This window comes from Corvus moneduloides, chromosome 12 (assembly GCF_009650955.1).
Source record: "Corvus moneduloides isolate bCorMon1 chromosome 12, bCorMon1.pri, whole genome shotgun sequence".
Lineage (NCBI taxonomy): Eukaryota > Metazoa > Chordata > Aves > Passeriformes > Corvidae > Corvus > Corvus moneduloides.
Window position 1 is genome coordinate 12,419,245 of NC_045487.1, and position 144,179 is coordinate 12,563,423.

At 40.1% G+C, this 144,179-nt stretch overlaps 1 protein-coding gene across 2 annotated transcripts; it reads right to left on the reverse strand.

Moving 5' to 3' along the window:
• Positions 1–3,020: 3,020 nt before the first annotated feature.
• Positions 3,021–111,878, reverse strand: NKD1 (NKD inhibitor of WNT signaling pathway 1). Of its 2 annotated transcripts, XM_032121816.1 has the most exons (10): positions 111,388–111,876; positions 111,215–111,247; positions 110,837–110,982; positions 41,889–41,946; positions 23,409–23,515; positions 20,772–20,867; positions 12,345–12,492; positions 11,248–11,332; positions 7,350–7,480; positions 3,021–6,604 (listed from the first exon to the last, which is right to left on the reverse strand). In XM_032121816.1, the coding sequence occupies exons 1-10, from the start codon at positions 111,410–111,412 to the stop codon at positions 6,030–6,032; spliced, it is 1,404 nt and encodes a 467-aa protein (XP_031977707.1). In that variant the 5' UTR covers positions 111,413–111,876; the 3' UTR covers positions 3,021–6,029. The 2 variants fall into 2 exon arrangements, with proteins under 2 accessions (XP_031977707.1, XP_031977708.1); XM_032121817.1 differs by lacking the exon at positions 20,772–20,867 and having other exon boundaries at positions 111,388–111,878.
• Between the last annotated feature and the right edge of the window lie 32,301 nt (positions 111,879–144,179).

A 144,179-nucleotide genomic window follows, 5' to 3' on the forward strand; every position in this document is an offset into this window, starting at 1 on the left:
AGCCAGTAGTAATTACAGGCAGCTTTGTCTCTGTGGACTAGGCACTCCAAGGAAGACACACACCCCACCTCACAGACATGTCCTAAAAACCAGAAAGCACAATTCACATCATTACCAGTATGCCTGGTATTGTTAATGTTTGCCCACTGCCAAATTTATGAAGCCCCTTATGTCTTCAACACTCTTAAAAAAACTTCTGGAACTTCCTACACTCAGACCCCCCAGATTACCAGCCTGATGAGACAACCAACAGGCCCAGTCTGCCATTCCTTGTGGTATAAAGATTATCCTTTGTGTCAGTAGATTTCACAGGCATAGTTAGTGTTTAGTGTTCTGAAAAATCAAGACAGATACTGAAGTTTTGGGTAACATTTGACCAACTTAGGTGTGTTTGTAATCAAAGAGAAAAAGAACTGATGTCACTATTCAAAATGTGTTCTAAGAAATACTCAAAACATCTGTAGAAACACCTCTGCTTCCAAAAACGTTTTCCTCAGCTTGGACAGGGACTTAGGAAAATGGGGATCCTTCCTTATTCTGCCATAGCCCCAGTGAGTATCTGCAACTTTCCTGCCTCATGCCTCCCCCCGCACGCTGGAGATTCACCTCTTATAGAAAGTCTTTCAAGTTTTCCCAGTGAAAAGCATTCTACAAACTAGTGTTGCTGTTTTATGAGCAGAAAATGTACCATAAGAGATTCACAAAAGTATTATGAATAAAAACTTCTCCATACAGCATTTTCCTGCCTCTCGTGTGTCTCCCCCAGCCCCTCTGTTGGACAGTTCTATGCTATCCCTACACTTCTCAAATCTTTCCATCCTTCCCTTGCCAGTCTTTCTACACAGCTCTAACCCTCACAGTAATCTGCCTGAATAGTCCTTAAATCCTGCTAGTTTAAACAAAGAAATCAGAAGACTTCATCCGTGTGATTCCTATCATTTTAGCTCATTTAGGATTGAATTACCTAGAAATATATAGAAATGTAAAAGTAAATTAAAGCATCATTGAAAACCTCATTATTTAATAACTGTAATTCAAGCTTCAAATAAGACACATTTCAATGCAGATTGAATAATTTCAATATAAAGTTATTTGCTTTTCTATATCTGTTCCTTTTAGACCACTTTGAGCACATTTTAAATGTGCACAGAACAAAGAAATCCCAAACCAGACCCTTCCAAATCAAATCAACTCAACATCTGTTCAAATATGCAAACAAAATACATTATAATGTCATAAATAGAGGCTGGTTTTGCTGTTAAGTGCATTAGAAAAGAAATCTTCTTCCAGAAGCTATTTAGAAAACACATTAAGTTCAATTTTTAGTTCATGGATTTTCAAACATGTTTCTGCTGGTATATTAAAAAAAAAACAAAACCAAAGAAGTCTGACAACTAATAGGATGTTGAATAAGACTTGGTTCCCAGCAAAGCTATGAATAAGTCATGTTTGAAAACATACTTTTAGATCTTGATGAATTGCATCAAGATAATTAAAGGTGAGACTTGATTAGCTGACATGTTTCCAAACATGAACATTCTTGCCTGTACTCCAGGCAAAAATTATGGTGAATGTTTTTGCAAATTTTCTAGCATGATGAATTTTTCTCAAGTATAATCTAGGCCCAAAGGGGCCCAACTTTCCTGTTAATTGGAATACAAATGAAATCTGTCATTCAATTATTGAGGTACACGATGACATATGGAGAACAGTATGCATTCATCAGAGCTGTGTGTTTATGTGGCAGCTTGTGGACTGTCAGCAATACACCATGCTCATCTTCTTAGAAAAAATCACCTCTGCCAGAATCCATCTTGTTCCACTCACTAACTTCTGCCAGAGGACACACTCACACACACACATGTATATACACACACACATCTTTAAAGTACTTCTCCACCTTAACATTGCTGTTCTATGCTCATGATGACTAGAGTAGAAAGATCATAACAGAGGTCACATATTTTGCTTTCTAATTTGGTAGGGCCTCAAGAGGCTGGTCTGCCAATATGCCAGGAGAATCTGTACCTCATCACCCACAGGCAGAACTGGGTCTCCATGTCTAACAATGACTAAATGACACGTGGATGTTTCAAAGACATTTGGAAGTGCCTTGAGGTCCTCCAATGACAGTATAAAGACAGTATTTTCTGCTAATCTTAATTAATTTACCAGCTTGCTCTCTTACAGCGAAACTTCCATTTACTATTAGCAAACCCATCAGCAGTAAGATGCAGAAAAAATAAATACTGAAGTTACTGGCTGCACATTATGTAGACTTCAAACCCACCTTCCTGGAATGAAATTATAGGCACCCTGCAGCCAGTGGGAACATGGTAGTCTTGCCAGAGATTTCACTGGGACAGAGATTTTACTTCACAGCCTTAGCTTAGGTTGTTTCGTATTGTGGTCATGAAGTTGTGAGAAGAGCTTAGCAATCCTTCTTTTCAAAAAACTGTCCTCCCCAGCATTGCAGCTGGTAGAAATGAGGAATATTTTTCAATTGAATTTTTTCAGCAAATAGTGCAAACTTCAGGATTGACTTCATTTTGCTGAACTTCCTTGTGTAAAAACAGAAAAAGTAAGTGAAAAGTTTGGAGTTTTCATCTGAACTTACTTAATACCACTCCATTTTACTTTTCAATATTAACAATATACTCAACTTTGATATTTTTTCTTTGGGAATAAAATGTTTTGTTTAACCAGAAACTAAACTCTTTCAAATTTTGATTCAGCTACAGTTTTGAAGAACTTAAAACAATTTTTTTTTAAGGAAAATTTTCAGAGTTAATAGCAAGATGAAATATCAGTTACTCAACACAGGTCCAACAGCAGGGGATAAGAAATTTACCTTTTAAACTTGATAGCTTAAATATTAGACCAAAGCATACCCAGTCCATACGTAATTTCCTGATCCTGTTCCCAAAAATGTTAATGCAAGCTCTTTCATCAGTGGGATCTGCAAGCACTGACAGCAATTGCAATAGGCCCCTGAAATCCACAAGAAGAAGAAAGAAATGTACTTTCTGAACTAGTAAAACTTTAATTAACAGGGGGTTCTCTTGGCACAGTTTTTGCTGTTAAATAAATAAAGCATTTAGTCAAAACCATCTATATTTACTATACAAAATACTGAAAAGCAAACATATTTAAAAGATACGGAAATTTAAGGTTCTGTGAAAAGAAACTGTGCTACATGTTATTCACACTTATAATGCACATAACACAACTGCAACACAGTATTTAGATACTGTATATTCATACATGGCTGGTGTAAAGTTTTTGTAAGGGGATGCCATGTTATTAAAACGTGTTTCACAGACTCTGAGCAAGGCAGAATCTGTCTTTTGAATGTCCAAATATAATAAGCCAAAATAAATCAATGCCCAGCTGTAACCAATGGTCAGTCATGTTCCATGTCAGAGTTCACCTGGCACAGCCAGTACTGCACACTTCTCAGTCAGATGGGATTTTGGTAGTGGTGCTGTTTTCTTTTCCAGCAAAATACCTTTGGGTGAAGGAGCATTTTTACCCCTTTGCTGCCCTTTCTTGGAAAATCCCACAGTTCTGAAAGCACTTGAGTTTTCCAGAATGTTTTCTGGTTTTCAGGAACAATCTGCATTAAAAAAAATTGACTAAGAACAATTTCCACCTCTCAGTCTTTCTGGCATATGCTCCACTGAAAAGAGAACAGCTTTAATTACTTCTTCAAAACAAATAGCATGGCATCCCTTCTTAGATGGAATGTACACTGTGTGTTTGCATGCGGTATAATGTCACTTGAATACATCAGACTTTTTTAACACTATAATATAAATAAGCTTATTCCTTCTACTAGACATATAAATGCCTTTTTTTTTTTTGCAGTCCATAATTATATATACATTGAAAAAGAATGATACACAAGCAGCAAAAAAGGCTTAGACTAGAACAACTCAGTGGTAACTAACCAAATTCGTGGCCTTTTCATATTTTCAACACAGAAAATTCTGCATATAAATATTTTTGGACTTTAGGAATTTTAAAATAAACAGAACAGTATAGTTGTCACACAGATCAAACACATTTTAAAAACATTTTGTTAGATTTTACAGAACACGCTGTTGACAGCTAAAAAAATTAAAATATAATAAACCAGATTTTTTAAAGGGGACAATAAGTCTAAACGTCTGCTGATCCAGGGAGACAAGAGATGGACCTAATTACCATTAAGCAGTGATTCTATTCCAATTCCACAAGAAGGCAAGGCTTCCCACTGTTCTTTACAAGGTGATGTCTCTGTGTTCTTAGAAAGGACAATATCCCTCTAAAACTGGTCAGCAGTAAGGTAATACCCCATTTTGGACTGATCAAAACTCTAGTCAGAAAACAAAAAATACCCTAATCATAAAGGGCTTATAACAACGTCGGATAGTTACATTTTACAATATATACTATTGACAAAATACCACAACATTAAAAATAATTAAAACCAAAAGCAAATACATTTATAGAACATTTATGTTTTGATGTAGGAGTTCTCTACTTTCATGTTCCAAAAGAAATGTAGGTGTTTTCCAGTCACTTTCTACCTGCAAAATGGTGATCTGTACAAACCCCAACTGAATCTATTATAAATCTGGGCTCCACAGAAAGCAAAACGTGAATGTACTAACCCTTCTTTTTTTCTTTTTTTTTTTTTTTTTTCACTTTTCCAATTTTCTTTTGACCTTCAAATTTCTCAGCAGCCATTAAGGTCTTGTGAGTGTGGTCTGATTCTCCTTCATGGAATGGAAGCCCTTTGACATGGAAAAAGTAGAAGAATCCAGAATGATTGTGAATGATATTTTTTATACACGTCTCTAAAATAGGAGAAGCACAAATTGATAGGTGCTTGGGAATTTAAATCAGAGGCACCAAGAAAATGCCATGGCATATGTTTCTAAAAAATCACTGTTGTGGAAAAAACAAATATAATGTTAATATTCAAACCACAGATTTCTAAAACACAACAAAATGTACCTGAGAGTGCGCATATTTATATATATATATTTATATTTATATTTTATATATATTGCCAACATTTAAAGTGAGAAAGTATATTTTCCTCAATTCTTTCTCAAAACAAAGAACTGTGGATTTAAACAAAACAAATCCCACCCCCCCGCCCCTCCATGAACCCCTCTCCTTCTCAAACCCCCATGAATGATAGTTATAGCCCAAGTACTAAAATCTAGTGATGCTTTGGAAAACCCCATTTCACATCCTCCTCTTTTCAAATGGTTACCCCAAACAGAGTGGAGAATAAGCAAGAGAAAAACCAAAAATAAAAGAAGTATATTTAAATATTACCCAGTATATAACAGACTGTACTTTTGTCAGTGAAGAATCTCCAAGAAAATAAAGTGTAAGTTGTACAAATGTAGCCCTGTTGACAAGTTTAGCTAATATTTCCTTGTAATTAAGATGATTTGAAAGGATGTGAACACAAACAGGCTACATGAACACAGTATATTAAATTTCCCCCCTGTAGCACATTACAATCAATAAAAAGAAAATAAAATCTGAATAATACTAGAGGTAGCAGCTGTTTGTATTTTCCATTATCTGAGTATCTCTGGAGTCCAACCCTTCGAACATTGCTCCCCTGATGAAAGGCTTGTGTGCGATCAGCCGACGTACAGCAGAGTGGAAAGCTAGATGTCTGCAAGACTGTTTGAAGTATCTTTCTGAGTACAATGGAAGTAGTACTTTTACAGAAGTGCGTTGACGACCTGTATTAAATCACAGCTCAAAAAGCTATGGCTGTTTGCTGTTTTACAAGCCACTTAAAAAAAAAAAATCCACAAGGTGTTTGAGTAAGCTATGCGGTTCCACAACATATAAATAGGGTGAGTTTCAAGAGTTCCATATAACCTCTAAAATATATGCTAGCTGAATATTAATGGAGTAATGATCATATTAATCATAGTAATGCCTTAGTTCTGGTATCACAAGAACTCATTTCCTTCATTTGGGATGATTCTTGGAGGATGTTGGTGGGATCTCTTCTATGTCTGGTAGAAGTGGTGGTAGTGGTGGTGGTGCTCGTGGTGGTGGTGGTGCTCATGTCTTTGTATCATTTGTCCCACTTGGCCTTCATATAAAATGACTGTGGGCAGGTCTCTCACATGTTCCTTTTCCACAACTGTCCCTGGAGACTGGAAGGTTTTGCACATTTGGTGATTCTCCTTTGCCCTCTGCTTATGCTTCTTGTGGATCTGTTGGGATTGCAAGGGAAGGTACGGGAGGTTCTGGCCCACCCGTGCACTTGGGGAAGCCATGGGCAAGGACACCCCTTGAAAAGGTTTATTTCTAACTGCCCTTCCAGGATGCACAGGGGCGACATTTTTACCCTGGGCTTTGGGAGACCTCACAAAGTGCTTGTTTGAGTCCTGGTTCCGAAGCCTCTGTTGGATTTCTGCAATCTTGGCATACGAACTTTCAGCCAGATTGATGTGGTTTGGATCCACCACTTGAGATTTCCTATGGTGAACATGGAAGGTTTCAGGCTCATGAGAACGGGATCTAGTTTGATTCACAATTCTGCCTGGTGGGTCCTGTTTTTGAGCTGCTGGAGGAGATCCTAGGAAATAACGAGCTGAGTTAGTCATCTAGTATTTCAAAGTTTTAATTAGTAGCATGCAGTTGGCAGGGATAGCATTATCGGCAGAACAAATTTTTCCTAAGGAAGTGAATGCAATTATAGCTGTCTAGTTTAATTACATTTAATAATTCTGGCCAGTAAATAATACACACACAAATATGAATACATACCTAGAGAAGAGTGAATGTGTGCATGTGTGAGCATGTGTGTGTATGTATAAAAATCTTTATGTTCCCAACTCTTGGTCATCAAATTAACTGTGAGGGGAATAGTAAAATCCTGGCAGAGGGCAGGGAAATGAAGGAAATCCAAATCTCTTTAATTTAGGGACTGAATCCAAAATTCCAGGTATGAACACACATTCTCCTATTTTTGGGTCAGTAGTGAGTATAAAATATATGCTGGTATCATCTTGGGAACAAGCTCCAACATCCAAAAGTCAGTCCTTGCCTCACCCGCAGACTAAACTTAATAATTTAGATGTAAAGATTGTTCTCCTAGGCTCAGCTCCAAGTTTAGCTACACAAACAAGTACATCAAAGCAGCCTTGCAGCACATTAGCCACTCTGTTGTGATGCCACCTTCACCAGTAATTATCTTGCAGTACTCACAGTCCTATTCCTAAGTCACTACACGCAAATCACACAGCTTCACAATTCACTGTCCCTGATACGGAACGTGAAACTGAAGAAAGAAAAGATTATGATGTTACAACATAAATTACCTGGCCCAAACTTTGATGTGTAGTTCTCTATTCCTGCAAGATCCAAATAGTGGTTTCTCCTTTCAATGTTCTCATCAACACAATGACGATAGCACCCACTTTGCTCTGGGTTGTTCTCACTCTGGTGGTATCTGTCAGCAGGAAGCAAAATTACAATTCAGCACAACTTCTTTAAAGTTGTTATCACCATCTGCAAACCAACAACTAATGGACCCTTTGAAGTGACAGGAGCTGCTCACAAAGAAACAACAAATGCTTGAAATTCTGGATGACCAGATTTGCTAAGTCGATAGGCCTGAACTGACTGTTCCTTCTCATCACATAAATCAACCACAATGTTACAAAGCAAAGGAGGCTTTCAAATTGCATCACACGTGCAAAAGCAAATAAAACCACTTCTAGCATTTATAACTTTCTGTCTTAGGGCCAAATCATTCAACTGATTCTCCAATTTGGACATGCCAAAGAAAATCTGCTGTTTGATTCACGACCATTCCCACCACTGTGGGGAAGTGCTGGGGTAATCCAGATAAATGTTCATGTGTTCCTGCTTCAGACAGACAGGCAACAGCACAGGTGTAGTAACTAGAGAGAGCCTGGGAAGAGAAGGTGTTGGTAGGACAATCAGAGGTAACTGCTGCTTTCCAAAATATAATTAATAAGGTCAGATCAGATGCTGGCTTTAGAATCTCAACTCCTTTTCCTGCTCAGCTTTGCAATTTTATTTATAGCAGAACTATTTCCTGAGAATAAATATCTGAAATACCATTCATTTATGAGGCAGAAAAAATTCAGGCAGAAGTTTACAGTATTGTAGCCCAATATGCCAAACAATTTAATTCAGCAATTTAAATGGAAGTCTGCAAATATGAACAATATTTTCAATATAACAAGCAGGATAAGCAGAAAACTCTTGACTAAGTTGCTGCCTGACATTCATTCAGTCAGTTCAGTCTCCAAGACCACGAGACTGGCTTTTCTATTTCTCTGTGCAAGTGCACTGATGTCAACTTAACACCAGAATTTGGCCTTGTATGCTACACCAGTTGCTAAATATGGGATCTGTACTGTATGGTGCCCAATACTCTGCTTTTAGTCTATTAACACATTTCCAAGTTTCCAGAGGCTGCTGATCCCATCGAGCTTTGGCACAAATGGCTTTCCTGGTCTAGCTTGTACTGTTCAGGGACATTACAGAACTGAGTCCCCTTGTGTCTCTGTCAGACACAGGTCTGAAGTTCCTCTGACAAAAGTCAGAAGACTTGACCTACCTGGAAGATCATTTTTGCTCTACTCTGATAGAGGTAGAGTCTCCTGAATGGAGGAGAGTTTGTCTGGAAAGCAGGTAAGGTTTAAAGACTCTGAGTCAGCTTTGAACTCCAGAAGTGACATGGGGTACTCTCAAAAAAAAAAAAAAAAAAAAAAAAAAAAAAAAAAAAAAAAAAAAAGGGGAATGTCCAGATGTCCAGATATTCTTAATTTTTTGGATACCTTGCCGGCTCAGTACCTTTCCTATCTCAGACACACCTTTACAGGTTGTTACACTTTAGCATGTCAACATAAAAGATCTCTAGGGCTAGAACTTGCCTAACTGCAGTTGCCAGGCATGAATCACCTTCAGAAACCACTGGGACTTGCACACATGTGCTGGAGACAATGCACAGTTAACCCAGGAAGAAATATCATTGAATTTAATCCAACACAATTAAGCAACACTGTATAGAGCACTGTCTGTTGGAAATGAAGTTAACAGGGAACCTGTTATTTTGTTACTGTAATAAATTCAATCTCTCATCAAGACAGAGAACAAAAATGATGCCAGTACTGCCACAGCCCTACATTCTAATAACTTTCTTACATGCAAGATGACGTTCAACAATATTCATGCAAATATACACAGTGAAGCAATTATACACTGATGAGAGATGTGCTCCACTGTCAAAGAGAACTTCAAGTACTTCTGAGAACTGAAGTGTCTGGCATCCAGCCCCACAATGCTATCCTGCAAACACATGGGAAGACAGAGGCAGGCATCAACCATGCCTCAAGGACTGTGTAAAAATACAGTGTTGTTACTGGGTTTGGGCTTGGTTTAGTTTTGGTTTTAATAAAAATGGCATCTGCTGAAGTGTTTGTGGAGTGTATGGAAGTCCTTTCTAAAATTCCCAGGCTGATGTGTCATCCTGATGGCACGAAGCACACAGCAATATAGCAGGAAAGGGGAGTAGAGCAGTGACAGAGCACAGGGCAGAAAAATGCAGGGACATCTCCTGAAAGCCTCACTCACTGAGAACACAGGGTTTAAGTCAGCCAGGGAGAACCAGGCTATCTAGCCATGAATCTAGCTACTTATCTTGATACTCATATTAGCCCTACAGGTGAAAACTCCTGCCTGTAGCTTCCAGCAAATGAAAAATCTAACCCATCTATCTCCCAGCCTTCAGGATAAAAACATTTCTATCCATTTTATCTTGAATACGAATCACATCTTGCCTAGAATTCCTAAGTGACTGAACATGTGAGATGTGTGCACTTCTCACAAGTCCTCATTGCTGCTTTCAAAGGGAAAGCAACTGCATTAATATCACGAGATTCTGATCTGAGCTTTCCTGAGGGCTGTCAGCTTGGCCAGAGTGCACGAACATCCCTGAAACACACAGTGTGAACAGCACTCTCTTCATCCTGTCTACATTTTTTAGTGGGATGCAACAAAAACTGATGCTGATCTACTCAGCTCAAGATACAGATTTGTTCTATGAAGTCACTCACCAAAGGGAGGAGAAGGATAAATATTTTGTCCCAACATTTGATGCTTCTATGACTGTGGATTTAACTGGAAGTGCATGCTGTTCATAAAAACACTACATTTGCAGAGCCTGGACTTTAAGGTGGATAAGAGGGGGACTTCAAACTGAAAGGGGATTTTTGCACTAGATTATCAAACAAAAACAGTCTATTGAATTCACACAGGGCAAAACTTTGCTAATGGGCAGAGGGAATCTGCACACCACATCTAGGCCAGCAAGTAAAACCACAGAGTATTCTTCAGTTCATAGAAGATTTTGTACAGAGTTGCTGACACAAGATTAATACTAATTTTATTCTTCTTTTAATCTGAAATTTGACTGTACTGGGATTTGCTCACTGGGATAACTCACTAGCATTTTTTCTCCATCCAAAAAAGGGAGGTACTGTTCTCTTGTCAGTTTTAATAAGACTGAATGCTCCTTGTCCTGATAAATTTGTTATGTATTCAGACAAATATCTCTAAATCCAAGGGAAGCCAAAAGTTTGTTGTTTTTTTCTTTTTTAAATTTGCAGCTGAAGAAACAAACACAACTAATGAGTCAATGTCATTACTGTAACATTTCAGCAAACACTTCCCTCTGCCTTAGTATGAAACATAAAATGTTAAAGTATACCAAATATACATGAAGATGACCTGTTAGCACTCTGGTCAGGTTATGAACTGGTAACCAAGTTAGACCATATAAAGCTTGGCACTGTTTGAGTTATGAGTGAAAAAGATGGGCTGGAAGGAGGATAGAGAAAGGCAGGAGCTGGCCACTAAGGAGATGAAAAGGTTTTAGGACACTTTTAGCCAAAAGGCTGTGCTATTAACCTCCCTTATCTGCACACAGCATCTAAAAAGACAATTCAGATCCTCCAAAGAGCTCATAGAAGAAGAAAATGTCAGGATTTTTTTCTTTTTTTTTTTTTTGTTTTAATGTATATATCCAGCTATGGAATCTGCTCATAAGTCCACAATGAAAACTCCTGTAATTCCTGTATTTTAAAATAATTTTTAAAAATAAAACAGGCAAGAAAGAAATCAGCGGTTGAGGTTTCCTCAGAGCTACCCAGTGGCTGCTAGGAGTCAGGGTTCAATTCCCCTTACCTGAGAGAAGCCCTCTGCTTCTTCTCAGAGCTTCTTGCTTCTTCATTAGCTTTGTTTTCAGCTCTGTGCCTGGCACTCTGCAAATCTGCCAAGAGAAAGCACATTATTGTCACATCACTGCCCTTGCTGATCAGCATAAGTAACAATCTACATTGCAAATACGTTTGTTGGTGCCAGTAGATCAGGATGGGATGTATCATTTCATGGAACCTTCTCAAATGTGCTTTTGCCCGCATGACAGATTGTAGTCAGATGTAACCTCGACTGTAGGGTTAGGCTGCACTCCATGTGGCAGCCCAAGTGGAGCCACACTCACACTGACAGGCTCAGTAGCTGGCAATTCACTGCTGTACTAATGCATCATGTAGCTTCCCAGCAGTGGGAATTTGCTTGTGTCTGCTCTTGAGGGAGTGAGTGTTTTATTAAAACTGAGGTAACCAGGCTGTCCTTTTAGACCTGATGCCTATGTTTTCTACTGAAGTATTATTTTAAATACTTTTAAGTATTTCAATTTAGTACTACTCTATCTACTGAAGTAATTATTCTGATACAACTATCATTACAGTGAAGATAAGTTGGATAAGCCATCATGGTATGAGCATTTTATAATGGCAGACTCTGCCAGCACAGAAAAACGTGCAATTTTTATGCATAGATTCTTCGAGTTTGCTTATGCTTAATTGTTTATTTTTACCCAGCAGCAGCGGTAGCTATGCACTGGCAAGAAACATTTTATACCCCTACACCTGCTTCCACACAAACCAAGAGCTGTAGTATCAGCAGAGACAAAGTGGTCAAAAAGGCCTTAGATCTGCCTTGCAGTGCATAAAGACAATTACACAACATGTGGGTTATTGCCGCTTCCAAAAGAAGCAATCCATCAGGAGAGGGAACCCTCATTTGCTAATGAGACACTGAAAGAGGGCAGGTAATTTTACAACCAAGATCATAAAGCAGGTTCATGGGGTTTAATATACCCACATAATTATTTGCCTTTAAGTATATATGTATTTGTATTAACAAAATATAGAGATGGGTTTTCAAGGGACTCTGGGAGTTTTCTGTACTTTTTCCAATGGGTGATTGCACATCCTTACCAGTATGATTCAACAAGATACTCTTTTTCTTCTGGCTGCCATCTGGTGCCACAGTAAGTTTCACTCGCAGAGTTTTGCTGGAACTAGGAGAATGGTTTACTGATGCATCAACTACCTCATAGATGGTATGAAGCAAGCTGGTAATATCCTAGAGTTGGATTGAAACACAAAAGAACACAGTACTGTGAAAATGGCATGAAACCTTCAGCTTTGATGCTTACAATTGTTTTGGACTTGGGACTATTAAATGCTGATGTATCCTCAGAAGTCACTGAATTTAGAAGAGTTCAACTTGCACAGAGCGTTACAATCTTCACCAAGAGGAATTATGAATTGGGGCAAAGCAGACCAAAACACTAACAACACCACAAAGATATTCAGGTTTCCCAAGCTCTGATTCAGCAAAATGGTGTTCTTTCTTTTCTTTGATTTACACAGAACCCAGGGATAATCATTCATACTCCACTAAAAATTGAGTTCACATGGCCAAAAGAAATACAGCAATTGAAGAAAATCTTGGACATTACAGTCTTCCTATTTGTTTGGGAGTTTTTTTTGGTTTGTTTGGTTTTTTTCCTTGGGATAATTAAATGGTTGATTATCTAGAGGAAAACCAGTAGGAGAAGTGGCAGAACTGTAAACCTCAGGTTTGGAAACCAATGATGTCTGTCTGAATGTCACCCTACCATCTGTGTTTTGGGGTCTAGCTTATTTTGTAAAATTCAACCAGTTCTAAACACACATTTTTAACTGAAAATATTATCCAGTCTATTACAGAACCTTCTTCACAGATCTCTTTGAAGGCAATGGGATGTGAACAAAGGCTTACATGTCTGCCTATATTGGAAAGAACAGCAGACAATTTTAACAAGCCAATCGTTTCAAACAGGAGGAACACTGTTTAGTAGCTGGTGATACTCAAAGGTCTCTCAGGCTGATTTAATCCAGCCAGGCTCAAACAGGGTACTACCTTAAATTGCCAGGATGAAAAGAGGATCTCTTGGCTCACAGCTCTTCCTCAAAGGGATTTTACCCAACTGATCTTGGGCACCAACCTAAGGCCAAAGCATTCTGATCATTGTAGGCTGTAAAGAGCCCATTGAATGCATATCTGAGAATTTCTCCATGCTGGCCTTCCTTTTCCTTGATCTATCCTAGTATCTAAGCTCTTTCCAGATGCCTGCAAGCACAAAGGAAATATCGAAATCATCTTTTGCTAAGTATAACTGGTTCTCAGGATTAAGAGTCAGGTCTATAAAAATTCAAAACCTCTACAACTTTTCCCTTGCTCAGGGGTCACACCTGTAACAAGGGCAGCTCAAAGTTTAGTATGCCCTAATGGGGCCCAATACTTATCAACACACCACACAGTCCTCATTATGGAACCAGCTTTAAAGATGACACAGAAATACTAATTTCTACTCACACAGAATTTAGGGAAATACTGACCTTATGGCCAGGACTGATGATATTACAGTAGATGATTTTTCAGCTCAATAGGAAGAAAGAATAACTAAATCCTAGGGGGTCCAGACTTTATCTTAACATGTAACCTCTCTAACTTTTCTGCACTCAGGGGAATTTCTCCAGACTTGTAAGTTCAAGACAATATAGTCATAAAAAGACAGCAGAATTTGCAGTGTCTCGATTATTTTTCAACTGATATTTTTTCTCTCATGGCTGCAGAAGTCTATATGGGATATAACCACCATGTCAGTAGCTGCTTTCCATGCTCTTGACAATCACCATCTAAAGCTTGAGTGTGGGTCAGAATGCTCTGTGTCAATCTGGCGGACACCTCACAGCTCTTTAACACATCTCCCTTCTCACGCTTCCTCCCTAATTTGAAACATAACCAGACCTCTAAATAGACAGAGCCACATCCAGCAGTCAGCTTGAAGAGCCGGATTTTCATTTCCTCTAAGAGGACAAATCCAAGCAAGCACATAAACAGACAAAAAGCCATATCCGTTGTTTTATACACCCTTCGTAAGTCATGTTCTAGGAGCACTGTGCTATAATCCTATACTTTGATAAGCCAAACCTTCTCCTTCAGCAGAATACTTAAGCACAGTATTTATCCTTAACTGGGCTCCATACACTCAGCACTTGGGTAAATGGAGCTTTTCCCATACATTCCTGGACATGTTGGTTAGCCAACATGTCATCTTTCCACACAAGGCTGCTATCAAGAGGTTATTATCAACTTTTTCATTCACAATAATCTGCCCTTCCTTTTTTCAGCTATGCCAGATATTTGTAAATTCAGATGTTCGAACATCTAGTCTATTTCAGCTTCAATAACCAAAGATAAAAAATCCCCCGCTGTCCTTTTACATGATTTTTTTTCAGGGTTGAGGTCTAACTTGCTAACTGGCTGACAATCTGCACCTTGTGTTCTGTGAGGGTCTTTCTCAACAAGCTGCTTGACTCAGCAGTTCAAAAAGTACTCCCAAAGGCTGTCAGGGAAGGCCAAATGTGGCATTTGTGTGACACATACTTGGCAAGTCACAAATATGTGCACATGCACATCACAGCAGAACAAGTTATATCTCTCAGCCAAACAGGCCCGAATTAACCCAAATTAATGCCCAGGCTGTGAAATGACTGCACAGAGGACTCAGGACCCTTGTGGACTTACACACTGCTGCCTTTGCATTTTGTTATGTGCTTAACAGGCAGCCTCCTCCATGGTGTTCTGAACAGCTCTGCATTCTGGCACTGGAGGAACGTGGTTGTCACACTGGATGCATACCAAGATCGAGGTTAGGGATAGCCATGAGCAACCATTTAGTGCTTATGCTGATCTTTTAAATACTGACAACAACATTTTTATTATAGGATTCATTTACTTGTGGTCCTAATTTGGGGTTGGCAATTTCAGCAAATTGACAGCTCTGATTTGGTCAAACAAGGCTGCTTGGGTCGTTCTGTCTCATGCACCAGTCCTGGCTGAGTAGGTACCAGCTACAAGGCAGCTTGAGCCTCCTGTTGCTTCACAATTACAACATATGAATTTCTGAGGTGCTGATCTACAGGGAATGGTCTTTGTCAAAAAGGTTTGAACTGTGACTAAAACTGCCTTCTCACAGCCCTGTTTGGCAGCTAATACGGTAATGGTTTCTTGTCAAATTGGTAGCAATAGACCATTAAGATATGTTACTCTATATTTTATAGTTACATGTATATTTACCCCCAAAAGTATTTTTATTTTCCCGTAGCCTGCCACCAGACATTTCTCTTGAAAGCTGTCCCACTGAACATTGCCTGCATCCATTGAGACAGCTTTACCTTCTACACACCAGCTTCTGCATGTCACCATGCTAAAGAAATTTAGCATCAAAGATCAAGAACTAAACCTAGTTAAATGTTCCTCTTGTCTGATACATCAACCAACATGACTCAGAGCCCACCTACGAAAGAACCGAACTTTTCCGCACAATGAATTATGAGTTTTGAAAGTCATGTGATTTTGCAACTGTTTTGATTTAGACTGCTTGCACCTCCCCCACAGAAAGTGGAGTTTTAGACTACTATCTTAAATGGGTAAAGGGAAACAAGAACAAACAAACAAAAATATTTCTCTCCTTTATAGCAAATGGATTATATTTAGAGGGGAAGTATGCTGCATGACTAACTTCTGAGGGGCTTCTGGTATGCAGAATTCTGCTGGAATCTCTAGTTTAATCAAGTACAAAAACTGAAACTAAGATATATTTCCACAGAGAGGAAAACAAATGCTCGTTGAGTAGTATCCAAACAGCCAGCACATGCCATACCCAGATTTGTCTTTTGCTTATTGAACACCACGGTTGGTTTTTCCAGGGTGAAAACCCCATCCTTTTTTATCAAGCAGCCAAGGCAACAAAGTATATTAAGAAGAGAAAATTTAATAGATTGCCAGAGATATTTCCATTCAAAATATTAAAAAGCAAACAGTTAAGCCCACACATGTATGCTGCACTCACACATGTATCTGCAGAATACTTTTTTGGATCTCCAGTAGGAGATTAACAGTAATTTAGAACATTCAGAGAAACCAATGGGTCTGAAAAAAGAACGAGAGCACTGAAGTATTCCTCATTCCTTCCAGAACTTATGTGAGACCAAGAAAGTCCTTATCCAGGTACTATTTTCTATTTTTAAGGAATATTAGTGGTACAGGGATGACCTTATTTTTCCCAGTTAATAAGCTATTAGCATAGCTTATCATCCCAAGGCTAGTTAGCAAATTAGAGATTTTTGTAGAAGCCACTAATAGGCTTTTCCATTAGAATTAATTTAACAGAATGGGATATTTGTACCTAAAAAACTCCAACCAACAAACAACCCCCAAAAAATGCTAAACTACTAGCCTCCCTCAAATAAAAAAAATAAACCACAAAACACCCCCAAAACCAAGAGTTTAATAACACTGAAAGAAAAGATTCAGTTTGAGTCTTTGTAGCTTGCCTGAGAGAGAATTCTTCGACCCCCCCTTAAAACCAAAAGAGAAAGTTATATTTTCTCTTAATATTTCTACCTGACATGAAGCCACCATTTCTAATGGCTGAAATTATGGCCACAGATGGGCACTGCTCCTCTATCCATTGGTTTAATTGTTCTATGTCCTGAGTTAGTACAATGCTGACAAACACAGTGAAAACCAACAAATTTCAAGATAAGGGTCAGGTGGATAAATGGTTGCCCCAAAAAAGCCAATATCCTTCCAGAAGTCAATGACTGAGTTCTGAATGCAGATATAACCTCAAACCTTTTTATTCATCAGAGCACAGGAGTAAAAAAATCTAAAAAGGGAAAGAACAAGTCACAAAGGAAACATAAGAGGAAAAATTGGGTATTTAATGTAAGACACAAAGAACATTTTTAGCATTAAAAATGCATGAAGAGAAACATCAATATCAGTTCATTACCTTTCCCTTGGAAAAAGATAAATACAAATGTCTCATTTGTACTTTGTTTGTAGTTTGATTTCTACATACAGCAGGATGTTTTTATTGCAACATCAGCTCTGTTTGATCACATACATTTTTGAATCATTCTTATTTGGAACGTGAAAGGAGCTTCACTTGCCATCTGCTCAAAAGCTACTCTAGAAGAAATTCCCCTTTTTTTTTTTTTTTTTGTCCTGACAAGGAACTTTCTTGTGTGCTTATTCCTGTGCAGCCGCTCAGCAAAGAAACTCAATTTTACAAGGAAGAAATGATAAAAAAAAACCAAAAAACAAGCTTGTGTTTATGAAGTATAATTACATTCAGAGAGCTCAATATAAAACCTCATGGATCAAAACACATTAGTTCAATTATCCAAGTTTCAAGTCCAATTACAAATATTCGTGTGAAGATAATTACAGCGCAGCTGTCAGTTCTAAAAAGGCCTGCTGTACATAATGAATTGTCCTCTTATGGCTTATGGAATGAAGGGAAACATTATTAGCCAAGTTTTGTAATACACATATTAGAACAGGAGAAGTTATCTCTCACTAAACCAAAAAGGACGGAAAACCAGACATCCTTATGACAGAAAAAGCAGAAGTTTAGTAACATGCAGTAATGCTAATTTATAATTTGCCATCCCAATATTTATGCTCTCATAATGGGTGTATCTCTTCAAGAAGCCTGACTAGATATGAATTTCTAATTATAAAGACTACAGAATAAGTCATACAGATTCTAGGAGGAAATCAAAGCAGCATTAAGTTCTGAAGATGTTGTTAAGATCCAGAAGAAATTTCACTAAGATGGAATTTGAATGCTTTTGCGATGATCTGTCATTCTGTAAAACCCAAGGGAAGTTGTATCAACTAAATACACAGCTTATTTACAATTTTTAAACATTTGAATGAAAAAAACCCATTCAGTCCATTAGTAAAATTGCTCCCCACCTGTGTGTCTTACAAACTTAATTTAACACCGTGGATTCCTGTGGAAACTCTCTGGACATGAGGTATAATGTTTTAAACACAATGATTTTGAATCAAATGAAATGGATGTGGGTGGGCATGCCACTTCTTTTCCGGTGTCTCACTTTTACAACGTGGTGAAAAGCAAGAATAATACTACTGACTTCTTTTTGTAAGGCACCTCCAGGTCTACAGGTAAAAAAACTTAACTTAAAAAATTTCGTCTCTCTGTTAAATCCAGCTATAAATCCAGGAGACATTAAAGGGAAATTTTCCAAGAAGGAGAAAAGGTTCATATTAAGCTTTTCTCACCAGAATGCTGGACCTTTGTTAAGAAAAGCTGACTGTTTCTGAATGCATTTTCATCAGCTCACTAAAGGGCACTGGTACAGATCAGCCTCTTCCTCAGACTGCCCATTCTGTCCCTGATCCAGCAATGTACTTCACATACTTTTAACTGAAAACATGTCTCTTATTCATTTTAATTGAAACTATTCAAATGTTTAATGTTCCCCCTCGTTAAGTCATTTGCTGGAACAGGAGCAGAGTTGCTTAGCAAAGGACAGTATCAGGCACACTTTGTCTACCCAGCTCCCAGGGGCCAGGAGAACAAGGATTTCTATGTCATATTAAGAGACTAAAATTCCTCTTTTGTGGCCAGGATTATCTATGAGCTGCTATTGATAGTCATTGTTGCTCAAAAAAAACCATCATAAATTGCACCTGGATTCAACAGAAGATAACCAAGAAGATGGCTTATACAAATGGTCCTGGAACAGTTTGCAGAAGAAGTGTGTGACATAAATGGGAAGATTTGCAATGGTGTATACTGCTTGTTTCTATCTTTGGTCACATGTAAAGAGCTGAAAATTATCAAACTATTTGGTCCCTTGGTTGAAAGAATTTTTTTTGGCACAGGTTCAAGCCTGAATGTAGCAACCTCCAGACCTCAGAGTAGTATAATATTCAATCCCTGCACAGATTTGGTTTCAGTTAAGCTGTAGTCTGCTCTTGTAGCAGGGAGAGATAGAATTTGGCTGTAACATATTCTCAAAGTACAGTCAAATTAAGCTCTTTGGTGTACCACATAATCACAAATAATTATTGTATACACACTTGAAAGCATATTCTCGTTATGTTCAGCACATGGAACTCCCACTGACATTAATGGGAATTCCATGCCTGAATGTAAAAGACACCCATGTGTGTGGGTTTGGGGTTTGCGTGTTTTTCCCCTATTTTTGAGAGTCATGATAATCTTGTAATGAAGACTTAGCCTTGGGTTTTGAAAGACCTGGGTTCAATCTGCCACTAGGTTCTTGTGAGACTTCAAGCAAGTTATTTCATTCTTCTAGTCTCTATTCCACAAACATTAACAAATACAACACTACTTCCTCACCTCACCCCTCCTTTTCTTGCCCTCCCTCTCTCTATCTCCCTATCTGAAACTCTGGACTTGGCCAGCAACTTTTCATCTGCTTGTTCTCGTGCATGAGTGGCACAGATTTCACTTCACTATTCAACGCACTATCAGAGTAGCGACAATAAAAACAACCTTGTAATGATGTTCAAATACATGTTAAAAACCCTGAACAACCACCACATTTGGCAATGTCAAAAGAAATTTGCTTCAGGCTTACAGGAAAAAAATCTGCCCTCAGTTGGTGTCTAAGGCCACTACACTTTCAGTATTTGCCCTATTGCTTTCAGTCAGTTTTAGCAATTGTCACAGGCACCAGCATTAGATCTAAGTGAGAAAAAGCCTTTGATTTTCAGTTGATTATCTAAAGGCATGGGAGCCAGTAAACACACATCACAAAAATCAATGACAGCACACGGCAGTAAATCCCAAGTAAAAGACATTCTTCTAGAAGAAGTGTTATTCAATTCAGGCAGAAATAGTTCTCAAAAAAGACTATATCCTAATCTATACATCCTCTTATTTGGCTTCTCATTTGCACATGAAATGTGACTTGAAGACATCCTGATGATAAAAAATACACACAGGTATGCTTTAACAGCCATTCTTTATGGTCCTCCAGAGAACATCATCAGTGTTATTTATACTTGGAGGGAAAAGGCAGAGATCAGCCCAATATTCATGAAAACAATAGAAAAGTATAGTTAGTACTATTGGAAAGAACGTCAGCAAGCAACCTTGCTATTTAGTTAGCTTAACTCTGAAAAGCAGGAGAGAAGCCAGAACAATATACATTTGCAGGGGTTTATTTTGACAATGTGTTTAGCTGTTCAGTTGTTTCAGATATTTTTCCTCCTCAAATGCCAGTACTATTTTTTAAAGGCTAATCTCAGGTATTAAACAACAACCAGCTTAAAAAATGGTACAGTACATCTGAAAACAGTGAACTACTGGTGGGATTGTTTATAGGAGAGAAGGGTCCATGGAAACTGCTATTTAAGTTGGCAGGACACCTCTACTTCATAGTAGAAAAAATGTTCCTGTTATAAAACACTTCTCTTGTTAGCAAGCGCTGCACATAAAGGGGCAGCTGTACTTTGCTTACCTCACGTGTGACTCTTCCGTTGTTATCAAAGTCATACAGTGTGAAGGTCCATTCTTGCCTGTTATCTTCCTCTACAGACACATCACATTGCAATTCCTAAGAAACATGCAAAGAGCAGCTGATTACCTAAAGCAAAAGGCCTGTTTGCAGAGGAGACTCTCTGTAGAAGGAGGCTGCTTGCTTTCTTCCTTCGTCCCTCCCCTGTGGGAGGAAACTTTCAGGATATGTCCCGGAGAGGCCTCTGTCCACCACAACAAAGAGGTCCCATCACAGTCATATAACACTCCTAACTCTCTGGGATACACCTCAGGGAATTCACAACATGCTTTCTACTGCATTGTAGAAAACAGGAAAAGGTACAAGAAAACTACTCCCTGAAGCTCTTGAAATGTAGTAAAACACCCCACTAAAAAGTGAGAAGGAAAACTATGCTTAACTCAGGAAGAGGAAGACAACAGAAGCAGACTTGCAAAATGAGGTGGCACACCACAGGGCCAGGAGTAAGGATTAATGTGGTATGGACACAAATCCCCACCAGAGAGACCTGTCCTCGACACAGATATTTGACAGGCAAAGGTTGTCAGAGTTAGTGCAGTACAACATCAAGCCACTGAAGCTCCTGAAATGGAGCCTGCCTTGGAACTGGCAAGAACAACCTGGTGGACAACCTGGATTGCCTGCTTCTTGTTTTAACTATGTTTCTATTAGTGAGAGTGTGATCTGTGGAAAGCCTGAAAGAATCAATTTGTTTAAGGGGAAATAAATCCCCAAACCAAAATCAAGAACAAAGGATGCACTTCGACTGACACCTGGGTGCAAATCATTTGCTGTCTCTCAAGGTCTGTGCAATCAGAATTATCCAGAGCCACAAAAAGGGAAAACAGAGAAGTTACAGTGCAATTAAAATGAAAGGCACTGGATGCAAGTAAAATAAACAGCTCCAAATAGCTCCAGCATGATAGACCTCAAAATACCTGGTTGATCTTCTGACTTGAAACCAATTCCCTACAGCAGTTACGGGTACCCCGTCCCCTGCCGAGTTCAAAGGCAGCCTTCCTCTCAGTTGTAACAAGCCCGGCTGAGAGCTGCCAAGTGCCCCACACTCCACTGTGGAAACACAGTTTCGTATTACATAAACATTCCCGGCACCTTTAAAAGCCAAATCACTTTCACCTCAGATTTAGACCTCTTGTCGCAACACAGGCGTTTCTGATTCTTTTACACCTTTGAAGCATTTACCAGTCTCTTAGCTCCCAGCTTACATTGCTGGAAAACTTCCATTTGTAGAACAAGGGAAAAAAAATTCAATACTTGGTTTCTTGCCACATATTAATACTTCCCTGTCTCACACTGCCTACCATAACATCTTTATGTGAGGATGTGCTCTGCTTAGTTAAGAGCCGTGGAAACCTTCCCTGCATTAGTCACAGTGCCTAGAACCAACTGCTAACCTTTATGGCATGCCAAGAACTACTTGGGAACAAACGCAGACTTTGCTGGTACAGTGGAGCTCCAGCTACTCTGGCACCAACCATGTTGACAGGTGTCCTCCAACATTCAAATGTCAAGGCACTGTTAATTGCAATTTATCATGCCTTTCCTGTCTGCAAATGTCTGCTACTCAAGGTAGAATGTAAAATGTGCCTAGAAAAAGAGTTATAGCTGTGCAATAAAAAAAAAAAAAAAAGGAACATTCACCTCCCCCCAGAAGGCACACAAGCAATACCTGGACTACCCATGGGAAACCTACCTCCCCCTAATCTGCTTTAAAACAATAAAAAATAAATTGAATAAATTGTACCGGATTGAGAAGGCTGAGAAGGAAAAGAACACTCAAGCCATGCTGCAAGGTGTCTTTTAAACAGCAATTGAAGAAACACAAAGCTCATTACTTAGGGAGCCTGACAGCACTGAAAGGCAGAAGTTTGCCATACCTGCTGAAGTGCAGAGATGAATATTTGTGCTGTTTCTTGCTGGTACCAGAATATCTTCCTCCTCACCAAGACAGACAACCCACTAGCTGGATGACTGCATGCTTCCATACTCATATTTATGAAAAGACTCCCTACAGAAACAAAATCTCCCAACTACACACGATGTCTGGCAGTTATATGATGTTTGTAAGTCTACAACAAAATAGCCCATAGGACTCATCACCCTCCTTCTCCTCCTTCCATGTGATCAGATGGATTTCCTGTGTAGCAGGTCAGGATTATTTCACTTTGGAGACCTGGGCACAGAAGACCAATCATTTCAGAAGCTTTTACAAGCATCCTTTACATCACGTAGATTTACCCAAGTGCAATAGTCCATGAAACTCAATCTAAAGATTTGATAATATGGTAGCTGGCATAACATATAAAGGATTAAACTGAAAGCTTCTTACTATACATTTCAGACCCTGCAGAGAAATAATCACCATTTGATTCTCTCCAAACCTGGAAATAAATGTCACAAATCACCTCCTAAGGAGCACCAATAGTAAGGCACTGATTTGTGCCAGTTCTGTTGCCTCCCATACCCATTACAAACATTGGGAGCAATAAACATGCATCAGATGACACTATTTGGTCCACAGGTTATTTTTCTACCATAATTATGTCAGTACAGTGAAACTTTAAAATGCAAAGGACTTACTTCAAATTTCAGCTGCTTCTTGGAACTCGTGCGTGTGTCACTTTCTTTTTCTGCTTTCTTTTCATCTCCACTGCAAACTCCATCTGTCTTCTCTGGAGGCAAAGCCACTGCGAAAAGCATATTTAAGAAAAAATGCTTATAAGGAAATGTCAAAGCAGTCTCATATTTGCAAACCTGTCTTTATATTTAGGGTGAAATTGATATCAGCAAACTTGTATGAGAGGATCATTATACTTGATTTGCTTTTGTGTTCACTACACATCTGGGATAATTTCAGCAGACAATCTACCAACGGCTTTTGGTACACAGCCTCTCCTACAAACATCACTAGAGTCACAGGAAGTTCAAACACAGTATTAGGAGAATATAAAACAGCAGAAATGTTACTGCAAATAAGTTGAATGATTTGCAAAATATTGAAAGTTTCTGACATATTGCAAAAACCTATCACATTCACCAGCAGTGAGTGAAGTAATGAAGTTGAAATAAAGTCCTCATTCTGTTCCAGTTTCACTCTTCAAACACACGCAAAGCTTAGTACCTTCCAAGAAGGTAACACTACCTGCCAAAAAGATTAGTTGCCTTTTTTCAATGCATGAAATAGCATATTTTACTCAAGTTTCAAGTTAAAACATCAGGCACTTGCATAAATCAAGAGCACTCATAAAGAGCATCAATATTAATATCTATCACAACATAACATATATCATATATGTAACAGAAAGATACATGCTTCTCATGTGGATTAAAAGACAAATGCCTAGAACTTATAGCTGTTCCTTTGGCTTCTGCAGGGGCATTCAGTCTTGCACATGATGAAATCCTGCATCTGAAGAAAACTAATTCTATCTTCATTAGCATTATGAAAATATACACAGACTTTTTAACCCTACTCTGAGACTTTTAGACATGATTTTTTACACATCCACACACCTCAGCCAACATTATGCCCATACTCCATTACATATAGCAACAATCCTTCCAACTCCCCAAAATCAAGTATTGCAAGAACACGGGGTCCTAAAGCCAGCATTTTCTTCTCTTGCACTGCAGCATTTGCATTTACCCAAAGCCTTTATCCTAATGCTATTTAGGAACTGTTTCTTGGGGATGCCTTTGTAAGTAGCATCTCATTAAGTGCCAGTTCAATCAAGTTGCATTCCTTACAGAAAAGGTGACATGATCCCCTCCAGTTCAGGGTGACCTGTTTTAAACTGGGTTTAGTGCCTCTCCTGGTGTTCCACACTGCTGAGCTGCCTCCCAACCATTCTTCTAGGAAAGCAAGTCACTACCATGCTAGAAATTAAGATACTCTATTAGCCATTTTCCAGGACTTTCTTTCATATTTAAACTAGAAAAATAAGCTTCAAAAAACTAACCCAACAACAACAACAAAACCCCCCACAAAAAACTCCCACAATTCCCATTACCATAGCTTCATACTCCCAGAAATTCCAGAATTCTGTCACAACACTCACATTGTCACACTGAAATACATATCATAGTCTCATTTATTTGTTTAAATTTAAAATTATTGTATTACTTTTGTTTGTTTGTTTTCAAAACTGTGGTATGCTATACAAGATGGATATGCAGTAAAGAAGAGGAATGGAGTAGAAATCCTGACCTTGGGAATTTCCTGACTTTGATATGGACTGGTGGTTTTGATGTTATACTAATACCAGCTTCCCAACACAAACACATGTGTAATCTGCATTATACCAACACAATGGTGTTTATTATACACATACTGACATGTTGATATACTTTGATTTCTACTCCAAGTCATGTTAACATTCCTTAGACCAAACATAAGCTAAGTAGGAAGGTCAGACAAAGGAAGACAAAGGTGCTTCACAGCAGTTTCTTCCCTGATTCTATTAACCTGTTGTTATTGGAAAGCAGGGACTGTTTCTTAGGAGGTTTTTGTAGAGTGTTTATCATACATAAGACAGGTATTAAAATAAGTATTATTTCCAATATATACTTTGAAGTATATCTGACAGAGTGCCATTTGCTTTATACTCACTTTGCCCGTAAATACAACTCAGCATTACTGGAAGTTCAAAGCTAAGGCCACAAAAAGATTCCCATACAACAAAAGACAACATTTGTTTGTCTACTTTAGTCCAGCTTTGTTGTTTCATTCTAACATCAACAAGAAATGAAAAGGTAACCTGGGCCTTCATAACAAGTTACACTGATAGTGGTTCTTCAGGCACACCCCTAGATTTTCAGTGCCTCATCTCTACCAGTGATTGGTTCTTCACATTCACAGTTATTACCTGACAGAAACTTCTGTAAAAGAGGCTTTTGCAATCCCTCACAATCTTGCTCTAGGGAATATGAAATAAATGAAAGGTGGGCTGGTATGACCACTAGCTTCACTGGGACAGTGAACCACTATTTGGAAAAAAAAAAATTCACTCCTGTTATCACACATTCTTTTAAATGTTTAAAAGTACATGATGGCCAAAAGACTTCTACAGTGGTCTTTTATCTGTTGAGGGTCAGCATCCCAAATGACAATGGCATGGCAGACTGCATTAGGCATAGCACTGTGAGGCAGATCCTGCACAAGATGATTATTCCCTGCCACAGTGCTCTTTGTTGGGTTTTCTATCAAAACAAAGTGTCTTAGAGAGCACTTCCTCCTTTCCCCCACCATGCTCCTACACTGTGCTAAAAGCCACTAGCATGTGCATAGAGCACCAGAGTTCCCCAGTCCACACCAGGCACTTCAGAGAGGAACAGCACAGAGTTACCTTCTGCTTTCAGGAGCAGCCCTTCCCCTGGCACGGTTAACAACCTTTCTGGATGTACAGTTTGTGTGTTCAGATAGGAAGCTTTCGCTTTAATGTATAATTCATGTAACAGAGGAAAAAATGTGCACTGACAAATTAGTCTTCTCAAAAAACAAGGGTTCAACTATTGGGGAAGGAGGGGATACATCTTGCAGTACACTCCTTGGGAGGGTTTAAATGCTGTATGCCAGAAATTATCCTCTTTGAGCTTCACTGACCTTTGATCTGAAGAACTTACTGGCCTTGCTGCTCCAGGGAATTATCCTTTGAAATCAGTTACTCGTTTTGGAGCTCAAATGAAATGGGAAAATCTGGTGATCTCATCCTGATGTCAAGCTTTGTTCAGCAAAGAAAAATGAAATCTAACTGAGGAAACTTTAAAGGGCAATATGGAGATACTAAAATAGTATTTACAAGAGATCAAATAATGTGTCTGTGCATATATTCCCATGTGTCTTATCCAAACTCATTGAACATTTAAAAATACATACTGTTTTGTCTAAGAGAAGGAGAAGTGTTAGGTATCTTGCTGCTATACTTAGTTTTGACTATTGACGTGCTCAGTTTCATGAGGGATACAAACACATGCAGAGCCTACTTATAAATAAAATGAGAATGTCTGCTTTGGACAGTTAAAACTGGCAGCCTGTAAACAGAGATCCACCAGTGAGCCACATGCCAAGGTTCAGATACATTCACAATGTGAACTTCCTTTCAGCTCTGCCAATGATATTAAACTAGACTAGACAAGATAGTTATCTCAAAGGAGTGTGGAGAATTAATAGACTTGAGTTTCCAAAGTCTAGGCCATCAGAAATAGGTCTACACACAAAAACACTTACTTCCCTGCTCAGACAACAAGTCCTGACAAAAAGAACATGCTACACAGAAAAATACACAGAGAAATATACCCTTGTTGTGGGAATCCACAACTGAAGGGAAAAAAAGTATATGTATTGCTTCTCATGGGAATAACCATATGCTCTCAAAAACAATGTTCCCTAACAGAATGTTTCATGAGTTGAAATATTGCATATGTTTTCTTTATTATGTTCTTTTCTTGTTCATTATTAATGGTCTTGTATTCACTTCTATAACCTTAAGACACTATAAAAATGCGTCTGGACAATATTTGAAATTGGAAAGACAATAAAGGAAAAATATTAACTTGGAAAAATTGTGAAATACCATTCTTTCACAAAAAACAAACTGACTGGCTTAAGTGTACTAGCAGATGTTTCTCCCTACAGTTGTTAATTACTACCACCCAATTGCTTATAATTGAAGAGGGGGAGGAAAAGAGCAAGAGAATGAACACCAGTTTAAAGATATTAAGACTCATCCCAGAAGAATTAAGTCTTTTTTTCAGTTTTTTTTCATTCCTAAGGAAAGGGGGTAATAATTCAAAATGCTCCTTAGGAATCACCAAAATATCCCAGAAATGAGGTAAACTGATTGCTGCGCTGTGTATTGAATGAGGTTAGAATACTAAGCTTCAGGCAGAAAAAAAAATTTTTCTCTTGCCTCCATCGTGCATCTAACAATAAGGGAGAAAAAAGAAAACACCAAAATAGAGCTGCACTCAGGTGGAAAAGTGACTATTTAAACATTCACCCTTACTCAGGTGGCGTGTTATTCCACATCTCTCAAAGGTTCATTCCAGCAAAGGACCATGCTCTTTGTCAAATGATCTGCCGTCTCAAAGCAAGGACAGCTTCACTCCAGTTTTCAACTGTACTTCGCATTTTAGTCAGATGGATTAACAAGACCTTGAGCTCAGAATCAAAGGGTGCAACTCTGATGAAGGTCCAAGTCCGGGCTACCAACTCCAAATTTTGCATAGCAGTTAGGAGAACTCAGGCTAAACAGACAAACAACTTCAGAACCTCTTTGGAAGGACAGCCATTCCAAAACCTATGTGATTGTTGCATCACCTTAATTCAAAAAGCAGAACTACAGGAGAAGCTGTGCAATTCCACAGTGGTGAATTATGACTGGACATTACCAGCGATATGTTAACCCTATCTTAATGTCAGGGTCATTACTGAGAGAAACCAGAGTAAAGGTAAAACTGGAGAATTGACAAAAATGCCACCTATGAAAGTCAGCACCTGCCACACATGAAACCAAACCTTTGAAGTGAAATATTATTAGCCTTCCTCTCATGTTGGGTGGACTGGATTCCACAGCAATTCTTTAAAACTACTACCAGAAGCAAAGGGACAGAATTATCTGTACGTGGGGAAAGGAACAACAAACCACACACTAGAACCTGAGACTTGTGGGGGAGTAGGATAAAAGCAAAATTTAAAAATCATCTATTAAGACAAGGAGGTGAAGTCATAAGCACTTCTATAACAGGTCAAATTGAACTCCAGCAGCAATATTTGACTGGTGGAATTGAGTGTCAAAGAGCAGGCCAAGCTCAGTAGTAAAATTCCTATGGACATAAAAGGATAAGGGTTTCCCTTCCAATTTACAGATCTAGCAGATGCAGCAGAACTTAGGAGACTATGAGAACCAAAGGGATAGAAAGAGAATTAATTTCATTGTTTTAGCTGAGGTCTCTGATGTCTAAGTTATCTGGTTCTGCCAACATTTTTTTCATTGCAAATCAGGTTTGACAAACATAACTGACATTTCTCACTGACTGCGCAACAACTAGAACAATAACAACCATGTTTGAAAGTCTAAATTAAGAAGTCGTCCTTTAATTAACAATTACTTTCACATTCAGATTTCACTTCTAAGTTCTCCTGGAGGCCATGGTTTAAGAAACATCACTCCCATTAAGCACATTTTATTTTATTCCACAGATCTGATTGAAACATATCCCTGATGGAGATAACTTTGCTCTCTTCTCCAGTGGCAAATGAACATAGGGAGAAGGGGATCAGGGAGGAACATTCCTGTTCCACAGCCACCAGAACAAGCACATAGAAAAACAGGCTCGTCCTGGGTCAGTGCCAAAAGCATGTATTCAGCTTTCCCTGTCTGAAAGCTGAAGCTGATGAATTAGACACACCCTTCAAAACAACAAAGATCAAGCTGCCTTCTCTGAAACTTACTGTAGGGAAATTAATTGTCCATTTTACATCCAGCGGGACAAGTCAAAACCAATTTAGAGGAAGCTGTACTAGTAGTGCCTCCTACCAATCTGGGATGGGTATTTCAACCTGAAAATATGGAGAGAACTCATGTTTTCTCTTTCATGGTTTCTTGTTGACAGTCACAACACAAATTAAAGGTTCATTTGCACACCATAGGGAAAAAAAGAGTCACAGTGTTACAAGACCTACTGCCAGCACCTGACCAGGAGGAGACAGAGCAGAGGGACAGTGACTCAGACCTTGTGACAGCTTGCAAAAAAAGAAAAAAAAAACAACCCAAAGAAATACAAAACCCAACAAAAATAGAAGACCAAAATATGTTTTAAATATTCAGGCATGGTTCTAACTGATAAGACACCACTAAGACATTGAGGAACAGCTAAACTGAAATTCGCTCAGAAAACAATTTCTCTCCTGAATAAAGTTTAGTCAAACTCACAGGTCTGTGCAACACCACCTCCCTTAAAGGTTCAATTCCTTTCGCCAATCCCAATAATTTGACATTTCTAAGTAGAAATACTTCCAAGCTTTGATGCAGAACCACAGGTTCCTATCTAGGTCTAGCTTTTTTGGTTTGGTGGTTTGGGGATTTTTTTGGCTGTTATGCTGGGGAGAGTGGGGTGGATTTTTTACTATTTCCTTGCAAAAAAGTGTAGTAAAGATGCAGATAGAAAAGACAAATGGTCCCTCTCTGCTAGCTAGGGTGTAACTCATACATGCTTAAACACTAAACCTAGATTTCTCACACTCTCTCTGGAGTGAATTTGCTAAAGGGAGGGAGTTTGCTGAATTTTGCCAGATTATGATTCCCTTTTCCAATTAGCTCCCCAACTGGCTGTATTTCATCAACAGAAACTGCCAGATTAAATGCCTTACTTGACCATCTTCACCCAATACACTTTGATGTTCAGTTCTCAAGCTTCAAAATACCTTTTGGATGAAGATCAGACAGCACTAAACAGAATTACTAATTAATTAAGCAAAGTTAAATTTTAAACACTGTTTGTTGTGTTAGCCAAAAGCCTGAACAGAACAGTCTTTTTTTTTTCCTTCCTCATTGGAGATCAAAGAAGATCATTTCTCATTCCCCACCCCAACCTTAAAAAAAAAAAAAAGAAAAAAAAAAGAAAAAAAAAAAAAAGAAGAGAACACGAAAACAGGGAAGAATCTCCGTAAGTTTTGGTCAGAATAGTTCAGGATGATACCTGTAGAAGCAAGATTTTTGTTTGATCAGTGGCCATATCAAAACCCTCATGAACAGAATGCAATCTGTTGCACCATTTAACATCGGTAAGTGTTCCTTAAGTGAAAACTGTCACTGTCATATGGACCCCTCACCACTTTCTTACAGTATTGTATGTCCCTGGGGCTCTGAATGGGCCTGTGAAGTGTTGAATTCTGTTACTGAACAGGGACAGATAGGGACATCAACTGATCACTTGCAGCTTAAAACAAAAGAAAAAAGACCTCTCTCCTCTAAAGATGGTCCTACACTGATTTTGGTTAGTAACTGGTAACAATTTTGCTTTTTAAAAATTCATTCTCAGTGTAAGTTGCAGACATGCATGTTCTCATAGGATTTTCTATCTTAAATTTTCTTTGTCTTTGTCTCTTTGGATTTTTTCCCCCTGAGATTCACAGGGGAAGAAAAAGAAGCCCCTGCATAACCCTTTATTCAAAGACTGAGTAGGTGATGTTATTAATAATGTAGGCTTTGATATTAACTTGCTCCCATCTAACTTAGAAGTTCAGTAAGAAAATCGTGTTTCTACCACCTTTGCTGTGATAATGGGGCCTCTAAAGGTATCTGACCTGTAATATTAAATTAATCAGAATTGCTTCCCATGAGGATGAATGTCACTCTGACCCTCTCAGAGCTAAACTTTTATAGAGAGCAACGTTGTCGACCCATACTGTAACATTATTTTGGCTGTGATGAATTAGTTACACATCTGACAACACTTTAGTAAATATTCAGTAGTAGGTTCAGTATTCCCATCCTCACAGCCCTACGTATTATTCTGAGAGGGAGGGGTGAATAGAGGCTGATCCACAAAACAAGAGAAAAGCATTATTGTGATTAATATTAGTCCAGCATATACATGTGCATATCCCTTTCCCTTTTCATATTAATGCATGGGTGAGGAATGGTACTGAGGTGATGCATCACATACTGCTAAACATGCGGAGAAATAAATTTCACCAGGGCTTGACCCAACCACCTGAAATCTGGAGAATACACAGGATCTCATCAGAGAAACAATTTCCACAGAGCAAAGGCAGATATCTGCTCACCATTGTTAATTAGCACAGCCTAAAGACCTCAGCCAGAGATGGAAGCCCACATACTGCTCAAACACAGAAGACGAGATGGTTTGGAGCATGATTTGGAGCACCCTTTCAGGAGGAGCCAGCCCTTCCTGTTGCTCCAGACAGCAACTCAAGATTCAGCTTCCCACTTTGAGCTACCCCTTTGGTGGAAGATCCTGTAATATTCTCCTAGACACTGTCATTGTGAATTTACCTTCAGATGTAGCATTTTGAAATCTGGGCAGCAATACCTATGTGCTAGAGGGGCTGGGCAGCTGTCCCTGCAGGGCACAGGTGCCTGGGACAGGACAGCTCCCAGGGCATCCTGCAGGAGCACAGGGAGTGGATTAGTCCGAACCCCAGTTTGCCAACAATGTCCTGCCACACCTGGATGGCTCCGCTCTCTTTAAAGGCTCCTCGAAATAGCAAAACAATGGTCTGCAGCACCACACTTCAGCTTTATGCCTCCACATCCTTAGGATGGACTATAACTCCCTCCTAAAAATATCTTTCATGCACAGAGTGCAGGGCTGCCTTGGCTTCCCTCGGCAACTCCTGTGCCAGCACTGAGCCCTGAGCGCAGCCCTGGCTGCCAGGCACAGAAATGCTCTCCCCTCCTCCAGAGCCCTCTGAAATTTCCTTGGGTAGTGGCTCTCTTACTTCTGGATATTTTGGTTTACAACTACTATTCCTTTTTTCTCTGTTACCTTTACAGTTTTAAATCCTTTTTGGTACAAAGTTGAGAACTCTGGATGACGTATTTTATTGGTGAAAGGACCTGGATTGCTGGATCAGATTTATAAAGCAAGAAAAAACTGATTGCTAGAAGTTTTATTTTGTTTTCGGTATTTTTGGGGGGTTGGGACTTTCCATCTTACAAGAGCAGCTGGACTCCAAGCTCTTTCAAGAGCAGAAATGTTGCTTCAGGTTCATTTCCACAATCCCAGAGTGCTGCATTTATTATTTGCTTTTACTCACAGACTAGTTGTGGTTACAAAAAAAAGCTTGTCTTCCAAACAAATGACATTTTATCTCTTTCTCCACAGGAGAATAAGGTTGACTGCTACTTGTGCTTTGAGGTTTGGATATGATTGAGATGAAACATCTGTTAAGAAAAAAGGTGTGGGGGGACTTTTTTCTGCTAAAAATATCATGCCTTTTTTTTTTTTTTCCACCAAACTTGAAACATGTGATGAAATTCAACTTTTAAAATATAACCCTGGAGCTACTTGAAACTATAAAAGTCTCCTCAGTATCTGAGGCAAGTCAGAATTTCCACTGTTCAAGCTGGGCTTTTATGAAGAGCAGACTTTAGAAAAACCTGTAATCTGTCTAGGTAACAAAGGGCACTTGTTCTGCCTGGTGAGGTAAAACTTTGGGTTTCTGTAGCTACTGCAGCAGAAGTGGAGTTGAAACACACAAAAGCACCCTGACTGATACACACTTTGAATTTGGAACAGCAACTGGCAAAGCAACATGCTTGTCATGGAAATTGCCTCCACAGCTCTGCATCGACACACTCGAGTGTTTGCAAGGTTCTGCGAGTTGTTGTAGCTAAACTTACCCAGCCCAAGATTCAGGCTTCTAACTTTGCATCTACCAGGCAGGCCATCTATATAAAACAACAGCTCCTAAATGCAGTCCCAGAAATGCAAGAACCATTTAATCCTGCCATAATGTGTGTCCACACGTAAGACACTCCAAGATTTGAAATCCCTGTGGGCAGGAGAGAAGGGCCTTAGCAGAACATGGGATCTAAACAAAAACCTTTTGCAGAAAGCTACCAAAACCCCAGCAAAGGCTGCACTCAAGCTCAGTTGCCTGGTGCTGTCACAGGTCAGTGAAACACAAGAAAACTTGCAACATTGGGAATATTTGGGAGTTGCAGCAGGACATATTGCCTGTTAAATGGAGTATTCAAGGTTTCTAAAAATGAGCTAAAAATGAGTGTAGTGTTTCATGTAAAGGTGAGCGATCTGAAACAATATGTTGTCTTCTGAAATACCACAGACCAAAATTCTTTCAATTATAAAGGAAAAAAAACTGGAATAATTCTACAAACACCAGCATGAGAGTATTATCTAGTTCAAAATCTTTGACTGGAAATATGCACTAGCTTCACACGGATAAAAAAGAATAGGAAAAAAAATAGAAAAGAAAAGAGAGAGTCACAAGAGAGTCAGAGAAGAATGGCATTTTGACTCACTTTTCAAAAACATGTTTAATAAAACCTCCATGAACTGTGGTCAAAGCTACAAGAAAAATAACTGGTAATAATCGTTGCTGGGAAATTAAAAGTAGAAAAGGACCTTTGTTTAAGCAAAATAAATGAAACCACTGGTATTCATCATGTTTCCAGAGAGATTGTTTTCAAACTCCTGACTTGTTCCCATATTTCATTCTTTGTTCTTGATGGTGGATGTTCAAGTACATTATTGTACTGCTCCACATGTACAGTAATGCAGCTTTATCTCTGACCATAGACACGGGATCAGCTCTCTCACAGGTACACCCAAGTCCGTCGCTTTGCCATGGCACACCTGAGCTCGTACCCAGCAGTGCCAAGGCAGGAGAGCAGGACAGCCCTGGGCAGTGGTGACCCAGCCCCCCAGGGGGGTGGTCAGGGTTTGTCAGGTGTGCCCACAGGGTGGGCAGGTGGAGCAGAGCTGTGAACAGCCTGCCTCGCTCTGCACTCAGCGAGACTGTGACCCAGCCCAGCCCAAATGAGCAGTGAGCCCATACAACTGAGGCCCAGCCATTTCAAGCCACAAGCACACACCACAAACCTCTTATCCCTGGCACCCATTTCTCAGCCCTGTCTCAGTCCTGCTACAGGGTACCTTCCCTCGAGCTTCACTCACTGATATGAGCGACCCGTTGGGTGCTGACAATCAGCTGCCCAAGACTCACCATGATGCCTCGCTCACCTTTGGGATGATAAAGGCAAATCCAAGAGCCCTCCTGTCTTTGATGAGATCTCCCTGAGCTACACCCTTTTGGCCTTTGATTCTTCTGCTTCCCACATGCACCCTGATGGTCTGGCTCTCACATACTACGAGAGAAGCAGCTTGAGAGATCTGTAGACATAGATTTTTCAAGAGGTGACTTTTTGCCTCCTAGCAAACTAGTTCATGACTACTCCAGAGCTGAGAATAAAGGAATATTCTTATAGTTAATTGATTATTTTTTAAATGACCACTCAGGAAGAGCATTAGCTTCTCCATGGAAAAAGAAGTTGCCAGTCTTAGGTAGATGGAAAGAACATGCAAAACCAGTATTATTATAAATACCATGCACATAATATTATTTTAAAGCTTTCCATATTTAAGATATTCATTAAGGACCAACTCTTTGCTTTTTTTGAGGCGCTTGTTTATTTCCCTATTATCATTTGGCTTTCTTTGGTCGTCATTAAGAATATAGACAACTTTTAAGTTTGGAAGAATTTCTTGTGTACTGTACTTTGTAACTCTCTGTCATATTCTAAGCAACAGACATGGTTCTAGAAAATCCCAAGCTCCAGTCTCAGCCTTGCTGTGGTGCTCCTGAACCAACATGCAACTTGCTTGTGTTCAATATAACAACTTTCCAGCTGTGTAGAATGATCTGAACACAGAGATCAATGTGAAACTACTACTTACAGCAGGTATGATCTTCCCAGTCTAATGCAGAGGATTAGAACCCAAAACACTCTCAAAACATAGACAAAACACATCATCTATCACAGCCTGCTAAGCAGCACCAGTAGGAGCTGGTGGGGTGTCAGCTGAAGAGAGTGACACACACTGTGCAGGGAACACGCAGGACGCGGGCAGGAGAGCACATGCCCTCCACACAGCAGCAGCTCAGTGTGAGGAGGAAAACTCACCCTTCTGAGGTGTCCAAACAGCCCACTTTTCACTGCCTTTCTGTGCTCCGCTCGCCAGCATGGGTGGGAGCTGTTAGACACACTGTAAAGGTTCATTTGGAAACACCTGGAGACCACTAACTCATTACACACAGGCCATGGGCAACCGTTGGATGGCAACAGTCTTTCATCACTACCAACCTGGCTGCACTTGAAACAGCAGCTCTAGAAGTAAAAGCTTCTGATCCAAATACCAACCCCCCTCAACTGGAACAGCTAATGTTAAGAAACACTTGTACAATTTTATATTTTTTAATTTTTTTTTTTAAAGTGCCTCATGCCGTAAGATTTTCCTCCCACTCATGGCAAGCAGCCTACCTGCTTCTTATAATTTCCTGGATCTGTGCACAACCACAGGAAAACTTCTGCTAATCCTACCAGTCTCATGTTCTTTGGTGACTTTTATTCTAACTGCCAAACTAAGCAGTTGTCTCCTGGCACTCTCTACTGCTCCTTCCTCCCCACAGCCCCACGTCCTTCACTGCTCCTTCCAATCCACAGTTACCAGCTTATCAGCTGCCAGCCTCAGCGGGGACCCACTGCTTGTCAGATACTGGTGGCTGGTGCCAGTGGGTCACCCCGTGCCTGAAGACGTTTTTCAGAGTTGTTTCATGTCATATTGAGTAGTAGGAAAGGATACAGCAGAAACCTCTTGAGAGCTGAAAAAAATACAGCCAGTGAGCAAGTGATCACTAGTCTGAGGTGATCACATAGCAATACTCATGCATAGCAAATCTATGGTAAGTGCATAGGATTAGCAACAAGTCATTAAAATGTAGAGTTCCCATGTAACATTCCAGAAGGCTGATCACAAGAGCATGTCTAAGGTAGAGTTATTAACACTCTATTTGCAATGTCAGGGATAAACAGATATTTTGTTTAAGAACCTGAGAGAGAAGAGACCATCATTCTCTGCAAAGCACCAAGCCTGCATCAATAGTACTATACAGGTAATAACAATGGTGCCAACATAGAGCAAATTTGCCTGTGTGCAAGATGCAATCTATGCCTTTTCTATAAATACACTAGAATTTCATGTATATAAAAATACAAAAAATTATTTAAGCTTTAGAAAATAAATAACCATCATAACTGAAAGCATTAACTAGATAGAGAAATGCAATTTGAAATAACTGCCTTTTATTACTTAACTCAGCCAAGAACAATATATTAATCTACTAGATTTAAGAGATTAACAAAGTATGGTAAAAAGTGTCTCCCAGGTGAGTAGAAGGTTAGCTAGAACTAGTTAAAATGCTTGTTCAAGTTTTCCTTTGCTGACAAGTTTATGAACAATTTGGGCTGAAGTACCATATTTTACCATCCTTCCTTTGAGCTGATAACCCAACAAATATTCTTCCAATTACTAATTTAGGAAAAACTCCAGGAACTAAAGCCTTCGTTGAATCTGTCCTGAATGGAGAGAGAGAGGAAAGGGAGTTATCTCACACAGGAGCAGCCCTGCTGCAGGGTGCAGTGGGGAAGGACGCTCCCCCATGCCTCCCCTGCCGCTGCAGCCCCAGCAAAGAGAAGCATCCACCTGGAAGCCAATGTGCTCCCATCACTGGGATGTCTGGGACCAGTGTGGAAGGAGAAGCACATGCAGCTGGGGTGGTCCAGACAGGCTGTCAGTGCTGGGCATAAGACCAGCAGCCTTAAACCACCAGTTCATTCTTCGCTATTGGTTCCTTGTTTGCTTATCAGTTCTTATAAAAGTCAAAAATAACAACACAGCTCCTCATGCTGGAACACTGCTGACCACACCTCAGCTCCCCCTTGAACACAGCTTTCCTGGATGCTGGGGATGAAGATGTGAAGGACAGACTGCACACACCAGTAAAAAGTTGAAAAACATATAACAATGTTAAGAATATAGTTAATTACTTTTCTGCTTTGCTGAATACAGAATGCCTTAATTGCAGGTTTAAAAGTTCCATAGTGGCTTGTAAATATGTGAAAAGTGCAACAAGTAGCTCTTTTACAGATATGCTAGATTTTTTTCGGCAACAACATGTGCTTTGAACTCTGCTAGAGGGCTTTCTAATATTAATGGACAAGAAGATGACCTGAATAATTTGTCCTTTCTGCTACCAGAACAGGGAACATCTTACATCTAGGGATTTAGTTACATCTCTCTTGGGAAACATATAAAAAATTGGGCTTGTTGATTCAGGCCAAGCTCTGTCACTGCTTTCAGCAGGACTTTGGATACCATGTTCAGATAAGGCACCAGGAAGGCTTGAATCTTCTCCAGTCTTCTGTTGAGAGAATAATAATCAAGACATCACCCTCGGCTGACAAATGAAACAGAGAACAGATTGCTATCAGTGTAAGAGGCAGCTCCTCTGACAGGTACAGTGAATCACCATGACATCACAGGACTAGACTGATCTCAAGAGATGCAAGATTTCTGATTAGTAGAAATACTTAGGTCATACTTTTCAAGAGAACAGTGACATGAGAAATCACATTTTTGCATAAATAATTGGGACAATAGGTTAGGTATCAAGGTGAAGCTCAGGACTTCACTGTGAACTCCAAAAAGCAGCTGTATCCCACAGGGCTCCAAAGAGCTTGTCCTGGGACAAGGAAGAAATCACCCCTTTATATAATCAGTCAGCATCAGAAGACTACATCAGGAGTCCCTTCCTGAGCTAAACTTTCTGAAAAGTTTTTAAATGTTGCAGTAGTGACAAGATGGAGAAACCCCACTTCATTTCAGAAAGATGTGGAGTCGTCAAGACAAAAAAGCTCTCCTGGTCTACAAGCTTTAGCTGCAAAAAAATCCCAAAAAGTCCAGGGAAAGGAGGTGAAAAAGGTTCAGAAAAACAAGAGCAGGACTCTCGAACAATTCATTAGAAGCTTACTTATGCCTAGAAGAGTTGAGGGAGAACTTGGATGTTATTATTGAGTACACAAATAGCAGCTATCTTTCTGAACCACCTGCTTGTCTCCTGGCAGGAGAGTGACTTGCTGTTCAATCCTGCACTCAATTCCTGCCTGCCATTTTAGCTTCTTCACCAACATGAAACGGAAAATATCTCCTGGTGTCTGTGCTAGGTTTTGTGACTTCTTCCAGAGCCACCCCTAGTCATTGGTTGGTTCTGGCAACCCATTATTCTAGCTAGGGACAAGGAAGATAAAATGGGAGCTCTTTTACCCTACATGTGAAGGGTTTTGAAGCACGTCCTTCCTGTGCAGAAACTGGGGGACAAGGAAGTTTGAGCACAAAACATTCCTACACAGCCACAGCAGATTGCACAAGTACTCCAAGTCTGGCAAGTGGAAGGTTCTGAAATGCAGTGGGAAATCACTTGGAATGCAAGATGCAAATAAATCCACTACAGAACCTATATCCAGCATGCCCAGTTGCTGTGTTATTAATGAAAGAGGAAGAGGGAAAACAGAGTAATAGTAGTATGAGACTGAGGTTTCCATTGGTGTCTCTTATCTAAGGAAATCACTGACCACATAAGAGAAAATCCAAAAATTTCAATTTAGTGACTTGCCCAGCAGCAAAATCAAAGGCAGGTGGTGGATATAATAGACAATGCTGGTCAAACCGTTTCTCTCTGCATAGCACTCAATAAACAGAGTTGCCGCTACTGAGTTCTAACCTCTTGTCATGCAGCAACATTGAGTCAACAATCCGCTCTCATGGCTTAATGCTTTTGATGTTTACTTTGTTCTTTGTATAGTTCAAAAGAAAGCACTAATGCACCAGACCTCTTACCAAATACAATCTTAATCCCAGAATCCCGAGCCTTTTGCTGTTGGCCAGTTAAGTCTGTTAAGACGAAAGGATTTGATCAAGCTTTACATAACAACACAGAAGTTAAATCCAGCAAAGAGAGTTCTTTTTATCTGTACTGCTCAGACAGCTAAGAGGGGGGGAAAAAAAGAGAGGGAAGGAAAAAAAAGGTAATAAACTTGGCTATGTAAAACAAAATAAAGAATTCAATTATTTCTCTTATTGCCACTTTGTCTTTTCAGTGAGAGTCTTCTAAAGAACTCAGATTTATTCTCCAATAAAGTTCCTGAGAGCAAAGGCTCTAACGTTCCCTGCCCAAATCAGAACTGTAGCATGAACTTGCTATGCTTTTTTTGCAAATCTAAGAAATGTTTCTGTTTCATCCCTACCATGTATTTATGAAGGCAGAATACAGTTCACTGATGCATGGTATTTGGTAGAGCATGGTATTTGCCATTCATGTCCTCTCTGAGCTGAGTCTAATCAACCATTTTCCGGGTTACAGATCCCTGTCTCTGAAGCTGTTGGTGATTTTGATGTTATCTTATGACACATGAGCATATAATCATGCAGCACATGTGTTATACCAGTACATATGTAAAGATCATGAGGCAGCAAAATAAAGGCAGAACAACTATTTTAGATGGAAAGATTAATCTGTGTTCTAGAATATTAATTACATTTTCCAACAAAAACATTTATATGCAGAGAAGAGGTACGACAGTTGCCATCTTGTACCTAAGCTACACAGAATTCAAGCTGTGACCGATCAAAGATCTCAAATCATGTTTCAGCTTCACTTTATCAAATACCACAATTTTTTGCTAGTACTAGCACAATCATTAAAGTATGATGCAAGTAAAAAGTATAAAGTTACACAAAAAGGATGCTTTAACACCATGCTTGTAGTATTGTCTGAGAATGGCAAGATTTTCAATATCTGAATGAAATGGGGAACTGCTTAACACTGTCCCCAGCATGGAAAGCACAACCTGGAGATCTGAGAGCAGAAGGGACAAGGAGCAAGCTTTGACAACCTGCATCCATTTGCCTGAGCACTGGGTGGGAACAGTCATCTTCCACCCAGCTGGAAGGATGCCACAGAACAGCTCTTCCCTGGTGACAGCACACAAAGGATGGACCACTGCTGGTATCTAAATCTGGTCTTCACTACTCATCTACTTCATAACAAATGGGACTCATTGGAAGTAATAATGTGAAACTGCTGAAAGACTGAAATTACAGTTACCTAAAAGGTTTTATACTCTAATAAAAAGAATATTGCTGCTGACTAGTTTGAAAATTAGATATTGAACATTATGTTTGCTATACAAGATAATGCTACACAACAAAGCAAGAAATAATTAGAGGCAAGGAAAGATAGAATGAGACAAAGAAAATGAAATTATTCACCTTGCTGACATTTCATATCCTGTCTGAAGCAGTTTCTCCTATAATTCTAAAATTAAAATCCTACCCTTTACCAGCATTATGTCCTACTAAAATGAGATTGGAAAACTGTGGTGAAGTTAAACACAAAACCACTCAACAAACCCTGACTCCATCATGGCAAGTATAGTTTGCCTTTGTGATTAACAGTAGCCTACAAGCACCAACTGAAATTGAGTTCCTGTGTTATGGCACATACAAGACATGCAGTCTTTGTAAACTACAGAGATGAGAGAAACTTGGAGAATCACGGTATATTAACACATTGCACAGGTAAGGAACTGAAAGGCAGACATTCTTAATAGAGAATCTTTCACGTTCTGTTTATACAAAAGCTTCTAATACCAGAAACAAATGATTGGATTGTAAAGGGATAGAAATTTCCAGATTAAACTTGACATGGTTCATTGCTCTAAATAAATTGGGCATATTGTTTCCACTAGTGTATAATATAAATCTAGCACACAGCCCATGCAACCGCTTGTTATACTGGAGAGTTTCTGAAGTCTCATTTCCTTGAAAGGAATGAGCAACAAATTAATCTTCTCCATTCAACAACCCCCACTTGGCAGAATACAGCATCCATACTCACAGGCACCAAAGGTCCTTCCCACCACAACAGTGATTCCATCTCAACTGATCATAGACGAGGAGAAGAGGTGGAAAGAGAAATTGTCTGAGGCAATAATGGTTCCATTCATATTCAAGAAAAATGTGCTGAGTAAGAATCTCTAGTCCTTATTAGAAATTGACGTGGGAGTTTCTAAGGCTGGTTTGTGTAACCCAGAAGGGAGTGCAGTGTCTCAGATAACCCAGTGTTAACAGTCTCACTCACTGCATTTGCCACCTCTGCCAGGGACAGCGACATTTGCCACTGCTACCAGTGTCAAGAGAAGTACCTGGAGAAAACGGTGAGACCTTTAATTAAAACACTTGGTCCCTGTGGTTCAGCTGGGTAACTTTGTTCAGTACTAGTAGTAGTGGATACAGAAATAATCCCCTATTTCCTTCTTAACAGCTTTTTCAGGCAAATGACACATCAGTAGATCAAGAACTGCATTCTCAGTATATGCATTCTCACACTGATTTATTCACTAACTTGCTCCAATACCCCTTTATATTAACCAAAAATTTTTGTTCTTTAATTACCTTCTAGATGAAAGTGTTCATCACCAATAGTGTCTCTGTAGCCTTCCCCAGATAAATCCTGTTTAAAACAAAACAAAACAAAACAAATTAACCACAAATACACTATACACAAAGTGTTGAGGTGTTAACAATATTTACTTATTATTGCCAGAATTAATTTAAAACACGAATGAGAGCACAGAAACTGTTTTCCAGGAAAGAAGTCAATCACCTTATCAGTGGTAGTGAATGCATTTGGTGCTATTTTACAATGCTCTGGACATACTTCTGGACAAAGATTTAGTGAAGATGAATTGACGATAGAGGGGAAAGAGAAAAAAAGTTCATATTCAAATAATTTTACAAAGTAATATTTAGTATTTCAATGTTCTTTCAAACAAGCAAGATTAAAAAAAACTCCAAATGGAAATGATAAAGGAGAAATAAGCCATTCACTGCCTGCAGAGGAATGTTATCACTTGGTTCCACCAACAAACAGAAAACTTCCATATGCCAGAGGTCACCCAAGAAAAGCAGATACCAGATTCTGACAAGCTGCCTGAGCCTTCAGTCCTGAAATTAATGACACTTTGCCAGCCTCAGTATGTATAGAACAACACAGGAGCAGATGCCATAGATATGCAGACAAACTTATCTCAGATCCAAAAAACATTTCTCCAGTGGTGCTGAAGTAGTTATAAAGTGCATCAGTGGGATTTGGAGCTAATCCCAGTCACAAAGACTCTGAAGAGCATTCTTACTCTCTTATTAGCAAACCCTTTCAGCTCCATCACCCCACCCCAGCTAAACCATAAGCAATGACAGCTATCCTCATGTCCTGCCTTCTCTCAGTCATTCCAAAGCTTTAGGAGAACCATAGTGTCAGTGACCTTACACTGTAGACTGGCTCCCTGGATTCTCCACAAACACTCTCTGCCTCTGATAAAGTTATGGTGACAAAGAAGGATATGGGCCTAAAAAACCGGTGTGCTGCACTCACAGCCATTCCAGCTGCATCTGCAAAAGCACTCACAGCCAGCATTCTCAGCATCAACCTGGGAGCTGGAAGTTGACCATGGAGAGCTTTTAGTATGAGATAAGGATAAGGGAATAACTGGTGAAAATTATGTCTGGTTGTATTAATTACCTTTATTGTTAAGGAATCTGATCATGGTAAAGACAGCTCACCTCTTTTTCTTGAAAAAGATGACAGAGGTTCTTTACCTTCGACATGCCCAAATGTTATTCTTTCAGATTAGTTATAACAGAGTAACTAAGCCACAAAAGCATATCTTAGGAATTCTTCAGTATCAATTTCTGAAACAACATGTTAAAAATTAGATTGCACTAACACTACTGGACACTTAGCCCAGAAACCCTGAAAATACTGTCTCTTCACAATCACATCCCCTGAAGTAAAGTTAGACCTCGCATGACAGATGTCTCTGAGAAATGCTCGCAAACTGGCCTGGAATGCTGGGATATAGCACAGCACAATACTGCTATAAAAGCTGACATTCTGGATTTATCTTTCCAGGTAGAAAATCACAAAAAGCTACTTTTGTTCCAGTAAAAAAGGTCTCTTTTTCTGGGCATATGCTGATTAATATCAATCATTACGTTAAAAATTATGGAAGGAACAAATAGAGAATGAAAAGAAGACATAAAATGTTGGCATGATGCATCATATTGCTGCAAGATGATGATCTTCTCAAGACCATCTAAAAGTTAGTATACTTTTGTTTGACCAAATTCCCTTATGTCACAATTTTCCATGAAGCTGTGAGAGCACACCTCTGCCTGCTCCCATAGATAATGATATATAGAAGTGACTCTGCTCTCCCACAATGCTAAATACTAACTACCTGTTTCGTTTGGGGTTTTCTTGTGTTGGAATTCCTGCTCCCTTTGGAAAAAAAAATATTTTCTGTTAACCTGGTCAGCAAATATGCAAATGGGTAGGTACTTGTGGTGTATCTCTGAGAATACTATCTAGATGGTAGCTTTCACCTCCTAAAATTTTAGCTAAGCAAGCACTGCCTCTGGGTATCAAACACTGCCTGTTAAAATGATGTCATTAATCTCATGCTCTACAAAACTCATGAGTCATTAACTGTTGTGATTTTTCATACGTCAAAAGACATCACTTAGAAATAAGCATACATTTGTTGATTAAAAATGCACTATCAAGTAACTTAAAGGAAAACAGTAGAAGACAGAGAGTGTAAAACAGCAGAGTGAAGCATTAATATTCATTACACTAGCTTCCTTATTTCCTCACTTTTAATCATTACATGGGTCTTAAGCAAATATGTTTTATATTCCAGTCTAGTTTCACTCCTTCTCTAGCTCCTAGTTATTTAAGTTAAAATAGTGACTTAATGCAAGCACATTTCCAGTAAGTGTTCTGCCTTAAACCAAATTATTTTAAATTAACACATTCTAAAAAGTGTTTTTCATGGTGTTGAACCATAATATAACTGTTAGACAGCACATAAATTGACAATCCATCCTGAAACTGATGAGAGTATCGTCTGAACATTTAGTGACACATTTAAGCAGAATTCCTCAGCTCCCATTCAAAGGGATTCCTCTGTGGAAGATTCTGACATGTATCATCTTTGATAGACAGACACGTATCTGCAAAGGGTGTGGGCAACTCTTGAGATTTTACAGGAAAAAAAATGCAGGAGAAAAAATATGTACTCTCTCATTCATCTTATCATCATTAACTTCTCTGTCAAAAAAACTGCAAGAGAGTCACTTGAATATTTTTAGCACCACCAAGATAGATGTTGCAACCTGAATAAACACCAAAATGCATGTGCCCGAGAAAAGGTTTCTGGGCAGTGTATGTGAATTCACACAACAGAAAAGTACAAAAGCTGAGCAAGCATCAGAGAAGACAACTCTGACTGCAGCTCATCCTGCATAATATTCTCCCAGTAAGCCAGACAAATTGCCTTAAAGCGGATAGAACAGTGCATCTACGCCCAGCAACCCAAATTCATAAAGTGGGTTAGAGTGAAAGAAAAGGGTCAATGGGTAAAACAGAACTTGCAGCTCAAGAAATTCTAGTGGGAAGCAAACACTACAGCCAGGTAGGAGTATTTGACACTGGGGACCAGTGTGTTTAAGCACAAAGAGGACAGCGGCTCGAGGGGATGAGCGAGCCAGGAGCAGCTCTGCATTCAGCCAGGCTCTGCCACAGGGCCCTCAGCACCCATGCCACGGCAGGACCAGTGCCCAAGAGCAACAGCAATGACATTTGGGTCACAGGCAGTTGTATATCACTGTCCTGACACGAGGTTTTAAATGACAACGCTGAGTTTTCAAGCTGGAACACTGAGTCATGAAACAACCAAAACCAGATGTACCCTGTGAAATACTATATAAATGAGGTCAGTGAGCACTTGAAAGAATAAAGAGAAGAAACATTTACACAGAAGGATTATGCCAGCATGCCATTGCTATGGGTTGCTGAACAGGAACCCATCCAGAGTAAGTGTCTCTACCTCACCAGGAGTTTCCCAGATAAATAAGTTGGCCTCTGTTAGCTACCAACACAAATCACAGTGAATGACTAAGATTCAGGCTCAAACATGTGCTTCAAAACTCAGAACAGCTGCCTGGCCTGGCCAGAAAGGACCTCGTGTCCCATACATCCAACTCTGATAGGTGCCGCTGTACTCAGCTCAGATTTGAGAGGGCGGGGGTGGGAGAAGAGTTAATTAGTGCAGCTCCCTCAGAAATGTTGCTGAGTATATACATACACGAGGGGAAAAACAATCTTTAAAAGCTCCCACGCCCCAGGGCTGCTACTCAGTCGGGTACAAGTCCAGCAATCGTCACTCGCTTCCCACCTTCACTGCACAATCAGACATCAATGAATTCGGACTCGATGGAAATTTTAAATTTTTAACCTCAACATCAGCCCTAATGGCCCTGTGCAATCTTTTTACTGATACAAGTCTCTGGAGACAAAGGCCAGGCACTCACTCTGGGGCTTCCAGCTATTGACTTCCTTCTCACAAGCCATCTGAAAATGCTGCAATCCAAACACTCACCCTTCATTCTGCCTTCATCACCTTTGCTGGCTCCCTTTCTGCTTCTACATTGAGGTTAAGCTCCTTGATTTCACCCTCCAGGCTCTGCACAGGCGTATTTGTGGTCACATCTCCTAGTCCTGCCTCCTAGTCCCTACATCCACCAGTTGCTCTAACCTTGCTCTGCAGTATTATCCCTCTCCCTGTCCTGGCTCTGCCTTTCCATGTCACCTCCCATGCCATCCAGCAAATTTATGGCACACAAGAGCCGAAGCTACTGATTGCAACCAGAGTGTGTATTTTAGCAGCCTGTGCCTGACCTAACACAGTGCTCAATACAGTTTTGCTCCAGTGTTAAGTACAGACAGATACATCCACAGATGTACTAGATATTTCAAAGAATAACCTTTGATTTAAGTGGGTTATCATGATAACAAGCACATTTTTAAAGCTTGGGCCCCCCTACTCCTTGTATTACATCTCAAGTCAATATTGCATTAATTAACATTTTTCTAAAAGGTGTTGCTCTTCTCAAGTAGAAACAAGTTGATTTACCTTTCTCCTTCAAATACCTCATTAAAATCCTTTGATTTAGCCTTAAAATACTGGATTTTCCACATTTTTGGCAGAACATATGCACGTATTTCCTGTTTAATTAAGTTTTTGTCAAGGAATCATACATACTGGGGGTTTTTTGCACAACACATGCAGAAGACAAATCATCAACCAAAAACCTTTCCTCCCTATTTTTAACCATCTGACTGAAACATGGGGTTTTCTTTCTTTATTCTCATATTGATGCAATAAAGTTTTGGAATGAGCAAAGTTGAAGAAATGCATTTCACAACAGGACTGCAAGGGACAAGATATGTGGTAATTCTAATGTCTTGTGTAGATTTTAAATGGTTTTAAAGTCACTGCCAACAAGAATGCTGTGCCACCTATGCACAAACTTCAATTCTTGATGTAGAAAAAACAATCCCAAGAAATAGAGGCTCAAGAGAATGAGGATCCCCTTCGGCCTTTCAACCAAATCACTGAGGGCCCGTCAGGTACCAAGAGGCCATTCTGAATGTTTCAGTCTTATGTGCTGGAAAGAAGTTTCCAAAGTAAGTCTGATTTTCCTGTAGCAAGTCCTTAGCGGACTGCGGAAACCTCATCTGTTGAAGATGCTTCAGGAAACCCCTCCAAATCCCAAAGCAGTCATTATTGTTTTGCTTTCTTTTCAGTCTTGTCTAGACTTGAAGAGAAAGAAGAAAAAGACTTTTGAAAAACAGTCAATGGAAGGAACCTTGTTCCCCTTTGGGTATCTGAAATTTCCCATGGACTAGAAACACGGCCATGTGTAACTATGATCAGCTCAAGCCTAGGCTTCAGCACTAGAAAGCCTACTCACGCCTCAAAAAATGGTGTAGTTTCTTTTAGGCTAATGTAAGTGGAAGCAGATACTCAGTTGTCCTGAGGTGGTCATCATTCTTTAAATACAGGTTTTTAGCCAGGCTTAAAACTTGACAATGAAATAAATAAGGAAATAAATAAATTAACTGCTCATAGTCAGACATGCGTGGAGAGGACGTTGTGCCAGGTCAGCAGCTTCCATGCAGTCAGGTACCCATGCAGTCAAACACAATGAAAGTAGACACTTAGGCACACAATTTTGTGTAATCACTACTTACAGGCAAAAGAGAAGAATGTGCTTTGGGCATGCATCTGGCTCTCTCTGCATTTGGAAATGAAGACTTCATTGTAATACTCTCTTTCAAAAATGCTTGGAGATGCCACTCAAGCTTTTTCAAATAAACCATACCTCCTCTATTACAGTATTCTATTTAGGAGAAGAGCTTCCTTTGCTTCTCTGTTCATAAGCAATCTATAAACCCAGGGCCTTACACAGATAAAAGTATATATGCCACTATAAGCTTCACTATATAAGCCACACTATATAAGCCTCACTATAATGAAACTTGAAACCAGGCAAAAATATATGTAAGAATTAAAGCATATACCATACAGAAAAACAATATCGAGCAATACACATTTATGCCTTGTTTTAAGCCTAATATTGTTCTTCTACAGCATAGTTCCCTTTTTCTTCTGCAATCATGAGGTCTCACTTTTTTAAAGTCTGCCATTCTGGATAATTTAATAATAAAGATACTTCACTAGTATGCAACATTCTGTAGAAAATGCATGAAGCAACTCACACTTGAAGACGTCAAGGTGACTCTAATTTTCAGACCCACATTAAAATACACACTGCAATTCTGATAAAGTAGATTGTTCAGCAGAAGAAACAAGTTTAACTTCTACAGTGTTCTCTTTCTCTGAAATAAGAACCTGTGCTCTGTCATTACAGAAGGGTTTTTCTTCCTCCGCCATGCATCGAAGCTTCTCTCAGATAAAATTTCTTCATAATATAATCACAGCAGGTAGAGTTCTTAAGAAAACAGACTTTTCCTATAAGATCTGTGATAGATGATCTTGGATGGGTTTAACTGCTGTGGCTTAGGATTTTACTTTATCTGCCTTGTTGGCCTCTATGCCCAAAGTTATGGTCTTCCTAACAGAGAGAGCAGGACACAATGGGTCTAGTACCACAGATACCAAAATTCATTGCTTGGCACCTTAGCATAAAGATCACACTAACCTACCAGCTTCAAAAATAAAATGATGAAACACAAATGCCTTCAGTGTGGCTGCCTCTGTTCTCTGGGAGCAGTAATTCCCAGCCATAATAACATGGCAACGCTGTTGGAAATCATGCATCTGTATCCACCTGCTTGACAGAATTGGCACCCCTGCAGTCTCATCTCACAGAAGGTATCTGTAGAGCAATTCCAGATGCTGATAAATATTGTGATGATAAAGACACAATGGCCAAAAAAACCCCCACTCAAACTCCAGTCACAAAGGATCATGGACTATTAGAGGCTTATGAGGCAGAAAACATCCCCAATACCTTTCTATCTCTGTTACAGGCCCCCAAGTGGGTACCAGGAGCAGTGGTTGTATGATACACTTTTAAGGGCAGGCCATTCATAGGAATATGAACATGAGCCTGTTGAGGAAATGAACATGCAAAGCAGATGGACACTTGCACAAAAGCCTTCGTGGTGAACACCTGAATAAGAAAGGAAACATGGTACTTTTTGTTCCAGGTTGCTTCCAACACGCAGCTGAACCTCTTCTGCCCAAATCAAACGTGCACCAGGCTTTCCAACAGGATGAAACACAAATCCTTTCTTCATATTTCTGACCTATTCTTTTCTCCTGCCTGTGGAAATCAGGTAGTGACTACAATGAAACATGCTCTTTGCAAGTAGCTTTGTCATCACTACTACAGGGGGCAAACGAGCATCCTCCTTCAGTTGTCAGTCACTGCAACCTGCAGCCAACAAAGGCTACCTGCCTGCTCATTTAACTTGAATCATAGGCTTCACATGTGCTGTGGAAGATAAGCAAGGTTGTAAATATAAACCAATTTATACCCTCTGTATATATATATATGTCTGTAGAGGAAAAAAAGACCAGAAATAATAGCTTAAAATACTAGGAACTTTTATCCAATGTATGTTAAGACCTGTAGATACTCAGAAGATCAATGCAGGGTACAGTTTTATTTAGATTATTCCAGTTTCAAGACAGAGCTTTACTATTTTTATGATGTTTTAATCCTGAATTTCATGGATTTTTATAAACCCTTGCTAGGTGTTTGCAAAGTGACATCTTCCATTAACACTACTATTGGAATCCTGTAACTATCAAGGCTTCTAATTTTTAAGGTGATAGGATAAAACACAGTTTTTCAAGGACTTCTGCCAGATAAGAGATCATATAATTGAAAGCAACTGTTAGAACAGATGTACGGAATCAGCAGTTACTTTCCAACTGAAGAGTCCAGCCATCTTCAACTAAAAAAGATCATCAGTCTTTGAGATTAAATAGAACTGAAACAAGAAATGACTGCTTTTTGCTATCTTTGAAGCTACTTCAGAAGAATAAATGAACTCTACAGATTCAGCTATTTACCTTATTTTGTTCTAACTATCCTCTAATCTCCTTGCTGATTGGAAAATCAATTGTCCCATGTTCCCCAAGATCTTATCTTCAACATAGATTATACTGATGACCATGTCTAAAGACATGAATGAAAAAGGACAAATCTTCATCTTCCTTCCAGCCTGGAGAAGCTCAATAACTTCTCTGAATTGCTTATTTTGGGCTTCTTCACCACAGCAGGCAGATGGGCGTAGCTATGTAATAAATCTGATTTTCTGTTCAACTTCCTTTCATGATAGATTTCATTACCAAGAAACTCTTTAACAGACAGGCTTAAGTGCACTGAGGTGATTGTATCCAGGCATGTCCTGGGAAGCAAGCTTGCAGAAAATGGCTATAGAGCTTGAGTACAGAATAACTTGGTCATTTAAGATGCGATCACCAATTCAGTGATCACCACAGCTTTAACATACTGCATTCTGAACCTTCCTTGTGAGAACAACCAGTGTCTTCCTATATGGCTCAGGTCTGCATACAGCACAAGGGCTTAGAACTCCCCTAGAATGATAATCAATGCTCCTCTATTATGTTTATAGCTCTAAGGCTTTTCCTGCTAATGGATGACGTATATTTATGCAGCTGGAGGAAACCTGGATTCAATAACTGCTCCACCACAGACTCACTGTGTGGTGTAGGGTAAGTCACTTAAATCTCTCTGTGCCTTCATTTTTCAACTGTAAAACAGAATTCTTGATGCCCACCTTTGCAAAGAGCTCTGAATCCTCAGGATGAAAACATACCCTGCTAAATAATATTACCTTGTTAGGAAGCACAGGTGTGTGACCCTGGACACATATGCTAATGTTGAGCCATAAATCTGTCAACAGGAGGTGCTGGCAAAACAGATGGTTCACATTCCTTTTTAAACCACCTCTTTGTCCCTAGAGCCCAGGTATGTCAACTAATCATTTTATAACTGGTCGGGGTTTTAATGGGCCAGGAAGTCCCAGCAAAGCACAATGCCATCAACATTAAGGCTAAAAACAGAGCCAACAACAGGAAAAGACAGACAGAGAGGTTTCTTTTACTCTTCTCCTCTGTTGCCAAGCATGTAGGACAAGCACTGTAAGGCTCTGCAGAAAAAGATAAAATAAAAAGCAGAATCTATCTCCACACATTCCTGTAAGCAGTCCAGCATCGGTGACCATGCCCGAATGGTGACTGATGCTGCACACATGAAAACAGACACGTTTTTTAACAGGCAATAAAAAACCACAGACACACACCATTTAAAAACCTGATTTAGATGAACAATTGCATGTTGATTCACAGGGACGTCAGGAGGATTACAAGCAAATAAAAAGTTCCCTTCTAAACATTTTTTTTTTTTTAACTTAAGGGTTGCCTATATTATTAGAAATTCTTATTCCCTATCTCAATAGCTGAAAACTGAGTACATGGCATTTTCCTTGAAAATGTTACTGTAGCAACAAGGGCAGAGGCAGAATTTGGGTTGCAGGCTGGGTGGGCGGGTGACAGAGAGTGCTTGGGCAGGCGGGGCAGGGCAAGGCAGCAAGCAGGCAGGCAGGGCAGAGCAGGCAGGGCAGGCAGGACAAACTAGGCAGCAAGAGCAGGCAGGGCAGGCAGGCAGGGCAGAGCAGGTAGGGCAGGCAGGACAAACTAGGCAGTAAGAGCAGGCAGGGCAGGCAGACTGGGCAGAGCAGGCAGGGCAGGCAGGACAAACTAGGCAGCAAGAGCAGGCAGGGCAGGCAGGCTGGGCAGAGCAGGCAGGCAGGGCAGAGCAGGCAGGGCAGGCAGGACAAACTAGGCAGCAAGAGCAGGCAGGGCAGGCAGGCTGGGCAGAGCAGGCAGGCAGGGCAGAGCAGGCAGGGCAGGCAGGACAAACTAGGCAGTAAGAGCAGGCAGGGCAGGCAGGCTGGGCAGAGCAGGCAGGCAGGGCAGAGCAGGCAGGGCAGGCAGGACAAACTAGGCAGTAAGAGCAGGCAGGGCAGGCAGGCTGGGCAGAGCAGGCAGGGCAGAGCAGGCAGTAAGAGCAGGCAGTAAGAGCAGGCAGACAAACCAGGCAGGGCAGAGCAGGCAGTAAGAGCAGGCAGTACAAACCAGGCAGTAAGAGCAGGCAGTACAAACCAGGCAGGGCAGGCAGGCAGGGCAGAGCAGGCAGTAAGAGCAGGCAGTACAAACCAGGCAGTAAGAGCAGGCAGGCAGGACAAACCAGGCAGGGCAGAGCAGGCAGTAAGAGCAGGCAGTAAGAGCAGGCCTGTCTGCCACGCACATTCCCATAAATGGAATCGCAGGGCCAGCGGCCCACATCAAAGCATGGAGTTTAGCAGATTTCCCCTTCCCCTCCCCCTGAGCCTTTGAGACGGAGACTTCATACTCCAGAATTTAATATCTTTTTCCTCCCTCCCCCCATCAGCCCCTTTGTCTGTGTCTCTGTTCTCTAAGAGCTAACAGATGTTGATGCCATATAGTTTCAAAGAAAACTTTTGATGCCCACATAACTCATTACAAGTAATATATTCCAAGAATGCTTGTAGCTCAGGAAACACTGGGGTGAAAAAACAGAGGAGAGGGGGCAAACGGCTACACTGAGCAAGCCTTGAGAGAAAATAAATAGTTCACTTCAAAGTCATCAGGGAATTCTTTAACAAGCTCTTTCTTCCGCAAAACACAGAACAAATTCAGCTGAGCCTAGAATTCCCAAAGGGAAAAAAATAAAACCAAACCCCATAGAAATGGCAAAGCAGGGAGAAGCATCTGAGAGGTCGCTCGGCTCGCCCAGCAGCGAAGTGCAGCATTCTCGAGGTTCACTATTCCCAAGCAACCTGCACTGTGCCAGGGCACAATAGCACCACTGAAAAGCAGAGACTGTCAACAATAACAACACAGAGAGCCCTAGAAAAAGCTAACCCTGTCCCTCTGCACGGAATGAATGCAGAAAGCAACCAGATTGCTCAGTTCATGGAGCACTGTAAATCAGCCTTAAACACATGAGGAGGATGTGTCATGAATGTCGCAAGTGAAAACAAGAAACATCCCTCATTTAGCAAAAACAGGTGATTGCAATTTTCAGGGCAGGCAGGTCCATGTTCTTAGCTGTTTTCTAGGACTACATCTAGACTACAACCCTCCATAAATTTTGCTAGCAGGTCTCCTCCTCTCCTCTACTGCTTCAGCACACAGCTGCATCCTCCCCTCTGTTTGGTGAGAAGCCCCCCAGGAGTCACCACGGGTTGGTAGGGAGAAGGGTTGAGAAAAGGGGGGAGGGCGAGAATGTGATTACATCAATTTCCACAGCAGGGGGATCAGATTGCATCATTGTACACAACTTGGGGCCCACTCTTTTATCCCCGATGCAGGCAAATTTCCCATTGAAATCAGTGGGAGACTTGTCTGTGCAAGGACTGCAGAATCGCATGTTCTGTGATCACAGAATTAAAAAGCAGTAGGAAGCCACACCTGGCAGCACCTCACTCAGTGGTTCTCTGCCCTCCATTGGGATGGATATCAAATCACAACAAACAAAAATATAACACCAATGTTAAATCCCTTCCCCCCTCATATACAAACTCCTAAAAATCCACCACTGCAGTTACTGTATAAAAGTCTGTATAAAGTTCCTGCCACTGTACTGCAGATTTCACACAAAGCAACTAACCATGAGAAAGAAAATATCAAGGGGAGACATACATTGACATCTCTCAACTAGAAAGCAAAGAGTTTTAAAGGTTTTAAACAAGCAGGTGTGTTCTACTGCTTGTTTTTTTTTTTTTTTTTTTCCCAGGGGTTTAGTTGGAAGTGGAGAAACAAAGAGAGCCCTACTGCAGCAGCAACAACCCATGGTCTCCTTCTGAGTAATTCAAATACAAATCATAGTACAATCGCACAACATGTAAAATTATTACTTTTTCACTGCTGCTCATTTGCAAGCACCATACTTTGCATCCACTGACATCTGCATGAAAGTTTTCCTTGTAGCAGCTCAATAGTCTCCCCAGTTCAGCTGCTGCTACTCCTGTTCACACCTTCTTTGAAAAATAATTATCCCTCAAACACACTGGTAAACAGCTTAGGAAAACCAGAACTAAAGTCCTTTATCAGATTTGTTGAGGATAAAATGTGGTTCCTTGTATTCCTTATTATCTCTCCTGCCTCACTGTTTGGGGATAGGTCATTTCCTCTAGGGAATAACAAGGAAGGCATCCTCAAGACTTGTGGCTTTGTAAGTAAAATACCGTATTACTGAGGTCATCCACCACATTTCAAAGCATTAGGAAGCTTCAGCAGGAGAGCAGGGAGCAGAGCAGCTCAGATAACTCAGATCTAGTCTGTGGCTGAGTGGGGCCAAGGTGGAGAAGACAGGGGATGACACCGAAGTACAAAACACTACTGAGCCCTTAGGGAATCAGAAGATTTTAAATTCTATTCCATAAATTCAAGGCCTTGCTGAACTCTCAAAATAATGCACCTTTAGGATGTGGGTTCTAAGTTTGTTCAAAACTCCCCAGCCTCTCTGGACTGAGAGCACTGTTGAGCAGGTGGGGAGGCTGGGCAGCCCCACCAGGAGCACACTCAGCGTGGTGGCAGTGGCTCCATCGCCATCGAACCACGGGTTCTGAGCTACCAGGGCAGCTGGTCAGGACCTGCCTTTGGACAACACTGTGTGCACTGCCCATGTTTTTCACCACTGTCAAACAGCATATTCCAGTGTGGGCTAATTACACGCTCCTTCTGTCCCACATATACCAGAACACAGTGAGAAAAAAACCAAAACAATCATGGATCATGAATCATGAAATATACAATATAACATAAATTTTATGTTTTCATCCTCCTGGCTAGGCTTGGTTTTAGTTTCAGCTGAGCCCTATCATGTCTCTTTTGTGACAGCAAAATAATAATTAGGATGAAAAAAATAGCAAATAATAATTAGAAGGAAAAGAAAAAAAAACCCAGACCAGAAACTTAGTAGCTATTACTTCTAGTGACTATTGGCAGCAAGAGCTGGAGTTTCCCCCATATAAAATGAAACACAACAGCAGCAGCAAAATGACTGAGGTTTTACATTAAAGAGAAATTGAACTACGGTCTGGGGTTCCTCCTAAAGCTGGTGATGCTTTGCCTTAGAAATCTGCACCTATAGCAATACTCCTGACTTCATACCATGGTTCTGCTTTCTATATGCAAAACTTTAACTACAGAGGAATCAATACATCCAGCTTATCAGCAATCTTGCTGGACTCTCTCAGCTGTTTCTATACAGTGAAAATTTGCATTCAGTAGGTTAAGTTATCTTTGCTGGAATTTGTCAAATCCCCTCCCCCCCTCCACCCCCAGTTTATACACAGTCCAGAGCACAAAACCTGTACAGTGTATCTCCTTCAGTAGCAGGACACCAGCAATATCGAGTGCTCTCAGAAACTTGTAATTCCTTTCCAATCTCAAGCAGACAAATTAAACAGAAAGGAAATTATTTAATTTTCACAATTTTTTTTTTAAACTGCCAAAGATACCATCAATACATTTTCAACTGTGTTGCCCTGAACAGTAAAGGTGTAGACAGAAATCATTTAGAAAATGTGCATATCTTCCTTAAACAGAACTTCTGGTGACACACACAGGAAGTGTGTAGGAGGAAAAATACCCTACTTCAGCCAGAATAGAGCAGATCCTCCTTTTGATGCAACTCTGACACTCTGGACATGCAAACCCTAAACTTTGGCCAATGCTATGGTTTGTCTCCTGAGCTGGGCAGAATGATGCCTGGAGACATCTAAAGACCATGGAGGGACTTTTGAGGCTGTTTTTCACCTTTTCAGGGAAAAAGGTTTTCTGATTGTGTGTGTTGGAGTGTGTATGTTTCAGTTGTTACACTGCAACAACAGAAAGGCTAAGGAACAAAGATTAATTTTGCCAAATAATAAGTTTCCTCTCAAGAAACACTGATAGAAAAACATAATGGAGCCTCATAAATATGGACAGTTCTTGTCCTGAAACAAAGGAACTGAACTTGCAGTGACCCAGCCAAGCCTGGGCTGCTGAAGCACCAAGGGAGGTAATATTTATAGGACCTCTTTCAAAGGCTTTTTGCCCCTTGTTCTCCTATTTCCATTAACAAGAATTACTGTATTACTTAGCAGTACTGTATTGCTAAGGCATTACCCTGCTGCAGCACACCCTGCTGGGGAGCACTGCCTGTTCCTCATGGTGCTATGCAGACACACAAACCCTTACCAGCCCAGGGGGATGTGCCCAAAAAGGTTCATGGGGATTTGTTTTTTACCACCTGCAGGTGCTTGCAGTAGAGCAGATCCCACCAAGCTTCTTGCACTGACCAAGCCCAGAGAAAGGTGTGTGCACAGGTCTTGGGCAGCAAAACCTTATCATTCAGCCCAGGGTTCACGAGTGCACAGGTACTTCTAGATCAACCCCTAGTGCCAGGGGTGTGTGTCCACGCACAATGTAACCTATGATTTCAGACACAGTGAGGGCATCAGACTCCACACAAAATGGGAGAGGCCAAAACCAGCACTGTGAGAAGCCAACCAAACCAAAGATATGGGATGTTGTCAAAAGCCATAAGAACACCATTTCCATGTTCTGAGCACATCACCAGGGCTAGCCAAGTCCTCAGTGTGCTCCCCCTGGAAAGGTACAGCCCCCATTTACACAGGTGGCATAGGAAACACTGCTCTGTGACTAGCACAAGACACTTGGACAAAAGTGAAGTCACTTGGGATCACAACAGACACTTTCTCTTCCCATAGAGGGTGGGAGAAAGCTGAAAGAGAAACTTCAGTTTCATCACAGGTCCACAAAGTCCTCAACATGCGATTGTGACAGAAACTGGGGTTTTAACAGTCTCATCAGGTTACCTTACTTTCTTTTTCAAACCAATTTAACTCCATCTTTGTGACAAGGTTTTGTACTCATTTGCTATGATTTATAACATCTTATTTAAACATAAAGGCCCGTGGAAATCCTTTACAATGTTTATACAATTTTTAATGTTTTCCATGAGGACCAGACACATTTGGGAGGAGAGGGAGGAAGGATGACAGCCCAATGCAGATTATATGGAGAGCAGCAGGCTTGACTGGCCCCATGCAGCTATTAAAGGGACAGCAACATTTTAAAATTCACATTTGTCCAGAAAGTTTTACCTAGTCTTATGTAAACACCAGAAAGGCATTAAAGGAAGAAGGAAGTCTCAGCATTTCCAGAGAGTTCACTTTGACTTCAGAAAAATTGTTTCAATTCAAGCCTGTTGGTCCTTTTAATATGCTCCAGTAAGAAAGGCACAAAAAGAGGAGTGGTGCAAATAATCATGAAAATGAAGGAAAATGACAAGGAGACTTTACTACCCCAAGCTACCTTCATTTAAATTTTTAAATATGAATTAGGGGAAATATTTCTTCACAGTCATTACTGGCATCTCAGTTGACATTATTTTAGTATCAAATACTGTTTAATGCTGCTAATTTTTAATAGATTGTATTTAAAGAATGAAAGAAAATTAACACAAACAGATCTTCCTCACTAGGCACAACTCTTAATTTCAGTCAGAAAGTCTGTCAGGCAGCCCAGATTGCATCAACAGCTTCATGAGCTCATGACACACCAGCAGCAGAGCACAAACTGTTGCCCAAGCTGTCCTGGCAGGACATGTAAACCTTCATTTTGATCCCAGTTTTGCCCTAGTTTCACATTTCTGTAACTGCAGCAGAACAAAATCAGAGTGGCTGGAAATAAAATTCTGCCTTCACTGGACTTTCAAGACCAACTCATTTTCTAGTCAGTTATAGCATCAATATCGATATCAAAGTAAATATTTTAACTTAAATTGAAAACTCTTTATATTTCTTTCACAAGCAAAATATTAAGAACCCTGGCCTAGAGAAAGATAAAAGGAGCCAATCTCCCCTTTAAATTACCAAACAAGCCTGGGCTTTGACTCCTTTTTCAATGGGAAGTCAAAACGTCTGACTCCAATCAGTTTGTATAAACCAGCTTTTGTTTTTCCTTTTACCCAAATGACTCCACTCTTAAGGATTTATTGTAACTGGATTGCTTTTCTACCCAGCAGGGAGCTGTAGCACTAGCAAAGCTGTTCCACACAGTAGGTTTTCTGCTGATTGAATTTCTAGACTTTCAGCTCTTCGGAAATGTTTGCTCTTGTACAAGCTGTCAGAGGGAAATTGTGTGCAGTCGATTTTGTCTCAGCTAAAGCCAGGCGGGGTTCCATATGCAGCCAGCCAATGTGGAATTGAAAGGAGGAGGATCAATCAAATTGCAAAGGAAAAAAGGTCTCAGCACAAACAAATTAAAAAAAACCCTAAAGAAACAAACCATGCAACAGAAAAAGGGCAGAGGGAAGCAGATGAGAATGGAAACCATTCCTGCAAATAGGTGCACTAGAAAGAACCAGCAACATCCTTTCTTAAAAGGAAAGCTTTTATTTAAAAATCACTAAAATAAGGGCTAGGAGCCATATGAAGAAGTTGTTCCATTAACCATGCACAAAGCCAATGCCATTATACTGCTCCAACTCCAAACTCCTGTATAATCCCTCATCCCTGGAGCAGCCCACCCTACCAGCAGTGCCCCAGCTGTCAGTACCACAGGCACAGCACACACACAGCCACAGCAGCTCTGCTATACGAGCTGCTGGCTCTGTGTAATCAGGAACACCCACTGGGAAGATGTAGGAAGCCATTGGAAAGTACCTCAGCTGCCATGCTCGTTGCAGACCACGGAGGGTGATTTAACAAGAAGGATTTTTCAGGTCTCACATTCTCAGGAACTTATGAAGACCACAAAGTCACCTCCACTCCAAGTGGATCATTGCCATTCTCTTGCCACGCACAGGACCTAATGGTGCTAATTGCTGTCTGCACCTGAGGTTTTGTTCTTTAGAAATATAATAACTGACAGGGCCCACAGAGGGGCAAACACAACCAAGTCAGAAGCAACAAGCAGAGATTTAAGACATCTGTATTAAAGGTCTCAGAATCTGAGTATGAGCAACACTTGCCTCTGGTCTGGTCTGCAATAGCTCATATTTCTAACTCAACTTCAAGGAGAAGTTTTGGTTCTAACTGCATTGCAGGCAACAGAAATGCTTTTAGGTATAAGCCAATCCTTCCAAATGACATAGTAACCCACGAAAGTGACAGCACAGGTGAGCATTGGACTGGGAGTCTCTGCCCTGCCAGCAGTGGGCAGATAAGCCTCGCAATATTTAAGTACATCATAATAGGATGAGGAGTGGTTGCACTGACACCAGGCACACCATCTTGCTTGTGTGCTGAGGTTTGTGTTGTGACAACTCCTTGTTAGAAAAGTTGTGTCACCTGTTTTATATTTTAAGAAATATTTGCATCTAGTGGGTCATTCTTTTTTGACATGCAGTGGAAATCAAAAACACATACAACAGGGGTTTGGTCTTAAATTACTGACTTGACCTTCAAATACTTTTAAGTCCTACACCCTTGTACTGCTCTGGACTTATCCTCATGTGTAAATTTAGTAAGTAGCCAGGCAATGAAGCAGTATCCCTAGTGTCTGCAAGGACAGTCATTCTACCTTTTAAATGTGTTATGGGGAAAAGCACCTTGCAAAAGATCTTTGTTAGAGCATCCCAAGTGTCTGCAGCAGTGACTGGTGAAGAGCCTCAGTGACGGTGCAAAAAGGAACCTTCAGTTTGCTGTGCACTGTCTTTCCTCAGAGACACTATACAGTGAGAGAAGATGACATCTATCATAAAACAAATAATAATAATGAGGATTTTTGCAACAACTCTTCCCCAGTCAGCTGCCTTACATTAACAGTGGTTTTCCCTCTCAGTTCCTCCCTTATTTCACCTGTTAAGTGTAGCTCAGTGATTTTCCTGCTGGGAGTCTGTTCAGACACGCTTTCCCAACTCAGCACACTGACAGCCTGACATTTGTGTTCCTAATCAACAGTGCACCTCAACAAAGCCCTGATGATGAAAGGAAATATCCTGGCTCCAAAGTCTTCTGAAGGGCCACGTGCCTGACGAAGGCATTTGCACCACTATTTACACCATATTTAATGAACCTCATTACCGAATCAGTTGTCTGCTCATGTTAGTCACTGAAGAGTTCCCTCATTTTTTCTTTACCTCTCGGGAGGCTACAGTTCCTCTTCGACCATAAATAAAAATATTGCAAGCAGAAAAGAAAGAGGGCAGTGAGCAAGAAATTCCTGATACACAAGAAGGACGCAAAAGGCTACAAATGACCTGAAACTTTGATCAGTCTTTCCTCCTGACACTATAAAGATTTACTCCAGATATCCCAGGCACTACTGCTAACAGTGCCCCAGCCCAGAGCTGTAACCATGTATAACAGCTAAACAAAGTATTGCCTTAGGATAAAAATTCACTCATCAATCCCAGCAAGGGTTATTGAAAGGTTATTGCTCTCTAGTTAGAATACACTGCCATTTTCAACTAAATGCAGATTTGATTCATAGTGATACAGAATTTAAGATTCAATATTGTGAATGCACAACCTTCTGGTGTTCTATGGGAAAACAAGAACAAGGATTGGTTAATTCTCCCCATACAGTCTGAGGATGCTCTGATTGTCTCAAAGACTTTTTACCTCAGTATCAATTTCTACCGAGTTTTCTATTGCACAATTTGGTTTGAGAGCACATGGCTGCACGAAGTGCAAGAATTACTGTGGAGCTCAGAGACATAGCTGATGCAAGGCAGGTATAGCTGCAACACATCTTCTCAACAATTATCCCTAACCAACTGCTTAATTTCTTTCTATTCCACTTTCAGGTCCTAAAAACCAGAGGAGAATATCTGAACTGTCTATCAAAGCTAGTGTTCTTCACCACGACCAGCCTTAAGAGTTCTACAGAGTTTGCTCTATTTACCTGCTTTGTATAAAAGCCAGCCTTGCTCTTTCGCTTCTAAAAGAAAAAGTTATGAGGAAGAGAAATGACTGAGTGGAGCAAGAGGGCATTTGGGGACTTTGGAAAAGGAGGAACACAGCTTGGAACCTCACAGCTCACCTCCACGTTCTCCCAGATGAGACACCAACAAACCACACTAACTCATCTGGGCATTGCACTGGAAAATACAAAATCCCTCGAATGGTTAGAACAGAAGTTTGAATGTATGTCACTCTACTCTGATGTGTGCAATTATACAAAATACACATTGTGGATTTGCAACATCTCCCATTTAAGTAAATGGAAGTTTTGTCATTGATTTTCGTGGCAGGGGACCTTATTTCCAATGCTTAGCATAGGCCAGCTGCAGATTAATGCCCTAGACCATATGTCATGCCTTGCAGATCCCACTTTAGACTACAACTGCCTTTCATCCCAAACAAACGGCTGTCAATCTGCCTTTATATGCTTCAACTATCACCTTACAGTTATTACTGGAAACTGACTGCTTTTGAAGGAGCAAGGAACTTTCACACAGAACCAGGATAATGACAACAGAAGAAGATAAAGTAAGAAATCTAGGAGAAGTTAAATGGGTTTTTTTTATTATTGCTGTTTTTAAGAACACAAAAACATTGAGGATGGGAGAAGTTAAGAGACAAGGCTTAAAGACACATGAAGACTGGAAAACAGATGCAGAGAAGAAATTAAAGACACCCAGTAATGGAAACCTTTGAACAGGCACTAAGCTTCCTCAAATGAATAGTTCTTTTGAAACCAACTTGACTCCTTAAACGAATAAATTTAAGTTTGCAGGATCAATCATCTAAAATGAATGCCTAAAATAAATGAAAGAAAGATATAAGATATCAGAAGAACAGCACATGAAATATTGTATCACACTAATACTAATGTTAATCATCCTCATTAAAAACAAACTTCAAAGGGGTACAAGAAGCCTAAATGGTAATATAGGCAAGATTTAAAAGTGATGATAGAAACAAGGCTAAGGTATATAATAGCACATGCAGTGGAAAGGGAGTAATCAGAAAGACTAAAGCAAAAAGGGAAACCAGCAAGGACTACAGCAGGAAGGAAGACGGGATGTATGTACACAAAGAACATGCCCAGATGTTTTATTCCCAATTTATTCAGGGCCACACCCTACGAACATTTCTCACCTGATGAAAAACCACGGCCATTACTGTGAATTTCAGTGACCTGGGTCTAACTCTAAAGGATATTCCTAGATGTGGAGTTGCAGGGGCTTCCCTTCTAAATGAGCACACACACGAGCATCTGCAGGGCTTGGTCATTAGCTCACAGGGGTTTCTGAGTTCCATTTTTCTTACATACGGTTCCAACAGGCACAGCCTTATCCAAGTGAGAATGAACTGCTGGGAGTGTGACAAAATGTGGTGCAATGCAGAGACAGATATCCAGTGGAGACTAATATTTCCAAGAAATTACGAACAAATTCTACTGCTCATCTGACAGAAATGAGATGGGCTGCTGGCTGACGCCAGAAAGCACTGAGAACACTGCCCTAGCGAGAAAAGTTTCTGTGGCATGTAAATGATATTTCCTCAGATCAGGTATATGTAAAATATAGGTTAGGTATCAGCACCTAGTACATACATGCTTTAAACAAAAACAAAACCAAAACAAATTAGCAAGAATTCAAAAGAAAAAAAAGGATATCATGAAAATAATTACATAGATCATGTCTTTTAATAAAGCTCTTCTACAGCCCTACATTATGGAAAAAGAGGCAGATGAATTCTCTGTCAAATTTTGCTGAACAAATTTCTGCCAACGGTGTCACCCTGCTGAAGCAGCGTGGGCAGCTGACAGTGCAGGTCCTCACCCTGCTGCCCTGCACTGTCAGTACTACCTGAGCAACCATTTCAAAGCAGTCCCCAAAGATCCTGTATGAGCTGCTCTTATATCGGTGTTTCTAGTATAGACCTCACCCTCCAATGTGTTGTATGGGGCAGAAAGCAGCAACTGTCTCCATGGACATAGCTCAAAAGTAGTTAATCCGTAACAGGGATGCTAGAAAACAATAAAGACCTGAGAAGTGGGGAAAGCAATAGAGATAGACTAGAAGAACACATATCATGGAAGTAAAAGCCCTGAAAGTTACATCAAGTTGCTGGAAAAATTAACTGCTCAGATGTTCGTTGTAAACCCGCAGTCTTTCCAGGCTCTCCAGGGCCAAAGCAGAAGCACCACTAGCTTGAGCTAGAGGACAGTATCCTTAAAAATTTGCCTGTTGCAGGCTCTGCAAACAAGATACAGAAGGGTTTGCAGTGCACAGGAACAGAACTTTACACAATTTTATGGTCCATTTGAATTGATGCATACTGTAGACTCAAACAGTGCTGGGAAGCCCTGGGGGAGAATGTCTGTTAACATGTGACAAGCTTTTGACTTAGGGAAACCTGAACACAACCTGTCTTAGATCACAAAACACATTGGGTTGGACAGTTCTGGCACACCAGTTTAGAAATTCTCTGCCCTAGGATGGGCTGAGGTGTTTCACATAGACTGGCAGTATTTGGATTTCACACTGAAGTCCGAGGTATTCTCCATTTTCTCACACAGTACTAATAACAGACCATTTTAGCTCAAGTTCATCTGCTTTTATGGCAAATAACTCTGCATACCCAGTATTTACCAGTTGTAATGTGGCACCAGAATCCCTGTTAAGAGCTTAATTTTGTGAATCTCTTACACAACGCCTGCAAAGAAAACTTTGCAGCTGCCGAGCTTGTTATGGGTTGGGTACTCCTTTGCATCCTGACTGAATCCTAAATGTACCCAATAAAGCTCCATTTATTTTACCTAGGGATATTTCCATAGGCCTGTTTTGATAGGCAGAGCTCCTTCCCCTTTGCTTTAGTGTCTTTTCCATTTAAGAGTAACAAATTTAAAAGTTTAAAAATAAATAAATAAATGGAACAGGAAACTACCATAGCTTCAAAATCTCACTTTCTGGATAGAATTTAGGACAAGGGACAATACTAACAAATACAATTTGTACCAGACTTTAAAGCCCACATGCTCAGGCCAATGATCACACACATACACAAATTCACACTGTGAATTCTTTTACAAGTTTGCTGGAGATAACACATAAAAGCTTGCTTGGAGACCTCTGCTTTTTTTTCTTTTTTTTATCACTGTGTTTATTTTTGTTATGCCCTTGCACACAGAGCCTTAGCTCTCCACTTGCAGTGTGCATTCTGCTCATCTCACAGAAGCAGGAGGGGAATCTGAGGAGAACAAGTTTCCTATCTGTACATAGAGCACATCACCACACCAGGACACTCAGAGTCAGTCGTGCAGCCCTCTGTGGTCAGGGCTGCATTTAAGCCTTCTGATAACAGACTGGGGCAGGCAGGTCTGTCGCTCTGGACATATGAAACTGTACTGCCAGGAAACTGCAGCTCCTTTGAACAGTCTGTGTGCAGGGTAGCAAGGCTGGCTCTGCAGTTCAGCACAGGCAGCTGTCACAGCCCTCCTTGCCTGCTCGACCTAGGGAAGAGTGAAACACAGCCAAGGAAAAAACAGTTCAAAGGCCTAAGCCTGAAAGCAAATGCTAAAAAAAAAGGAAAAGGAAAAATAAGAACAAAGAAATCTTAAGCTGGTTTGTCTGTTTTTTCAATTTACACAACTGTAAACAAGTTCAGAGGTTTATTAGTTTATAATGCTTTTTGTGGTCATGTAATTCAAATGTGAGCTTTGATTTAAGAAATGGAATTTGGCAAGAAAGGAGTTTCAAGGCAGCCTACTCACTTTCCCATTAAGAAGATTAAAAAAGAATTCAAAATATTTAACTTTGGGTAATAAGGTCTATACTTGTGTAGCAACTAATCTTGTGCTCATGCACATCCCAATTTGGTACTGCACTTGCTTAAGTTTAAGCAAGTAAGTAATCTCACTGACTTCCTGCTACTTCAGGAAACGCTAAGTGCTTTGCTGAAATGGGGCCATGATCAGATTTAAACAGTGTCCTTTAATGAGGATTTACTCATTAGAATAAAAGATCTCCAGAAAAGCCACTCAGCCTGTTCAAAGCCAGCCATTCACCTTAACCAGCAACTTTTTATCTAATTTTGCTTTTAAATAAAGCTATCCTCCATTCAAGGGTGGAAGCCACAAAGAGTTATTTTAAACAGAACATTTCAAGTTCAGCTAAATCTGGGAAAAAATCAGAGCCTGGACTCTTAACTGTATCCGGACTCGCTGTGCCTATATATGTAGAAGGCAGCAGCACATAATCCCTTGGTGTACCACAGCCACTTGGGCATTCAGCCTTAACTCTGAATGTGCTGTCTTGCTTTTGTAATCCAACAGGCAACATCCGTATTTTCTGGCCAAGTTCTTTTCAGTCATGATTTTTTCCAGATTTCAGTCATTTCTTGCATGCAAAAGGAATTGAATTCAAACCTTAATGCTACAATAGGCTCTAACTGTATATACCACATACTTTTAAACTAATCATTCTCAAGAGCAGCAACTGAGAAATAGGCTCACTTGGCCTTGAAAATACAGGACGTAGTTAGGAATAAGGGAAGAATGTACTGAAGAAATATCATGTATTTCCCCATCTCCAACTCCAAGATAAGGCCAGTATTTTACATGCAAACACTCATGATTTCCTTTAAAGGAGGTTTAGGTCTTTCTCAGAATTATGATTATTCTGCTATTGCTTTAGCAGTGCCCTCTTGCAGGTGTTACTGCAGAAAAAGTCTTTATTTCACAGAAAGTTACCCTAAAGAAGAAATTACATTATCCCACATCCACACATGGCAATGACCATCCATTTAGCTGTTTAGAAAAACATTAGCAAAGCCACAGAAGCTGCAGCTCTTATAGCCAGTACAGATTTAATTTTCCCAATGGGAAGAGGGTAAAGTTGTTCCTGAGCAGGTACATCTGCACACTCCGGAGAGGCTGCTTGGCCTTACTCCCACAGCACTGCTGGTGGACGGGCTTGTCTGCAAAAGGAAGCTCTGCTGGATTTAAATGGGAGGCTTAGTTTTAAAGAGAGTTCAAGTGCAAAAAGCCATGTGGACATTTATTTCATGTGGTTTATTTTTATTTGGCTTAATTGATTCTGAATCAACCAAATAAAAAAGATAGCCAGAATCCTTAATGCCCACAATAGAGTCTTCACCATTCAATCCAAATTAAAGTAGCAGTTTATTTAAACTAAAGTTGTTGTGTATGGACAAGGCCAAAGCTAATCAAGTGTTGTCTCATCACAATGCCAGCAAACAGTCTGAGCAGAGATAACAGCAAGCTCTGCTTCCTGCCACAGTAACTAGCAACGAGGGCGGGAGGCTCTTCCAGTCCAGAGGAAGACCAGTTTGGACTACACAGGGAAGAGGGGCTTCCTGCTTGATGGGGCTGGCAAATCTATTTCTGCGCCAAAGAAACAATCCCCTCAACATCCCTCCAGTGTGTTGTTGAACCTGACCTGTGTGAAATTTGAGAATGGATATAAATCAAAGGGAGAAAAAGTAATAAAAAGCTCCCGGCAGACTTGATGACATGTTGATAATGTTCTCGTCCTGGAGTCAGGGTGACACCAGCCCAAAGATGATATATAGAACTAAGCCCACATACCGACGATTTACTGGCCTAACGACAGTTTTCATTGATCAGAGGCCAACAATTACTGGATTCCTTCCCACTGCCTATTTCAGTATCAGGCTCTGGCGTACAATCAAAACACTAGCTCTGCTTCTCCACAGTTCATGTGCCAACTTTGCAGTGGAAGCTCAAGCCAAGCAAGAATGATATGCAAATCTGGCAGGTGTTTGGGGCATACCAGTGCTGCTCAAAAACCCAGCCATAAAAAAGGAAATGGCAGACAGGCCAGGGGAGTCCCGATCTGTTGCAGAAAGGCTGCAGGCTCTGTACAGTACACAGTAAACAGGTCCCAGAAACTGGAGACATGGCTTTCAGGCAGCAACAGAAAAGCTCAATTATTTTATCTCAGTATAAACAAAGCACATTGTTTATACCCCCTCCAGATTGTCTAAAGGCCTCTCTTGCCACTGCAGCTTAGTTCAAAAAGAACAAGAACTTACAAACAAATAGAGCAACCGGTGCTGGTACCAATCACGTAACATGCCTTTGTATTTTGTTTTGCTTTGTATCTTGAAGTAGGGAACCAGGAGAAAGAGATTTCCTTCCCAAGTGTATGGAAAATGGATGTGTCAAACTGAATTAATATCTGCAATAGCACATTTAAATGGCCATGATTAAGCTGCTGGAACGAGATGAATCAGTGCGGGAAAGGTGCTGGCAAAGAAATATTTTTCCAGTATATTACTGTCTCTTACAGACAGGCAAGTGCATGTAATTTGTCTTGGTCTACCAGGATTTACCTATCTGTCCCACAGTTAGCATAGGGGAATGCTGCAAATTTCCAAAAGCTTCTATTCACCTTCTTTGGGACACAAAGAAAAGTTGGGAAAGGCTCCAAAGAAACAACTCCTGCTAAAAGATGTCATTTCCTTACCATAAAACTCATGAAATACACACAGTTAGGAACTACACAGGAGCTCAGACTGATATGACAGTATCTTTGTACAACACTCTTAAAACATGCCACTAAATATTTTCCATCTCTCTTGACCTTCTATCCTCTTTCTCTTTTTCTTAAATCTGATTTGGCCAAGTTTTTCAAAAGAAGCAAAAGCAGCTGAAGAGTTCAGAAATGGAATTACTGTTTTTAGGAACACAGATGATAGAAAATATCTTTTTAAGAACAAATGTCTTTTGAAAAAAATTACTTTTTGCAATTTCATGAGACATCAGAGTTGACTACTTTTAGGGGAAATACAGGCAAAAAAGACAATATGGGTTTGAAAAAACTCAGGAGATTTGGGGTTTCCTGTGTCTCAATAATATCTGCATAAAATGAAGCTATCATCAGAAATACTGTAAGCACGTTGGGAGAAAAACAACCACCACCCAGGCCAACCTGAATGCATCGTTCCAACCATGTGTTCTTTTTTTTGTAAGAAAAAATTGATATAACAAACTTAAAATATTTAACCCTCTTCTGCAAAAGGAGAAAGGGTGCAACTACAAAGAAAAAATTAAGCAGCTGAGTATTCAGAAGATGCTACCAGCACATAGTCTGAAAAGAAAGGGAGTTTTCCTCTATTCAATCTTCCCAAAAGTAAAACTTTGAAGAAGAGAGGCCAGGAGGTTTCAACCCAAGTAGGCTTTTATAGAGAGAGTTAACTTCTGTAAAAATATTTTGCACAAAGGAAGACCCCCTGAAAGTAGATGAGCCTGACAGCCTTTATTTGCTCCCCTATTCAGTACTGGCTGTAAAGCTCTTTCTTGCTGCCTCAATTTCTAACTTCACCTGATATGGCATTTTAGCCTCTATGTCTATTTACTCCTGAAATGTGACAGGCCAGTAACCACAATTATTTGCACTGCAGCCATGCCTACACTGCCCTGGTGAGGAGCTGGAACCCTCTCACACTGAGCACTGAACTACCACTGAACTGAGCCTGTGAGTGCTGACCAGGCTCCTGGCTGTCCTGTGTGCAAGTGACTCCTTGCCATCCCACAGGAAAAGCATCCCCCCAAGACTCAGCACCACCCTGCCTCAACTGTACTAGATTATCACAGAGGGGAGCAACTCTGCATGAGGCTCTCTAAAGACAAGCCACAGCCAGAGCAGCTCAAGTATTAAAAATACATTTATTTTTTGCCCAGTGCAGAGAGGTTGTTGGAAAGAGCTTCCCTATCTTTTCCTGTCTAAAAGATTAAATAGAGAATGAACAAAATGGAAGCAGAGCTGAGGAGTATGCTTTTGTCTTCCTTCTTATGAAAGGGGCTAGAAGTTATTTGAGGGTCTCCATGGAATACATACTTCTTTTAGCCTCTTTTCCATTAAGTTGCAGTACCCGTCTGGATCCTAACTCTCTTCTGCAACTGCTGAAACCAACCATCTTTAGTAGTTCCATATCTCTATTTTCTTTTTTATTTTTCATTCCTGGACAGGGATTATTTCAACAGCAGATTTCAGTGTGGAATGAGAAGGTGGCATTGGTAACCACTTCCTATCAGGAACTGATATTCATTAATCTCAGCCCAAAAATTAAAGGAAAGCCCAACCTGAAACGTTGGTTCTGCCTGTCTGCATCACACATCTCTTGGGAGGAAATACAGGACACAGCTCACTGAGAGGAGTGCCCCCATTGTGTTATGGGTGTTTGAATTAATTCTCAGCGTATTTTGACCATGTATGCAGAGGCTATAGTAAGTTTGTTGAAGTATGTTTTCCCCACTCTTTCATATCACAGTTCTTTCCTTCTTTCACTAGTATTTAGACAGTCTGGTGTTCATCAGCATGCCCTCCTGGTCAGGCAGGCATCTGCTTCAGCTTCAAGTGGTCTGTGGGGAAAATCAAAGCTTTTATGTTCAAAGAGGCCAAATAATCACCTGAAGAGGGTCCCCAGATCAGAACATCTGTATGCAGTAAGTAGGTGTGTTCCTAAATATCAGATTTTTGGAGATGAAATAATCTACAAATGCAAACGTGAAAGATTTATTCATACCACTTACTTCAAATAATAACCCTACCAACCAAGGTTAACATTTTCAGATATAACTCTTTCCCAAGGGACTTGCTTTATGTACATGGTACCCCTATGCTGTTCACTATATACCAAACACAATGACAAGGCCAAATGTCATTGTATCAACTTATTTTTATATCTGGACAGAGACAACATCATGGTAAATAATCAACCTTCTCTTTCTCAGTTGCTGAAGGTGCCATACTTGCAGAAGTGCACTGTCTCTGACAGTTTTTCAGGGCCTCCTCTGTTGGATTTATTTGCTGCATTTGACTGATCTTTGATGAATCTGGGTTATGACAGTGAACTGTTGTAATGCACTGTGTGTCGAAATCAGGTCAACACTGAGTTTATTTTACACTTTTAGTGACATATGAATGATTTACAAATTTTTGCTAAGCAGCAGGAAACTGTTTGATGCTGTTCCAAACTGTCCTGGACAGTAACTACTCATGCTTCTGAAATGTAAGAGTACTGTAGAAGCTACCAGAAGCTCTGGCATTGCATACAGAAAAAGGGAGGTATGAGGACATCCCACTCAGCAGCACTCTGTCCAGAAGTGGAAGGCCAGCTTAAGCATGCAGTCAGGCAAAACAAGTTTATATTGATCATACAGATCAAAATTTCCTCAGTAGGACTCTTCCACCTCTTCAGTCAGGGCCTTTTTTTTGGTTGGTACAAGGTAAATTTTTCCAGCTTGAACTCAGAGGACGGGTTACCTAGTGAAAACATGTGGAGTAAGAGCACTCCAAAAACTATTTGTCAGCCTTCAGAATTTGTTCCTGCATCTTTATTGTGGCTAATCTTTCCCATTTCTCCTCTTCCCCGCTATTTCTATTTCTCATTTCAGATCTCAGTCTTTTCACTTTTCTTTTTTCCTTTCAGCTTTTCTTTTTTTGGACAGTTGGTGGTTTGTGTTTATGTACAGGAGTCAACATACATCAAAACATTCCTACATGCCAAACCTCTCAGACTTAAAATGTGTGCCTAAACTGAGAAACACAATAAATAAATTTGCAGAATTAAACTTTAAGTAGTTTACCAGACCAGATCTTCTAACTTCATCTTCATCATCCCTCCCTTTCAGCTGATGCCAATAATTTACAATAATACAAATGAAATGAAAAATAGGTCTGTGTGGAATGGTAACAAAAATAAAACTAAAATGAAAGAAAGATGAAACATGGAGTCATGGTGCACTGTGCAATTAGGATAATTTAATTTTATATTTCACTAAGTGAAGGTTGCACACAGGGCTGATCTCTGCAAGTAGCTGTGAAGTAAAAAAGCAATTTTCAAGTATTCCTGCTCTGTCCAAGTAATAACTGAATAAAAGGGATATAAACCCGTTCTTGTTCGCAATTTGGCAACATCTGACAGAACAAGTTTCTCTATACTGCTATACTGCAAAAATAAAAATCAAAGCAATTCTCCTCTTAACTAAGAGCCCATGTCACCCGACAGCACAGCTGGGAGATCTGGATCTGCTGCACCCTACCTGTCCAAGTGGAATTTCTTCCCCTTATTAATCTCTCTGGCAAGTGGTGGGGCTGCCACTATATTTAGCCAGCTCATGCAGGACTGGCTCCCGCTGTCTTCACAAGGCATATCAGGTGCTGATGCCTATTTTTAGACAGGACATCTAAACTTCCCAAGTGTGGTGACCCATGAGTTTGGACATTCTGCTTTTAATCAAGTGAGTTAATTAACTGCAGGGCTCTAAAGGTAAAAAAGGCATCAAAGAGGAAGAGCAGGCTACAATAAAGCAACTCAAGATCTGAGTGATAGGAGCTCCTCCTACTTCAAGCACAACTATTCAGGGAAGGAATTCTTTTGCCCTCCTCTTATCTATGCCACTGCAATCCAGGCAAGGCTTCTTCCTTCCTGCAAGAGGCTGACATCATCGTTTGTTCAAGAAAGTCTCTAGCACTGGTATTACTTACTCTCAAATGAACAGTTATTCAACAGATGAAATTTTGCCCCTAAATACCATGCCACCAGGAGGATACTAAGAAAGTATTGAGATCCATGATTGAAAGTAACTACAAACTGCTTTACAGACATTAACAGAATCTTGTAAAATAAGCATGAGAACTAGCTATGGTAGTGAGCAGTGATGGCAGGTGATAGGTTGGTACAGGATGCAATGGGGGTTGAAAAAACTTTAAGGTATTTTCAAGAGAGGTAAAGTACGTCATGCAGAAGTTAAAGAATTTGAGAGAACCAATCACAGAACACAGGATTTCTTATAACCTCACCTACTTTGTAACCGTCAGCCAATAATCCTTCCACAGCGAAGTGCCAGGGTTATTACTTCTTCATTATGCTAATTATACATATGGTGAAAAAGACATCCAATATTTTCAACTATTCTGAGAATTAAAAAAAAAACCAACAAAAAACTACAAACCAAAAGAGCTTATCATTGTTCAGGTTATTTACACAAACATCTTCCAACTGGCCCATGTCTCACCTCTAACACAGAGGAGCTGTTATTTTGAGCTGTGCTGGTGGGGAAAATGCAAGGATTTTCTTTCTGTTCAATGTAAAAGGCAGATACAGAGAGATATGGGATAAGTCATAGTTTAGCACAAGGTTGAGAAGCACTGCAAGTGCTTATCCAGTTCCACGACACACTGGCAAACACCGAAAACACAGAGAACATGATGATCAATGGACAAAACTCCTCTATCTGCAGAAGAGATGCACCCACTGTTGATAGTGGGTGTCATGTTCTGCTTCTGCAAAGATAAGTCCTTGGTCCTCTGTTTTCTCTCACTCTGACACATGTACACACAAACACACTGCCCCCTTAAACACCCACACTTAACAAAGTGCCACAGAGGCCAAGCTTCACAGGCAAAGGTTCCTAAATCTGCCCCTTTTCAGATAGATGAGATTAATGCTTTCGTGTCAGCCTGCTGACATTCCAATTTGCTCTCCAGCTTAAAGGCCTTCCTTAAAGCAATGAATAAAGAAAGGACAGTCAGCAGCTTTCCTTTCTCCTTTTTCTGTCATTTGCTCTTCTCCATTCATACATATATGCGTCCTCTCCCAGATTTTTACCACAGTGTTTCTTTTGTTAAGTTTCTCCCTTCTCAGCCATTGGACATGGTTGGGTTTTCTTTTTCCCCTGAGAGACAGTGACAATTTTGGACACAGCAGTTGACTTGCAGCACACAGAGTGGACATGAGTCTATCCATGGAAACCTGATATATCTCCTCTGGTTAAAATAGCACAACTAACTGTAAAATTTCAAAGCAGCTAGACACTGAGCAGCTAATCCTACCTTACTTACCTCCTGCTATATATTCAAAAATAACAGCGTTCTCTATGCTATAAGAAAATTCTCACCCCTGGTCTATATATATCCATAGCACCCAGAGGAGTCAGCCAGAGATGAGGTCTCCTTCTGCTCCGAGTAACACAGACGGCAGATCAGACATCCCTGCTCACGTGGCTTACCAGAAACAGTCCCAGTGTTAAAACTGACCTCACTGAAGTTTCTGTTTCTTGCCACTGATGAAAGGAGACAGCATGACTGGCTCAGATGTCAACATTTACCTTGTAGACATCTAAAGTTAGCTGAGCTGAACTGAGCTCCAGACGTGACAAGGAGTACAGGGCACTGCACAGTGCCTCAGCCTCAGCAGCTGTGATGAGGGGGGTGCTGGTAAAGACAAAGGGTAACCAGAAATTAAATACATATTCTGCATGTGAGTACTATAAAATCTGAACATTATCCTGTGCCCATTTTATTTAAATAAGATAACAAAACTGTTGTCAAATTAGAAATGAACATCCTATTTGTAAAAGCTGAAAGTCTCAGAATAAAGAAAACTATGGCCATTTATCTGAGTAGGTACTGCAGCTTCACTGAGTTGAGATTTGAAACTTTTCCAGCTTAGTTATAATTCACAAAACTCTTCATAGCTCAAGTCATTAACAAATCCAGAATAATTTTCTGTATTGTGTCATATGCAGCACATTTGTTTTTCTTGTTTGTTGTTACAGACAACTGCCATGCCTCCAGTACCCTCTTTCTTGGTGCTCTGCTGTTTTTCCCACTTATTTTCATTCCTAACCTTTAATGGCAATTTTTCAGGCAAATCACAGCATTACTTCCATTACTGCTTGACTCAATATGCTTATTTGCTTAAAAAATGCTCATAACATCCCCATTGCAATGAGGGCTGATTCCCCCAGCCAGCCTTTGCTGATATTATTGTGTGTTTTCTTTGTTTAATAGCCTAGTCCTCAGATACAAGTCATCAAGTCATTTTGGTCAGTCTCATTTCTCAGCAATCAAGTCAGCTGTTTAAACAATGTGCTTCCACTTCTCATCTTCAAGGTAAATTACTTCACTGGGAAGCAGAGTATTGTTAGCAGCATCTGCTGTGGCTAAATTAAAGGCAAGAGTCAAATTCTCTCCCTGTTTTACAAACACTGAGCAATTTTTTGAACTAACTAGATGATTGAAAATTTGTTATATAATTTAGGAAGAAAAATTTTTAATTAAGGGGAAAAAAAAGTAAAAATAACTCTCACCCCTATCTGGTTAGAGGTATGTTCAGGCACTACGTGTTTTCTGCCATATGCTGGACTTGCAGCAGCATAACAGAGTTCAGAGGCTTCCCCACCATCCACCATATCCTGTAAAAACTATAACAAAACAGGCTTTTCCATCCATCCCTCAAACTGATTTGAGCAGTCATTTACACCAGTCCCAGGGAAAGGATGATCAAACTGTGAACTTTGAAATGAGGGTGAACTCACACATCTGCTAACCTGTACAACTCTTTCAACCCAATTTTCTTCTGGTCCACAGCTCTTCTCAACATTCATGATACTCATTCATGGATATGATTTAAAAGAGAACAGTTTCCTCTAACAATTTTGGTCATGGGAGAAGGCTGTAACAGGCAAATCTACACCTCTAATTGGCAGAAGTTCTTCCTAACTGAAATTCATTAAAAAGCAATTTTTTATCAATTTGTGTGTGCTTTTGAAGTTCTGTTTTGAGTTTTTCTTTCATTGTGTCAATCATTCAAGCCATCAGATGTCCTCATTAAAAATTAATAAGGAGAGCAACATATAAGTTAAAGGCAAATTCTGGAAAACAGCGAAGAAAGTATTTTTCTTACGTATTTAAAAATGTTGGGCAACTTTGTATGCAAATATCAAATTTAAGGGAAACTGAAGTTGCAAAGGAATGTCTCCAAGTAGGTACAATCCTGAGTCCTCAGCTTGGGCATCATTTAGGAGATGGGCTCTTGGAAAACTTTGCCCTTTGGATAAATGCGCGGCCTCTTGCACTAGGAATTATGATTCTTTCATGTGATATCGAATGGAATATGAGCAGATTTGGACAGTCAGCCCTGGTTAAACCTTAAGAAAGTGAGAATGGGTTTTTAAGCGAGGGCCGGATTGTATTTGGTTAACAGGTTTTTTAAAAGCATGTGTGTAAAAGGATACTGCTGCAAAGGAAGTAGCCCAGCTTCAACTCCCATTAACCCTTGACAGGTATGACTTAAAGCTGAAATCTCACACCTTCCCTGGTTTAGCTCTAAGTGCTCAGATATGTACATAGATAATTCTCAGATTCCCAGGGTTTATAGTTCTCAGCTCCATCTAATGAAGAAACATCCCCACAGTGTTTATTTTTTGAATGCATTAGCAAGCCTCCCTGCTCTCGAGTCTCTGAATGCCCATTTCAGCCAGCTACCAATTCATGTCACACTGTAATGAGCATGAAATCAAACTATAAACCACACTTGGCCAAATTAGTATTAACAGAGACAGGGGGAAGTAAAAGAGGAATAAGGGAAACCCAGTTCACAGCTGTGCAGATCATAACTAAAGTGCCACATGCAAGAACAAGATTATATTTTCTAACAAATTCCATACAGATTAAGTCATCAAAATAATTCTGGTAGGGAGGATGGTTAATTCCACTAAACAAATCTGATACATACAAAAGGAAGTCTACTTTCTCTAAAATGGACAGAGCCTATGATAGATTCGAGAGTAGCTGTCATGGCTAAGACAAGAGAACTTTATGACCATAGTAATGCAGTTGGTTACACAATTAGACAAACTGTGAAATTATCAGTTGCATTTTGGAAGTGTTTAAAAATCCAAATATACCCACTCTTAAACACAAGTGGAAGATATATTCTGCCATGCACAGTCTTCGGAGGTGAGAGACATAAGTAAACATAGTACTGGAGAAAAAGATCCAAAGGAAATTAAACTACTTATTTCCAGTCACAGAAGGATTCAATAGAGAACTGCAAATAGTGTGGAAGTCCCTCCATCCCATCTCCTGAATGATGACCCTGAGGCTGTACATAATTACAGAAGTACAATATAATGTTCCATGTAATACTTGCTTTGTCATCCTTCTTGAATAGACAGACACAATGCTAGGCAGTTTTAGCAGCATTCAAAGAAAAGTTAAATTTTTATTCTTTCCCACATCTCTATATTGGATATTTCATGCCTCTGAGGAAGAGGGAGAAAAGGCAGACTCAGGTGTAGCTTTGGTGTGCTGGAGCAAAAATCTCTTACGGTATAACTTCGCCCTAGGACACAAAAGAAATGTTGCTGTTTTTCAGAGACCAAGATACGGAGAGAAAGAACAGACATGGAAGAGAAAAAGGAATGTTCAAGACAGGTTGAGGTTAGAGGCTGAGTTGGAAAAAAGAAGAATTAGTAAAAGTGACGAGAGATAGAAAATGAAAATATTGGTCAAAAGACCTAATATGGCTAAGCAAAGTAGGTTTTAGGAGAGCTCTTCTTAATACTGGGCTCTCAAGACAACCCCAGGGAAGCTTTTTCCTTTCTCTGGCACATTTATCAGTGACATGCCAATAACACTGTACAAAGCAGCTCTGCATTGAGCACAGTCAGGAATGAGGAGACTCACAGAAACTGAGCTGATGGGGAGACCTGCTGACACACTGCTGGAGGCAGTGTCTTACTGCAGTGAAGGGAAGGAACAAGAGCATGAAAAGCCTGGGGAAACAGGCCCAGCTCCAATTCATTCTCTCTCCAAGGAAGTGGCAGTTCCCCTTGGTCCAAATGCTGTACACATGTACACTGGCCTGTTCTGACCACAGCTATAGCCATTCAAAGAATAGTTCCTTTCCAGACAGCACAACCCTAATCATCCACACCACTCAGTTTCAGGCTATCATGTCAAATAATATTTAGACACAATTATTAGTAGTAGCAATAATCTCACCACCAAATTAATGTGAGCTTTTGCCTCAACGTGAATGTCACACTCCTTAGGATCAACAAATAGAGAAAGTTAAGCATCCAATACCCAGATTTTACATAAAACATAGATTGGCTGATGCATTTGCTTTTCCCACCCATCCTGTGTTAGTCTTTGACAGGAAATGAGGAATGGTTTGTTGCCTCCAAGAGCTGTATTCTCATCCCAAGGCAACATCCAGTAAATACACCAATACATCTGTTAGACAAACTTCTACTTTGTGGGAGTACAAGCACTATCCTTGTGTTTGTTCTCACATTCACCAAGTTCTATTCATCCTTAAAACTTGTTCACCCCAAAAAAGACTTACTACAGGACAAACTAAACTCACAAGACATGATCTTCTTTTTGATGGTTAACTTGGGGTATGTGAAGAGAAAAATTAATACAAGGTGAAATAGATAAGCCTTATATACGATATTGTTTCTCAATATTGCCAATTTAGATGAAGCAAACATGCAAAACAAGGCTGTCAGCTCACAGGATGAGAGCTGAGCTATCTCTGCAGTCTCAGAAGCAACAACTCTCCCCTGACACATAATAAATAAAAGGGTTCAAAATTTGGGCAGTAACAGAAGCCTCGAAGAGCTTCAGACTGCTAACTCCCTGTGGTAGTCTGCCAAGCCAGCTGAGGGAATGGTGTGGTTTCTCCTTGGTAACAAAGTAAACCAAAATTTGAGTAAAACATGCCACAGTCCCGACAAGTGCTGTCGGAGAAACAACATGAAGAAAGAGCTGGAGCATCTGAAATGCTGCTGGTGCTTGGGCTGAGTTGTTGCCCCAGGAAGAATGGGGAGGATTGTGACTCACATGGAGGAAAGTTAAGAAGACAGGTCCACGAGCCAGGTGTAAGGGCAAATATCATCACTGGACATGACCAAAAGGTTCTCCAAGAGCTGAACACACTGAGTTGCCACTGTTTAGATAAAACAAGCCCATGGCCGTTGTTTCCTAGGAGGGCAGCTTCTAAAGTTCATTTGGAGTTTCCGACTGGCCCAATCCAGGGACTCAATGCTGAACTCAACACTCGAGAGAAAACTCACTTTCATCATACACACAGAAACATCCTAGTAAATACCCAGGATAGGGCAATGACCTGCCAGCACCTCCCACGGTTAAGATCACCATGCAGAGGTGCTGGACATCATTTGCTGCAAAGTGTTCACGTGTGGCAAACCAAGTGTGATTCTGGTCTTCCCTGTCCATCCATCCGTTCCTTCCCATCTGGTAGCCTGCCTCCAGCTCCCTCCACGTGGTGAACCACTGCACGCCCAGCAGCTGCAGCCCTCGCAGTGCCACCCAATCCCTATGCTGTCATTCCAGCAGCTTCTTGCTCCACAAGAAAAAAGAGGGATGACAGAAAAGAAAAATGAGAAGCAGAGTGAAAAAGAATGATCTGGGGAAAGGCAGATACAGAGGGAACAGAAATAATAATCAGGAAGAAGACATACTGCACAACAGCAAGGAAAGAAAACAAGTTCAGAAGGCAGAGTGGGATGAAAACCTTAGTGTACACAAGAGCTGAAAAGGAAGATAAACAGCAGCAAGTATCTTTTGCTACACAGGGCTCTCCATAGAGATACAAAGGGGAAAAGTTTGCCTCTAATTAGAATTAACTACTTCCATTCACTTCCACAGTGCATCAGCTTCCAAGTTTCTATCTCAGTGTTCTCTTTCCCCATCTGTGCTAGGCAGCAACACTTGTGTGGAGGTTCAGCCACCCGCAGGCCCCGGGTGCTGCAGGGACCGGCTACAAGCTGCGGGTTATTGGCCAGCAGGAATGGCCAGGGGCTGGCCCTTTGCAAAGGGGTTTTTCACCTGGTATCCCAGCAGGAACTGTCACAGTCCATTACACAGACCTCAGATATAACAAAACAGTGTATTCATTTCTATTCTAAAGAAATTGCCATGTTCATTTGGACATGCCTATTAAGCCTTAAGAAAAAATAAATTTGAACAACTGCCAAATTTAAAGCCTTGTGTTTGATAATAATTTTTTTTTTTTCTCCAAGTAGCATAATGCGCCTAATCCATATTGTGGGCAAGTATCCTATAAAATTTAATTAAAAGCCCAAAGGTGGTAAACAAAGTGATATTATGACACCAGAAATATAACAGTTTTGTGAGGTTTCAACGTAACTCAAGTCACAGGTGGTTCTTGACTGACTCAAGTCACAGTCCATGAACCCCATTGCAGTAACTACCTACTGTGCTTTTTTGGTACATGTTATGCACTGGGGCTTAGTGCCCCTAAATGTTTCCTGGAGGAGGAGATGAAATAATTATCTTGGTATACTTAGCCTTCACTAAACAAAAAAATATTTCCATTTCCATCCTGTGGGATTTCATACGCCCTGAAGTTTGATGGTTAAAAGTGCCATACTAAGTACTAAGACAGATCATAAAAAAGGTTCAGGCTTTTCTCCAGGGAAATGTTATTCTGTGATCTCACTGTTTTCCCAGATAAATTTCATTGCATTGTTTCTTTTGCAGCAGTTTTAGACCCATGTGAATGCCATAGCCAATACCAGATGTGCCTCCACGCACTTGCAAGAGAGCTCTGAACAAAGAAAATCCAGGAGAGCTGGAGTTCTGCTTAATGAGAACAGCCCTGGGACAAAGCTTTAATAGTTTAACTAAAATTACATTCAAAACTTAATTAGCAGAAGCTCTGAACTCACAAGCCGTGGCCCATGAGTTCTAATACACTAATTAGCTAAGACACCCTTTAAAGCCAAGTACAGCTAAACCTTCTTGAAGAGCTGTCACGTGAGTCCTTGGATCTGAGGAAACATTTGCACTGCATATGGGAAGTTCGGCATTATTTCACTACAGTGCTGCTGCATACACAATTATTGCAGGTCCCAATTACTCTGGGTAACAAATAAACTATAAAATGTTCATAGCATATAGCCCTATACACAAGGAAAGATCAAAGCAAACTTTAAACAACCTTTAAGCTCAAACTTTAAGCCACCTGGTCTAGTGGAAGGTGTCCGTGCCTATGGCAGAGGGGCTGGAACCGGATGGTCGTTAAAGACCCTTCCAGCCCAAACCATTCTATGATGATGATTCTACAACGTACACACAGTAATGTGAGCCAAAAAACTTGGGCAGCTAGACAAGAATTTTCAAAACTTCAGAAAAATTACACCTTAAAGAAGGAAAAAACATTCAAACTAAAGATTCATTTCAAACATGCAAAAATCTGATGTTCCAGCCATTTTGAAGAAAATGTCACATTTTTTGAAAATAAGTTTTGTGACACAGTCTGTCTATTTTGACAAATTATATTGTCTGGGAAATAAATTCACCACAGGACACCAAATCAGCTCTGCATTGTCCTATCTTTAGTGACATTATTTAAGCAAGATTGCTGATTTCAGTAAGCAATTCGATTAAGTCCAGATTTTGGGATATGAAGAAGTACTGCAGGTATTGCAGAATCTCACAAAATACATACAGATTTTTTTACTGTAAAATTTTCTCCTTGAAACTAACCCTGAAAAAGGTTCAAACACCTTTCTGTTATGTTGACACAAATGTCTGTATTTCAGCTGTTACCGTTTCACAACATTTTATCATGGAAGTTTTCAACATACCTTATACAGTGGAGAATGGGAAAGAGAAAAGTTAATTTAGGGACATCAGGGAAATTTATATTTCTTAAGGAGACTACCCGACAGTCTTAAAGAAAAAGAACAAAAGGAAACTTTACACTCCTGTTCCAGCCAGTGAAATCCATAGTACTTAATTTATTTACCTTTGAAGGACAAACAGAGACATTGCTAGGATTTGGATCTCTTGTGTCAGGGCATTTCAGTGGTTGAAACTTGATGCTTCTATGAACCAGTAATTAGCTTTCTCTCTCTGAGACCTTATTTTTCCTGCTAAAAAGGTGTGTTTCTACCTTTCAAGATAACTAACTTAGGCTAAAATTAGATGTAGTTTGGTGCCCAATGTTTAAGAGGAGGAGCCTTTCCAGCAGGAAAATTGGGAAATCTTCTCTTTCCCTGCCCCCCAAAGCAATTAAAACCTCTGCAGCATTATTGGGTTATTTTATTTTAATGGATCTTGGTCAGTTTAGAAGTGTGCTTACATTGGCTGTCTATAACCACAGGGGATAACCTTGAGAACCAAGAGGATTACTCCAGCCCTTTGCCTCACTTTTTCTAATGCACATGTGACACTCAAGATAAAGATAGGTTTTTAAATATATGGCAAACTAGATAGAGTCACCCCCTGGCTGCTGTTGACCTTCTGTGGCCAACCCTCAGTTAAAGCTGAAGCACCTAGCCTTCACTGTATTCCTACCTCAAGATAGCACAAAGAACTGAGAACCCTGAATTTTAAAAATATACTTCTGCTGGAGTGATGTCCACTACCAAGACCTAGATTTGCACCCAGATAATACATTAGCAAACTTTGAGTAGGGACAAAGTACAGTGTGCTGTAGTAACACCACATACACATCTGAAAACTGGGCCCTGGCACTGAATCTGGTCAGAGACCCTTTGAGTCTACTCAACACATGAAACAACATCTCACCCACCCCTGTTGGGTGGACACTGGGCATCCATTCTGCTTTCACCAAACACTGCCAAGAGTAGCAGGCAAACATCAAATATTACACATTGCAATAATCCTGTCACGTGGTGACTACTGTTTTACATGTGGAACTGTATAAAACTCCCACTGACACAAATCCATAGCTAATAGCTATTAGGGTGCCTACTATCTACATAAAGTGTCCTTCTTTTCAGCTTTATATAATGTACATAGGATCCACAAAACATCAAGGGAAATCTTAACCAGGAGTGCAGAAAAACTTACTCCCAACAGGTTGAAACTAATAACAAAATAAAAAAAGAGAGAGGAGTACATCAAAGTACAGTATTTAGTTCTGCTTGTATGTGTAAAGCACTAAGTCTTCCCTTGAGGATACAGAGTTGTGATGTTTGCTCCTGCACTGTGCTGCCTCTGTTAAACCCATAGAAAGAGTTCAGGCCTCATGATAACTTTGCAACTGCTGATCCAGTAAGCTGCTTAAAAAGACTCTTGATCTCTCAAAGCAAATTTTTTACTTCCAGTTTCAAGTTACATTCCCTATTTCAAGTGACTAAAAAAAGAAGAATCAAGGGGAAAAAAAAATTTTAAAATGAAGAAAAATTAAAATGAGACATGCAAGCTCTCCATAGAAATCAGCCAGCAAAAATTCAAGAGCACACTGTTCAGATTTCAGTCTGGACTGTTCAAGGTAATAGGTTGGCAGCAAAACGAGGCTAATGTTCCCCCTTTCTCCTGTAAGTAAACGCAGAAAGGAGTCTAGCTGGATCTGCAACACAAAATGAGTTTCTATTGCAGCCAAAGCACTGACTGCTGCTCTGCAGTTGTAAGGAAATGGTTCATGTCACATGGCCAGGAAGAGAAATCCATGGAGAAAGAAAACTCATGAGGTCCATCATCCTGCCTCCCTTCCAAATCTTCTTTAGTCCCAAAGGAGAGATAATGCAATCTAGAATTGGGTTAGATTTTCCATCGACTCTCAAGACAGACTGTCCCAGCCAAGAGGGTGGTCTGCAGAGGAGCTGGTGAGTTTTCAGGAGCCCAAGCTGGGGCAGCATCCCAGCACCTCTCTGGCTGTAAATGTATCCTGGCTTCCTTCTGTTTCAGAAAATAATTCACAGAAATGAAGATCACCAGAAAAATACCTAAGATATTTTTTTCCTCTTTCCATGTTAAGTTTCCAATCAATTTCCCACAGATGGAGAAAATCTGATCTTGTGCCCTGAATCTCCAGCTTGTAGAACTGTTTGCTCTGTAAACTGTCATGAACAAATTAAATGCAAAGTGAATTTATCAGGGGCTTTTATTTCTAGTAAGCATCTGGGAAAAAAAAAACAAAACAAACAAGCAAACAAAAAAACAAAACAACTAACTCTTAGAGGATCATTGAGACACTGGAAATGCATATCTAAACATGCAGAACAGTCACCATGCTTTATTTCTACTTGTGAAGCAAGACAGGTTGAATTACAGAATTCATGCGTTCTCTCGAATTCAAGTATTTCTGTCCATCCCAGGTGAACAATGAATGAGCTGCTCTGTAACAATGATGCCCCCAAAGGCCCTGTAGCAATTTTATTTATGCAATTTAGACTTCACTTTAGTTATTTTCAATGCAACAGAGTTCAAACAATACCAGCTCTTATTGCCAACTATCTCATTCCTGCACATTAGCTGACGAACAGCACTGCTTCCTAATGACCTTATTTGATTCGTAATTAATGCAGCTAGAGTTTGCAAAAATTGCACAAGAATTGTTCATACAAATGCACTTGTATGAACAAGGGTGAGACATAAAAGCCTCAGGCACATTGAAACAAATCTCTCCTTTTCACACATTCACTGCCAAAGTGTTTGTGTAAACATGAAAAAAAATTGGCTCATTTTCACATTATTTAAGCCATAGAAGACCAGGAGGTGGCAACACTTGGATACTAATCTCATGCTGAAATCTTGAGCATCTGGGAGAAAAAAAAAATACTATAAATAAAATATATAGATGATTGAAGTAAATGGGAACTGCACATATGCATCCAAGAACTTTACTTGGCCCATAAAATGGAAAACCAGCATCAGCTAAAACCACAACAGAAATGGATATAATTTGTCAGGTCCAAATGCAAGAATACAAATGGAAATGACAGAACACTAAAACCTCAAAGAGGATCTGCAATAGACATCAAAATACTTACAGAAATTACAGAGAAACATGCTTGAAAATAAATAATTGAGGACAAGCCTGTTAATATAATTAGTTCCTCCAGTGCAGGATAGGTAAAATAGAGTATGGAAGTCAGGATGTGGAAAAAAAGGAGATTTATCACAAGTAGCATGCTTCTGCTTACCAAAAAAAACCCAAAAAAAATTCCTGTTAATGGTAACTTTATAGTGCCACCTCCTTCCTAACCAGCACATGCCCTCACCAGGAGTTATTTCATACCAAAGCCAGTTGTAATTATGCTGTGTGCAAATCCAGGAGGTTATCGTGCCAGGTAGTTTAACTACTGATGTCCCTGTGATTGTGACAGCCAAGCGCTTTTATGCAAAATATGACTTACAAATCACACAGCACGTGGAATGAATCAATAATTGAGCAAATGTGCGCTCTCATAAACAGTTTTCAAATTTCTGTGTGAGACAAGCGTAAGCAGAGTCCTTGGGCAATCACACAATACACCACTGAACTTTATGCAGCAAGGCTTGCTCTTGAATTACATTTTCAAAAGCAGTGGTTGGCATAAAAAACATATCTGTCTTCTTGCCAGAGCTTGATGAGCGCCTGTTGGAGAAAAGGATGCCCCTGCAAAAACCAGGCAGAATTAGGCTTTTCTGGGAAATGGAGGTATAGGGAGTGACCACTTTAGAGTTTGTTATCAAGCGCCTTGCCAACACTAAAGTCTCAAGACAAGTACTATTTCACTTCAGTAATCTCTAGCAATTAATCTCCTCCATTTGGATCTCAGAGTATCTCTGGATACAAGATGACAGTCTGCTCACCCCTCTGCCAGTCTATCAAAGAGCTAAGCCTTTCTATTACATGACTCTCAACTCTGATGCACACAATACATTGGCCTCATCTCCTCTTTCAAGAAGACACTCTTACAAGCATCACGGCTCTTCTTTTTTTTGTGTAAGGGCCTCTGATCTAGAAATAAAGAAATTTGCTGGGATTTATATTCCCCTTCAGTTTTTCTAAAGCTTTTGGTATTTTGTCTTTATCCTTCATGTCTGATGATTTGAATATCACTGTTCTGACAGACACATCATTTCCCTCCTTACAAGTGTTTCTATTACTCTTTTGACTTCGAACTGATCATCATTCTGATTTAAATGCAACAGTTCCGCTAACAAGTTGTCTAAAAAGATAATCAAGACTCCTTTTCTCACATTTTCTTGTCACTTGCTAGCCTATAATACTCAAGGGCTTCTATTCCAAAATCTCTTTGAATTAGCTCCTCATTCACTTCTGGAAGACTCAAGGTTGGATTAAACTTCTTATATTGCTTCCTGTTACAATCTTAAAAGGACTCTTTTTGTGTCTTGCATTACTTTCTTTCCATTCTTCGTACACTTATTTTTCATTTGCATTTCAGTAGCACTTGGAGGCCCCAACGAAGCTGTTGAAACAGGTTTGCACATTACAGAACTGGAGTAGAGGGGCTCTGCCCCAGGAGTTAGAAACGCAAAGAAACAAATAAAGGATCATTATCTTGGTGGGAAGGATGAACAAGCAAAATACAGAAGCGAGACTTGTCCAAGCTTACAGGGAAGTCTCTGAAAGACACAGAAAGAGAGGCCAGATCTCCTAGAGCTGAAAGGCTCCCCATCTCCTCTCTCTGGTACTCCCTTTCCCAAGGCACTTGTGCGCATCTGGTCTATTCAATTATGCGAGACCAACATATAAATGGCTGTCATTTGACTTTTGCAGCCTCCAAAATCCGTTTTTCCAACTGCCAAAGATCGAGTTGCAGTAGACCAAAAGCAATCAATTTTGAAAAATGAGTGAAAGGAGTAAACTGGAATGGATGATCCCCATTTCCATTCAGCAGCACCTCAAGGTACTGAGTGAACTAAAATGACAGTCCAAGAAATTTGATATTAAATATTAAATGAAGAAAACACATGCTTTGAAGAACAGAACATCACTTCTAAGCAAAGATGAGATATTATTTTTCACAAAAATACATTTATTGCTGAATGTCTTATATTAAAAAAAATATTAAAAAATAAAATAAAATTCTACAAGAACCCCAGCCTGGAGCATATAATGGTTTATGCAACAAATACTTGTGAAATGCCTACTTAAAAAGTTAAATCCCCTGGAGGGCTTGTGAATCTTTTAGTTGTAATGTACCCCTGGAGGATTTTATTTTGTATCCGCCTAGCCTAAAGTTAAAGAGCACTTTTTGAACATGTTTGCTTTACTTGAAGCTAAAATCTGGGTTACTTGGGGGAGGGCAATGGAGAGTCTAATAAATCTTACAATATACTTCTTGGCAAGAAAACTACTTACTGGTGTCATGAAGAAACAACTTTACTGCTCTCTAAAGAAATATTGGTTTCAGAAGTTACTATTGTATTCAAGACACATGGAGCTACATTAAATCAAGTTGTGAAACATACTTTGTAATATGTGTTTAAAAAAAAAGTTAAATCCTGAAACAGATTCTGACATATTAAAAACAGGAGAAAAAAAAAAAAAAGGAAAGTTTCTAAGACTTCCATAAATTTTGAAGGAGGAAGTTTAAAACTTGGGTGTTCCTCTCCATAAGTCACATTCCACAAGGAAACAGCTTGATTTTATATATATAGTTTTACCATTCAAACTTCAGTGGGTGGGGGTTTTTTTAAGCTTCTATTTTCACCATTAAAAATTGTGTATTTCTAAGCACAGGAAGCATGAACAGGGAGCTCACTTGCTCTGACGATATCAGCTAGAATATGTTTTCTTACTCATATTTGAGAAAGTGCCCCAGCTCTTGGCTCACAACACTCCCAGTTACTTTCTTCCCAAACACTGCATCCACAAATGGATCAGCTAATTAATCTAGACATAATTAATTAAGGCCACCAGCAGCAGAACAAAATTGCTTTGCCAGTTGCCTATGCATCTGGATGTCCTCCCATATGCTGCCCAGAGGAAAAAGTTGAGAGGCCCAATCTCTACAGAAAATCAACTGTAAAAACAATAAAGTGAATTTAAACCCTTTGAAAAAAAGCAGATTGAATAGCCAATTTATCCTCAGAACAGGCTCAGTTCAGACAAGAGCAAGGTGCCATGTTCAATTCTGTACCTGAGGGACCATCAGTATAAAGGAAACAAGCTGAATTCAAAGTCCCTGAATTCCTGTGCTTTCTGTTTGAAGATGCCTACAGGAATGTGAAGTGAGAGCAGGTGCCACAACTGTCCTCCAGTGGCACATTTCGTAGACTGTTAACAAGAAATGTTTTCTTGGAAGTATTTGCAGCCATATAATAGCTTCTAGTTCCCCTTTCTCACATGATATATTCTGGGCTAAAGAAGTTAACTCAGTAAAATCAAGACAATAATTAAAAAAAGAAATCTACATATGATTTAGACTCTGATGTTTGCAGTCTGTATTTCTTAATTCCAAAATGCACTTCCTTTCCCAAGCCTGGATGCAGCAGATACAGCCTGAGCCACATCCTACAACTTCTGTCTTGGTAATCCTGTGTTGAATGCAGAGTATATTTGTGAAATTATGGTCAGTTAGACCATGTTTGTCAGGGTTTTGTTTTTTTTAACAAAGTGATGCTAACAATACAGAGAATTACTCCTCCAGCAGCTAAAATGAATCCACTTCTACGCCAGAACTGAAACCAACAGCTTCTAAAAGGCGCAGAACAATATTGCAAGTGAGCATCCTTTTCCTCAATGTGACTGGATTCAAAGTTCTGTACAGAATATTTTCAACATATACTTTTCACAAAGCAAAGGTTCCTTAAGGTGGAAGCTTGTTTCCCAATTTAGCCTTATCTTTTGCTTCCTCCCTCACCATTCCCATGGCACTGTGGGCAACAAAAAGAAAAGGGTTAAAAGGAAAAAAAACCCAAACAAAATAAAACCCCTCAACACCTCAATATCTGCCTTTCAAAACATCTCAATTCTGATGCATCTGAGAACTAAACTCCATCACTGGCTACTGATAATTGAAATTAAGGAAGCAGAATATTTTCAAAGCTTCAAATTCCAAAGTAAACTTTATTGGGAACCTCAGAATAATTGTCTCAACTCTGCAAATTAGAATGAATATTTAATGTTACACTGCTACCACCACAAAAGGCCTACTTCTTTTGATAAAGACACTGATTTATCTCATAATGTCCTGGGAGGTTGAGGCTGAAATATTACAAGAGAAGCTGGCTGGATCTAGGTTTCAAAAATGACAAAAAAAATTATCAACCCTCAGTTCTTAACTGCCTTACATTAGTCTTCAAAGTTAAAAGGAGGATTAAAAACATCACTAAGTAAAGCAAGAAAATACCAGACATGCTGGATTTCCAGCACAGTCCAATTTTATCTCCTAATTATTTAAAATGCAAGCTGCCAAGTGCACCAACTATTATGACAACAAAAATCTGATCCAACTTTGCAACAACAAAAAAATGTTTATCGTAGAGGCCTAAACCACAGATTCATTCTGTAAACTTGGAAGCAATTCCAGAGCTAGTGCCATACATCTCAAAGGAAAAGATAAACCTTCACTCACATTTTTATATAACAACAAATGGGTCAGCAGTCTCCATGCAAAAAAAATTTAAACCCTTCATGGTTGAAGCCACAAGACTTCAACAACTCCTTCTTATCAGGGATATTCCCACTAACGTAAGTGCAAGTTAAACTCTCAGCAGAAGCGTCCTGAGTCATGTGTGTCAAGAGCAGGGAGCAAGGAACAAAGCTGGCTCTCGAGGGCTCTGAACACTCACTTGCTCCTTACAAGAAAGGAAACATTTTGCCTGCTTCAGGAAGGGTCTTGCAGGACAAGAGTTTTGTCTCCTTCCAAATCATCTCTGGTTTCCAAACACTTTGCACAGAAATTGAAGCCAAATGGCACCTGAGAACTACAGACTGAACAGTGAACTGAAGACTTAAACAGCTCATGTGAGAGAGCGTCGCAGGCAAACACATCTGAAGCAGGAGGAAAAGTCCATGTTTTTACCCATCCCTCACATTTTTTCAAATGCTTTTGGAGGACAAGCTAGCTCAGCAGATGAGAAAGGAAAATGGTGTCTTTCAATAACAGGTTGCTGTTCCAAATTCAGCCCAGTCTGTCGGTGGCTGAAAGCTATTATCCAACAGGTGGCCAATGTTGAATGAAATAGGGATTTCACTTCCAGTTTCTGTTAAGTAAGTGCCTGCAACACACAACTGGCAGTTTGAGCAGACAGGCCAAGCCCTGGCTCTCCAAGCTGTGACCGAGGTGTGCTGGCAGGGCAGGACAGTGGCTTACACCTGTTTTGCAGCAAAGGACTTCATTTAATCAGTGTTGTTAAATAGGAACCAGGAGTGAGCTTGTGTTTTTAAAAGAAAGATGAAGACAAGAATTTTACATACAAGACTTTTGCCTGATTAATTCCAGCAACAGGAGATATATCTAGTGTGTTTACACTATATAAATTATAATTGCATCAAATTAAACAAGTCTTATATTTTGTTTGAAGCTAGAAGCTATAGAACTTTCCATCTGATACAGCTCTGCTATCACAGTTTATGGAGCAAATGACTAAGCTATGAAATTTTACTGGATGAACCTCAGCAAAGTGCTTCAGGCTAGTTTCTCAACATTAGGACATCTGAGAGTATGGCTACATGGCAGGCATTCCACAGTAATAGCTCGTGTCAACACTTCCACTGGGGTAAATAAAGGCATAAGCTGCCTCAAATTACCTTGTATTTACTGTGGGGTATAGGGGAATGCAGACAGAACTCCATGGAGCAGCCAGTTATTGGTGTGTCCACCACCTCACTTATCCAGAGACCATCTGCCCCAAAACTGCAACCAAACTCCCGTATCAGCCTCTGAGGCACTTGATCCTGAGATCTCCACCCCAACCAGGCAGAGTTTGCTACATGGATAAGATAGAATAAGGGGGGTTTAACTCTCCCAAGCACTGCCATTCCATTCTTTGCCTGGTTGCCAAAACATCCTCATTGCAGACAACTTATTTTTAGCTTCCTCTGACACTGGCTGTCCCTCTATGCTTAAAGGGAATGGCAAACCATCATCCAAAAGAACAGCCCCTGAAAGAAACCAAATAATTAGCAACATGTGTTTTGGTACAGAAAGGTGCAGAGAACATGGCTTTCCCTTTCAAGGCACACGAAGGAAAAACCTTGGAAAAGCACGGAACTAGATACTGTTTTCTCAGCAATATTTAGTCTAACTCAGCCTCCACCTACATTCACTTTTGCACTGAAAGAAATACACTGTGTAAACTTTTTAACATTTTCTTTCCTTTATATCCTATCCAATGTCTTCTCTCAACAGTATTCAGAAAAGCTGGAAAACGGCAGCATTTCCTCAGGTGACTCTACAGTAGGAAGTGTCTTCTGTGCCACAACAGTAAAAATCACTGTTTCCAAAGCTATGTTTTCACTTGTGTGCTATTGGTGACAATGTTATTGATGACCCAGTAACAAAGAGAATAAACCCCACATTGTCAAGACTGTGACTACATATACATGCATACATTCAGGAAAAAGAAGGCAAGCTTAAAACAAGTACTTCAATAATAAGTGAGTGTTAAAAAATGGTATTTTTCCTCCTAAATGCATGGATAAAGGAGCTTTTGCTAGTCTCTGAATTTGCCTTTCACAGCTACATCATCAAGCAATGTCTTACCCAATAAAAATATTTCTGCAGCATTTAATAACTACATCTATAGCACCTTGTCTGAGATTCAAAAGCCTTGGAAATTAAAATATGGCAAGAGCACAATTTATGACAACTCTGTGAAGTAATGTCTATGCATACACTCCCTCTTAATGTCATGATTAATTTACTGTTAGGACTATATTGTAACAAACTTATTTTAAGTTACTGGTTCTCCCCCAAAACAATGCCCACCCACAAAAGCCAAGCTGTTGGTCCCTGTGCCTGCTGGGCTGTTTTCTGCCTACTGAATGATGGCAACCAGAATAAAAGTCAACAATTCTCAGATGTGTTAAAAGCTTCAAGCTCTTTGCAGCACTCCCCATAAGCCATAAGCAAACGTGATATTGCAAAATGGCTTGTCATCACCCTCTTCCTGCCCTTCCCAACACATATATTCCTCATGAAGGGATCTTTTCTCTCCAACAGCACCTCTGAGATATTGAAACCTAACTGCCCTATTATAGGAAATAGCAGGCGAAGATGTCTGCTCTTACAAAAACAATTCTATTTATAAATTGAAAACAACTTCCAGGGTTGGCATTTCCAATATATTTATTACTTCAAGGATCATTAATCTTTATAAAGGACAGAGCTCTGAGTTATAACTAAATGCTGTCAGCATAAACTGCTAAAGCCATGCCTAAAGTAACAACACTTCTATGTCAAATAGTATCATGTACAAGATATTCATTGAAAGTGAGAAAAATCCCATACATCTCAATTTTGCTGTCATAGATACACACAATTATTAAATATTTTCAGTAGAAGAAAGAGAAGTGGACAGAGTTCAATGAACTTAGCTTTGAAGACCCTTTTCCATTATATACTTGAGACAGTTAAGAGATGTAAACTGTGCAGCTTTAACAATTCTGAGTGGAACTAAAACCTACACCACTTTCCAATAATTATTCCACACTCAAACAGACCTCTACTGCCATGTCTTTACACCCAATTTTTCTCAAGTCCCACTGTGATTCCTCATCATTCTCCTTCACAGGTCCGAGTAACCTTTTTTTAGGCGTCAAACAATATAGACTAAATTCTCCTTCAGTCTTTACTTCAGTATTTACTGGCATGTTTACATATGGAAGCAGATTGCAATAGGTATTCCAGAATAGCTGCTGTGCAAACACTCTGTATCACAATAAAAGTCTGCACAAGTAAGCACATAAATTACTGATAAATAAAAGGACTTTTTATTCTTTCACTCTATGCCTATAACAAAGGGTCTTACCAGCTTCCCTACAAAAAGAAGCAGTAAATAATTTTCCCTTTCAGTTTTCTTAGTTCAACAACCCTTAGGTCTTCTGTGAATTTCTTCAAGCTTGCCCATTATCTCTTTGGTATTGGTTGGTTGTTTTTTTGTTTTTTTTTTCTGGGAACAAAAGGATATTATAATGGTGGCAGACAACCATACATTGCACACTGCCTGTGCACACCACCAGACTTGGACTGGCCTCAGCATCCACGCCGAAATACACCTAAGTTCCCCACACACAGTTGTACCCACAGATCTAATAAGGCCAAGATGAGCATTTGCAAATTCAAGAAGGAACGAGGGAGAGTGCAGAGTAACAATACTTTAGACCCATGCTAGTTTCTGAAGAAGTGATGTCCCCTGCAATACTCCAAAAGAAACAGCAACTAACAACTCAGCCAGGGTTGTAGCCTGCACTCATTGAAATTTCCTACTGATTTTCAATAATTCCCTAATGAAGGGTGCAAAAAGTCAGCAAAAGGAAAATGATTTCTCTGAAGGTCACATTCAAATGCTTCTAAACAAGTGATTACTTTCAATTCTGACCTCTTTGGTATCAATTGAAACTTGGCCTGAGAAAATGGTTTCAGGACTCTGCCCACTGGTTTGTTTGTACAGTGGCACAGGAAATATGTAAATAGATTAAATTTACAACAAAGTGCCAAGCATTTGAGATTGCTGGTTCTGTAATATTCTCTGCTGCACGATTATAACAGCCAGAGCCTGACTCCACAGAAGTCAGCACTAAAACCCCTCTGAAAGCAGACACCCTCAGTGTCCGATGGACTCTCCTGCCACCATCCCAGCACCAGCACACGTGTTCACACATTATCAGCCTCTGCTCAGAGTGAGGCCAGTCTGAAATTACATTAAGTGCCACACACCAGGCTACAGATACAATGGGTGACAGCCCAGGAGAGAGCATGTTCCATGCCCGGCTAATTTGTCCTGTTCACTTTTGGGTAAGTGATTCTCACTGCCATTCATAAATCATGCCTTCTGATGAGAATTCAAATTTAGAGCCCTAACCTCCCACTCTACAAACACACTGCTGAGTCAGACCCAGCTTAACAGATCTGAACAGACAGCTTTTACCCAACGTGAGTTTCTCTTAAGGTTCTGCTTACTGCCGGACATAATTCTTAGTGTTCTTCTTCCCTGCTTAATGTTCTCCAAAACCAAGGCTATTCGTTGTTTAGTTTAATCCTTTGCCATCTAACAATTAATTTCAATTACTTGAGTAATGAAATGTATCAGGCTATCAAAGTGAAACAAAGAAAGAAAAGCTTTCCTAAAAAGATAGCATGATAGGACATTTACTTTCTTCTCTGTAAGAACTTACAAGTTTTCACTTGAAGAGAATATATGAGAGAAGCATTATTTTTAATAGGCAATTAATGCTGCATTTTCAGCTCTACTAGACCTAGTCAAATTGTCCTTCTTTGCCTGAATATTCAGAATTTGCCTAGCAAAAGAAAGCATCTGACCCCAGCAGAAATATTTTCTAAAACAAAGACATGCTGAGAAAGTGAGACTTCCACTACTAGCAGAGAACATCTCTCAAGCCACATGGGTGAATTTTAACATTTATATCCCTGCTAACTAGACCCAGGCTGAAACTAAAACCACAAATATGGGGAAAGTCTGAACCCAGATCTGAATTTTATAGCTCACACCCCAACTCCTCTCTTAACAATGGCTGGAAAATGCTTTTCAAAAACTCCTACAATATTTGTTCCATACACAGGAAATGAGTTTAATAGTACATATTTGGGGATTAGCTTTGTTTAGTTGCCCAAGCCTTTGATTCAAACTCTGTAGATAGTATTGCTTTAGTTGCTACACAGAAACAGATATGTTTCCTGATGGGATGCCTCCCCTGCTCACATGGTCATTCACCTTAATCCCTGTTAACTTTATAGGATGCTACAGTGCACATATCACTGGCTGCAAATGAAGTTCTTTATACAAGTTTCTTGGCCTTCTATTCACAGCATGAAAATAGTGAAGATAAATATACTGCTGAAGCATGGGAATTGGGAAGTTGGATAAAAAGTATTACATTCTTAGAGAGGAATTCTTCATTTCTAGACAACATAAAGCAGTTCCTGACAATGAATTTACTGCTTTTCTGCTTCAGCACAGTGGGCTGTATTATGACCTTATAATCCACTGCAAGCAAGGCAGCAGCTGAGAGCTGCACTGCCCTGGAGCTGTCTGAGAGATGACTGCGATTCTGAACTGAATCACAGTGTCCTTTCCAATTTCCACTCTGCCTCAAGGAAGGCACCAAGCACTGCCTCTGCACTGTCCTCTTCCCAAAATGATTCTGTTCATGAGCTGGGCTATGCGCCACTGTCTTTCCACTCAGAACCAGGTAAGTAAGGAAGTAGGAGATTTGAGGAGAAATTCTTTAAGCTCCAAAAGTATGTATATGCCACACATGTTTTTTGTTAGCCATCTATACAGTGGCTATGGTATAGCAAGGTATGGTTATTCAATAGAAATGGTGTGTACTTGCCTCAAATGTTAGTTTGGTGTGCTAGACAACACAGGATTGCAAAGGATTCTTGGTGTTATACACCAAATTCACACCCTGGTAATTAGACCACCACGTGGTTTTGTTTCTCCCCCAAGATTCAATTTCTGAAGAATGTAGCATTTAAATCAAGCTAAGGGAAAGGCAGTAGCTGTTAAAATAGAAGTATCTAACACATACAGTGTTAAGGCCTGAGGAACTGGGAGAGAAAGAAAGCAGCCCAGGGCAACTACTGAGAAAGTGTGATCTGTGGGCAATAGGTGGCAAAGAAAGCTTTCAGTGTCCAAAGGCAGAGGGGAAAAAAACCCCAAAACAACAACAAATGCCCATATCCAACACACAGACTAAAGTACCCTGATTCCAGCCAGACTGGCCAAATTCTCCAAAACCACAGAGCTGCTAGATTAAAACCATCCTTACGATTCAATACTCAGAGAAATCATCCTTAAATACATAATAATAGGGTTTGAGATGCCATAAAATCCTCTTTAGACAGGCAGAATATTTCTGAATTCTCTTCATATTTACAAGGAATGGGGAGCAGGGAAGCTACAGACTGGGATGTGCCTGGCTGCAACACACAGTTCTGGGGGTGTGCTCACTGCTGCCAGGCTGACAGGACAATAAGTGCCTCTTCAACACCATATATTTAGCAGTACTCTCTATTGTTTAAAAGAACAAATCACATTCGCAGCGGAGAATTCAGCAGCACCAACTAAAAAGCTTGGGAGTACCATCACTAACCATCAGTCACCATTTCTAAACATGACCGTGGGTGATGCATCACAGCCAGCACCAAAGCAGGAGGGAAGAGGTGTTAATTAACCTGTAAACCTGCTCCACTTTGTGCTCCAGATAGCACAAAGGCCCACCGGAATCGGAGGCATAGTTCGCCCTCATTATAAGGCTCTCCACTACAAAGCCGGTGCAAAGAAAAGCCTACTGCTTTGACTCACCACCCCACTTCAGTTCTTTGTAAACATTTTGACATGCATTTCACTCATGTACAAACTCTGCTGCTCCAGAGAATAACCTTCAAGAGAGGTTAATTTCATTATTCAAGGAAACACCAGAAAAAAACTCATCTCCTTGCAAAGTTTCCAGTCTAACTGGTGCATCAGAGCTTGTCTTCAGCCGAACTTTGAACAAACCCTTTCCTTCCCCCTTTAGTTATGTCTGTGTAGTCCATTTCATTTAGTAACAGTGGTGAAAGTCTGGCATTCTCCTCATGCTGTACTGTATACCTATTATGATTTACACGTGTGCCAGCCATACCCTCTGTCCCTACATTCCTATTAATCTTGCCCTGACTTTAAAAGCATCACCAAGAGCAAGGTACAGCAAAAAGCAGGAAGTCCACATCACCTGAATGCACATTTCCTTGGACAGGCCTCCATGAAAGTGGAGATTCAGCTCATACATGAAAGACACATCCCTCTCACCATCTTCTACAACCTTGTCCAAAGTCTCGTTCAGATAAGTGAGATGTAAAATGTCTTTTCTTTCTGTATGTCAGAACTGCTTTGATTAATACAAAGTTTTTAGAATTAGATGTCTTGAGCCACTGGATTGTAGCAAGAGCTGGACAGTTCAGAAAGGCCCCTTTCTGAAACATTTTAGGAAGATTACTGTAGATCAAAAGAAACAATGTAAGAGGTTGGGCTATTTTGCAAGGGGAGATTATATAAACTTCAAGGAGAATTCAAACATTCTTTTTCATTCTTACTTTACTCAGGAAAGTAGGTGATAAATACCAGGCTTGTTCATAAAAACATAGCAATGAATTAAGAGTACAGCTGGCACTGAAGTTCTTCATGAATTATAAATATTTCTCTGGTGGGGAAGTGGGAAAAAGTGGATAAAACCAGTAGGTTCTAAGAGAAGACAAATGAGACTAAATGAGTGGCAAGTGTTTAGCAATTTTGGGTGCCTGCAAACATATGAGCAACTTTAGAAAAGACATACACATGAAGCTAGGATCTGGACTAGAATTCATGGCTCCTGGATCTCACTCTTAAACCATAAATTCAGAGTTTCAGAGACCAGGTAGCACCACAGCAGTGGCTGCCCATCCCTGGCCACCCACATCACAAACACCTCCCTGCTTCACATCTCAGCCACCAGGCCAGTCTGCTAATCTCAGATGACTTCAAAGCCTACCTACCTTGTGATCGAGAGAGCTTAAGAAAGCTGTGTTTAACCTATTACCCCATCTCCTTAAGTACAACAGGGCTGACATCTTACCCATGAAAATCCCAACCACTAAGCAGAGACCCAAGGGGCAACACCAGGCAGCCCAGTTAGGAAAGGCACATGCTGTTATCAGAGTCTGTGTCTGAACCACAGAGAGCTTTAACCTCGTAGGGATCTCTCTGCCACATACACCTGAATATAAAATATGGTCCAGCATCATGTGCAAATGGATAAATCTAAGAAGCACTGCACTAGAACACACAGTTCCCAACAGACTGAGCTACTAGAATTTCAGTCACAAGATGAAAACACAAGCAAAAATTATTTTATGATGGGAGCAAAAAGGATTAAGGGCACAGCCCAGGTATCCCATCTGTACTGGCTGTACTTCTGATGTGCCCATTCTCACGTCTTCTCCTTAACAACCAAGTCAGTGATTCTGATAGACTGTATGCATGCAAATTGGACTAATTTGTTTGACTGTATCCCCAATACTCTAATTTTGCCCTTTCCATCCTTTACCAAGCCTGTCTACCTAAGTGGAAGATGCACTCCCTTCTCTGCCCACTTGCTTTTTTCAGGCCTCCTTTCAGAGGAGAGGTCAAGCCTTTCCTCTCACCAGCCCTCTCTCGTCTTCTTTCTTAAGAGAACATTTTCACCCAGTCTGAGGGGATTGCATTTTGCTCATTCCTGTTTGATGCATTTCTTGTGAGACAGGATCAAATGAGATTGAAGGCCCAGAAGACCCCATGCTGTGCACCTTGCATAAAATGTACTTTCTCTTACACTAGAAAAAGGCTTACATGACATATATTTTTTATAAATATATATCTATGAAATTTTGAAACTAGGCGAAAAACATTATAATATCATAAGGTGGCAAGGAATACAAAAGAAGAAAAAAACCCACAGTGAATAGAATCCTTTTTTATAAAAAAGAAAACTATGCTTAACACAAACTCCTTCATGAATTCTCTTTATACTTCCAGCGACACAAATTCACCATTCTGCTGACACTGTTGCTGACGCTACTGAAAAAATCATCCAAGATGGCTCATTTTAAAATAAAATTTTGCAAGGAGCCAAATGGGGATTTGTAATGGAACACTTCCTTCTACTTAATCACAACATCATTTCTGTGATGGTATAAAATCCATTTGGTCTTTTAATTGATAAACATGTAATATTTTGGGGGTAACTCCCACAAAGACATCCAGCTAAAGGAGAAAAATCTTAAATTACAGTTGCCCAAAACAATCCTCCTCTAATTTACCTAATGCCAACACACAAGAGATCCCTACAGTAATTCTGTGTTCCTAATACTGCTGTCAATTTTAATACTACCTCCAGATTCCACTCGTTTCAAGTCACTGAGAAATTCTAAGTATTTACAACCATCCTTCAAACAAGGAACTATTTCAGCTCTTTGACCTTAGAATCATGAGGTATAAACTTTCAACTTCCATAGGAAAGATATTTTTAAAACGAAGGGTGCATTTCCCAGAATAATGATGCTCTAATACTAAACAGCAGCTCAGTTATTTTGTGTTAAGAAACCAAAGCCCTTCTTACACAATTTCAAAGCAGCAGCTGTGACTTTGAAACTAGGAACTCATTCTGGCCACCTGCTTTAAGACCAGCCAAAATAAACGTGGTGGGATGGTTCCTGTTGATAACCATGGGATGGCAGGGTAGCACAGGTTATTTGCTGTTAGGGCTTAGGCCCTAGACATCACTAACTTCTCCAAGATCTCATCTGGATGAGGACCTTGGGATCAAGATGCATTTGAAAGCTGGATTAATTATTAAGTGCTAGTTTGCAGTACTGTTACTCATGAGGAGCAAAACTTCATTGCACAGCTGAGATATATTGTTCACAGCATGCCATTCACAGTGTGATGTTTTACTCCCACAGCAGATGATACTTCTTAATCCCTTGCCAAACAGAAAGTATTATGGTCTGGCTTATAAGGTATTGGTTTCTTTGAAGAAAGGGTTTATTTTACTGCTGTGTTTTTTGTTTGTTTTTGTTTTTTTAATAAACTCAAAACCATCCATAATAGCAATACCAGTAAACTCAGAATTAGTACTTTAAAACCTCAAACTAGCCCACTTCTTCTAGCCTTACTAAACGCAAAAAGCATTGCAAAAAACAGCATCCACCACTGCAGCTTAGTGAACACTAACTAGACCTTCCTGGATCCACAACCACAGCTGCTGGAGCAGAGTGTACCTCAGAAGCTGTTTCAGGGCCTAATCCTGCTCTCGGCAGAATTAACAGAGAGTTACTGAACTTCAGAAGTAAAAGGATTTGGCCTACAAAATCTCAGCCATTTCTAATTCTCATTGTTAAAAAGCAAATGCAGTCCCCCTCAAAAAACTACACTACAAAGTACTACAGAAGAAAAAGAAACCTTAAATATTTAAAAACATACAAATGTGTTCCTAAAAGTTTAATTTAATATAACACTGCTAAAGAAGGAGAGAAGAAAATAAAAAAATCAGGTCATTCACAAGTGGCCTAAGTTCTTTCTGGTTTCTACTGTTCTTTGCCTTGCTTTCCCCCCTTGCACTCTCCTTGTGCAGAGGCACATTTCAGACAAAGTACCCACTGTAACGCTCACAGAGCCGAGGTGGGAACACGCTCTTCTCCTTATGGCCAGCAAAGGACACACACTTTGATCTTCAAGGAAAAGACTCTGGATGGTGCAACTCAAATGGCTGCTACAAGTTTATTTCCTTTTTTTTTTTTCTTTTCCTATAAATTATCCCTCCTTTTGATATCTATTCTTGCTCTTGAAAAAAAAATACGTACATCAAGTTAAGATGAAAACTGGCCACACAACAAGTCTGTGTTTACAAGCTTAAGAGCAAGTTTCACTTGAACACAGGTCAATGCCTCTTTAAGAAAACATCACATACCAAAAAAATCACACATGGTTAGAACACATCATGAGCAGAGAGGAATTGTGGACTCAGTCTGTGAGGCACCAAGCCAGCCTGAGAAGCCCTTTGAAGTTAGAAAAACATCCTCTGGTCAGAGCACATTTGTGAAACCGTGGGACAGGCGCTTTAAACAACATTCACTCCGAGATCACCTGCGGTGTGCCAGTGGATTGGCGCCTGGGTAACTTCAACAACGTAACCCTTTATATTCCACAAAGATCACTCACTCCAAAAGCTCTCCTATCAACAGCACAGTCACAAAACTGTGTGGCAAAGCATGTACCATTTCCTTCTCTGTACAACACAGGCAGGCAGTTCCAGCAGACATGTGAAGTTTGGGGAAATCCAGCCGTAAGCAGACCTTGGTCAGCAGAAGAAAGGCCACTCTACCTGGCCACAGCAGTGCTGACACAGAGGGAAGGCATCACCCTGCAAGAAGGGCCACTGCAAACCAGTGCTGCACGAGGCTTACAACAGAGTTTAGAACGCAGCCAGGCATGACACAGAATAGTGCTCATCACTTTGTCAGAAGGAAGATTCTTAGCTGTGGATGGCTAAGTCCAGGTAACACATGGGGTTTTTCCTCTCCCATTTACACACAGATAAGACTGAACATCAGAAGGCTTTTCTAGCAAAGTTAGCTCCCTCCACCCAGCTCTGCCACCAGCTATTAGCACCCAGCCCGCTAGCATCAGTGAGCTGTGCCAGCCCAATTTAAAGCACATCCACCCCCTGATCTGGCAGGTCTCTCAGGCTGGAGTGCCTCTCAGAAGTCACTAGCTGAAGGCAGCAGTGGCTACCCAATCCTCATACTACTGGATATTGGAATTGATGAGCAATAGCAGATGATCTTGACTAGAGCCCATGTCAGTTCAGAGTGTGGAAGGAACGAACCTCACCCTGCCTTTGGAAAGGGTTCCTGCTGATATTAGGAGACACTCAGACACTCAGACTCAGACACTAGGCCAGGACTCTTTCCTTTCTTAAAACATACCCCTAAAGGCGCATCATTAGCATTTTTCTTATCTAACCGTTCTGCTCTTCTGTGTTTGACAAGCTCTCCTACTTTCCCCAGTGGTGGTGAAATTCCCCTCATTTTTGAGGAGAGAGGACTGCCAGTGTTGCCATCAGAAACACATGAGGAGGGTCAGATTACTCTTGCAGAGCTAATAAGGGACCTCACAGCCTTTCTGCTTCTCCCACAGGACATTACCCATTGTCTGTTATTCAATTATTGCCAAATCGAGGGGGCTTCCCACTGCAGTGCCTTTGGTTTCTGTCTTTCCAAAATGGGGAAAATCAGAGGTGCCATAGATTAAGGATAGAGTGTTTTAGCAGAGGTTTGTTCTGTATTTAAACAGCACGTGTATGTTTAATCAATAAGCACAAGCAACACCTGCATGCTGCAGTCTAGCTAGTCCCTCCTGGATAGCAGCAAATGTCCAAGGACACAGAGCTACTTCAATGTGCCTTACTTTTGAATTTCATTGCACATTTCTAACAAAAATATTTCTTTTTTTCCTTAAAATTTAAAAGAAAAAGAAATCAAACACCACATCTGGAAAAGAATGCCATGGTAAGGTTGATGACCAAATTCCAGTGAAGTCTATATAGCATCAATGAATACAATACTTCCTTTCCAAGTGCTGGGGTTTTTTTTCCTTTCTGTTGCATATCACCATGTTGTAGTCCAAGAGCAACTGTCTTTCAAAGTAAAGCCCTGTACAATAGCACACAGGAAGAGATCTCATTTACTTCTTTATGCTGTGCATTAGTCCAGAGTTAAAGATTTTGTGTGCTTCCTATCAGTCATAAATAAATGACTGAAAACAGCCCTAGAGTAGAAGGAAAAGAAAAAAAGAGACTGTGGTGCAATACTTTAACAAACCAACCTAATTAGATAAAAAAACACCTTCATACAATAAAAATGTGGCATTTTAATGGGTATTAAGCAGTGCTGTGGGAATAGCCTCTTTCAAAACATGCTTTTTAAACCTATCTGGAAAATTACATTGCTAATTACAAATGGGAATTTAAGTGGCAGTACAGCTGGGAAAAACTTTTGTGAACCTGTCACAAAATGATCAGATAAACTGCATCTGCAGGGGAAAATACACTGCCATTACACCAGCAATGTAGCTGCCAGATTAAAAGAATATTAGTCTCTTGAACCTTCCCCCGTCTTCCACTGATGTGGCAGAGAACCCAATACAAAACTACTAAAAGCAGTGAGAAGTTTCCCCTCTGTTACAGCAGGACTTTTGCATCAAAGCATACCAGAAATAATGCAGAATTTTCAAAAATTATAAAAACAGTCTTACCTAACTGCACTGAGTTAGTTAAAAATATACATCTAAATGTAATTTATTTATGGTATTTGAAATAACTCCTTTTACATGCATATCCACACCAGGAAAAAGACCTTGCACATAAGCTTTGCATAAATAAAAGTGGCTTTAACTGAGATAACCTATGAAGTTTATCCTCAAAATAAAATTAAATATTCAGCATGGCTAAATGAGGCACAGTTTTTCCATGGGAAAAAATATCAAAGTATTATTTATTTTCCTGTAGGTACTTGTTTTGAAAAGCCCTTCCTCCCCACCTGGGCTTCTGCTAAAAACCGCAATCTACATTTAAACAGTGTGTACGCTTTAGAAAATTATCAACCAGCTTTTTTTACAGCAGGAGCTTATGAAATTATTTGATCCACTTTTCATATAGAAAGTCTATGACCGACCATAAATAGGCAAGATCCCAGTATAAACTTACCAGGATTACATCAAAGACCTTCCTCTAGGATCAGACGATTGATTTCCTCAATGCTTTTTAGAATTTCTTCCAGGATATTTTGGGTTATTGCCTTAGACCTTTGCTCAGTTGGAATGACAGATATTCTGTTTGCTAGACTGTGATGTTCTCTCTTTACAGGGGAATGAGTGTCCGTAGTGTATGCACACGTACACTACACGAAGAGAGAGAGACTTGGAAAGTTCACAGGCAAAATTATTATTTGTTGTTTCAAAAAGAGTAGTTTATTACAGAAACTCTGATACAGGCTTAACCGCAGCATCTTACGCAATACAGAGACTGCTTGTTATTCTGTGAGCTCAGGACTGGGACACTTTATGCTCAGAGAAAATTCCCATTCCCCAAACAGGCACTTGTTCTTTCTGTGCACTTAACTTACAAGGCTTAGCCTTACAGCTACTACCCTCCTTACCTAACTCTCCTGAAACTAACTGTCCTGGAACTATAAAAGATTTTTAAGATAGGACAAGAAGAAGCTTAGTCCTTACCTACCACTATCAAATCTTTGGGGAATCAGACAGCAAACTATCTCCAAGGGCAACGTGACACACTACCCACCGTTCTCCTTCCTCCCCCAAGACAAATCTGTCACCTCCGTACCACTCATCATTCGCATCAGAGTATGGATCAAAAGATCCGAGGCTGCTCCCAAATCCCATTTCTCCTGGAAGACAGTACTTTGTTCTGTCACTTCCCTACTGAGTCTATCCCCTTATTTTATGCCTCACAGCATGTGTGGCTGCACCCCAAGATCAAACACCCATGCATGATTTTCTTTCACAGATCTTGAATCACAATGTTATACTTTAATAGGAACCTCAATATATTTAATCCCTTTAAAGCTGCCACAGTAATGCCCCCAAATGCATTAAATTCCACCCTAATTGCAAAATACAAAGTATTTCTCTGGATGGACAGTGCACAGACTGTTCTGACCACATGCCAATCCACCTCTGAGCTAAAGCAACATACACTGCCTGCATTTGTTAGTCAGAAGTCCAAGGATACATGGCTGAAAATTCCAGGCACCTTAGAAGTTCTCTGCTGCAAATTTTCCTCAAAACATAACTGATCTTCCGCATTTAAGGGAGGATCTCACATTCTCAAGGCATTCTCATTGCAAATGATACAAAGAACAAGAGCCGCTGAGCCTGCATTTAAATCCAAACCCATCAAAACTGAAAGCAAGACTGGTAGATTTCCTTTTTCAAGGTGTAATCGAGACACCCACTCCCCATCACAGTCAACTCAGTGAGTTTCAGAGTCCACTGAATTCTCAGATTGAGAAGGGTTATTGGACAAAATTACCAAACTATCACAAAATGCAGAAAAACTGCTTGCCTGATAAGCCTTGTTCACAAGTATTAAATTTTATTAACAACAGCCCTAGGTTTAAGGAACAACTACTTCTCATGTATATTTGGCAGGAACCTTGGTCTGAACCAAGGAACCACAGGGTCTTCTGTTCCCCCTGCTGAGGGGTTAGTGGCTGGTGGGACCCTTTAGGTGTGTTTTTACAGGGCTCTTCTTGGTCATTGAGGACCCTCTCGGGCACTGAAGTCAAAATTTCTGTCTGGTCATCTGAGGAGCAAAATTATTTACACCACCAGAAGTTTTACGGACCAAAACAACAGGATCATTTATTGCCCTATAATATGCAATAGGCCAAACCACAGAATTGCAGAGTGGTTCAGGCTGGAAGGGACCACAATGGGTCATCTGGTCCAACCTCCCTGCTCCAGCAGGGCCATCCCAGAGCACAGGGCACAGGATTGTGTCCACATGGCTCTTGAATCTCTCCAGTGGAGGGAGACTCCACAGCCTCTCTGCATAATCTGTTCCAGTGCTCGGTCACTGCACAGGAAAGAAGTTCTTCCTCATGTTCAGGTGGAAATTTCTGTGCATCAGTTTCTCCCCATTGCCTCTTCTCCTATTATTTGGTACCACCAAGCAGAGCCTGGTGTCCAGCCTCTTGACACCATCCCTTCAGATACTGATAGACATTGATGAGGTCCCCTAGCAGCACCTTTTCTCAAGGGCTACTCCCTTCCTTAAACAATTAGATTCTGTATGACTAAACCAGAAGTATTCCTGACGTATGATGGGCACCTATCAGGTCATGTGAGACGCAAATATGTAGAGATTAGGGAATCCAGTTGAACAATTGCTTACAGACAGAAGCCTGTTGGAAAGCCAAGTCCCATGGCAAGCCAACAGATCGTCCTTATTAAACAGTGGACATGAGGTTACATGGCAGCAGTCTATTTGGAACACACTAACTATACAGGACTTTCCAACTCAAAAAAGGGTGTCTCACATGTTCAGAAGTGCCCCTATAATTCTTCAAATTAGAAGACAAAATACATGCCATATTGCTCTGATGACAATATATCCAGAAGCCTACAAAAAGTAAATGCCCTGTACAACCGTGGCCCTTGCAGAGACCAGGGCAGCAGTGGCTGAAGGTACACAAATCATTTCCCCTTTCTCTTAGCTTACACTAAAAGCCAGCACAGCCCTTTCACCACAGCTAGCACCACTGGCCTTCCACCACTGCAAGAGAAATATCATGAGATACTGCAATACAAACATGCTTTGCTGGCTCAAAAATCAGACACAATGAAGATTTTGCATTTGGAACTTGGTTAATAATTCTTGAATGGAATACAGTCCAACTCAGTCTCCCACAGCTGTAGTTACTCTGTAGGAGTAAATACAGGCTTAGTTTTGCTGCCAATGTTGGCAGATATGACTAAATAAATTCACAGAGAAAGTATATTTGACCATTCCTTCACATTAATTTTTTTAACTAAAACTTTACCTCACTTTCCATGAAAAGAAATCTATAAATATCACATAGTTTGGAAACTCACAGGTATTCAAAGTAACTGGTATATGAAGAAGAAAAGTGGTTCCATTACAAAAAAAAACCAAAAATACTTCAAGTATTTTGTACATCTGAACATCTACCATTTGCTTTCCAACCAGGGTTTGATGCTGACATTCAAAAAGCAAAATCCGTCTGCAAGGATTTCTATAAAGGCCAACATCTGCAGCACTGGGAGCAATGTTCCATACTGATTTAAATATCATCACCGAACAATTATTTCCCCAACTTTGGAAAAACTAACTCCCACAAAGTTTCAATACTCAAGAGATTTCTCTTTCCTCTGTTCATAACTCAACTCAAAAGAAACCATAAAAGTCAACTAAGATCTTCTTCTGAAGGGTGCATACAAATAGCCACTTACTGAGCTCCTCCTGGGTCTTATTACAGATCTCAAAACCTACAGAAAACCCTTCTGTTAATGAATGCTGCTGTAAAGAACATTCCCATATGTCAACAATCATGTGCTACAAATATCCCATTTTTGGTATAACTAAAGTTTTAGTGTGAAGTCTGGACTGCATTATTTACATTTAAGACATTAAAGAATATAACGTATTGTTGTCACTTTTCATCCCGGTTTACAGAAGAAAATATACTCCGTCACCAAGGCCTCCTCATTCAGAAGAATTAAGGTTTCACTAAGCCAACAGGGACTATCAGTACCCCAAGGGACACATATGAGGACTTGACCCAGCTACTACAGAGAATATGCTTTCTCCTTACAAATACCAACCTACGTAACTCCACTTTAGTGGGGGTGGGAGAAGGAGGGTTGTTAGAGACCAAAAAAAGTTCCTTTAATGAGACTGTTTGCGGAAACTTCACGGGCCATTCAGCTTTCCAATCAACATGCCAAATTATGAGTGCACCACATTAAATCTGAAACACCTATAAAACAAGCCCTGATGAAATACAGAGTCTTCCATCTACCGCCTCCATATGGCTCAAGCAAAGTCAACTTTTAATTTCATAACACAAAATATTTAATTTTTGCTTCTCTTCATATGTCAATTTAACCTCTGGCACATAGCTTTGAAACCATATAAGGATGCCTAACACTTTCCATATGGCAACTGAATTGTGGCTTTTAATTGCACCAACTGGTATCATTCAAGGATAATTCCCTTGGAATCCAGCTTTCTGCTATAGTATTGGCCAATTCACTAATCTCATCACCATGGCACTAACGCTTTCAGAGACTCTTTGATTGTTAATATTCATATTATAATTTTCCCAAACCAGAGCTGTCAAGATATACTGTGTACACCACTAATTAAATTATCTTGGTTTGTTGGCACTAAATTTCAACACTAAATAAGATTCTGCTTTTCTCTCTCTCAATACAAAGTTTGGTAATTTTATTTTAAATGCCATAGACAATATTTTTGAGTGCTAAAATACTTTTTAGTCATACCAATATCTAGCACTCCTGAGTCTGTTGTTTATTTTATCCTCAGAGTCAACAAAAATAATTATCTATATAATACTGACATTAATGGACTTGAAAATATTATATTTCAGTTAAAAAGATCACTTCAAGCAGTCACACAAGATAGCATCCAAGGAAACTTTCATTGCTCTTGTCACCATACCAATAAGAAGGCAGTCTTTCAAATGTCACTCTACCCATGAAATGACCCCAAAGTAGTGCTACAATTAAATCCTGCATTTCAACAGCTTTTAAACCATAGCATGTACACAACACTAAAAAAGTCTAATTTCTGTTCCTTTTTTTCATTTTGGATGAATGACCTACCCAGCTGTGTCTTCCATAAGGCAACGTATTTTTAATATGCACACACACACACACACTTTTTAACGGTGGGGGACTGGGAAGGGCTTTTTTTGTAAATTTAGGATTGATCATACTAGAGGAGCAGTGAAGTTGACACTGGTGTTGTCTCCTCTCAGCCATGCAAGGAATGCCCATTAATGTCACTGGCAGTTACAGGCACAGAACAAATGGAGAACAAGCCCCACCTCTGAAGTACTGATGTGCCTCAGCATTTCATACTGTATTAGTCCCAAACCCAAACTCAACTCTAATTAATATCAATGAGGGTTGAACATGAGGATCACTAGCACCAACGAGACCATCAGAAGTGGTAAGTTAAAGTCATTTCTATTTTACCTAAAATGAGTACCTACAATGCGGCTCATTGAGAGCTAGTTTGAAATTTAATCAAAAATATGGTATTTTTTCCATTCCCAAGCACAGATCTCAATGAGACACACAAGAACCTAGTAAAATTTCTTATGGCTTTGAAGATAAAAGTAAATGGAACTAAGCAAATGTCATATTTAATATTCCCCCCTCTAGCACAGAACTATTTCTCAGTTAAATAAATAAATACATGACTATTTGCAAACAATGTTGATTTCCAAAAATAGTTTGTAAAAGTAAACACACTGAATAAATTTAAGCATTATACAGGATAATCCACAGTATCAGAAAACCTTTCTGGATACAAGTTAACTCATTCATAGAGCAGCAAAAGAAGTGTGTTCAGTTGCTCTAGCAGATTTACAGCCTGAGTGGTTTCAATTAGCTTTGAAACCAGAAGATGACTCTGGATCTCATACTTTTCATGGATGCAACAGAATTCCTTTTCTCTTTAATCCTTCACTTTGTGGAAGCTGCAGGCCAGCCCTCGGCCTCCAGAGTCATTAAAACACTTAGAGCAGAGCAGCCCCTGCTGGGCGGGTGGCAATGGTTAAATGAGATCAGAGCTCTCACCCAGCACAGCCAGTTGCAGACACGCCACAGGCGCTGATTTCGGACACACTCCCCTTCCCCTAGCTCATGCCTTCACCCAGCAATCTACCAGGAGATCCTTCTCGAAGACTGGTGTTTTTGGCAATAGCTGGACACTAATTACTGTTCTTTCAGTAAACTGGAGGGGAGAGATAGATGGACAGGACACGACATGGACAACATATCAGCTGAGGGAAGTCTGCTCTAACCAAGAAACTCTCAAAACTTCTGCTCGGGAGGAGGAAAGGTGTCATATGATTGAACTGTCCTTGAGTCCAACACCTCTTGAGTGAATTGATGTAAAGACCTCCCCTCCACAACAACTTTAAATTCCATCATGCTAGCGAGGACTACAAATGAAAACTTTACTGCTTCCCTGTATTAGTCACTCATTCCTCTTGTAAAACACTGCATGAATCCCCTGAACTTCAGTGTCATCTCCCCTGGATGACTAACTTTAGCAGAACAATTCAGTGTCTGTCCTTGAGAGAAACAGCCTTCCAACTAAAACCAAGACTAAATTTTTGGCTTATAGAGAGTAATAGAAATCAAATTGCATTATCACATCCAAGTTCTGATAAAAATTATCCAAATATTTGAATTTTCAGTCTTGGAACCTCTTCAGAGTAAGTGGTCTCCTCTCCCATCAACAGGTCTTTGGAAGTAAGCTGAATTTCATCAAAAAGGCCCTACATACTAACAAAACCACTATCAACAAAGCTCTGGTTAAGGATTCCTACTAGGAAAATTATTTCTAGGACCATTATTTTTTTTTTAAACACAGCTGTATATTTCTGTGAATGCAGATATTTTTGTCAGTGTTTAATCTAGCTCTTTGCCGTAAGCCACAAACACAGCAACTTGGGATCCATTTTGGGGAAAAAAAAAACCATGCTTTACTGAGAAGTCACAGTTTCAGCTGCGACACAATATAACTGTGTCCATAAATTCCACAGAGCCTTGTAAGCTGATTGAATATTTTAGGATGAATTTTGAAGTAATAAGGAGAAGAGTCCTTGGGCAATTCACATGCAACACTACTACATTGTTAGGGACTACACAACTGTCCCACACAACCCTGTGACTAACCATTAGCAGAAGAAACTACTATTTCTACATCTTGAGGAGACTGAAGAACCAAGAGGTTAGACTAAAATTCCCTTTGAATCTTGGTATAATTACACAAGAGATCAAAGGGATCTCAGAAGAGAAGCAGTCATGCAACCTCAGTTATGGAGTCAATAGCTGTGACTCCGAAATCCTTGTCAAAATGACTGTACATATGGCACATCTGGTTCCAATGTAGGATTAGAAATGCATCCTTCCATATTCCAAAACTTCATATTTTAAAGGAACTTTAATGTAGCTGTCACAGCTGCCTGTGACAGGATGACAATTAAACTAAATCAATTAGCAGGTCATACATGCATACAGATACTACCAAATATATTAGGCAATAAATGGCAAATATTTTTGAACATTCAGAAACAGCTCTATAAGGATGACAGTAAAAAGCCTCATGGGAACAGTGCTTTTAAACACACTTAAACCTATTTACAGTTTTATAATGTACTAAAACTGTAGACTAATATTTAGTTAATGGCTTGCTAATTGCTGAGACATCATGAGGAGGACTTCCTCTTGAGTAAGAGGGGAGATACTGTTCTACTATCATTCCAGCTGAGCAGACTTCACAAAACTGCCAACTGAAGAGTGTTGTGAATAGAAAGTATCTTTGACAAAAGATATTTTCTCTTTCTTTTCAGAAAGCAAATTACCTTTGTGGAAGAAAATACATTTCACAAACTGAAGTCAGAGTTTTTACCTTTAACTCTTATACATTAAATCTATGTTTAGCTTGGTGAATTGAGCTTCTTTTCTAGAAAATGTACATGTGAAAGGTAGAACATATCTAAAAACCTTGACTTACCAAAATTGGGATAATTAGAAAATAATTAAAAACATGTGTTTTTACTCTTTGCATCTGTATCTTAGTATGTACTATTATTAATGAAAATTTCTTTCTTTGGACTTACTTTTTCCAAGTAAAGCACAATAAATATCACTTCAACCAATCATACCTGCAAGTTGAAGGTGATTATGCTCATCAGTTACAAACACATCAATATCTTACCCCCTTTGTCTTTACTTCTAGCGACTCTCACGCAATTTATTCTCCTCAAAATGCAATACTGGTGGAATCTAAATGTCATCATTAGCTTTTCCCATGCTACATATCTTCTACTCACTTTCACATCCCACCTAAAATGAAGTGTTCTTGACTTGCAAGTTAATTTTTCCTTGAGACACAAGTCCAGGCTTCTGACAATACAACTGGTAGCTAACAAAGTGAAGAGCCTGCAGGAGGTTTGGTGGCCCTGGCTCTGCTTGCACTTTCAAAGCCACACTGCTTGCTGGGAAGCACAGATTCCAATCTCCCCATCTCTCAGGTTACCTTTCCAGTGATGAAGCTTTCAGGGCTTGATCCAAAGTCAATGGGAGTCTTTCAGTAAACATCAATAAGCTCTGGATCACACCCTGAAACACTATGAGGACCATATCTAAGTAACGCTAAGTCTGTTTACCTCCCATCATGCCTCTTTGTTTAAAGAGACAACATTAAAAATAAATAAAAGAAAACGGCGACTGAAACATTTCCTCCAGCCCTGCTTTACATGAAGGACTGAAGGAAAGAGAAGGGGTGGAAAGTGACCAGTGAAACAACCAGGACAAGTGACTGGCACAGAAACTCTTGTGGATAAAGTCAGCCTCACGTTATTAGCAAAGAGCAAATAAATAACAATAACTCTTCGGGGACTTCTCCTTGCCTGCCAAAATGTCACAGGCAAACTTGTGTACTAATAATCAGGGTTTACAAGCTACCGCACACTGGCTGGGTGCTGGGTTTTCCCCAAAGATTGTTTGTTCCTGTTTGTGAAAGGTTTTGCTCTAACCGTACTGCCCAGACACCACCAGTCAGGTTCCCTTACTCCTCTGGCTTTTGTACCCTCACCAAGTTTGCTCTGCAGCTCCTAACTTCATCAAAGGACTGAAGGAAACCACCCACGGGGCAGCGCCTCGGAGCAACATTAGGGCAAAGAAAACCTTCCTTTGCACAACCGCCCCTTGGGAGGGAAAGAGGGATGTAGAAAGAGCTTTTGCTTTTCACTATTTCAAAAGGAAGGGGCGGGGGGGCAGCGAGGAAGCTGACATACCCTGGCGCTGGAGAGCCTGCACACGGCGCGGTGCTGGCAGCCGTGCTGGAGTCCCGAGCTGCTGCCGCCCCCGGAGTATTTCTGCTTCACCAGCCAGTCCTCCAGCCCTCTGCGAGCCAGAGTGGCGTTCACCGCAAAACTATCACCTAGAAAAGAGAAGACAATGCCGCCGCTGAGCCGCCCGCAGAGCCCGCCCGACCCCCGCGGCCATCCCCGAGCCCAGCCGGGGCTGGGGCTGGAGCCGGGACCGGGAGCGGGGCGGCCGCGCAGAGCGCAAAGCGCGGCGGAAAGTTGAGGGGAGAGGGCAGGGGGCCGGGAGCAGCCAGCCGGACCGGGGAAAGGCGTTCAAAGTTACTAACAGTGAGGAGCCATCCCTACCTTCTGGACTTTCTCTGGGTTTACAAACGGCAGCTAGGCAGATCCGGAGGGAAGTATGTAAGGGAAATAATAAAGGAAAATCGTTAGACACGAGAATAAAATCACAGCAACAAACCGACTAAAATCCGAATAAAGGGAAGGGTCTAAGGAAGTAGCAAGTGAAAGGAACTAACCATGTTTCGAGTGAAGTTTCCCCATCTCTCTGCATTGATCTGCAATTACGATTCATTTGACTGTTTTCAGTAGGGTCAGGTTCGCTTGTTGTTATTTTTTATAGATATATAAAATCCCAGCGTGTTTAGAAATCCATGTGCTCCGCTTCTCCCTGCTAACGCACAAGCGAGCTCAAAGCTCAGCTCCTCTCCTGCAGCACGATCCGGCGTCCCCCTCTCCGCTCCAGCCTTCCTCCTCTCTCCTCTCTTTCCCAAAGACAGAGGCGGTTACAAAAGACCTTACTTCACCCACCGGGGAACATGATTGACACCTCATTGAGATTAGACCACTTGCAGGCAGCCTCCGCCTTCCCATTGGGCCGCGGCGGCAGATGAAAGGGGCGAGTGAGCCTTTTGGAGGCTCAAAAAGGAAAAAGAAGGGGGGGGAAAAAAAAAAAAAAAAAAAAAAAAAAAAAAAAAGAAGAAGAAAAAAGAAAAAGGAGCAGCCGGGGCGCGTTTCACTTCCAGCCAGGCACGGGCGGCGGAGCCGGCCCCGCTCCGCGCCCCGCGCAGCCCCGGGGGCGCCGGGCGGACAATGCGCCCGCTGCCCCCCGGCCCGGCCCGGCCCCCGCCCGCCCCAGCGCCGCCCTCCGCAGCCTGCGCGGAGCCCCGCGGGCCGCCGGCGCTGCGGGGCCGCTCTCCCCCCGCGGGGCCGCCGCCCCCGCCTGCGCAGCAGCAGTGTCCCCCCGCGGGGCCGGGTCCCAGCCGCGGCTCCCCATCCCTCGGGGATGTCGGAGGGTCCGGCACCCCGCACGCCCGGCGGGATGTCCGCACGCTGCCTCCCGGCACCCCTGTACCCGGGTGCGGTGCTGAGCCCCTCCTGTCTCTACTTCGCGGTATCTGGATTGCGGAGGAAGCCAGCATGTCTGGAAAAGCAGTTGTTCTACTGACTTAGTCCTGCAAATCGTTTTTCACGGGCATCCCTTCGCACACAAGTGATCCTAACGAAGTCACTGTAAATGCCAAAATGCAGTTCTCAGGGTCAGGTCCAGAACCCTTTCTCAGTGATTTAAAATGTTGGCAGCAGGAGGACAAAGTCTCTCTCAGCTTTTTTTAATTATTAGTTAAGTAGATGAGATTGACAGAGAATCTCCCCTACTTCTCCAAATTATGAATGGTATATTTTTTACATATAGCATAAACGAAAAGGAAACTTGCTGTTTCATAAAGATAATTCTCACAGTCATTAAAATTTTTGCTTTCTTCCTCTGGCTGGTCATTATATTTCTGTTTATGAAAATCACATCTCCCTTGAGATCCTTGTAGTTCAACTAGGAGAGATAAAAGGGAGTGTGTAGTAGATTCAGAACAAGAAAAAATGAAGACTTCTGAGAATTTAATTCAAAAAACTACTAGTCAAACTATGTAGGGTTTGACCCAGATGGGCCTGGTCCAAAAACTTCAAGGCCACATCTGTGCTTTCAAATCCATACGTTTCAAGCACAGGGAGGAAGGAGTTAGACTTGGGAGCTCATCTGAAAAAAAGATTCAAAGCATATGTAGTAACACTTCTGCAGGGAATTGGGACTGGGAGAGGAGGGTCAGGCTTGGAGCTCATTTTTAGAAGGAATTCCAAAGCACATGGATGTGGTGAAGGTCTGGTATGAAACAACTATGCAGCACAGCCAATGCAATGCCATTAAATGGACCATTTCAAACCAAATTGTTCTTTGGATGATTGCAAAGTCATTTCTCACATTATTCCAACTATTTATCTGTCTAGCGGAGAAAGCCCTTGCATTGTGAAATGCAGCCATTGCAACAGCATCAATTGCTTGTCAAATAGCTAATAACATGCATATTCTGTGAATTTCTTTTTTATGTATTTTAATAATTTATTTGGCCCATTTTTTATGTTGTGTATTTAAAGTGACATATTTGTTCCTTTGAAGATTGTCTCTTGTTTTGGGGAGGGTAAAAGAGGGGGAAAAAGTAATTTAGACGAAGCAGGCTCATTGGGGCATGAACTTCACCTAGAGTGTGAAAACTTGTAAAAATTTTCTGATCCATATTAAGAAATTTTAAATCCTAATATCTCAGGTTGGCATATACTCAAGTACCCTTTAAAACTTCATCAGCAAATATTTTATTTGTAATATCACTTATCTTCACTGTTTATGAGAAATTGAGAACAGCTTAGTGTAAGTGATCCCAAATGGGATGGTTCTATCCATTCATCTTGTGAGATGATGCCTCCATCATTCAGCTCTCGGGAATAAAATGAGGCCTTAGAAATGCCACGAGTTCAGCAGGTCTGAACAAGTGGCCGGGGGAAGAAGCCCTGGCTTTCACAGCAGATTACAGAGGTCCACTTGTGTCGAGGAACTTGCGTTCATAACACAGCCACTCTTGTGCAGAACTGCCTTCACATACACAACATTTGTTAGAGTTTAAAGCAAGCCCTTTCTAATTACAGTCGATGACATACCCTGCAAAACCAAGGTTTTCACAGGAGAGCAAATCTGACAAAAGAATCCCAAATGTCAGTAACTGACTCCATGCACAATGGGATTCATTACTCTACTGCTTGGGCACAGGACTAACACAATTCCAAGCTCGTTATGTTACTCTGGGTATGAATCACAACTGTAGGTAATTCTTCCTCCACCTGCAAGAAAGTAAGTTTTAGCTACTCTCGAAGTGACAAATCTTGCAATTCTTAGCATGGTTTTTCTCAGAAAGTTCCGGTTGATTTCAGGAGGATTTAGCATGGTGTTACAACTAAACAGGAACCTCAAGATTGACTCAGTAGAATTATAATGATCCTCAAACTACAGGGACCTCGAGGCATACAAAGCCTTTTGTTTTTCCATCCATGGGGCCAGAAGTGTGTTAAGTAGTGACGTCTAGTAAAATATCAGAGTAAAGTACACCATTCACAAAACAGTACTAATGATTAAAGGATCTCCAATTCAACCCAGTGACCTCAGTGGAATTCTTAAAGTTAGAAAGCTCTGACGTAGAGTATTATTCATTGCCCTTTCATTAGTGTTGACTACACTGTACTTCTTCAGAAGATGGAAAACCCTTCTAAGCCTTGCTATACGATAAAGCAGTTGATGATAGGAAATGAATCTTAGCCAAGGAACAAGTGAATAAGACCATTCTAGGAATTAATTTTCAATATTCAATAGCATAGAAAAATTAATGACAATAGTTGCAATAGCAAGAGTTACCTGATAGATGAAAGCATCACACTGATTTTCCTGTCTGGGTAGTGGTAAGATACTGCTTTCTTCTACTTTATCTCTTTCCTTTTCTTCCCCTCTCCTGCCATGTTCCCTCCAGCTAGAGATGAAAGTCTGGTATTGGCCTCCCACAGTCTCAGGTGGGTGCTGTTCTCTTCCACCTGGAAGTGGCATGCTGGTCATGCTAGACCAACTCTAGAATAAGTGAGGGTTAACATGTGTTTTTGAAAGTGGAAAAGCCCCATGTAATTCTTTGGAAAAAAAAAAAAAAAAGGCCCACAGAAGCAGTAAAGTGCAAACTGTGTAGCTCCTCCTCTGCACTAAACAATCTGAGTCCATACTGAACAGAAGTGTTTTAAGAAAAGGTTGTTCCATTGTGGAGAAAAAACATATGAGTTTTTCATGCTTCTAAAGATGTTTCTGGTGCTCTCAGCAGCATTGCAAGGACAACACTGATCATATCTAAGATCTTAATATTTCCAGGACCCAGTTGATAAAGAATTTTTAATCTCCTCACTCTCAGAATCATAGATGGTCACAAACCACACTCAGCCTCCATTTCAACCATGTTCCAACCAAACCCCTTTTACTCCATCAACAAAGAACTGCCCACAGCAGTGGTACCTCTTCAACAATTGCCTCAGTCACTACCCTGATGATGCTTTTAGGGCCACACACCCTTTTATGAACATTTAAATTTTGGTTTGGTGACCACATTAGTGCTTTGACTGCTCATTCCCAACACATAAATGGGATGCCTGTCACAAGACACTGTTTTAGCTTTTGGGCCTTTGTCCTTGTACCTCTGGTCTTGGCAGTTTTTTCAGCGCTTTTGCCTTAGGCATTTTTGCAATCTGTCGTGTTAGCACCTCCTGGCTTTAGCAACTTTGCAGCCTTAGCTTATTGCCTCAAAGCTTTGGCATGAGTCTGCATGTGGCATCCTTTCAACTCCAAACATACTTGCTTCACAGGTTTTCCTTGGGTTTTTCTTGGATGTCAGCAATTGCCCTGACCCTAGAGGGGGAAGAAAGACTGATCAGCAAGTTCAAACAGTGTCTGTGCAGCAGAAAGATGCCTATCACAAATGAGCACATTCACTACATCACTTGCCAGATTTTGCACATGCTCAGGTACCATGAGAATTTTTTCCAGGCCTTCTTCAGGGTTATTCCTAGGAATCTTCTGAGAGCCTGTGATGATTGGCTGGAGAAAACCCTGGTGAACTTCAAAGTCCCAGACTGTTAAACCACTGTGTCTCCATACTCCAGTGGACATAGTTTCCATGATTAAAGTATTTTCTCTTTCACCTCTCTTTAAAGCCAAGAAAACCCATCAGGTAGAGATAAATGTTGAGTTTAAGGGCTGGTAGTTCAGGGTGACAAGTGCTGATCCAGTACATGAGCTGTTTTCCACAACAAACACCAGGAGACAGCCAGTTGTCCTTTGTACTGCCCCCACTAAAATACTCCTTTTCAGGTAGTATCACATCTTCTTTTCATGGGATTCAGGAAAATGAGTCTTAGAAGTCTTAAAATAGAAGAATCCATGATGAGGAGGATAAAGATTCATGCCAGGTTATTGTTTGTTTTCTCCATCTATTACTCTGAAAGTCCACATCAGCAACTGCCTTCAGTGAAGGCCGGAGTTTAGAAATGCTTGCTTTTTGTGAATTCCTAATTGTCACCTGTTATGTCCTGCAACTTCTCTCTCAAAGATCTTTGCATAGCTAACTCAGTAATCCAGATTTCAGCTCACCAGAAAAGTGGAAAGGTGAAAAAAAACAGTTGATGCTGCCTAAAACTAGTGAGACTCCTGCTACCATGTATCTCTCTGAAGCTGAGGAACCTGGGCCAGGGCTTTCCCAGCAATTTAGAGGCAATTGGCTTTTTCAGTACATTTTACTGGGTTTTGGATCTAGAATCTGTTTGCTTGGAATCTGACTGCAGATTGACCAGAATAAATTCAAAGATCATACAAAATTAGCAGGATTTTTTCTGTCATAGTTTCCCCAAGGAAAACACTGTTCCTATCCAAATAAAATGAACTTGCAGTTTATTTACTAATCCAAAACTATGGATGTCCTTCATAAAAGGGAATCCTTAAGAAATTTAAAAGTGTGATTTTTCTGAGTTTTCTTTTTCCAGTGGATATTTTGCTGAGATGAAATTTGCTAACAACTGTAACAATATGCAGGGAAAGAGGAAAAATAACTTTTTTCAACATCATATATGGTGTGCTGCACATAAAAAGAAAAGAAGCAGAGTAAAAAGTACTGCCATGACTTCAATAATCGGAACCTTTCCTTTAGCATCTAAGAAATGACAAGTAAGAAAGTTTTAATATAGGAGAGGATTTTTATTTGCATTTCTTAACAATAAGGGTGGTTTATACTCCACCTGGTGTCTTTTCTCACATCATCTTTTATGGGCTTCTCTCAGTGACAAGTACCTTTGTACAAAGGTTTCCTCCCCCCTTCTCCCCCTTCTCTGGTTCTAACTCTCTAGCAGGCTTCAGCATACAAACACAATGGGAGCATTGAAAGGAAGACAGTGGGACACCTCCTTTGATCTTGTGTTCTAATAACTTGTGTATGTTTGTGTCCAAAAACAATGTTCCAAGGCTGTGAGGACTGCTGCTGCCGAAAAGAATACTCATCACAGGGGCGGTGGAATAGTTCAACTGTATTCAGGAGAGTAAAGTAGTGGCCAATAATGTAAACAGCAGACTGTAAACTCTACTAAAATGCTTTGATGACTGAAGAGAGCCCCACTCCACAGCTGACAACACAGACATCACAGGTCTGTTCAAAGCATGGCACTGAGGGTCACCATTAAATCATACAATTCCCTATTACTTTTCATATCCATTCTAGAGGATACTCACTGCACATGGACAAAAGAAACATGTCTTGCATTAAAGCAAATGGCTACTGTCAGATGAGCCAGCTGAGCTCCTCCACTCCTCTGCTACTTGCTCAATGTTGTTGGGTTTTTTAAACTACAAGAAGCTGGATTCCTGTTTTCATTTTTCATTTTTGTAACTCACTGGTGCTTTTCTTTCTGAAAAAGGTAAAACTATTGCTGGAAAAACAATTGGCATGGAAACAAAGCAAGACCAGTCAAACCTTACACACAGAGCACACTGCTTGTGTAAAAATCACTTCTGACAAAGTGGCAACCCACAGCAAGGGGTGGAAGAAGGAGAAAGTTGCTTGATCTCTGTCTTACTAATTACAACTATGATGTGGTAAAGTCTTATACTGTCACATGTTGACAAATCTGTGAACTTTGGAAAGAAAATGTAAGAATCAGGATCTGCACGTATATTTTGTATTTAGGTTCCATCTCTGGAGTATTTTCAGCATATTTGAAACTACAGAGTTTGACAGTCACCCAGGCCTGATTTCCAATATGATAGCATTTGCAGAACTCTCATGAAACGTGAAAGGCTTGAATTCAATGTGTGGTGGTTCAGCACAGCACTTCCGTGTTAGCTTTGCTGGTTTTTGTTGTTTGTTTTTTTTTTTTTTTTTTTTTTTTAAATAAGCATAAATTTCATTGAAGTTCTGTTGCTATAGTAAACAGGGTTGGTGCTGTGCTTACAAATAAGTAAGTGCAAGAAGTGTTAACTTAATAGATATCTGAAAACGAAAAAAAATGTTAGCAAAACTATCTTTTGAGCTCTGTATGAATTATAACAATTCCAAAGTGTTTTGGCAAACACTCATAACCATATCTGAGAAAGAAAACTTTAAAAACTATGCCTGGACCACCATGTCACTGTACAAATCTGGCTCCAGTAACTTGCCACAAGAATTTTGTCTTTCTAAAATAAACTTGGCTATAAAAGAATGCCTTCTTTTGAACATTAAGATACAGCAGAATAAACAATCAGGTTTATCTCCAAGTTGTTTATACATTGAGTCATTGGTTACTACTGATTTTCCCCACAGGTACCCTGTGCACACCAAGGAGTGGCAATGATACAAAGCCTGTGATGCAGCAGGAATACAGGGACTGACACAGGTGAGGAGCAGAGGCACAGAAACAGCCCTTCTCCATTTCCCTGTGTGTGTTTCTGCTCTGCAGGACCGAGCAGAGCCCGGCTGCCTGTAGCCCACAGACAGTCTTGGGGATGCATTACACAAGACTACACCAGAAAAGATCCAAACTATTAACTGTTGAGCATGGTCCTGGCTCAGTACTCAGCAGCTGTGCAGCTCACCAAGGCTTTGAATCAGCAATAGGCTCATTTCAGGTGCAGACCCAGGGAGATGCAGGCATACAGCAGGAGCAGAGAGCGTGTCAGCACTGCACAGCACGGCACACACACACTGCAGGTGACAAGACATGGACAGAGCCCCGTGTGCAAGGAATTCCTTGCAAGGAAAACAGGAATCACTAATGCAGTTCAACTATATCGAGGCCACGAGCACAGGACAAACAGCTTGATCTAAATTGTACTTGCTGTTAACTTATATTCTCTAAACTTTGCTGTGGAAAACAGCTTTGTTTTCAAAATTTACGTAGATTTTTCTTACAAGGGGCATCCAATGGAACCACAACACTGACTCACACAGATAAGACACTATCTTAAATGAGCTTAAAAGTGAAGTCTTTTTCACTTCTACATGGAAACTTCTGAAGGACTGGCAGATGGATAGATATGAAATGACCAAGTAAACTCTGAACATTTTATTTATACTTCTCTGCTTTTATTTTACCATTAACTATGAGTGTTACAAGACTTCGCATCTACCAAGCACAATGCACATTGATTTAATTTGTGTGCTAGATACATGGCCTCTTCACTGTACCTCTGCAACATTTTCATATGGCATTAATGACATAATTATTGCATTCAGCTAAGCTGCATTAGTTTGAATGAAGATAACCCATGGAGATCCACTTTGCTGCTCTGTTCCACTTTCTGTGTCCTTTTGCATTGTGCGGTTTCAAATACATGACAGAAGCTACAGGAATTCCATGATTTGCATAAAACTAACAAGCCCTCAATTCTTCTCCTGGCATTCATAATTTTGCCATGGTGGTTTTGAACCAGTGCCAGACCACGTCTAACCAAGGCAGCATTTCTGCCAGCGTCCTGCAAAGGCAGGGTGCATCATAGCAGGCTTTCCCTTTTGCCTCTGTTCTGGCAGCCAAAGGGCAGACAAGTGAAAGAACTCAGGCACATGAACCACACACCTTGTACTTCCTCACAGCATTACCTACTGCCTTCCCTTGTAGAAGGCTCTTGCAGTGTCTTAAGAGAATCTTTCCCTATAAGACTCCTTCAGTATTATGAGGCAGATATAGGACTGTGGCTGGATCATTGCTGCTAATACCACCTTCACACAATAAGAGAACAGTGTCTTATTTATTCATCCAAATTTAGATTTTAAAAAATACAAATTCCTGAAAATACACTAGGTGGAATTTATCTTCCTTTACGGTCAATGGAGAGAAATGGGTGATTCATGTGACCTATTTTATATGTCTCTATGAAGTTGAAATGAATCATCTTCTAAAAGTACCTATTAGGACACGATTTGTCTCATCTTAATATAGACATTTGAAATAGGTCAGATGAACGGGTTATTCCCCTCCCTTGGCTATAAGGGGAGACCAGGTGACCAGATCAAGTGACAATATTGTAGACAGCCAAAGCTGGGTGAGATACATTCCACTTTGTGCATATGGAGCAAGACTTAAAGTTCTTCTTGCCCCTGGTCTCAAAGGGAGGGGTGACTTTTCTTTTTTTAAACACAAAAAGAATACTCCTGCATGCTATGCACTGTAAAACATTCAGGAGATCAGAGAGAAGAAAATGCTACTAAGCTGGACAAGGCTCGAGTGAGATGTACAAAAGTGTGAAAGATCACACCTCTGTCACCGTACAGAAGACAGTCAATGTGTGAATTACAGTGTGCTAAGCCAATTCTTGTATGTGTAGTTGTGGCTCTGTGGAATGTTTCGAGGTGTGTTTTCTGTTTCTGCAAGGAGTTAGAATGTCACCAGAAAAAGTTTCTAACTGCTCTGGTCTTAGGGTCTGCTCTAATCAGCCCTCTTGTGCAGACAGATCCTGTCCAGAAAGACATCGTGACCAGATCAGCCATTCCCATCAACCTCAAGCAGACAAAACAGATGCAAGAACAGCTATTCAATCTCTACTGCTCTGGTACTCCTAACCAGCTAAACAGTGGGAGTACCATAGCTTACATAGGCTCCAGGAAAGCTAGGGCAAACCAACATAAGGGAAATTCACTGACAATCTCTAAATACAGAGAAGTCATTTCAGACTCAAGAATTCCCTGAATAACTGAGAGATGATTGAGTGGAAGTATCATGATATGTTAACCCTATTATATTCTTCCCCAGGCATCTGCTTTTTTTCACTGTTAGAGACCAGTGCCCTGTTCAGCAATTCTTGATCTACCTACCACAGAAAAATAAAGTGGATCATGAGTGTTTCAGACCAACTGAAGAAGTTCATTAGTATAGTCCCCATGGAAGAGAGGAAGAAAATTCTTGCACCGAGTTCAACTAAGCCACTGAGCTGGTCTGGAGGCTCCATACTGATTTCAAGAGACCCATGAGGTACTATTCATTCTCTTTATGTCTGAGTAGCTGTACAATAATATCCACATTATTAAAATAAAATCTTGTTTCATAAGACAGTTTCCTCATATGTTCTGAGTATTTCCTACTGAGAGTGGGAAGGCATTAATAAAACTGGATTTAAAATTCTACAAATCAGCATAAATCTCTATGGAGAAAGAATATACTTCAGCTCTTCCCCGCTGTTGGATTATTGTTGAATACCCTATGGTTCTCCACAAATTCTTTTCTGTAGCACAGACCAATGAGACGGATAATGGAACTTTTGTTTATAAATTCTATATTCTCTTTACTATAATGTCTCATATTTTAATAGCTCATCTTTCACACAATGGAATTGTACTCAGAATTATGGCACTCTGGCAGATAGTTAAGGAGTTTAAATGTATCAGTCTTAAATCAGGCCAAAGAGGACTAACAACCTAGAAGCTGACATAGCCTCCCCCTGGTCATGAATGAAGAGGTTTAACAGTACTTGGCTGCTGTATTGCTTCCTTGGGTACAGCACTGGTGCCACCTCCAGCTGATTACAAGGGTCCGACCCCAGCAGTTCAGCCAGGGTTCAGCCACCTCCCTGTGCCTTCATCCAGACCATCCTCCATCCCTCTGTCAGCAAGGATGTTACTATGTTAGACAGTGTCAAAGTTTTACTGAAGTCAAGATGAACAATATCCTCTGCAACACCCACCTTTCTTATAGAAGGCCGCCAGGGATTATTTCCCCATTTCATAATCAATGCTGAGCACTCCCAGTCACCTTCTGTCCCAAGCATGCTTGGAAATGGTTATGGGAACATTTGTTCCATTGCCTTCCCTGGGATTGGCATGAAGCTGACTGGTCTGTAGCTCTCAGATCCTCCTTTTGATCCTCCTTGAAGGTATGTGTCACACTTGCTTTATTTCAGTCCTCAGAAGCCTCCCCCAACAGCAGTGACCTTTCAGTGATAGTTGAGAGTGGCCTCACAGAGATATCAGCCAGCTCCCTCGTGAGTGCATCCCATCAGTTCCCATGGACTTGTGTACTTCCAGCTTCTTTAAACACCGCCTAACCTGACATTTTTTCGCTGGGGGTGAGTCTTCATTGCCTCAGACTTTCTCATTGGGCTCAAGAACCCGGCACTACTGGAGGCTGGTTTTACCAGGAGAGAGTGATCTGAAGAGTTCAGTGAGCACCTTGGCCTTCTCTGTGTCCTTTGTCACCGGGCCCACCACCTCATTCAGCAGCAGACACACATTTTACCTGCTGATACACTTGCAGAATCCCTTTTTGTTGCCCTTCCCATTCCTTGCCTAATTAAACACCAGCTGGGCTCTGGCTTTTCCAGCCCCAACCACCCATTTGTGTGGGTTGCTGGAGTCTACAGTGTGGAACACACCTGAAGTTTGTGTCTAGAGTCAATCACAAATTCAATGTACCAACCTCAGAAGTAAACGTGGAATGGCCTTTTGTGTACAAACTGGCAGGAGACTGATTTTGCAAGGACCACAAACTATCCTAGCCATCCATAATTTTCACTTTAGTAATTAAAAGAATCCAGATGTGATTCCCTGCATTCATTTAAAGAAAATTAAACAAAAGTAAATATTACAACCAAATATAAGAGTTTCAAACTGCTACAATGGTCCAAGCTTTTGTCAAGCTTACAGCTGGGATCAGAGCTGTGCAGAAAGTAGGTTTTCTGCTATGTAGGAAATCACACAATTTCTTTTTTAATTCTAAATGAGGAAAAAGCTCTTCACTTATTTTCATAAACTTTTTAAAGTTCTTTTTGGGCTTAAACTGATGTTTCTTATTTTTAGGCTTTTCCTGTTACAAAAGAGTTTGTCTTCTAAATTTTAAACAATAGGCTCAAAAGCTACATTACAAGGTCAAAATGTTCTATTCCAAAAATATAAAGAATTTCTGTTTCAAGCCTATTCAAATATTCTGCTCCAATATTTTAATACAGGGAGCATTGTCAAAAGTGAAACATCTATATGGATTTCCATTTTGCAATGAAGAGCTGTTCCACAATAAATTTTCTGACCAGTTCCAATTTGAAATGTGAGAGAATACAGGGATTATGTTTAAAAGTTGTTTTATATCTTCAATGGTATTACTTATCCCTTTCATCTCCTAAGGTCAAGGATGACTCAGAAAATCATGACTGAAAGTTCAGGTCCTAGATATAGCAAATATAGTAATTATATTTATTATTTTATATTATTTTAAAGATTTAAGATATCATCTGTAAAAAGATAGTTTCCAATTCTGATTAATCTGACTCTTTATTTACCCAGGTTCGTCTTGCCAGGGATTTTTGTGAGGAAGGTACACTTTCATTGCAGAAGCATTTCAGTCTCTATTTCAGTTTTACTATAAAGGAAGAACATTTATTTCTGTCCATTTCCTTTACACCCATACTGCAGGGTGCCACGGATTATGCTAAACATTTTGGCCAGTTAAAGCCAGTTAGCTTTATGTTATGTATTTTTATACTGAAGGTTTTACATTTCCTTTGTTAGGACAGCAGGGCTTTTTCACCACATGAGATGCAAAAATTAATAATACTTTGTTTTGCTAATACTGAGTTAACAGTCACAACGTACAGCATCCAGACTAACCCTGAACAAGAGCTTTGTGCCCATCAGATATTCCAAACAGTACAGACATAATCCTATTAAAAAGATAAAATAATATAAGAGAAAACAAAGCAAAAGGAATCTTAAGTATGCATATTCCTCTTTAGGCTTCACAACTGAGCAGTCTCTCTGAAGCCATTACATTTCATTACAGTGGAGCTTTCTGGTCCAACCCTGTGCATAGAAAAGGTGGCTGCATATCCTTGAGTTCTTTCCAGCCTGCATTCGGCACAGATTTTGAGTATAGGATGAGCATCTGACCTTTAAAAAAATCTTAAATTCAGAATATATAAAACAGGCTGCTTAGCCATTCTTCTTATTTCTAAAGGAGATTAAATGCAGTTGAAGAAACTACACTGCATTCAGAAACTGGACCCTTTGGAAGAAAGGGTGACATTTTCTCAAAAAGAAAAAGTCCACAGACTAGGACTTTTCAACTGTTTCAGTATAAAAGAGCCAAATATAAAGAGCAGGAAACCATTCTGTACTTTCAGAATAATGTGAAAAAGACAACCCAAGAGAGCTTTAATACCTGAAATGCTCTTAAATCCTAAAGAAAGACTTTTTGTAATACTATATCAAAAGGGGAAAGAGAAATAGCCCAACACAGTGCTTTCCTTTTTTCAGTGTGATATGGATGTGGAAAGTATGTTAATTCCCGTATTCTCAAAGGAAAACAAATAGCATAAACAGACAGACAGGAGAGGAAGAGAGCAGTATGTTTAAAATAATAGAGAAACCCACCACTCATTTAAGCTGTTAGCTCTGGGAAGGCTCAGACTGTGTGTCCAATCACAGGACCTACAGTTTATGCCAAGGCTTGTTTCAGATGCATTCTGCACCAACTCCACCAAATGCAAACACAATTAGAGCATTCAGCATCAGACAGTAGGAGATCCCCTTTGATGTTGGGATAAAATGAGGATATGCATGGTTTTGTCCAAAATGACAACCATCCCAGGTTTACTAATGGGTATCTAATAGAAAAAGAGAACTTTATGATGCTCATTAATTACCAAACTGTCATGTGCTTCTGGCAGAAAGAAAGTAATCCTCTTCTCCAGATTAGACAGCCACCACAAAGGACTTCAAAGAACTTTCAGTCCCCTCCCCTGAGAGCTGCCTTGCATAAACCTCACAGCACTAACCGTGCAAATTAAAAGAAGGGAGCAGTTGACAAACCCTTCCTGATACATGCGCAGTCTATTGCTGTTGGCAGCTCAGACACGAGCCCTTATTCTGCTGGCAGATGTGCACATTCTCTATACATAAAACGTGCTCTAAAATTCACATAAAACTTTACAAATTATCAGTAAACAATGCTTTCCATTCTTGCTTTCAAACCCGGAGATATTTGTGCTGAAGATCCTTTGGTGGCAATAAAAATTCTTTTTTAAGAACATGAAAATGTAGAAGATAGAGAGCTGAAAGTCTAGTTCTCAGAAATTTTCCTCAGATGCTTTTCTTAATAAGGAGCAGCTAAAATATGCCTTTTTCTGGCAATTCGCCACAATGGGTATAAAGGGCTACAGAAATCATCCAATATGAGAATGGATGTGTTAGGGAGCATGAAGCACTTACAGTGATTCCCCTAGTTTAAATGGTCAGACATTTATGGAGTTGGAGATTTTGCCTTCAGCGCAAATTCCTTTGCTCTTACATTCTATAAACTCTTTATATGTAACTTTTTTTTCCCCAGGGACTGAACTACAGACTTCAAAGTAGGCAATATGTTTCACATATTTATGATTGTCACCCAAATGCATGTATTTATGGTTGTTTTCACAAAGGTCTGAAATAGTGATAAAGTCTGAACTGTCTCTCAGGACGAGCGAGGGGACAGGTACTTGTGATGTTTAGATGACATGTGAATTCTAGATGACAGGATTATGTTCCTCAACACATTTGCCTTGTGTTTTCCTTATTTACTCATGTAGATTCAAATCACTTTACTGACAAGGGGAAAGACAATGAGCCCCATTATGATTTGGAATCGGAATATCCTTATTCAAAGCATCCCAAGCAGCATTTGGTTAAAGCTGTGAGCTTTGGTCTTACTGGACAGATCAACTATTTAATAGATGCCCCACCAATTTCAATTTAAAAATTAATTTAAATTTGAATTTAAATAAGGTCTTTCTTCAACCAACTTGACAGATATTTTAGAACAATGATTGCCAGAAGCATACCGCTATCCAACATAGAACTGGCTTTATGTTTACCAAGAAGGAGGGAAAGAGCCCAGGGGAAGTAGTGCTGAGTGACAAATAGTACTAAAATAAATAATCATAGGGACCATCAAAAACTGTTCCTTTGTTCATACCACTTTTCAGACAGCACTTCTTTGGTACATCCTGGTGAACGGGTTCCAAACCCTAAACACTTTGAAAGATTTCCTCCTTCCCAAGTAACATGTATGCTACTTCTCAGTTTGATTTTTAAATAGCAACGATACATCTGGGAGAATATAGTTTTAATTTTCCTTTTTTTTTTTTTAATGAGTGATTTAAATCCTTGAAAACTCCAGGGTTGCATCATGTATGCTGAACACATGACCAACCTGGGTGACAGCTACATATGTAAAATACTAAATGAGACTGGCTGAAATTTGTTATTCAACCTTTTTAGTGAAAAAAAAATCATCTTTTGGGGGGTAAACTCCCAAACATTTCAATCTAAATAAAATTTTAGTAGTAGAGGAATGTCAAGAACTTATAAAATGTGAGCACAAAACTGGAGAAAATGGAGTTTTGTAGGAGAATTCTTTCTCTTTTCAGCTTCCATTGATTGTATTTAAGGATCAAAAGTCCATTTTCTGATTGTCTCCACAGTGAAACCCTTCATTGCCACTTTTACTCACTAAACATGTTCCTTTCTAGAGTATTCTTTTCTCTATATTAATAACTACTAAGGGTCCCAAAATTTCTGAATTACCACAGGCAGAACCTTGACTTTCCTATCAGCTCTCCAGAAAGAGACCCAGTTAGGCATGACAAAATAAAAATTTAGTATTTGAATGTGAGACAGTCTGTATTTGGTCAGATACAGAGAAGCTGCCTGATAGGTACCAGCTCCAGCTCTAGACCATGGGAATAAGCAAGTGCCCTACACTGGGGGAAAGACAAGCACTGCTCACACTGAGAAGTCAAATGAAATATGATTACAACAACTATATACTGTGCTATAGAAACTTTCCTGATTGTATTTCTATGGATTCTTTCCTTCCCAGCAGGAACTTTAAAAATACTTCTTAAAATGCAGCTATGTGCTCTTGATGCCACTACTTCTATCTGTTGTTTTCTCTGGTGTGAAATCATCACAAATTATTTTAAAGTATTAATAAAGACAGACCAAGCATTTGATTAGTTTGCCAGTTAGCTAAAGATGAGCTGTAGGCTGAATAGCCACAGGATTTTCTTTTCTACCCCTTTTTTAGAGGTTATCCACTACAGCTGAAAATCCAGTGCCCATCCTCACTTTGTACTTGCAATTCAGCTGATGCAAAAAAGCAGGACATAATCTTTGACACAACATCCTCTGTTGAGAAAATCCTCCTCCACCTTCTTCCCCAAAGACAGCCAAGAAACTGTTGTTTCTTCATCACAAATCCAAAACACAGCCCTGTGAAGAAAATTAACTCTACCCCAGCTGAAACCAGCACAGAAACAAAGAGTCAGGAATGAGGCACTCCCAGCTCAGTGTCACAGGTGTGCATTTCTGAGGCAAGTTCTCTCCTGGTAGAACAAAAGTGATACATTCATACTTCTTCCACCTCCATGCATTCATCTATGATTTTTGTCACAATAAGAACAAAATCACAGTTGATTCCTGAATGGATATGCTTCTGGGGACACACCAGCTTCCAGGATATGCCCACAAAGAGGTGACTCCATTTGTTGTCTGTTTTCTCTAGTGAACATCAATGGAGAACTCTTGTTCTGAAATTCTCTGGTTGACATGAGACAAACAAGTCATTCTCCGGGATATGAGAAAATTTCCATTAGTTTTCCTTTGTTTAAGTGACAGTTGAAAGAAAAGAAGTCCTGGGAAAATTTTGGAATAAGATGGTCCTTGCAGGCAGAAGTTGAATTGGTTTCAATTAAAAATGCAACCACAGAGGAGTTTGTACTGAATTTTTGTGCTGCATTTTCAAACATGGGAAAGAAGCAGTGGAAGAACAAATGAAGGCAGCAAAAAAAACCCAAGGCAAACAAGAAATGTGATCTGAGAAGAGATAAGACAAAGAGTTTTAGGGTAGCGGGCTGGATGGACAAAGGCCTGGATCTGTGAGTCCTGTTATTAATCCCAGCTATGCTCAGGGAAACAGGACTTGGTGCATATTCTTTGTGACTAAAGAGATTTGACCCAGAGAAACAATTCACTCCATAGTCAACTTCTCCTCCTAACAGAAACAAGCTAAAATTGGTGAGCCCCTTAGGTCAAAAAGAGATTAGTGGTGTTAGCAATGAGATCTGAAGCATAAGCACAGAAATTTCAAGTTGCTGCTCCTGCTCGGCCAAAGGGCAAGCTCTGGCATTTTTTCAATTCAGTGTCAAACTCAAATGGCTCACAAGGTGGTCAGAAAGGCAAGGAGGGCTTTAGCAGTCACCTAGTTTGATCTAGCACCAAGTATGTTCCAAAATTTTTTCCCCTCCAAAAAGCAGAATCATTCCAGTCCAGGACTAGCCCTTGATCTGCTGGAACCAGCCAGCACAGGGCATAACTGGCCACAGCATGACTAAGATGTACAAGTCAGGAGGGAAGAAATAGACCCCACTTGAACTGGCAAAGGACATAAGGAAACTTGTATTTTTGGCATATTCAAATACTCATAAGGTCTTCCAGGATAAACAGGCAATGAACCAGTTTATACACACTCAGATGCATCCGGACTTGCAGACCAGGAGCAGGGGAGAAAAGAAGCGACAGTCATTCCAGGAGGCTGTGGATTTGCTGATAGAACTTGACCCTTTCCCTTTTCCTCTCAGCAGTGCACTTCACAGGAAGGCAACTGGAGCTGAAAAAGATGCCAGCTGATTGCTGTGAGCTGAGACAGCACTACTGGGAGCCTGATCCTGGGAAAGCAGAAGTCTGAGGTATTTTGAGATGTTTCTGTGCAATTTGCTACAGCAATCAATTCAGTTGGTAGAAAAAGAGTAAATGGGAACAACTGAAGCATTAAATGAAGTCATTAAACCTGCCAGCATGAAAAACTTTCCCCTAAAAAGAACTGGCCAAGTTCCCAAATGATCATAGATACACAGAAGTTTGAAGAGTGTAGGAAGTTCATTTGTGAGTTGCCAGAAGGTAAAAACTTTAGCATAGGTTGGATGAGAAAGAGGAACACTTACAGTGGTCAGCAAACTGTGATTGGGCCATTTTACAAGTTCATTCTTCCCTTCCATACACAAATGTATACAAATGCACACACAAGGGCTGCTCCTTTTCTAATCTGCCCATGAGTTAAGTTTTACAGAGTGAGCCCAGAGTCCAGTGATGAAGGGTGAGCCTGTAACAGAACTACGAGTGGTGCTTTGCAACAGGTAATGTTTATGTTCCATAGTACTGTACCTCCTGGCAAAAGATTTTATTTCAATAGGACATTTCTAGTTGAATTTTCAGGAAAACAAATTTATGATCTGGGAAAACCATGTATTGCTGCCATAGCTTTATAGATTTAAACCCAAAGAGGCTTACACATAGGGAAGGCAGTAATGCTTTGTCCATTATTACTGTACTGAAAAATTAGCAAATGGTATCCCAACCAGAGCAACTACCAGTTAAAGACATCCAAACAAAACTACATAGGACAAAAAACAGATGGCTCCTTGTGCCTCTGTTAACTCCTGTTAATATACCTGAAAGAACTGGGTAATCAAAAGCATGAGTACACCCAGAATTTATGCAACTGACAAAGTTCCCACTTCATTGACTGGAACAATGGATTTGTTCTCTCAATAATAGACAGGGTGCTGAAATACTTATTTAAGAGGGATGCTGTATTGGAACAGAATGCCACAGTGAAATCAGCTGGTAAATGAAGCACTCCACTCCAGTATGCAGCTCATCTTCAGATAATCATGCTTAATGCTTTTTCCATCACAGGAGGAAATCCTGGTATTTCACATTGAAATAGAGATGCAGGATATGGAACAATGTACAAGTTACTACTGGGCCTTTTAGGAGACAGAAGTACTCTGGCTGAAGCCGTTGCTGTTATGAGTCTCTAAGCTCCAAGCTGACACACACATCCATGTTGTGTCTTAGTTTAGACAACCCTGATCATGAGATTTTCTAAATGACCAACAATTAATATTTCATGCAATCTTTTTTTTGAAGCTGTTTGTTCATTCTATTATGTGATTACTAAGCAAAGATAGACCTGCAGCAAATACAAGGTAAGGTGTCCTTTCACAAAGGAGAACAGATTTCAGTTCTGAACCTCTACAAACAAATGTAGAGTGGAAATGTGCCTGATTTGCTAGTCCCAGATCTAGAACAAACATTTCTAGGACGCTTGAACAGTTTTGTATCTTTAAGACAAGCATTCGCACAGCTCAGACATTAAAAAGTTGCTACAAAACAGTGCTTCTATCAAGGGGTTAACACCTCACAATATCTGCTTTACAGTCAAGTAACCTCCATTTCCTTCTAATTTTCAAAGCCTGTGCAAAATTTTTAGCTATATGAAATGACAACAGTGATTCAGAGATACAATTCTTTAGGTCCTGTTTTCATCACAGGAAAAAAACCCTCATGCTAAGCCTAATTAAAACCTGACACACCCTTTTAACACACCTCACAGTACAGAGGCGAAGTTCACTTTCCTGCCACAAGGCCAACTTACCCTGCCTACATTTACCATATTCCTCAAAAACATCTATGAATCTCAAAGAATAGCTTATAATTATTCCAAATAGCTTCAGTTAACAAAATATAGAGCATGAGCTCATCTTTTCATAGAGCATGATGAGAAGAAAAGGAAAACCACTTGGAGGTAAATGGTAAAAAACCAATCACCTGTACTAAAGAACTGCTGTAAAATAATCTCAGTTGATTGTGCCACAGTCTTACTCAGAAGGTCTAAACAAATGCTGAAGTTATGTGGAAGAGATTGTTAGAGTTGCCTAAGCTAGTTAAAAGCCTAGAATGTGTTAGGGTGAAGGTTCAGGTACAACATGCATGGGATGAAGCAATGACCAGATTCACTGCAGTAATGCCGATTGGAATCCAGGTATTTATCATGAGGGTCATGTGCTAAAGTAGGGCTATTGAACAAATGGAAAATATTAGCTCATGATCAGATAGCAGATGCTTCTCATAACAGAAAGAGTTCTATGGTTTAAAAGACTCCTCATGCAGGTCACTAAATGGGTGATTGTAAATAAGTTAGTCCTGCTTACCTGAGGTGTTAACCATATAAATTCTTTGATAAAATCACAAAAGACCCAGTTATCATTGCTCGACACTTACCAAGCTTGAAAGCAATGCAGCAAGTATGCAAAATGCTCATACCCACAAAGTACTCCAGATGAGTCTCTATGTACCCAGCCAATGACAACCCATCACTGTGGGGGCATAATAACTGATGTTGAGAGGATGATCAGAGCAAATAAACTTCTTGCCAGATTATATTTGATAACATAAAGTTAACAAATTGGGAAAATAGCTCTATTCACTCTTAAGGCTCTTCTGAGGGTGTTTGTATCTTGAAAGTAATCCCAATGTTAATGCAAAATTGTGAGTGCATTTTCCATTTAAAAAAATAATCAGTATAATAGCTGTTAAGAAGATTTATCTGATGATCCTGTTGAGGGTCAGAACAGCTTATCTGTTCTTAGAACTGTAAAGATAATATTAAGCATGCAAAGAAGCAGCTATGGATCTAGACAAAGCTGCTCAGTAAATCAAAAGGCTCCCCTGCTATGTTACACAGCACACAAACAGCTTTAGCTCTGGCTCTGCACACACTGACAGCTACTTACATGAATTTTAACACTAGGACACAACATTAAGATGATATTTTCAGAGCAGTATTTTTCCATTCTGATGTCCCCCACTCTCTAGCAGCCTTCTCTGAGTGACTAACTTCTAACTTGAAAGAGGCAGAGAAGGCAGAAATGCTGGCACACTCTGACAATGAGCACTGAATGCTGGAGTTTGCACCTTGGGCTGTGGAAGAGCTCAGAACTTCCCTGGTGTGGGAAAGGTCCACGCCATGGTGAGTATGCACAGCACACATACAGCCTAAAGCCAACTATAAAATAAAACTCCAATTTAACCTTCCCCTTGAAATCTCAAGATGAATATCCCAAAGAAATAATTAGATATGGAGAACATACACTTCAAATCAGAAGCTCTCCTTGTGCCTCCAATGCAGGAATATCAAGTTTCAGCTTTCTGAATGTGAGCTGATAACCAAGTTAAGGAATGATACAACCAGCAGTTCAACAACTGCTCAGCTGTGTCATTTTCTGACCAGCTTCTCTTTTTCTACTCTAGAGTAAACATAGTTGACAAGGCCAAATATGTGGAACACAGACACACACAAAAAAAACAAACAATAAATCAAAACAAAACTAGTGGCTCCATACCCACAGGGGAGAGCCACAGTCTGTTCTCTTGCAACCAATCTTGGTTAGGAGAGAAATTCCTGCGAAGGCAAAATGTTGTGAGAGAGAAGTGCTGCACACCACAGGCAGGGAGCTCTGCCAGGCTGGGCTGCAGGGAGGGTGGGCATTATTGGGGTCACTTCTATTCACGTGGGAAATGAGGGACAAAGGGATCAATTGCTCATTGGGAAGAGAATTAAATCAAACAGAAATCAGCAAGAGGGGACAGAACAGATGTAGAAACTTAAGACTGATGGTGTTGTTCTTGTGACTTAAGTACAGATTGCAGTATCTAAGACTTTCAAAATAAAAAGTTTATGAAGTACTACAAATAAATTTCTGTATTTTGTGAACTACGAGCCAAGTAAAAGAAAAAAAAAGTTCTAACATTTAGATTGTATTGAAATTAAATATTCCTTTCAAGTAAACACCTCTATAATGATCCTAGATTATACATGCTTGAATGAAGACAATTTTTTTAAAAATTAAAATTTGAAAGTAAAATATTTCAGGGGTGAACAATATTAAGGGAATATTTTGTGTTCTGCAAACCATAGTGCAGGTTTAAGACTAAAAACAAACAAACAAAAAAAAATACTGTTTACTTGGTGGGGTTTTTCCCCATGGAGAAACACATGTTTCGATATCTGCATTTTTGCAGAACCTTGAGTAGCTTAGGGGTTCTCTCTCAGCAAAGCAGAGCAGAGTTCATCCAGCTGTCTAATGAGGTAAGAGTGAGTGCTGTGATGGGGGATTTGCAGGCAGGACATGATCCTCAGTTTGGTAGTCAAGGAAGACAAGGCATAGTGAATGGAAAAGGATATTAGTTTCAATGTTTATGAAGAGATAAGGCAAGGAAACTAACAAAAAGGTCCTAGTCTCTTTCTGGTAGGCTTACTGAAGTCTTATTTTGGCAAATATATGTAGTCAGATATCACTTGGTTTACACAGTGCCATAAACTGTTATTACTTGTAAGTTACTGGAGGGAAGAGAGATGTCTCTTCAGCTGGGGGATCCCCAGCTGTGTGGGGCAAAGGACACAGGGTCTAGATTGATGATCCTTAGTCCTGTGCAAAGAGGAAAACCAGGAGATGTAACTGCCATCTCAGTTACAAAGACTGGATCTAACCCCAGAGAGGAATAGAGCAGTGCACAGAAGCGAAGGTGGAAAGCTCCCTTATTTTTTTTTTCACCTGACCCTAACAACTACTTTGAAGAAGGAATTTCATCAACTTGTGTAAGACACTGAAGAGACAGAAATGGGATAATTCCTGCAATAGCAGTGATTTGGACATACTGCCAAGTTCCTTGCTATCTGATAATCACAGATTTATATAATAATCTTGACTGGAAGGGACTCTTGAGATCATCTAGTCCAAACCCCTGCAACTTTTATACCTGTTAAGAATTTCCTTTGGTACAACCTGTGACCACTCCTTCTCAGCCTTTCACTGTACATCTCTAGGAAGAGTCTCATGAGTATTTAGGATCTGCAACACTTTGTCAAGCTAATGACCCAGTATCGTGTTTCTAAGCACTAGCACAAGCTGCTAAGGGAAGAACAAGGCATGCACAGATTAACTCCATCATCCTTCCTGATTCCAACAAGTGGAAATTTAGGAACGCCAAGTCTGCAACCCAGAAGTGATGCTTAATTACACATAGATTTAATCCTGTCTGGAATCTATTTGGTTTCTACGAAATTCTGTGGTGGAAAGTGCTGCAGTTGACTTACAAATTATGAAAAAGTGCTTTCTTTACTTGAAGTGAAGCGAATCAAGCTCTCCCAGTTTTAGCAATATTTTATTGGAAGCAAGTGAGACTAAGATGCATGGCTTCACTCGATGATTTATGCTATTTCAATGGCAATGTATCTCAAGGATGCTTTCAAATTTTACAGTTCAGGGAAACTGTTGAGATAGCAAATGTTAACACCCTCTGAGAATTTCTCTGCATAATAAAGTTTACTATCAGGACTATCACAATGAAGTTTTTCCATTAGACTTCTAGTAGTGTAATTTCTCATGTGAAGACACTCCAAAATAGGCCAGCTCACCCAGGATTTGCAGCACTATAGCTATCATAATATATTATAGATTGACTGGTAAATCTATATGTGTACATAAAGATTGACTGCAACAATGCAAAGAAAGAAATTTGGAAATAGAGATTTATTTTTTCCCCTAAAAGACAAGCCCTTGTTCACTTTTAAGATGAAAGGCAAATTGCAAAGATATTATCAAGAAAAACATCATTGTGTCAGTCCAAACCACTAATCACTTTAAAATCCTCTATGTTTTTTTCTATATTAACGTTGAAAGCATTGCTGGTCAGAACGCTGAACCTGAAAATTGAAAAACTCTCCTCTTAAAATGATGCTTTTACTTATGCTGACTTTATTGCTATGGTTGCCCTCCATCCAGTCTGATGCCATCATCTGCTCATTGCTTTCCAAGAGTTCAAGCATAGTTATAATAGCAAGTGAAAGAATAACAATTAGACCGTAGTTGAAATACCAGGTGTATTACCAGCATATTCCAGAAAAAAAGAGTTTATGCTGACTGTTCATGCTGGTGCTGAACTGTCTCTTAGCAGCTTTTTCAATTTTTCCTTCTGTAGACTTTCCAATAAATGCCTTTAAAACTCACTACTGTGATCCCAACCCTCCACTTTTGTTTCAGTGTTGAGTCATTTTATTTAACTCCCTTTGTAGCAGCAAACTGCCCTTCGTATAAACTGAGCCTACTTAAGAATTCCCTTTTGCTGCAAATCCGACTGGAATTCTTGGCGGTATATAATGCCATACACCATACCAAGGTGTTTGCTCCAGTATTTCACTCAAAAGCACTGGGCTTTGTTCTGATTTACACACTTCAAATGAGATCAGAGTCAGGCCAACAGTTTCTGCCAAAATAGCATACAAACTGAAAGGCAGAGAGGATAAAACATAGTCACTCCAAGAGATTCAGAGAATGAAAGTAGCATAAAGCTTTTTAACTTTTTCTGTTTTGGCTGGGAGTGATGCTAGCCTGTGTGGAGCATGCATAGGCCCTGTGAAAGCAGGGAGATGTACCAAGGTATGAGAGATGAAAGTAAAAAGGAAAATGAACTGGTGAAAAAAAAAATAGAATTAAAACTTTAATATGTCACCGTGCTTCAAAGAAGGTTGCTTTGTTCGTACTGCATGGTGCAATCACACTCAGGTCTTTAGAGAGCTCAGGACTACTCTCTTTGTAAGGAAAAGTCAAGACTCTAGAGAACAGTTCACTACTGGTGCATCTGTCCTTCTGACATATATCTTCCCCTTGCTAATTGACCAGACAGGAACTAAAGCAAGAAGCATTCATAGCTTGCAGAGCAGTCTGGCTCCAAACACAGATGCAAGGTGACTGGACGCAGTTCCCCTCCCAACTTGCTCTTGTAGGGACAGGGGACAAAGATCTGCAGACAGCACAATGGGTTCTTGCCCTGTTGCATCCTGAACTCAGCAACCCCCATACTGGAGAATGCCTCCCCCACCCCACCCAGCATTTTTTGCTTTTACCCTTCATATGTTCTGCCACAGCATATAGCCAAAAAGGCAGCTTTGTTGACCTTTTTTATCAGGGCTTGGCCCACCACCAGTTCATAGTGAAAACCTCAGGCCCAGGTTAAGAATCTCTCTCAGTTGAAACTCTGTAGTTCTGAGAGCCACAAGAAAACATAACATCTGTGCGGGTTACACAGCAACAGTAAATCAGTTCTAAGATCATAAGCTTTGTCTGATATTAAAAGAGAGGAAAATAAAAGGCAGGAATTGGAGCAGCAAACACCTTACAGGTGCTAAAATATGCCTGGTATTTTAACATGGACCCAAGCTATTGTTCATAAATCTGGATGGACCAGACACAAGCAAGCCATGTATGCTACAAAACAGTCTGCCAAGAGATAGCATGAGCCAACTCTCCCTGAATATGTGAATGCTTTAAGTGAAAAGTGCGGCTGGGCTAATAGTCATAGGGAAAGCAAGCATGAGTCATAGGGTTCAGTAGGCTTTAACAACTCTTCGTGTCACAGTGCAGACATAATCTCACAATCTCACTGTGCAGTTCCTGGACAGCTGGAGAAGGACTTTGGACAGAAATGTGTTGTGCTTTCTTTCAAAAATCCAGGGCCCTACTCCTTTGACACATCTCTCCAGGCAATGAAAAGAATTACAACCTGGTCTTGGTTTGCACAGTCAGAGCTATTGTAAACGTGCTGTCTGCATGGTAGGACAAGGGCACTCTGAAGTGGGATCAGCACACGTACAAGGATGCACTCCTGCTCCAAGTGAAGACACAACAAAGAGGCTTATCATCCTATAGAGCTGCAGGGCCTGACTGGGATGCTCATACCACCAAGACTGAGGGGTACAGATCAGAACTCTCATGCTCCATAGTATGGCACAGATTTAGTACAATAAATAAAAAATTATATCTTTTTTTGGTTCATGTACTGTTACTTCTTACTATGTCTGAAAATTGTGCTTTACTTCCTTTGCTTTCACCAAGAACTGAAAGTTGCATGTGTCTCAAAGTAAGTAGATTTACTCCATGGCAGACTGATGGAGAATGTATAGACATTACTTTATCCTATACCCCCCTAGATGGCTTCTTTCTCCAGATGCAAAATATGTATTGTTTTCAAAGCAACATGTATTGTACGACATAAAGCATGCCAAGTTTCATGAGCACCTAAGCATATTTAAACAATAAGAGTTGAAGATACTCATACATTAAAAGTTGGTCATTAAAGCTAATATTTGTTTATTTTTGGTAATTATGTTAATCCTGAAGTATTTTTGTGTTATTCATTGAAACTGATTGCAATGAAATGTTTACTAAACTATAGTACATCTTTCTGTATGAATCTATCACCCAGTTAGTTTTTCTAATTTTGACAAAAAGGACTAAAATTTTATAGAGTCTCATTGGTAATCTTGAAGCAACTCTGAATGACACGTCATTGATCAGTCACCTTACAGTGCAAGAAGCCACTGTCATCTCATATTGTTCATATGTGAATAAGTTTATAAGTTTAACTCCAAATAATTTTAACTGGTTTTTAGACAAGGTATTGGGCTTGTTTTGGTTTGATTTTCAAACATAAGCAGTGTTCCACTGCCAGAAAACAGGGGCCTGGGTATTTTGCCTTCAGTATGTCCTCCATCAGTTAAGATTTTGATAAACCTACTTTACAGGGGCTAAAATGTTGGATTTTTCCAAACGTGCCTGATATAAATAAGCCAAGTGTTTTGGAGAGGAATCCAGAAGTATTTAATCAGGCAAAACTTCCATTGATTTCCATGGGAGTCTTGTCAGAGTAAGAACTGAGTTAAGACTTCAAGACTTGGCACATTATCAATCCCAGCAAATGACGGGCGAGAGCTGATGCCTAACGCATGTTCTAGGGAGGAAACTACTTGGCTCAGGGTCCAGATTTAAAACATCACATACTGTAGTTTAAGCCCTGTAAGAAGTGAGAAGAACAAAGCTTAAGTTAGTCTCTAAACACCCAAGTCAGAGTTCAAATACAGGGCAAATATTCTTTACATATCTCAGCACGTCTAGTGGCACGCTTACTGCAAAAGGCAAGAGCGATGGATAAAAGGGAGCAGGTCTTACTGGGAAATGAGCATGCAGAGGAGGCACCACAATGCACCTTTTTCACAGGCTATCGATGAGTAGATAACACATGATTGTAGTGTGACAAAGTCATTTAAGAAACACTATTAAAAAAAGGAACACAGTATTTCATACAGCTATTTTAGAGATTGTTTTTTCCTGAACTTCTTCAGACAGCAAACTGTTTTTTATCCTGTTTGGCATTGTGGGGGAGCCTGAAATATCACATCCTCACAACCAGAGGAAAAGCCAAGAAGAAGAGAGATGAAGGAGTTTACTATACAGCCTTTTCTAAATGCTAGCAAACGTAACTCTGAATTTGTCCCGCAGATTGTGTTTACCACTGCACCAGCTTGCCTTATAAAGGCAAATTTTTCAACATACTTCAGTAATAAAAATGAGTGTAACAAATGAAGTAAGCTGTTTAGGAATGGGATTTCTAGCTCAGTCACTTTGTCTGATCCATCATGGGTGGCACTTTTTTAATGTGCCTAATGTTGCAGATTAGATCAATGGCTGGCAATTAACTGGAGGCTTTGTTTGATCTGCAACAGATTCAGAAACTGCAAAAATTCCCTTTGCCTAGCACACCCACTTCTCAAACTCCTTCTTACAGGATACTGCTCCAATGGAGGACAAGGCTACAGGCCATGAAAGCTCAGTTGTTTTGAAGTATACTGTCCTGGAGACTTAAAAATTCCATCTCCCCTATAAGGTATGTCTTACTGGTAGAACATTAAAGCCTGACAATTGTGTGCCTTAATACAAAGTGCTGGGCTAACACATAGGCCTGTATTTGAACACTATGAAATATATTTAGGACAATACGGAGATAGACAGAGGTAGAAACAGATTTCAAAGTCTTGCTGACCAGGTGCTGGCAAATGAAAACCAGGTGTTGTCTGGAGTTGTTTCTAGGCAAACATAAAAGTCTGAGTTGCACTCAAACAGGAAAGATTTTCTACTTTATTTCTGGTTGATTTGACTGACTTTTTTAATAAGCATACTTCTTTTTTTAGTAAAAACCCCCTTTCTGCCTGCACAAGCACTTGCTTTTTGATTGAAACACCTTCCCCCCTCATTTAAGACTTAAATGGTGACCTTAGCAAGAGATGAGAATTTTATACAAATCCTTTATACTAATTCTTTTTGGGAAGAATGCTGACACTGTAACGAGTTTCACAGTGTGTGGACTGGACAAACACATCCAACGTATACTAAGATACATCTTAACCATCAAATCATATCCTAAGTAAGAAGCTGACTCAGTGCACAGGCCAGTTTACCCTATTGAGAACTCTTAATGGCACACAGACTCCTCACATATTGCCTGAATGTAACATAGAGTCTCACAGTCCATACATTTTAAACTATTGCTTTTCTTTCCCCTTTTTAAACTGGTAACAGTCTATGGGAGAGGAGAGTTCACTAGGTAAAAAAGAGAAGAAAATGCTTTCTGAGCATGACCAGTGTATACAGTCAATGACATCCTGGCCTGTATCAAAAGTTTTGCCAGGGGAGGTTCAGGTCAAACATCAGGAGGAATTCTTTCACTGAATGGGTGGTTAAGCATTGGGACAGACTGCCCAGGGGAGTGGTGGAGTCACTATGCCTGGAAGTATTCATGAAACAGCTGAACATGGCACTTAGTGCCATGGTTTAGTTGACAACGTGGTCTTTGGTTAAAGGTTGCACTCGATGATCTTGGAGGTCTTTTCCAGCTTTAATGATTCTGTGATATCCACTGAGGTCTAAAGAAACTGCAAAAGCTTAAACAGCTTTCACCACTTCAATTGAAAATTTTATGACCTAAAATGTTCTTAAAAATGTACTCGTATAGATAGATACAAATTTAAATGCATTAAGACACCTTTTCCACTTACAAAGGATTTGGCCACCTCTCATTTTTAACTCTATAGATCTGGGACAAAAATTCCTCAGTTATAAATAGTCTTCACAGGCACATGAAAAATATTCTTCCTCTATAAAAGACACAGAATTCACCATTTCTCTCACAGCCTGAAGCTCAGCTGCTTTCAGTCTACAGTACTCCATGCTTCTGTGTTCTAAGCTCCAACACTGTTTGTCCTGCCTCCTGTCACACACCGAAACTTTTTGAGGGGAAGAGAATTAGCTAGAAGTAATTAGCTAGGTGTGAAAGAGGAGCATGCAGATGGTGAGTAAAGACAGCTGGGGCAGTGAAAGGCTTCATAACAGACATAGACAATAACACCTACATTGCATTGGAGACTCTTTTAAGTACTCAGCAACCATGGTGAACATTCCAGCTGAAATCACCCTACCCAGAGGCATGCTGGGGGGGATATTTAGTCAATTAAGTGGTTTCCTTTACAGCTAAAAACCTCAGAGGGCAGAAGATAAGTAATAGTGAAATCTGATGATTTGTGCAAGTACCCCATGTGATTCCAGAGCTCCTGCTCTGAGGCAGCTGGAGTTATACACAGTGGCCTCTGGGCCCCCAGCGTTGTGGCAGCTCAGTTGAACAAGTCGTGGATGTTCTCTAACATACCCCACAGTGCATCAGCACCAATCTTAGGAAAAAAGACAATGACTGTGATTTCTCAATGTCAGGATTAATACCTTATTGCTACCTCTATTTATTTATATACATAAAATTTTGACCCTGAGCTCAAGGTTATTCATTCATAATGAGTGGAATGTTTAATGTTCCTTAATTTCAGTTGGACTTTTCACACTTAGCTACATTGGGGCCTAGATATTTGTCTTTCTGAGCCATGCATCACAGCCATGGCAATTCAGATATTACAGATTTAAGCAGCACTGCAGGAAAACATCTCTGTTCAAAGACAGCCCTGACTAGGTGGCAGCTCTCCATTCTTTCCACCTCCCAATATCATTAAGCTTGCAAGAATGGAGCCTTCTCCTGCAGAGGTTGATTTGCATGCAGAGTCCTCATGTTCCAGGGAATAAATGATCTCAAGACCATTCTTCTAGCTAGGAACATTATATACCAATATTTTCATAAAATAGACTTGTGATTCTCCTGTAACTAAACAATTGAAAGGCTCTGCCTCATGAAGTAAGGCAGATTACAAAGAATGAAACAAGGGTAGGCCTGTCTAAAATAAATAAATACAATCACAAACATTAAAGTTTCTAGACGCATTTCTCACGCAGCCTCCCTGGGTATCACCTGACATGGAAACAGATGTACTAACATAAATGCTTCTTCTTCTGATTTTTTTGTTAAAAATACAGCAGCTGGTGAGGACAATGGTGCTAAATGCACTACTGGAATTTCTGGTTTGTAGTGGGAGGAACTACTCTGAAATTTAAGCACATACTTTCAGATATGTGCTCTTCCATAATAGCTCTGTCATGGGATGTTACCAGCCCCCTGCTGCTGTCAGCATCTTTTAGTTCCAACAGCTTGTTACCGACACATCCTGTCCAAACTTTGCTATTAATGGTAGAGGTGGAACATGATGGGAGATGTACATCAGCTTCCCTTTGTCTGAATGTATTTTTTAAGAAACATACAAACAAACCTGGCCAATACTAAATTTTCTAATATCTAGTTTCTATCAATTAAGTTAATTCTAGCACATATGATAGGAAGTACAAACCTAGGAAAAGGCCACATGCATTCAGCATACAGCTGCAATCCTGAAGAAAAATGTCCTTAAGAGCATACGTATGTGTAAGACTTAAATAATTTGAGGTTTATCATTCATTTTAGCATTCTTCAGTTAGTTTTACAGCACTGCAAAACAGTCCCACCCCATGTGTTTCCCCAAGGACACTGGCCGTTTTGTAGAATGGGAACGTAACCTGTTCTGTGCAATAATAATTTTATTAAAATTTTTATGTGAGAGGCCGCAGCCACACATCTTCAGTTTCTCAGAGTGAGGTGGGCAGATACTCGTACACCTGCTGCAGTAATGGATCTCAGTGGCTGGTTATGAGAAGCCAGGGGAGCTGAACGGAATGCTGTGCTCTGTCCATATGCCAGCTATTAGATCTCGAGCACTAAAACCAGATGACTGCGTCTCTGCAGCAAGAAAAGGCATCAGATCCCATGCCTGCAGGCAGACTCTTTTTTAAAAATTTATTTATATGAGACCGGAAAAAAACCCAAAACTTCTTTCCCTGGCAGTATCATAATTAACAGGAAACAAGGACCAACAGTAACACAGCATATGATGCCAGGAGAGCTGATCCTCCTCCAACTTCTAAATCCATTTAGTCTGTCCCAGAAGGCCCTGCACAGATGAAACGCTTTGATATGGTTTTAACCTCTATGAGAGCTGCACAGGTGCAGCCCATTTGGAAAGCAGGCGGCTCCCATTTTTCCACCAGGGGCAATGTTACTTTGAAATCATTCCATGAAGTCATTAGACATGAGTTTTTTGTTAGTGTTTTTAAGACATAATTTATTTATTTTTTTCTACTTTCAATAGCTCAAGAACTGCAATGAATTAAAAAGTCATCTCAGAAGCCTATTAAGGTGAGTCGCAGTCACCAAGTTCAGCCTGCTTTGTTAAGCAAATTGACTTCAGTCATTGTATTTATTAATAAAACAAATAAATTAAAGAAAAGAAAAAGGACTTACATGCAGTATGCATGCTCTTTGCAAATTCTCTGTCTGGAGATTAAACAAACCTCTCTGTTAAGCTGTCCTGATGAAATGGGAATTTAAATGCCTCATTATGAGTATGAACACATTTTAAGGCAGCTTTTAGAAGTATAGAAAATCTTGACAATGTAATAGAAATTATTACAATTTTGAGACCATTTTTTGTTTGGAAAACTTCACATCTTAACACAATCATGAAATCTTTCCTTTTACTGAAATAAAGTAGGTGAAACAGTATATATTAAATTATTTTTTTAAATCTAGACACTGCTGTTCTCCACAGAAAATAGTGTATTTCATATAAATAGCAAATAAATAAAAGCCAAATATCTCACTATTTATTTGTCTATAGGTATTTTGCTGAATACATAATTCCCTCACTGAATCACTGAATGTTGCAACCAAAATAGGCTATTATGACTATTGCATTTGATCTCCTGGGTAACACAGGCAAAAGCACCATCAATTTCTGCATCAAAACCATTCTTTTTGTTTGATCTACAGCACCTCTTTTTTTAAAAGATACCTAGTCTTAATACAAAGACTTCAAGTGAAGGAGAAACCACTGTGTCCCTAGGTTAATTTTACAGTGGTTAATTTACCCTTCTTGTTAGAAATGGGCACATCACTTCAGTCCTGCATTTGTCTAGCTCCTGCTTCCAAACACAAGCCTGTTATACCTTTTTTCTGCTTAAAAAGCTAGATTGAGGATGTCAGCAGTAATTGTGCAAGTTGATCTGCAATAACATATAGCCTTTGGTGTCGACAGTAATCAAGGTTAGGCAACTCCAGCAACATCTAGATACGCAGCAGGAGGCAAAGGTTCAGTTAATTCAGAATTTTCTTGCCTTTGTGCTTTTGATGAAATTTTAATTTAGTTTGTGTGCAGGTCTATTTCTTTTATTGTTTGGTGTTTGAGAATATTAAAATGAACATAAAAAACCCCAGACCTGTTGCTATGTTTTCATTGATATGCTGTTATTTACATGCATATATTGATAAAAGAAAGCTTAAACCTACTGATTGTCTCTATTTATAAAATGGAGCAATTACTATTGTCAGGAGTTATCACCAACAATGCTTAGACAACCTATAGCTTTCCCAGTCTAATTGAAAGACATAAAGACCACTCAGAACAGCTATAAACCAAACTGATGGGTACTATAAGCAAGCAAAAATTACCTCTTTATATCAGCAGTAGATTTCATCTAAAATAATTGTTTTAATGGAAAATGTAAATTCCATATATTTCTTAAGGACTTCAAGATGGAATACTCTGAACTCCTTCAAACTCCTTTGGCTTACTTACCTTCCCTTAACCAATCTCTTTAAAATCTAGAAACAGGAGAACTGTTTTGAACAAAGTGTTTCTCTTAAAAAATGCAAACAGAAAAATCAAAACACTCTATGACATATTCTGTTTTGTGGGATTTGAGAAGAAATCAAGAATG

Bases quoted from the DNA above. Each gene is read 5' to 3' on its own strand.
- NKD1 (XM_032121816.1), bottom strand. From the start codon at position 111,412: ATGGGGAAACTTCACTCGAAACATG. The intron at 111,248-111,387 runs GTTAGTTCCTTT...GGATCTGCCTAG, and splicing joins GAAACTTCACTCGAAACATG to CTGCCGTTTGTAAACCCAGA. The intron at 6,605-7,349 runs GTAATTTATGTT...GTTATTTCCTAG, and splicing joins CACATCAAAGTTTGGGCCAG to GATCTCCTCCAGCAGCTCAA.